This window comes from Zonotrichia leucophrys, chromosome 1A (genome assembly GCF_028769735.1).
Source record: "Zonotrichia leucophrys gambelii isolate GWCS_2022_RI chromosome 1A, RI_Zleu_2.0, whole genome shotgun sequence".
NCBI classification, from domain to species: Eukaryota; Metazoa; Chordata; class Aves; order Passeriformes; family Passerellidae; genus Zonotrichia; species Zonotrichia leucophrys.
In genome coordinates, this window is record NC_088170.1 from 13,579,630 (window position 1) to 13,722,034 (window position 142,405).

The window sequence follows — 142,405 nt, forward strand, 5'->3', positions numbered from 1 at the left end:
AAGTCTCATTATTATTGAGACTTATAAAACTTGCTTAAAAACATGGCCTGAACTCCTTATTCACTTTGTCTATTTCTTCCTAGCCTGGAAGCTTTCTCTTTTCTCTGCTAATGCTGTTACTCCCAGTGACAGCCCCTGCCATGGGGATGAGCCCCTGGCAGGGCCCTGACTCACCTGTGCTCTCCACCTGGGAGCTCTATCTGTCACAGCCTGGCTCCAGTTGTCACACTGAGTGCTGTATGGACAACTGTGGGCACCCAGAGGGATGGATGGATGGATGGATGGATGGATGGATGGATGGATGGATGGATGGATGGATGGATGGATGCACAGCCCAGAGCTGCCAGCACTCATCGAGAGGGTGGCTCCCTGCTGAGGATGGCAGAAATACCTGCCTCTTATCCAGCCTTTTATAGCAGGTAAAATCTTACTGGTCAAGGGCACAACCGAGACTGGATTGCAGGCAGGGCAATGAAGAGCATCATTTTTGCTTCAGTAGGCAAAATATCCATGGGACTTCAAATTCCTGGTGAAGGTTTCTACTGCTTTGGAAACACCCAAGGAAGGATTGGCATTTTGGGAGTGTTCAAGGGAGTATTGCCACATGAAGTTACATCACCATCACCTTCTGTTCTTACATGAGCCAGTGGAAGGGCTTGTCCTTGCAGAAGTCCTCTTGCCTGCCACAGACCTTCACTTGAAAGAGCATTAAGCTGCCTGTATTCCCTTCCTCTTAGTATCACAGAATTTTTTGGGTTGGAAAAGACCTTTAAGATCATCAAGTGCAACAATAAACCTAGCACTGCCGAGAGGATAAAGTCCCAAAGTGTGCCCTAGCAAAGCAGCGTTGAGCACGGAGGAAGAAAGACCAGTTCTTATCAGTGAGCAATGCAGTACAGCCAGCAATAAACCCAGGCTCACTGAAAAACCCTGTAAGCCCCATTCCAACAAAGTCCTGGCAATATTATATATTATTTGTCTTGTGGGGTCCTTGTGAAGATGATGGCCTGATCAGCAGTGTTAGGCATGCACATTGTGCATGTAGGAAAGTGTCAGTCCTGAAGCAGAATCCAAGTCACCAGAGCAGGAGAAGGGAAGGGCTGTGGGAATGTGTGTCATTTCCTTGAGAGGGCATAGGCTGACTATAGTTCAGATTTTAACAGTATTTGGAAGCACATAGATGTGGGGAGGAGGATTCCCTGAATGCTGCTTGCTGGAATGCTTCATAGCATGACCTTGGGTGCATCTCTGAGTGAATAAATGTCTTTAGGGATTTGGTCTTTTACTTGTGAGACCTGGGACTTCAGCACTAACTTCCCATCTCTGGAAATCTCCAATGGACTTTTAACCATGGCAGCATCCTTAATTTGCTACAAGGTAAGGCTTCTAGATCAGCAGTACACTGGGTCAGATTTGATTGTTTCAGATGTGTGGGTTGGTGTACCAGTGCAGTGGGTCAGCATTTTGCTTGTGTGTGTCCTGACATCCTTCTGAATCCTAGTGGATCTATCACTGCTCCTGTGAGCGAGAGAACTGGGGTTTCAATTTTTGCAAGGAGGTGGTGTGGCATAGAAGAAATGAGGATTTTGAACTCTGTCAGAGAAGAAGGAGCTGGCATGGTTGTGAGCATTGCCTCAGGTGGGCAGCATCCTGCCTTCCCCATGGGGATGCTTACAGCAGGGTGCAGAGGTCCCCCCTGGTTAACAGCTCTGTCAGTGCTCCCTTCTCCCGCCTTTTTCCCTGTTCCCACAGATCAGATCAGCCTTCTGTGCACAGCCTGTCATCTGATTTATGGGAGCCATAAACTGCAGAGCAGAAAGAAATAAAAATACTAAACACTTAGTTTTTTAAAAGGCCAACAGCGCATTGAAGTCTTGGTGATAATTTGCTCATAAAGAAATATTATGCTTCAGATCATAATCCCAGGCTGCAGATGGAGGCTGAGGTCTGGCCTGGGTCTCTCACACTTAGGCTGTAAAAGGAAGGCAATGGGATGAAAAAAACCACATAACATGTGGGGATTAGGCTCTGCTGTCTTGCTGTCCATCACCTCCGGTGCCTGGGAGGTCTTGTGGAGAAGAGAAAAAAATCTGCCCTGTGTTTGAGGGACAGTGGGCTCATGGAGGGATGAGAGGCAAGAAGGGAGGGGAGAATAATAATCCATGAGCAGCAGTTCAACAGCTGAGATTTGTAGGCTCTGTGCAAGTGCCCAAGTGGGGAGTTGAGGGCTGTTCCTCCTGGGCTGAGTAAGGGGCTCATCTGCATTATCTGTAGTATTGTCAGCATGGCCAGCCAAATGCTTGTCAGTGCTGTTGGGCAGCAGTTGCCTTTAAAAATTGTTGTTGAAAACTGATTTTTGGTCAATGCAGACAGGTATCTTGGTTTCTAGAGGTGAAAACCAGCCCTCTGCCAGTAAGAGCAGAGAAGCAGTAGGTATGTGAGCAGGTGAGACCTTCACTGATGTCAGTGTTTGACTGCTGGAGAGGTCTCCCAGCTGCCCCAGGCAGGGGCCTGTTCTGGGTGGATAAAATTCCTTTCTGGTTTGGCTTCCTGCTACAAACACTGTCTGTGTCTGTTTACCTACTGGGCTTGCACTGGGGACAGGCACCTGGTGGATAAAAGCAATGCATGTCTTCAAAGGAGATCACAGAGTGCACGGCCATTCCACTGCAGACATATTTTCTCCTATCTGATCTTCTTCACCTTACCCTGTGAAAACCAACTATTAGTACACTGCTGTCTCAAAAGAATCTTGCTATAATGCTGGTAGGGTTGCAGGAGGGCAGGGAGGGGTTGTCAACTGTGGGTTTTATTTTTCTTTTTTTCCTTCTGTCCTTTCCTTATATTCTGCTGGCAGGAGGGCTGCTGACAGCACTGTCTTGTGACCTGGACAACAGAGAGCTTAGTAGCCTTTCTCAACTCTTCTTCCTACAAGAAACTCTCCTTTGAAAGGAAACTTTTCTTCCTCAGATACACATCCTAAACTTGGTGGTATAGGCCCACTTATATAGTGGTATAGTTCCCACTTACATGGGAACTGGGAGTAAAGACATGGGAACTGGGGGGAAATAGTAACTTATGAGTTTTTCCTTTGTTTTTTGAGGGGGTTTTGTGTGTTTTTTTCCCCCTCTAATGATAAAAATGAACATATATTCTAGGAGTTCTATGAACACTTTTCTGGGATTCATAATGTTCATGAAGTGTGTTATTCCAGCTCTGTTCCAGATGCAGCCCTAGCAGAGCTGAATTATGCTCTCCCCAAGGCCTGCTGGCCACGCTGTTCCTGACTCTGCCTGCTGTGCAGTTTGGGTTTGCAGTGAGAGCACACTGCTAACTCACACACTGCTTGGCAAGCCTGGGACTCCCAGCTCCTTTTTCACTGGACAATTACTTGGCCAGTCTGCTCCCAGCCCATGTGGATGCCTGTTGTTACTCCTGCCCAGGGCAGAGCTTTGTACTCCTGTTCCTGTGCACCATGAGGCTGCTGTTGACCCAAAAGCTGAATTTCTCAGGGTTGTTTTGTATCCTCAGTTTGCTGAGAGTATAAGCATTCTCCCAGGCTACATTTAAAAGGTTTTTATAACTCCTTGAGAACTACTGAGTTCAGCCTTGCTGCATCTCAAAGGCTTGCTGGCGGTCTCAGCAGACACATGTTAATGGTAACCAAAGGGGCAGGGTACTGCTTTTCAACAAGTACTTTCTTAATTAAAATAAGAAGACTTTAACAAAACCAGATCCAAAGCATAAGTAGCCTGGTTGAAAAGGGAATCTGAAGTATTTAACTTCCCCCACAAAGATGCTGCTCAGGCAGTTCTGGGGTGGTCCTGGACTAAGCAATGCCTGTGCTCCAGTGGCAGGAGCTCCTGTGCTCTCATGCAAGCAGGATGGTTTTAAATACTCATCACCAAGGGCATGAAGTCCAGTTTAAGTCTCCCTGGGGAAAAAAAAGAGTCACTTTTACCTTGTAACTTAATCCAGTCAAGAGTGTTCCTTCCTCTGCAGCCCTTTGCAGCATTCAGTACTGTCAAACTTCTCAGGAGAGAAGGCTCACAAGCCATTTCTCCTCTAGTTAGAATAGGCAGTTTATTTTCTTGGGGAAATCAAAACTTCTGTCTGCCCCCATCCTTTCCCTAGTGTTTCCTGAAATGTTTAACAGCATCCTCTTTGCCTTTTTCCCAGAGACTGAGTTCCTCTTTGTGGTCAAGGTTCCTCTTCCCTCCTCCTTAGTCACTGAGAAACAAGGACCATGTTAATACATCTTTGCAGGGAAAACAGATGATCCTGGTGGCCAAAATACACTATTTCTTCTGGTAAGTGGCTGCACAAGTGGAACTTTGTTCCTTTCTCCAGTTGTATTTACTTCTGCAAACACAAGGGAGAAGGGATGATTTCTCCTACCATATGTCCATTTGTAAGTGTGGGGAGTGTTTAATGATGCCTTGTAATAGCACACAGAGAGGAATCACCTCTGAACCTCCTTCCCACCAGACCCTGCCTTTGATTAGAGATGACAGGTGATGTGTCTGTGCTGGTTTGGCACTAGGCACTGGTACCCTGCAAGCAGCAATGAACATCTCATTTCTAATAAGGCTGAAATAGTGGCCCTTTATGGGTCACAGCAAGCAGCAGCAGAGTGTTCTCAACTGATCCCAGAAGTGGTTGATAAATCACCAATTGTTCCAACAAAATGCTTAAAAATTAAGAATGCTTCCAGGAACTTTACTTGGATGTTTTTAATTCTGACCTTTACAGGGCATAGATATTTACAAAGAACAATCCAATTATACTGTTCATTATCAAGTATAGACATAAACTCTGTTTAAACAACAGAACTATATGTCTTGGGACATCTGCAGGTTGGGATAAGCAAGCAAGCACACCTGTGCATCACCCTGCAATTCTGTGCAGCTTCGTCTGTTGACAATGAGGCCCCACGCTGTCACCCACACTGGTTTGGGCAGCAGCTGCACAGCAAATGGAGCCTGTTTGGCTCTGTAACTTGTGAGCCTGCAGGGAAGACGAGGGTAGTAGGGGATCTTTGGTTGCTCTGCTGGTTGGGAGGGACTTGTAATTGCTGTGTAACCTCTTCTGGCTGGGTAACTTGATCACTGCAACAGACACACACCAGGGTAAGTAGTGGTGATCCCAGACCAGGCAGGATTCAAAGCATGCCACCTGCTCAGAAACTCTTGATTTGATTTTGGTTTTGATGGCCTCCTGCCCAGTGACACCTTTGAAAGACTGCACTCAGCTTTATCCATCAATGTTTCTCTCCCAGGTTTGATGCTTTGCAGGTGCTCTGTGTGCACCCTCACTGCATCCAGCGGGGTGACCATGCTCCACATCTCCCAGGGTCACTTTTCCCTCCAAAGGAAAGGCCTCTCAGGAGCAGCAGATAGAAAACTAGCCCTGGGAACTCTGCATTTTTTGGAGGTGAGCTGCCTTGTGTGGGCTTAATGGCCTGACAAGAGGCTGGTTTTGGGAACCCCAGCAGTCCCCCTGCACAACTCCCAGTGCTGGGGGATAGAGCCCCGTTGCTCTCATGGGACTCTGTGCTGCCACACTGACTCCACGACCCATCTCTGCTTGTCCACTTGGTTAATTTTTCAAGTGACATCATCTATTGAACACTTTAGGTTGGAGCACTGGAGGTGTAATTAGATTAAGGTACAATTCCAGCTGCAGGGGATGGAGACACTTAAAACCTGCAGTGTAATCTGCCTTCTTGACTGAGAATTTCCTCCTAAACCTGGGGACCCTTTTGGGCGTCACTTGGGTGCAAAACTGTTTTGTCACAAGAGGAGGAAGGAGAGGGGTGCAGTAGTTGAGCAGAGCTGGCTCCTCAGGCACGAGGTGGTGAAGGAAGCCTGTCTCATGACCCCAGGTGGTGTGCAGTGGCTGCCTCTGAGCAGATGGGCAGTGGATGATTTCTCTGCATGTCTCTTTTATTCCTAGGAAACCTGCACAATATGCTTTTCAAGCCTGCTGTTCCAGAAGAGCAACTGAACACGTGCTGAACTTTGATCCTGTGAGTGCTGGTGTTAATAAGTTACAAACTGACCTGAATGCTCTGCAGGAGCCAAAGGTAGCCCGGGGGAAGTTCTCTGCTTTTCAGTAAGAGGCACCTTGTTACACCTCATCCCAATCCCATCAGCTTCATTAACTCAGGCAGCCCCTCCAAGCTTGGATTTCACAAGGGCTCTTGTATTAGCTCAGCTCTGGGCTGATGCAGCAGCTGGCTCTCCAGCTGCTGAAATGCCACTCTGCAGCTTGGTGCTGGATTGGGGGAAGAGAGCTGCTGTGTCCCTTTTTGCCTGGGGAAACAGGGAGGGATCACAGAGAGATGCCAGGAGCTCTGCCACCACCCTGCTGCCCAGTAGCTCTTTCCCCTTTCTTTCCCAGGTATTTCCCCTTTCCCCCAGTCTTTCCCCTTTCTCTGACTTTTTGAAGATGAAGGCCTTTTGCTTCTATCTGGCTTTTTGCTTTATCTGCTCTCAGAGTCTTATTTGGTGGCTTTAGGAACAACTGTCTTCCTTCTGCAGCTTAGATGTTGCTGAGAATCTCTTGTCCATCAAACCTAGTATGAATCTTGCTTATAAAGCACAAATATACTTAATTACTGAAGCCTCAGATCTGCTGAGGCTTCACTGTGAAGCAGAAAGTGATGCTGTTTAGATTCAAGGTTTCTACCTTTATTTTGAAGTAGGAATTTTAGAGTTTTCTTTAGGAAAAATGTGGTCCTGAACAAAGCTTGTCTGGACGCCTCCCTGTTGGTGGTCATAGAAGTTTTTCTCAAGAATTTATTTATAATTTATTTAAAATATACCAAATATAATGAAAAAATAGGAAGAGAAACTGCACTTTGGGTAGAGTCTTCCTCTTTAATGACACTCCTTAGAATCAGAAAATGTCAGAAACTGTTTCCCCAGAACAAGACTGAGAAATGAGACTTTTTAGTTGCATGCTGCCTCCTCACCATCCCTGTTCCTTGTGGACACCCTCAGGCTCCACTAGCAGCATCCCTGCAGCAAATGTCTTGGTTCTTGTACCTGGACCCTGTTCTGTGTGCCAGAGCTCTGAGCACTGCTGTCACAACTGTGGAGCAGGAGTCTGCTGGGGCTCCTTTGTGGTCCTAGGTGCTGTCCCTCAGGTTTGGACCTTTCCTCTCTTCCTTTGCCTTTGCTCCATTGGCCATATTGTTCAAATGACACCCAGATCCTTGCAGGTATTTCTGTGCATGGCTAAGATTGGCTGTGTGAGCAGTGCCAGTGGAGAGGGGCGAGACAGCTGTGGGTGGCCAGGGCAGGGACTGCACAAGGCAGAGTGCTGAGCCCAGGTGAGCCAGACCTCTTTGGGGTTCCCTTGCTGGAACTGATTAATGTGCTACAGCTGCCGTGGGACCAGGGAGCGCTTTGTCCTTTGGGCAGTGTCATGGGCACCGCGAGGGCACCCTGCTCCCTGTGCTGGAGAGCATCCCTGGCTTTCCCCTTCTCTCTGCCCTGGCCAGTCCAATGCCAGTGTGCAGTGGGAGGAGAGGTAGCAGCGTGCTGCAGCTGGGGACTGACCCCTCGGGAGCACTCGGCAATTACAGCTCTGCCCAGAGACATGGCAATCTGGATCCTGCCACCAGCCCTGCAGCACCTGGGGGGCTGCAACGCTGCAGCCACAGACATGGCTCGCACAGGGGGTGCCACAGCTACTGCTTGACAAAGCAGTGGAGGCTTGGCAGAGGCGCCTGTCCCGCTCCTAAGGCTGGGAGGGATACAGGTGGCGTGATGGGTGGTCTGTGCTCCCAGATCTGCTCCCTCACTGCCCCTTCTAGCCAGCGGCACCAGCCCTTCATCAGTGGTGGGGGGTTAGGGAGGCCCTCACCATCACTTCTGCAGGACTTGGTGACAATTCCCCACCTCCCAAAGGCACTCTCTGGAGGGAGAAGAAGATGCTCAAGAAGGGGCTGCCGAGTGCCCCGTGTGCGTGGAGAAACACCCGTGCCCCGTCTGTCTGTCTGTCTGCCCTGCTCCTTACCTGCCCCGTGTGGCAGGAGCAGCGTGGGCCCGTGAGCCAGCCGGGCACGCACGGCAGCGCCAGGCCAGGGAGCTTTCCGCATCCCAGGGCTCCCTCCAACAAAGCCGTGTCTGTCCTGCTCCCACTATTCCTGCCCGTGCGGTTGGGGACCGGGGGGCCGGAGGAGCACAAAGGAGCGCAGACAATAGGGCGAGCGGGAGCGCTCCTCACACCCATGGCGGCAGGCGAGCGGGCTTTGTGTGCAGCCGCGGCCTCCCTCGGCGGCGGGGGCAGGCGCTGCCGGCCGCCCCTTTGTTCGCTCGCTGCCTGCCAGGGGTGAGACGGGCAGGTGAGCGCCGCGCCGCGCAGGGGGCTGGCGGCGTGCGGCGGCGGCCGCATATTAATGCATTTCTGCAGCCTGTCGCTGGATGCTCGCCTTGATTCATGAGGCTCCTCCGTCGGATGCGGCCGGCAGGGAGAGCGAGCAGGGAGACAGCTATTGTCTGCCAGGCCCGCGGCCCTGCCGTGCTGCTCCGGCGGCTGCCACAGCCCCAAAAGCGCTTCGCACCTTAGCCCCGCCGTCCTTCCCGCCCGGCGTGTCCGTCTGTCCAGGCCGGGGAGCTGTGGGACTGTCTGGTACCCCAGGCGTGTCCCCGCTGAGCAGGGGAGAAGGCAAGTGGGCAGCAGGCAGCTCCCCAAACACTCCGAGTGCAAGGTGGGGTGTCCGGGAAGGGCCGCGTCCAAGGAGGGCTTGTGTAACTAAAACCACTTCCACCCAGTGCCTTAGTGACACCAGCAAAATACCCTTGGTACTTTTTCCCTATTTTTTTTTTTTTTTTTGGCTGCTGCAGATGTCACTTTACACTTCATGACTGGCTATAATTTTCAAACAAAGCAAATAGGCAGCTGGTGGACAGGTATTATGCAGGCAGCAGTCAGCCTGTCTTGAAAAGGCTGATACAGGTACAGCATTTGATAATGCTCATGTGGGAAGGGTGTGGATGATAATTCCAGAGAAGAAAACAAACTGGACAGAGTGCACTCCATCATGCTGACAAAGAACTGGATTGTACATGCTGGGGTGCAAATAGGATTGTTTGCATATTCAGCTGACTCGCTCTCCTCTTTTCCCCTTCCCTGAACATAGGTGGTGCCTGACCTCCTTGGGGAGCTGTTTGAGTTGGGGGACAAATGTCTATGGGGGAGGGGGTAAAGGAGCATGTGGAGGAGAATGAGAGCAGAGAGGATGCTGATTTTAGGGGCTGCAATGGCTAGCTAGTGGGGAAAATGTCCAGGGACTGAATATAGGAAGCTACAGATATGCTAGTCTGACAGCCTTCCTTTTATATCCCTGGCATGCAGCTTATCCCACTCTGAAACAGACATTGGCTCTCTAGAGCAAAATAAAGGTCCAAGGTCTGATTTTTTTTTTTTGTCTCCCTTTCTTTCTTTTTCTCAGCTGTCAAGGAATAAAGCTGAACCGAGGGGGAAAGGAGCATTTATTCCCAGTGGATAAGGAGAGAAAGGCTGAAATGAAGGATTTTCTCCAATGATAGCACTCCCTGAGCAGCAAACCCCACCTCTGAGTTTCCAGTAAATCTGTTGGGAGTACAAAGCAAACCAATCCAGAAACGTCAAGGCATATTTACTGTCCTATTAACCTGGTGCCCCATTCCCTCTCTGGCACACGCTGGCAGCACACAAAGGTGTGTCCCAGGGCTGTGTGTTGGGGAGGGAGCATGGCTGTGAGCCCAGCTGGGGCAAGGTGACCAAATGGCTCCCGACTCCTGCTCTGCAGCCATCACAGCATGGAGAAGGGCTGCTGGAGGTGAGCCTGTTCTGGGAACAGTGGTGCTTGGGGGCTGTGCTAGTCCTTTGTGCTGTCTGCTCTCAACGAGGCAGAAATTAAATTGTAACAAGGAACTCGCACACCCTTATCTGCAGCTGAAGCCAAAGCAGCTTCTGTTAGAGATCACCTTGATTTGACTGCTGTCAAATACTGCATGCAAGTAAGATGGGTTTCCTGAATGTCATATTTTACTTGGTGACATATCTAAAACTTTTGGAAAGAGGTTTTTAAAATAAGCTTGTCTTTAAGGTTTTTGCAGGTGTCTTTTTTACTTTGTTTTTACTTTTTTTTTCTTCTTGTAAAGAGAATTGGGCAATCACAATTTTGATGAAAGTTGCCTCCTATTCTCTTGCTTCATAGCCCATGGCCATTCTGAAGAATAGAGGAAGTGCTGATAAATTGGGTGTATTCCCCATCTAATGCTCCTCTATGCTGTCTTCAGAGCATGTCCTGCCCCTAGTTGCTCTGTTAACTTGTCTCTGCTTATAACACTTGGTACATAAAACACAACCGGGCGCTTTTCGCTCTGATTAAAATCATGCTGTGCAATAGGAAATACAAATTAGCTCTGGCCTTTGGGCTCCTGACAAGTTTCCAGCTCTGCGGCTTTCAACACCACAGAGATTGTGTAACTCCATCTGTGCGTGCTCTGTGTGGTGACGTCTCCCCCTCCGTCATGAGCCGGGCTGGCTGCCACTCACCCAGGTTCAGCTGCTAATACTTCAAGCAGCTTTTAGAACTGAAGGAGGAAGAGATGCTGCCAGCAGCTGGGTGAAATGCAGAAACCAGCTTTTCCTTGCCAGAGGACTTTGTGGGAAGAGTTAAAAGGAGGAGGACTTCCTAGGTAATTCCCCCAGTCTTGATGTTTGAGCAAGAACCTCCCTTTTGAATGAATGACTGGGGAGCTCAGCACAGCAGGGCCAATGGTTCAATACAAGATTAACCCCTGAAGGAAGAGCACAGTAGCCTCTCATTCAAACTGCAGCTTAAGTTTGTGCTGCCGTGAAGTGCACGGCACTTTCCTGCTTCCTCCAGGGACTCAAGCCAGGCATGCTGTGTTACATCATTTCAGCGTTGCTCACAGGAGGGCTGAGGCTCCAGCTATGGTGTCACATTTTCAGCAGAAACCTTTTAAGTCTCGGCGACTTCCTGTGAGGATGCTGAAGCAAACAGTGCCCGGACCTGGGAGTGAACAAGTTGCAAATGACATCGTGGGTTTGAAATGCTGCGTGGGCACGGCGTGGGAGAATGTTCCCTGCACTGGGTGTTTTCTAAAGGTCTCTGAAGCATGAGGCATGACTGAATGACTTCTGTTTTCTTTAAATGATGAGTGGGAGAATTTTGAATCGTTGGTCTGCTTTTATTTTTGTTAAATGCGTGTGGGCTGACAACATGACTCAGTATTTTCTCTGCCGATGCAAAGATCACACTGCCAATTCTGGGTATATTTGAGACAGTTTCCTACGGAGAACTGGAACAGTTTTTCAGCCCAGAGCTTTGTTTTTCAGCAGCCTTAAGCCTATTGATGTGAAAATAAGTGATTTTAAAAATGAGTGTTTTGCCAAAATGTACATAAATACACTGAAGAAATGACCAAACATGGGGAAAGTCCCTCTACCCCCGTTTTCCCAACAGTTTATCTGATTTTTTTCATGACTATCAATGTCTGATTTTTCTTTCTGATTCTCCCTAGCCTGACTTGCTGCTGGGCCATCTCTTTTTCGGCTGGATATCATCTCTGGTGTTTATTTGGCTGTCCATGTCCTGCTGGGTGACAGTCACCATCCTGTGACTGATGGTTGTGAGTTCTCCCCTCCTGCCAAGAGACAAGTAGGCATATTTGTGGGTACCTGTATGTGGTTCAGCCAGAAGTACCAGAACATTCCCCTATCTCCCTTCTGGCAACCTCCCTGCCCTGCTCTTCTACTTTATCCTCCCTTTATGTCCTGTACAGTGCATGGCATGTGCTCTGGGAGATACACAAAGCCAGGCATGGGCTTTGGATGCTTTTATTGTGCAACAATCAGTGCCCTCTTCTCCCATACCCTCTTCTCTACTAATGTGCAATGTGCTGGTGATTATGTCTTTGATAGGAAGAAGTTTCTGGCTAAGACCCTCACCTGCGGTCAGCATTCCAGAGCTACCAATAAACCACTTTTCTGTGCTGATAGCAGCCCTCAGCCCTGTGAACCTTGCTGAGGGTCTGTGAATGGCTAGAGGATAACACCCTAGTGGATGAAGGATGTTGCACAGCAAAGGTTGTGTGTGAAGATGACGTGCCTGTAGATTCATTCTGTAGAGCGTGCAGAGTGAAATGAATTCCATACACTCTGCTTATTTGGTTGTTAATTTCAACCATAGAATTGCCACACTCAGTCCCTAGCAATGGCCTAACGTGACCTGTATTTGGCACCATGACCCAAACCCCACTACAATCCTGACTGCATACTGGCCCCTACAACAGTGAGCTGTACCTGACCCATTTATTCACAAGCTTGCACTACAGTACTAGACAACTGTATCATCTTCCTATCATTCTACTTCCTCAGTCCTAAGATTTTCTTCCTATTCTCTACCTTCCACTGTCCAGCCATGGCAATATTTCACCCCAAACTTAAGCCTGAGCACATCCATCATCCCTACAGACCTCATTGGAAGCCATTTGATGTGGTTGACTCGAGTGCCTTTGCAGGCTTATCTCATAATGATAAGAAACAGGTAGCAGGCCTTATAATTTCTGCACAATCCTCACATAATTCAGGAAGAATCCTACACTTAAACCCTTTTTAGCCTACAGCCTGATTCCAGCCTTAAGGATAAACTATCAGCCAGCATTCCTTGAATCACAAGCAGAAGCATTGTGCCTTACTGAGCACCAGCACTCAGGCTTGTCCTGAAGAGCAAGCAGAGGTGGTGCTCTTTAGTCCCTGGTGCCCCAGTCTCTAACCCTGACTTCAGTGTCTGATGAAGATGCAATGCTCCTCACTTACAGTCCTGTACTCTGAGTGTCAGAGCCGCTCACCCTGCCAGCCCCAGCCCCATACATGACTGTTTCTAATGTTTTTGCTGGAATCCAGGCACAGAGATGGGGGCAGCCACTGGGACTTGCTGGTGTACAAGCTGTAAGTTGTGTTTTTCAGATTGGGCTTGATGGGGCAGAGCATGTTTTGGTGGATTTTAGGGTGGAAAGATTACATTTGGGCATGGCTTGAAGAACTAACTGGCTTGCTCAGCTGCTGAGGGGATGGTGGGCTGGGTACAAGACAGGGCATGGGGCAGTGTGACAATATCTGTACATCAGTGAGCAAGCAGACAGTTGTGGTCTGTGGCACTGGTCACTTTCCTTTCCTAAAACAAGCTTCTTTGTTCCCACCTTCTTAATTCTCACTGCCCTTCCACTGGTTCTTCATCACTGTCTCCAGCCTTTTTCCTCCAGCCTTTGGATTTCCAGAGCTACCAGCTGCTCCAGAGCTGTTGTTCAGCTCTCCCCAGCTCTCTGTCATTGCTGCCTTGCCTGGTTTGGCAGTCAGAGCCAGAGGCCAAGCATATGAACCCTGTGCTGCCTACTAGAAGGTGGTCTGCACACTGTATTTCACATTGGTGTGTCTTGCTGGTTGGGAGACAAGAATGGAGACTGCTATGGCCTCAGGTGTCCTCAGGTATCGTTGTGTAGCTGTGAATATTGAGCTTGCTTCTGAAGTTTTTTTGGGATTGGCCTTTAAACTTGCTTCATTTAATTATTTACATTGAAGGTAGGTATTGCATTTTTTGTTTCTGAACTGTATTTAGTAAGATTGTCAGAGAAAAGCTCTCCAAGTTTCTGGAAAGAATACTTATTAAAAGGGGGTTTGTAATTGTTATGGTGTGTGGTCCTCAGCTTTCCCGAATTTTTGCTATGTTACATTCAAGCATAGTCTACTGTTTGTGAAAGACAGCTTGGAAAGAGAAAAGCTGACAGCAGGTCAGACAGAGGGAGATGAAGCTGGTTTATGCCACTTTTTTTTACAACAGATGAAGTTGGCATTCCCCACCTGATTAAGGTGCAGCAGACTGAATCGCTAACACACCTTGTTCTGAAATAAATCACAGTGACAAAACGACATTGCTTGTGGCAGTAGGCAAAGCGCTTATTAAACAGCCAGCGTTACTTTGCATGCTTAAGATCACAACTACTCTTTTTCACAAAACAAACAAACAAACTTTTTTTTCCCATAATCACTGCCAGTGATTAAGGGCAGGTCCCCCAGGGTGCTGAGTCCAGCCTGTTTCCTCATTCTCTGCACTCTCGCTGATGGGCTGCTTTCTTCTGTGTCAAGTGAAAACTTCCTCACCCGCCCTGAGCCCGGCCAGGTCCCCTCCCCTGCAGTGCAGCCCCAGCCCATCTCCCCCGGGAATACCCACCCCATTCCCACCTGCCTTACCAAGGGGGGCTCTGCGGGTTTGTGCTTTGCAGACACTTCCCCATACACAACACGTCTGCATTTTTATGGCCAGTTTGGATAAAGACATGACTCCAGCTGGTAACTGCAGCTTCCAGATAAGACTGACCCTGTGACAACGTAAGAAACACGCAAGTAAGGAGCAAGGAGTCGCCCATTTTCAGGCTCCAGGGTGGCTACCTATGCCAACACTTTGTTGCACAAACACGGAGTAACCACTCTAACTGGAACACTTCTCTTGGTAGTCGTTACCTTATCTGTAATTGATTCTGCAAGAGTTTGCAGGCCCTACCATTAGAAAGCAACTTCCTGCATGTGTCTTTGAATCAGATTAATAAAGGGAAACAGTATTTTTAATGACAGAGCCTCTTGGTATGTATTATTTCCTGAAACTCTGAAATTGTCATTTGTTGCCTTACTGGTGTTTCTTGCCCCTAATAAATTTACATCAGCTTTTTAGAAGACTGAGTGTCTACGGCTCCATTTTGAGTTGCTGAAATACTGAGATGTGTTGGAAAACTAAAGAGTATTGAAACATCCACAAACAACATCCTGCAGGTCAGAACCTTGTGCACTTTCTAAATAGGTCAGGGTTTCATTCGAGAATCTGGTATTTCTTGAACATATTCTCTACACTTCCTTTATTTCTCTGTGTCATTCTCCATTCAGTCACAGAGCCTGTGTGCTGGATTTATTTGTTTTACATTTCTTTGCTGTCCATTTTGCTGCCAAATCATCATCTCGTGTTGCTTGTCTTATATAAATGTTAACATTAGCAAGCTCCACAATAACAGTCTGGAAAGGAAACATTTACTTCTGAGCTTCCCTCTGCCAAACAAACCTACAGCGTTTGCTTTTTTGTGGCTACTAGTGGTTAAGGCCATGGGTAGCAAAATTATAATGCTGTAGGCAGTGTCTGTTACAGTTATGATCACTGTAACATGCACTTGGACATATTTATTGTTTCGCTTTTAAATCGGTACATTCAGTGTGGAGGACATGGCTCTCCATTCCCTCATACAATATAATCTCCACAGGTCCTTGAAAGGCTGCCGGGAAAAAAAAAACTTTGTTTTTAAATCAACTTTTTTGTTCTCGATGACACATAATGAGAGCATCAGTGTTACTTTTGTGTCCTGAAAGAAAGGGTGACGGCATGGAGCGGAACAGCGCATGATGCGCACGTAGGCAGCGAGAGCTTGACAAGAAATAAACCATTGCCACCCCCGGCTGGGTAGCGTGGAAGCACGGGCTCCTCGGGGGGTGTCGGGATGGGACAGCACCGAGCAGGGTAGCACCGGGCCGGACAGCGCAGTCCACCCCGGCCGCCGCCGCCGCTCTCGTTACATAACGGGGGGACGGGGGGGGGCGGCGCGCGCCGCGTCCCGCGCCCGCCTCCTGCCGTGTCCTCGCGGCACCCCCGCCCCGCCCCTCTCCTCCCCGCGTGACACCAGCGCGTGCCTCCCCGCGGCCCGCCTCCCGGGAGGGGCGGCACGTGCGCGCCCCGCCCCGCCCCGCGCGCTCCACGGGGATAAATCGCCCTCTCCGCTCCCGGCCCGCCCGCGCACGCTCAGTCCCCGCCGCTTCGGGCGGCGCGGGGCGGGGCGCGGGCCGTTCGGCGGGGCGCAGGCGCGGCGGGGACGGTCGCCGGGCGGGGCGGCCGGGGCGGTGCTTTCCCCCCCACCCCCCTCCCATCGCCGTCCCCGGCCTCCTCCTCCTCCCGCCTCCACGGGGGCCGGGTGACGCACGTGCGCGCGCCCCCGCGCGCTGTTGTCCGCTCGCTCCCGTGCCGCCCGCCCCGTGCGCGTGCCAGCCGGCGGCGGGGGGCGCGCGCGGCGTGCGGGGCCGGCACGCGCGCTGTTGTTATTGGCGGCGCCGCCGCGGCCGCGGCGGAGGGAGCGGGGCGGGGGGGAACGGGACGGGACGGGGAGGAGCGGAGCCGGGCGGGCGGCTCAGTCAGGGAGTTCTTTAAAGATGGCCGGAGCGACGGCCGCCGCCGCGACCCCCGTGTACTGCGTGTGCCGCGAACCCTACGACGTGAGCCGCTTCATGATCGAGTGCGACATCTGCAAGGACTGGTTCCACGGCAGGTAGGGCGCCGGGAGCCGCGCCGGGGCCGGGCGGCGCGGCGGGGTAGCCGGCGGGCGGCACCGGGCACAGGCGGTGGCAGTCACCTTCCCCCCTCCCGCCGGGGGGGACAATGGCTGCGCGGCGGCAGCACGGGGGGAGCGGCGGGCGCTCGCCCGGTCCGGCTCCCCCCCCTCGCCGCCGGGACAGTGCCGGCGCCGGCGGCCGTCCCCGGGCACATGGGTCCGCGGCTGTGAGGGGGCGGACGGGCCGGGCCAAGCGGGGGGGGCTGGTTACGAAAGAGCAACAGATGCGGGGCTGCGGGGCCGGGGCCACCCCGAAGTTGTGCCGACTCTGCAGAGGCGTCGCGTGTCCCCCCGCGCCCCCCGGGGGTCTCTCCCGGGACAGGGCGGTCTCCCGGCGGAGAAGTGCGGACACCGGGGCTGTCCCCGGCCGGGTGCGAGCTCCGGGCTGCCCGTGCGTTTTGTTCGGGGGGCTGCGGAAGCGGAGAAAGAGGGTCGCCCCGCGCCTCTCGCCGCTTTGACGTTTCCAGCCCGGTCCCGAGCGGCCGCCGCCGCCGCGCGTGTGTTTTGCGAGTCGAGCGTGTGAATAATAAAAGGCCCGTCGGCAGCGGCTGCGAGCGGGAGGAAGCGGCGGCAGCGGCGGCGGAGGGGATTCACGGGCAGTTAAACAAAGGAGCAAGTTGGGGGCCCGCGGCGGTGGCGGCGGCGGCTCGGCCGGGCCGGGGCTGCGGGGCCGCTCGGTGCCGCCCCCGCCGTGCGGGGAGCGCCGGGGAGCGCGCGGCGCCCGTGATTGACAGCCCGGCGTTTAAATACCCCGAGCGGCAACAACAACAGCGGCGGCCGCCCGCGCCGCGCCCCCTGCCGGCCAGGGCCCGCAGCGCCGCCCCCCGAGCCTGCCCCCGGGCCCGGCGCTCGCAGCGCCCCGGCGGGGGTCGTGCTTGTTTGGGTTTGTTTTCCCTTCGTTTGTTTTCCCTCAAACGGCAAAAGACAAACGCCGACCGAAAGTAGGTTGCGTGTTTAGGTGTTACTTAACTGTAATTGTTACACACGGGTGTTTTGTTGCCGCGTTTGAGGAGGAAAGGAAGGCTCGCAGCGTTTCAGATGTTTACTTGTTTGATTTGTTCTTTGTACATGGGCTTCTCCCGGCTCGAGCTGCAATGAAATAGAAAGTGTGAAAAGGGCGTTGTAAACCATAAAAACTGGCAAAGCAGGATCGTTGTACCTTAAAAACAACCTCTCATTAATATTTTTAACTAGACTGCTACTACTCTTGCTAGTGCTGTTGTTTGAAGAGGGACACACAACAGCTCTTCTGGGTTACAGCAGCTTAATGCAAGTTTGTCAGAACTCGGTCGCTGCCTGCAATGAAGGTGCAGGCATTGCCTGAAGTGTTTGTTACAGGTTCTTTCTCTTCCAAGTCTTCTTCTGCATTTGTGTAGTTGCTCTTTCAGAATGTCCTGGCAATTGCTCAGGTTCCATGCAGGCTTAACTTAAATGCCAGCCCTGTGCGTCAGTATTGCTGGGGTATGGGCGAACTAAATTTCTGAAATTGTTATGGGGAGGAAAGCATTGCCTGATCTAAAGGTGGGACAGGGCACTTGGTAGCTTTCTTGGATCTTGATGTGCAAAAAGCTTCCCACAGGCTCCTGTGATTGAGCTCTGTCATGTACTGGGTAGAAGAAGCCTGCTAGCACTGAACTGCCTTGGTAGTCTGAAACCCTAAGAGTGGAAAATAAGCAAGCAGGCCAGCAAGAGCTGGCAGCAGCCATGCTACTTTGGGATTTAGTTGCATGCTCACCCAGTCTCATGACTAAGGGGCAGGTTTTTGGGAGACTCCTTTCCCCCTGCCAGCTGTGGTCTGCTCTGGGAACGCCTTTCCCCTTGCTGTAAGAGTGTATGAGGACAGTTACATAGCTTGTGAAAGAAAACACACACACTCAAATCTTGAAGTTTTTGGTGAACTTCTTAGTTTCATGTGTTCTTGATTTTATTTCTTTTTAGTTTTTTTTTTTCCCTGGCCTGTGGAATGGGACTGATGTGTGTTCTATCTTAAGAAACATAAACCCAGGCTGTGGTGTGCTAGCATGATACCTAGCGCATGTTATTGGATTATGGACTCTTTGCTGCCTTCATGTGTATAGTCAAGAGAGTGCCTGAACAGTACAGTGGAGGCTGTACAAAGTCTGTTCTGGCACATTGTTACTTAGTCCCTTCAAATTTTTATGTGATTTTTTTTCCCTGTGTGTTCTTTTTGCACTCACTCTCTTCAAATGATTTGTACTTTGGTTTGCTGTTATCAATATATTAGTATTATGAAATACGCATTTTATTGCTTTTGGCAAATATTTGTGTTACAGCAAACGTGTTTGTTATGCCTGGCAAGGCTGTGAACCTGCTTTGTGGGTTTCAGTTACTCTCGGAGTGGGCCTAACATGCAGCCACAGTCTGGTGTAATTACCCCTTGTGAACAAAAGAGCGTAACACGGGTGCCTGAGCGCTGTTTGAGGCTTCGTCGCCTTCCTGAATGGCTTGTGAGAGTGCAGAGACTACAGAGCTTCAGATGTGACAAACTGTCAAAGCTCTCAGACGTGCAAATCCATTTATGTTTTAGGCAATTTTTGTGTTTTCCCCATCATTTTATCTGCTTTAAATGAAAATGTCACATTAAGCTGATTCCCGCTTTCTGACTTGTCTAGAATGTACTCCAGCTAGAATGAAGCATAACAAGTCCTTTATGCTGCTCTGTGTGTTCAACTTTCCTTGGATCTGTTCCGTAGCTCTTGAAACCTCTTTAATTTCTTGGTTTCATCTTCAAATGATATGTATCATTCTATGATACTTCTTGTGCTGTCTCTGCCTTCCTTCATTTTTTGATGCTTTGCCTCAGTTATTAGGTTAACAACATGCTGTCATCTTGTTTGTGTTTTTTTGCTGTGATATATTCTGTGCCAAAGTTACATATCTTTTTTTAAACTGCTCTTGCAGTCAGCTCTGTTCTTGAAATATATTTGTGAAGTTTGCACAAATCCTGTTGAAATTTTTGTTCTTTTTTCTGTCCATGATACGTGTACCCAAATAGGTTTATATGCCTTGCATAGATATGACTTATTCCTGTAGACTAGATCTCAGGTCAGAGCAAACTGAAGTTTAAGCATATAATTCAGTTTTTGTCTGCACAGTGTAGGGTTGTCTGTGATATTTCAGAAGTAAAATACTGTATAATTGCCTTTTGAGGAGGCTGGCTTTGTAAAGCTGCACTGGTACTGTACTAGCTGTAAAGGAGTGTCAAGAAGTCAGGTAAACTGAGAATTAAAAGTGCAGGTGCTCCTATGAAGTCTTGTGTGTTGCACTTTTCTGGGGATGTTTTGTTTCTCAACAAACATACAGTGAACTTCTAACATGTCTCAGTGATGAATAGGTTAAGAAATTATCAAATGTGTGCATCTCAATTAGAGATCTCTGCCTTTTGGAATGCCTGCAACCATTCTAATGTATTTTTACATTACAAAAAGGTGGGTTTTTTAAATTAAACAAAGGAAATGTTTTACTCTTCAAAGTTAGAGCAATGGGGTATAAGAAAGGGAAAGCATAGTTTTTTTGTTATTGCTCAAAATTAGCAGTTTACCTGAAAATTTCATAATGATGTCAACTTTGGTGTCTTCCCCTCAAGGAGAAAATTTTTTGTTTACAGAAATAAATATTTAATTTGAGCAGCTTAGAGGGCAGTCAGGGAAGTACAGACTAATCTGTATGTAGTGTACATAAGAACATGCTTCTGTTGCAAAGCAAAGTCAAATTGATTAAATTTATATGGAATTGTTTTTAAATTGATAGCTCTTGCTCTCAGGATTAATCTTGTATTTTGTATAATCTAGAAAGAATTAACTTTGCCCTTTCCTACAGCAGTTCATTGGTGGTATTTTGCTATTAGGTGTTTGATGTTTTTACAGCTTTGTCACTATTAGAAAACATTTAACAACATAATTTGAAAAGAAAGGGGATTCGTGTATCGTTTGAAGATTATAATTTAAACTGCAGATGCCTTGAGGCCTTTTTTCCTCACATGGAGGAAAAATTCAGTGCCAAAGTCACATCTGAGTGAAGTTCACGTAGAACACCTTTTTTTCTGATATCATAGGGTTTGAACGTGCCTTTGTTTGGTCTCTGAAGAAACCCAGAACTTCTCATCCACACCTTCATGTGATCTCGATGTAAAATCCAGGTTTCCCTCTTACAGCTCTTAGGTTCCGTGGTACAGGTCTGTGTGAACACACTGATTTGTACTCTGAAGGCAGGCTTTCTCCTTAAGAAAAGAAGGAAATGCATGTGCTATAGTGACTACTTCTCCTGAATTGGTTCTTTGTTTTGGAGCTTTATCCACGAGGTTCTGCACCATGGGCTTTGCCACCTCTTTGCTGCTGAAAGAGGCTGTCCTGCTCCTGGCTGCGTGCTGCTATAATTCCTCTTTTGCTGGTTCAGTGCTTGCCTGATTGGTAAATCAACTCTGCTCACAAAACTGACAGAGCCCATTCTCTTGCTGGGTTAGTTTTTTTGTTGGGTTACTGAGTTGAGTGGGCTTGTCAAAGGCTAGGATGAATCCCAGAGTGCTGCAAAACACTTGAAGGAATGTATTGTTGGAGATGATACTGGTGGGAAAAGACAGAAGAGTTGGTCTTTTTTTTATCTCGCTGCCCACTTTGGGATTGATAGCTCACCCAGTTTTGTAGAGCCTTGTTTTTAGGTCTCAGTCACAACATGTGATTCTGCCTGGGGTCCAGTGGAATCAAGGCATTTCCAGTGCAGGTGCAGGAGCACAACCCCAGAACCCCGGGGGTAGGTGAAGCTCTGGTGTCTGTCGTGGAGCTGGAGGACAAGGCATGGTGATGCTCCTGTCAGGGAATGTGGAGGTTGCAAAGAGGCTGCTTACAAACCTTTTCTGGTGCAGACCTTCTCTTTAGAGAAAATTAAGGCCTTGTAGTTAGAAACATTCAGGGAGCTGAACTGAATCAACAAGTCCTTGTCTGGTCTACAGAGCTCTCTGCTCTGGCACCAGAGAACTTTGAAACTGACTTTCTGGCTCTTGTGGTGTATGAGCCTTAAATCCTTTATGTGGCAATTTGGTGGATCTTATGGAAGTGTTTTAGACCTCAAGGGAAGGCTGATGTGTTTAATTTTATTTTTCCTTGGCTTAGCCATGTTTCCTCAGAAGTAAGATGGAAGTCTCAACTTCAGTCCAATGAGCTGTGGTGCCCTCTGCCAAAGAATTAAGTAACTTGAAGTGACTTCAAGCTCTTCTAACAATACAAAAGCTGAAACAGTTTTGGTTAAACTGAAAAGAGGCTTGTTATAATGAGGATGCCAGACAAGCACTTGTGTAACTGGGTGTCTGTTTCCAATCCTTTTATATTCTTCATTTGGACAAACCATTTTTTTCCTCTTGGTTCCCATCTGTGAAGTGGGAAGACTTATTAATATATATTAAAGTTAGATGTGTTCTACCATAATAAGCACTGAAGAGTTGCAAGTATTCAAATTGCTTCAATTTTTGAAACTGTGTAATAACATGTAGAACTGTGTGCCTGTTTTTCTCTTTATGGTTTTCTTGAAGAACTGGCTTTATTGGAAGTAGGTGTACTTTGAAAGTTAACACTCCTTTCCTTGAGATCTGTAATTTTGTAATTTTTTTTCATTTGTTCTGGGATAAAACATAGTAGGTGGTTCAGCTTATGCCTTCTGATAAAGTAACTAGGACAAGAAAAAAACACATTGTCCAATAAAGATCTGTAAGAGGACTGAATGGTACACAATTCAGCTTATTAAATTAGAGTCCAACAAGATTCTAGTGAGTTTCTAAATAGTCATTTAATGGTAATAGTTCTGATTTCTAAAGCACAAATTATTACCTTTTCAGTGTTAGTTAAAAGAGTTATTTAAACACTACCTCTAATTTTCTGTAATATTATAGTTCACCTGTATTTTTGGTATAATTGTTTTGTTTTCATCTTGACTGTGCAAATGAAGGCACTGTATGTGTAATTTAACAGTGAATTTTTTATTAGCTAGTTAATTTATGATGATTTTATATTCTGAAATGTTATTTGTTGATGCTCATGAAGCACTTCAGTATCTTCCTTTCCCTTTATGTTTAATACATAAATGATTTGAGGAATTGAGATGTTTTCAGAAGGCTCAGCTTTGTGACTCTGTATCTAAGAACCGGAGAGGTGAGAGGAGTCTGATTGTGGACTGCTGCTTGGTGCACCTAATTTCTGTATATACCTACTAGGTGCTACAGTGCAGAATGTGAAATATATTCTTTTTATTCTAAACTTATCTTTATCTGTTGATAATGATGCGTTCTCTTAGAGCAGCACATTTGCAGTCAAATGGCTTAAGCCTTACGATGGAGTATCACTCTGTTAACTGCCAGTGGGCAAAATCACATTAATTTTGTTTTCATTCTTCATTTGTGGTTTCTAGCTTTTTTTTTTTTTGAGTTTGCACAAATTGAAGATGAACTAATACTCTTCATGTAACTATTTGTACTTTCCCTACATCACATGTAAAATAAAATACCATTGTCTCAAAACAGCTCTGAGTAATCAGTAAAGATTTCCATAGGTGCAATGCACATACTTGAAACCATAAACATGCTCAAATTTTACATTTGTCTCATTGCTCAAGTACGAAAATTCAATTAACAGCATTGCTCTTGCTTTATTATCAACATATGAGAGGTATTTTAGTGAAATATATAGCTTTTAAAAAGCTAAGCTATTTTTCATTTTGTCAGTCCTTTCTAATGTATTACAACATTAGCTCATGAATACACAGAACTAACAATCTATGGAGTATGAATTGTCTTGAGATGTCTGTTGTGTGGTGGTAATATGGATTTATGTGGCTGGTAACCCTCTTCAGGTCAATTCTGCTTTTGAATGGAATTAATATTTAATACATGTTTTCTCCATGACTTCAACATTAACTAAAGTAGACTTCAGAACTGGTGTTTCTTTTTGAAAATACTGAGTTCATTGTTGCTCAGGCAGGCATAAATGCTGATGTTCGCCTCAAAAGCAAGAAAGCTTTTTTTTTTTTAAATCCTCCCACATCATTCTGTCTTAAAAGCCAATTGGAGTAAGTATGATTGTTCTAGATTTTTAATATATTGTGGTCTGAAGTCTATTTATTTTCATCTGAAACTGTTGGCTGACATTGTAGCTAGGCTGGGAAATTAATTTCGTAAATTTAATTGTGTTTGTTCCATTTACATGAATACTTTATTCACTTAAAGGCTCTTAAAGCTCTCTTCATGAAAATGAGTGCAAGGAAAGGTGACTCTGAGAAATGGAATCTTTGATATTGAAGAGATGTGATTGCTCTGTTCTGTCATTCTTGCCACTTATCAGGCAGTATTTTCTAAAGAGAGTGACATTTTTCTTTAGAGATATTGATGTTTGCCAATAAACGAAGTCCCGATGAGATAAATGAAGAGCAGCCAAAGAAATTGCTCTATCTTATTACCCAGCAGTACTTGTAAGAGGTTGTCTTGCTCAACATACAGATTTTTAGTTTTGTTTCAATAACAAGAATATTTGGATATTTTCACTGAAGGATTACATCATGCTGTTGACTTGCACAGCTTGGTGTTAAGAGCAGGCAGAAGAGGAGAAATGAGGTGTTGCAAGTGAGCCCAGGGCTTTCAGGGTGCTGCTGGGCACATCTGAGGTGCACAGTGCCGTATGGAGCAGTCTAGAGCTGTACCAAAGGCAAGGTAGCTGTGCTAACGGGGCTCTGTGCTCAGGAAAATATTAACAGTCTGCCCCCTCAGCATAGTGTTAGCCCTTTGTCCATGGAAGTGTGCAGTGCTGACGTATCACAGCCTCAAGCCCACTCTGTCCTAGGTATTTCTTTGTGCTTCTATTGCTTATGTAACAGAGGACCAAAATCATGTCAAGGAAATTGGTGTGCACATGTAATCTCTTAAATCTCAAACTACCTTCTGACTACAGTATTTGTCTGCCCGGAGGACAAATCAGTGTGAGGCACAGGTGAGCAGCAACTTGCTGCCTCTGATGCTGTGCTCTCCTGTGTGAACAGCTAGGACATCTCAGGGCATCCCTTTGCATCTCCTAACACTGCAGTAGAGTGTGCTGCCCTGGTGGAATGAGTATCGCAGGAGTAGCTCAGGATGCTGTTCTTGCTCTCGCTGAGAAGGGATGGAGCAGCTGGAGCACTGAGTGACTGGCCTGATGTCCGTGCTGAGAAGTGCTTATTTAGCACTTGAGAACTGAGTGAAAGCAGATGCCTTGGCTGTACCTTCCACTGGCAGCATGGTCAGCTGGCTCGTGCTTGAAGCACCATGAAACTGGAGGATTTAGGTATCAACTAGGGTTAGAGCGTCATTTGGGTAGATCAGAAATTGCTGAAGCAAAGGTACAGCTCTGAATACCTTCTGCAAATGTTACCTCCTGACTTTTATATTTTACCAGTAAGGGCAGATTCTAATTTCCCTTCAGTTTTTGGAATTGATGGCTCGACTAGTGTCGCCAGTGAGAATATACTGAGCATTCTATTTCCTGGTTCGTATTTGACTGTGGAAACAAAGTTATTGTCTAATGAAAAAAACTACAAACCCTCACTTTAGAGAAGAATAAACCTTTATACTCCTGGTTGGTTCTGATACTGAATAGATCTATCACTGTAAGAGGGAACAAAATCCTGTATATTAGTGAAAGGAAAATATCACTGGTACCAGTGTTCAGCCTCTCAATGTCAGGTGCTGTTACTTGCTTCCTGTGAAGATGCTTTGCATACAAGTGGTCTTTTCCTGCAGGTAGTTCTTTACATAAGGGAAGAGATCTGCCAGTTCTTTACAACCCTGTTTGCTTATTGCACATTAGTGCTGTTGTGCCTTTTTTCATTCCCCCAGCATATGAATGCTTGTGTCCAGTTGGCTGGATCTTTGTTTTTCATAGGATTGCACTGTGTCTAATTCTCCTTTTTTTCTTTGATGTCTGAAATAGTGATGCTATGTGGGGACTGGGACAAGGAAATGAGCCAATATCATGAACAAGTGCTAAAACATGGAGGAAAAAAAAGCTTTTAGCCTTTCATTCTGATCAGTGAAATGATGTTGAGCAGACATCTTGTTTGTCTGGACTAGACTTACATGGACCAGGCATGGGTGCATTTACACCATGTGATGAAGAGTGAGCTGCAGTGCATTCCTCACTGCTCCTGGTACACCTGTGCTGAGAAGGGAGTGAATGCATCCCTGCAGTGGGTGGTGGCAGTTCTCAATGCAAGCTACATGGAAAATTCCCAGGGAGTTGCTAGCGGACCATAGAGCAGCTTGAAGCACTAAAGCCTCTGTTTGCAGTTTTCCAGTCCATTCCAGGGCAACAATAGTAAACTGACATGACTTTCATGACACATTATTAAATGCTTTGAATAGTCTATTTTTTGGAGTGATGGCTTTTTTCCTTTTTTTCTTTTTTTTTTCTTGTACCTCTAATAATGAATTTGGAGAAAGAAGTTGCAGATAAATGTTGTATATAAATGATTGGTTAACCTAGTAAAATAAAATTCTGTTTCTTATACCAATCTGAGGAAGCTGGACGAGCATCTTTCTAGTGTGAGCATATGCATTGCTCTGAGCCCATGAGAAACCCATCAGCTTTCTATGAAGTTTGTGCACAATATTTTGGAACAAGTTTTTGTTAGGAAATGCGCTCTGTCCTTTAATATGCTTGCCATGTGTTTAGAAGAAAAACTGTAAATCTCTGAATTACCATTGTTGGAAACATACTGACTATGTGCCAAGAGGATGGGAGTAAAGTAGATACTTCCTTTTCAAAACTGTACCAGACACAAAATAATTGAATGGAACTTATGGTTTTCAGGTGTCTGAAAAATTGGAACTGAGATCAGAAGATTTTTCTTTTCACATGGAGTATCTACAAAGGGGGTAAGCAGCCTTGTGTAAAGGAGTCTTGTAGGTGAAAAGCTGGATGGAGAGATGAGGAGAAAGAAAAACAATGTAAAGAGAACTTATCAAAGCAAAGAATATGTGGAGAATATTGACTTGTACTGCAAAAGTGTGAAGTTTTAAATTTGAACATTAATTTGTGACTGAAAAAAGCCTCTGTGCTAAAATGTCTGCTGCAGTGACCAGTCACTCAGAAGTGATGTGAGGAAGATCCAGGTTCTAAAGCAGCCAGTGGGTTTGGTGAAACTTGCTGATACAAATGTGTGGTTGAGTTTTTGATTGGATGGAAACTACTTTATGGTGTGCAGAGCATAAGGAGTGATGATCTACATAGATTCAAATTTAAAATGTAACTTTCAGTATCTTTCTCTGAATTGAATCTAACCCGAATCAGCTGCAGCTAGTCCAGTTTTAATTACTGCATTTTCTGAAGATAAATACATAGTTTGAGATTGTCTTATGTAACTCTGTCTTGAATTGCTAAAGGAGAAAAGATGTCTTTTTAAAGACTCTGGGTGTATTTAAATTGATGTACTACAAATTACATTGTAAGGTTGGGGAATTTTATTTTATTTTTTAGTATTTTTAGTTTCAGTTAGTTTCATAGCTGGTGCTATGTAATATAAACAAACTGATAAATAAACTTTTCTTCTGTAATTGAGTTGTAAGAAAATAGCTTAATAGTTCACATTCAGCAGTATGTCAAACTCATTAAAGGCTCTTTAGAGCTCATTGACCTCTAAATCTTTATCTAGGAAACACTTCTGCTAAAAGATTATTCTTCTGTGAAGTATTTACTACTTTTTGCTAATTATCGAAGAAGAACCTCTTTGGCACTTTCACATTGTTAGTGGAGGTTGTAAAGAAAAGCAAAACATCATTATCACTTTGAAGCCAGAAAAGCAACACCTGTTAAGTGTTACTTATACTACAAAAAGCCTGGCAGGTATGCAGCATGTCTTGGCGAATTTCAAGTCCTTGCCAGTTCCTGAAATATTTAGAGAAATGGACGGTTCTGCCTTTTTCAGAAGGAAAACAGGTGCATTTGTAGTCCAGGGGATAGACTGCTATATTTCTGTAGGCAGTGCTTCCTTCAGATGAGATCTGAAGACTAAAAAGAAGTACTAGTATGCCTTAAGACTTGGAAGAGGTTGTGCTGCAATTCATGCTCACTTTATCTATTTATTCACTGATGTCAGGAGCAGGGACCAGAACTTAAGATAATCTTGTCAGTGTCTGAGATTTAACCAGACCCTTGTGCTGGGGTCATGTAACATTCTGTTCAGGGCCCAAAAGTCTTGGATACTTTTCTGTAGAGTAAGAGGTCCTAAGTGGGGGAGATAAAGGGTATCTTTACATAAAAAGTGAGCTTGGGGTGAACATTCCCCTGAGATGTGTGGGCCTGAACTCTAATAACCTGAATAAGCACATCTTGGTTGGAAAAACAAAGTAACTTCTCCCTTCATAACAACATTTTAGTGCCCAGCACTTTGTCACCTTGGCTTAGAGACCAGGGAGCGTGGCACAGGCTGGGTGTGAGCACAATGGGGGTGCTTCTGGAATTTTTGGGTGAGTGGTGAGGTGCTAGCTGAGTGTAGGTACTTCTGAGGTTAGCTTTCTTCTGAGTTTAGGTAGGCTTTAGGGACCAGCATTTTCACTGGATATTGCCCTAATAGCCATACATGCATGAATGATTTCTTCTGTGTTCTTGTAATTTCTTTTTTTCCCCTGCTGTTTAGATGGATTTCATATGCTTTCATCTGTGGCCATTGGCATTTGTCCTGTCTGTTACCTTTCCCCTTCCATCAGGGCTATTTTCACACATTGATATTTACACATATTGGTAAGGTCAGAAATTTTCTCCCGAAGAATTAATTTTGTGTTTTTAACAATCAGTGAATCATAATATCTCCTGTAATTTTTACTGGAATGGTAAATCAGTATTCATCTCCAGGGGACCTTTTGCAATAGGCCCTCTGCTTCATGCTTCATATTTTTCTTGTGCATTTCTTTGAACATTCCTGTTGGAGTCATGGGAATTTTGCTCACTATGAAGAAAAGGTATTTTAAGAGATACATATATGCACACTACACATACGCTGATATATGGATAAAATAATTTTCTTTTTCCCCATATAAAAGCACTGGAGCTGAGTAGCACAGATTGTGAAGTCAAGGTTACCTCTAAATGTGTGTATGTCAAATTTAGATTAAAACATGTGGATTTGTGCTTTTGCAAATAATTCAGATTACTCTAAATAGCATATGATAGAGTAAAAATGGTTTTGGTAACCTGGATCTGAACTCATAAGAATTTTAGATTAAAATCAGTACGTCCAATTATATCCAGAATAAAAATAATGGATGCAGATAGAATTCAGTGCTGATGTAACTCAACCCCCAAACTCTTTTTAGCTTTGTTCTTCACTATTTGAAGTTTCCACATGGCCTGGAAATTACTGTGCTTCATTAATTCCATCTGAAGAGGATTGAACTGTTAGATTTTTGTAGCTAGAATAATGTGTAAAAGTAGCTTCCTGATATCTTATAGACTGCATGGTTGCAGTTTTGACCAGCATGCCCCTTTGGACCCCTATAAGCAGCTGAGAATCCAATAAAGATCTCTAAATTACAGGCATTATCTAGTTGATTGAAGGAGCTTTTTCTACTTACTGCTCTGCCAGCCAGCCAGTGTAACATCTGATATTTAGACTCATTATCTGTGTATCTGAAACAGTTTGCTTGTATCATAGCTTAAATAGAAGTTAATGTAATCAGATACTCCATCTGCTTTTGAAACGAGCATGGTGAGCTAGAGATGAGCCAGTTTGCTCTCAGATTTCCTCAGAAATGAAGCATCTGTCTCTATTTGCTATTGACTGCAAATCTATTTGCCTTATACAAGTAAGGTATTTCAAAGCTATAGGAGCCATCGTGTAAATTTTTGTGTTGTGATTAGAAGATGCAGAAATTATTCAGCTTAATAAAAAGCTTGCTAAAAGTCCCTAGCAATGTCTGAAAAATATTGCAGGCTGGAGGAAGAATTACTCAGTTGAGAAGGAGGTGAGTTGAAAAATGTCCTTGATTTTTATTTTTAATTTTTTATTTTTCTTAAAGGAGAACTATTTAATGAATTGAATTTTGAAGGCACAGGAAGCTTTATTTCAGGTACAGCTGTAGAGGCTCTGAATGCTACTGTGAGTGTTAAGTTACTTAGCAGACGGCTCCAGGAGGTCTTTAAAGCCAATCTGGCTAAGAATTTTTTTAACCCAGTTAGGTGGTAAAGTGTTTTTGGTGTAAGGAGCCAATTTAAAGGTGTGTAAAGCAGGCTGAAGCCAAGTTTGCTGTTGCTGCAGGCTGTAAAGGAAACAAACAGACACACAGTAACTCGGGAGTAAGGGATTTGCAGCAATGGAGTTTTAAGGTTGTGGTAATACTGTTTGCTGGTGCTAGAATGTGGGAGACAGAAGAATGTACCTCCTATTTGTTAGCAAAAAGTCCTATTTTCAAATAATTCCTGACATTGTTTTTCAATTGAAGTGTCTGGCACAGTGTAAAAACAACCATAAGTGTCCTAATCAATCCCCTCAGGCCAGGAAGTCATTGTGGGTTTGTTTTTGTTCACCTCCAAATCTTTTTTTATCACTTGAGATACTTGAGAACAAGACAGATCTGATGGCGTCTACTGACAGTGTTACTCAGGATGTCATAAGCTTTGCAGACTGTGTATTGCATAAAATAACAGTGCTGATAGTACTTGTCAGGCTTCACAATCTTTTTAAACAGCTCATCTTTATTAGGCAACATGATCTTTCTAAACAGCTCATCTTTATTAGACAACCGGAATAACCAGCTTGTACTCTCTCTGTAGGAGTCTGCAGTCCGTGCTCTTTGTAGATGAGGAACATTCAACACTTCTAGCTGTTGAGAAGGAGACAGAGCTGCTGAAGACATGGCAAAAAATTCCCAAATGGATTAAAAAATGCTTAGAGTGCAGATTGCCTGAAAGAGGTGGTTGAACTAATAGTAGAGACACTTGTTACATAAAAATGATATAATAAATGGGTTTTTTGTGAGACTTTGATGTAGGTAATTATGGAATTTAGAAACTGCTGAGAGTATGCAAGTCAGTGAGTATGCAAGAACCATTAGTGACATTTTGTTTTGATCAGTGTCTAAAAGACACAGGTATCTTCCCACTTCAGAGTGGTGGTCCTTATTGTCTCTCAAGCTAGAAGGTGGGAATTTAGCTGAAGGTTTGTCCTTTTGATCCTCTCCTGCTTTACAGAAAACAGTGTTTGATGTGGTTTAGAAATGTAGCTTCCAAACTGTTTGGATTACTTGTTTTATAGTTCCTGTTGTACTTCAGTACATTACTGGAAAGAGTGTTTGTAGGCAAATAATATATTGGTGGTGGCATAATGTCATACACCTGCTGGGTACTTTCCTTAGCTACTGCTGGAGCTACAGGTAACTGGTCTCGAGGAACTGATTAGACACTTCATCAGAGAAGGATGCCTAAAAGAAGCCAGACTAAGACCATCTTAATGCTGTGCTAAAAAACCTTGGTTACATATGACATCTAGTGCCAGTGTATGCGTCTTTTGGACTCAGTAATGCCTCCCGTGATGTTGTGCAGGTGTATGGTTAAAGTTGAGGGAGGTTTTCAGGTGTAAGCAGGGATGTTCTCTGCAATCTCACTGGTAAATTATTGGCAATGTATCTGTTAGGCCACAGTAGTTCTGAGTCTTAGTGAATAATGAAGTCCCAGCAGTAGGCTTAGCCAGGACTAGTGACTTCCACTGCTGGGAGCAGCAGTCCTACTTCCCATACCCTTCTCTCCAGGTTACATAGCCCTCTTCCCTCTCTCATGGATTGCCTCTCACAGTTGCCCAACTGTGACTTGATAAGCAGGCAAAAGACTGGCTAGGTTAGTTTCTGTCAGAGTAGTGAATAAAACAGGTTGCCTTGTAGCCAGGCAGGTGTCAGGGCCATTGCAGGGAAGGGGAGTGGGAGGGCTTGCTTGGAATGGAGTGGGTGACCTGCTCTGTTCCAGCAGCTGCAAGCCATTGAATCAGTGCAAGCTATGTCATGTCATTTGTTTGTCATTTTGGATTGCACCTCAGTTTCTCTTCATAGGGTCTATTTTTATAATTCTGTCAATTTCTGTCTTTTTTCTTTCCCTTCCAATGCTCTCTCTCTTTGAGACAAGTAACTAATATGTCTCTTCTCTATGTAAAAGCCCTTGCTTTACCTGATAGGAAACTGCACTGGAAATGGAACTGGAATTCCTGTTTATTAAGTCAAAAGACTTGGTTGGGGTGCAAATAGATCTTAAAACCATTTAATATGTAGTGTCTCTTTGAGGTGGCTAATGAGAATTGACAGGAGTACTGTGCACAAGTTGGAGCTGAGGAAGATTAGGACAAAAACCTGAGAATCTAAAAGTTGAGGCAGGCAAATGAGTGTAGACTGTATATCATTGAATTGTTAAGGTCAAGACAAGAAAAGACCTTGTAAGATCATTTGAGTCTAACCATTAAACTACTACTGTCATGTTCCCCACTAATCCATGTCCCCAGGCACCACATCCACATGTTTTCTGAACACCAAGAGATGGTGATTCCGTGTATATATGTGTGTATATATATATATATATATTTACACATGTAATTAATAATCAGGGACATGTAATAAGCAGCTTTAATTTGCTGTGTTGAAATTGCCATAGTTGCTTTGTTCCTGAGTGAGTGAACATTTAATTAATTTGTATATCAATTTCCTTTTTCCACCCTTTTGTTATCTGTGTAGAGCTTAGGATATTTCTTCCTTGCTTCTACTGGGAAATAATGGCAGCAGTTTTGGGTAGTAGTTTGTGCCTTGGTAGAATGCAGCCACACAGAGGTGCTCAGTGGATGATAAGATGGATAGGTGGTGCTCTGTTTCAAGATGGATATGGAGGCTGCTTTAAATGGTTGAAGATTTTGTATTGTGGTTGGTTTTTTGTTTGATAGAATTCAGACAAGAGTGTTTGATTTGAAAGTATTATTTTCAAGTACCTTATTTTTGCTTATTGTAAGTTCAGGATATTTTTTTTTTTATTAAGCACAGCTAGAATAACCCTGTCTGGGAATTGAAATAAGGCAAATTACCTAAATAAGACGTAGTTATGTGTCAGGGTGGTTTACTAGGTTCTCTTTTATCTTAGGGGGGGAAAGAGGTGAACTGTTGACTTGAATTCTTGAGGAGGAGATAAAAATATATCATTGAAGAACATCTTTAATGGCCTAGAAAACCTTTGTCATTAGCGTATACAGAAGCAGTTATTTTCTCTTTTTGTTTCTCCCTTTCAAAGCCCTCTCTCTCTAAACCAAATAACTAATGTGTTTACTTCTGTGTGTTTAGGGCCCATAGTATCTAATACTGCTTTTGCAGACTGTGCATTGTAACCAGAACTGAAATTCATGCTGGCTGTGGTCAGATAAATTGGGACTCCAGTGTTCCTAGAATTAATTGAAATCCAATGTTAATCCTTTTTCCTACATCAGTTGTGGGAAGGACAGGATAGTTCTCATTTATTTCAACAGGCTTCATGCAGTTGCAACTTCACTAAGACACAGTGCCTGAAGTCAGATTGGACTATTGTTCCTTCTTCTCTTTGGTGTGTCAGTCTGGCCATGCTGGGAAAATGAATGGAGAAAGAGGAGTCTGAACTGCTGTAGAGAATCTTGCTGAATTCTTGAGCAGTGTGCTTTGCTTCACATGTGTAGGGTTACATAGATTACTGGTTTTATAGGGCTGAAAATAATTTCATGTCAGATCAATGTATATTTTTTCTTACTTTCAGATGAGTCTTGTGTCCTGATTCACTTGCTGGTATCATCTTTGTTTCTCTCAATAGTTTCACACTGAAATAAGGCCTTCAGCTATCACAGCTGCTTTTAAAATGTCTCTCTTTTTTCTCTGCTCTCTGACAAGTTGTTTAGTTTTGAGGTCTACTGTAGTTTTCTTAAATGTTATTTCTTTGATTATCTTGAGGCAGCTTATTTTGCCAAAATCTACACTAGAAGATTCAGGTTCCTTCAGACCTTCATTTCTGTAAAGAAGTGTTTTTAAAAGAATCTGAACAGAATTAATTGTAAATACTGTTTTAAAGCAGCTTGATGCAATCAGTCTGGTTGGGAAAAGTAAGTAGAAATCTCATTTGGCATAGGAAGGATGAAGATTTGCTGTATGCTTAATAGACAGTACTAAACAGGAGTACATCAAAAGTACTTCAGTAATGTTAACTTGGCTCTATCAGGAAAAGTAACTTCTCATAAAGGTGCTGCACAAAATACATGATGGTGGCTGCCATTATGGATTAATTTGGACTGTGTATCTCTTCCTAGAAGTCATACATTGTAGTGAAAAGGTTGTTTGACCTCAGTGTATATTTTTGCACATAAAACTGGGTTTTCTGAGCATGTAATTGACTTCAGTTTGAACAGTCCTTTGACTTAATTTTGCTTAAATTCCTAATTGTTACATGAAATGCTTGTCTGGAAAATCAGCTTTCCACACCATCTTTTCACCAATTATTAGAAATAAGAACGTGTTGATTAGGCCAAATATTCTGTTCTCAAAGTATTTTCTAAAAGTAATAACTCTCTTACCTTCATTCTACCAATTTCAATAAATTGAACTTTACTTAAAAACAGATCTTGGAAAAAAATGTGTTGAGTTTCAAAACCATACCAGTTTGTTTTCAGACTGGACTGGAATTGTGGAATGGAGGAGTCAGTTTACAAATAATGTACATCACAGTTTCTCCCTGAGATTTGAGGTAACATGATGATTATGTAGATTATGTGGCTCCTTTCTCAATGCAGGTAGAAGGTTTGTTGTATTTGTAACATAATCGATTTCATTATGTAACTTGATAGCTTTGTTCCATTGACCATAATTTTCCTATTAGGTTTCTACATTTCAGAGTCTATTCTTTAGAATTAAGCTTTCTTTGACAAGGTATTACATACTGATTTTATTTATTTTAACCTCTGGGCTTTGAGGGAGTGAAAAGCATTGTTTCTTGAGAATGAATCATGTATACTGATTTTCTTTCTCAGTAGAAAAATGTGCAAGAGTATTGCCGTTAAAAGTGTTTTCTGAAAGGACAGCACTGGCATCACTATCAGACTTTAAGTTTTATTTCAGAAGGTGCAGGAAGTCTGAACCTTTGGAAGGTCCCTTGGAATTCAGAATAGATCATACACCTGTCTGCATATTTGTGTTACTGCAAAACTTCATTTCAGATAAATATTACATAATTTAAAAGCAGTAGGGTTCAGTTACATTAGGGAAGTCTAAACCTATGTAACGAACATTAACATTTTTAATGTGCAATTTGATGGTTAATCATGAGTAGACCAAGGCCTCTTAGGACTTTGGAAGTATCAGAACAGATGTGTATGAGCAGTCAAAGGTCAGAGGTTTTTGTGTATTATGGCATGCAGCATTATTTTTCTTGGGATTATTATCTGTGTTGAAGGATGATGCAATATTTACTAAGTTAGTATATTTTAGGTATTTTGAGAATTGGCTTTACATGTCACTTTTCTGTAGTTAAGAACTTGGTGGAATGTGTGTGAGTAGATAAGCTGTTGGGCCAACATGCACTTATTCTGTACATACCTTAAAACATTGTGGGCTGTTTGTTTGGTTTTTGTTTTGTTTTTGGTTTTTTTTTTTCCTCTGAGAAAATTACTAACTTAGGGGAAGTTTTCTACAGAAAGAAAAACAGAATAACTGCTATTTTATAAACAATTTTAAAGTGCACTTTTACATGTTCTTTGTGTTGTGTCTGATATCAGTTGCTCCCTTTTAAAAGGAATTTTGTTTTGCAAAGTGAATATGAAAAAAGCAAAACCTCAAATATTTTTATGTGGGTTTTTTTTTGTATTTTGTAATTTAAAGTAGTAATTCAGTATCTAGTGTATAGAAGTTTGTAATTTTCAAAAAGTGCTTCATTTCTGAAGTAAATCCATGTAAGTTTATTGTGTTTCTAAAGCTGTAACCATGCATATCATGGTAAGATGGAGAGATATTGGAAAAAAACACCATGTTGCTTTGTGGCTTCTTTTGGTCTATTTTGTTTTCTTTGGTGTAACTGCATGCATTTTGAAGAGTGGGGCTGGAGAGGAACTCTATCTAGCCTAAGGTCCAGGTTTTAAAAGCTCACAACATTTATTTTAAGTTTTAAACTCTTCTTCAAATAAACTTCATTTTTTCAACTGTTCTTGTGCTGTGGGATGGTATGGAGTCTGTCCATAGAATTGTCACACTGACTTTGTCTTTCTCTTCCTAATTAAGCATTTTAATATTGTCCCATAACAAGTGGCAGATGTGGTTGGTTGTGGCAGTGACATCTTTAGTACTTCCATTGTTTTAACCTGTAAATACTGTCTTGGCATCCTTTTCCTACTTGGAAAGCATAGGCTTAAGGAATTCTGGTGAGTCATTTAACTTAAAATCTGCCAGACAGACTTCCTACCCTATATTTTTATTTGCATTCTTGGAATGGAGTAGGAGAAGCTAATGTTTGCATAACTTGCAAGCTCACTAACTAATTTTGGCAATAATTGCAATAGGTTTTTTTGGTTTGTTGTGCTCAAACAGATTAGGACTGAAAGTAGCAAGTGCAGACCTTGTTACAGGTAAAACGAAGTTTGCTATAATGCTCAGTATATTAATAGAAATAGCTCTCATCCTTGGTGATTTGAAATTCAGTATTAAGGCTTGATAGTAAAAGGTATATTAACAGCATAAGATTGCTAAACAGTCATGTCCTTGTTGAAAAATCATTTTTACAAAGAGAAAGAAGAGAGAGGTAACAATATTTTCTTTCATATGTCTTCTTGAAAATAATGTTGTATATTTGTTAAGTAACTGCATGTGTATAATTTTATTTTTTATTTATGGAATTTTACTGTCAAGGTTTCTAAAACCTATCTGAAAAAGTGAGTTGAGTGGCATTTTTTTTCTTTTTGGATCAGCTTATTGAACTGACTTGTCATGTGGCTGCCTGATGGTTTAGATCTGGTGAGAGAAGCAATGGCAGCCCATGGTGGGACCTGTTTCCAGCAGCAGCAGCTATAGCTATGTTCACTTTAATGCAGTGAGAAACTGTGTCCTGTGGTAGTGACTTTGGTTTTGGGACAATTAAGGCTGTCCTGTTACTAATGAATCTTTGCTACCTCCAGCATTGCCTTGGTCCTGTCCTCATCACTGTTAAGACCCAGCAGAGACTCTGTATCTCTGTATCTTGGCTGCTCTGTGGATGACTGGAAATTGAAAAAGGATTTTGGCCATCTGCTCTGGCAGATAATAGGAAACATCCCTGTACCTCTAGTAATTGTCTATAGCCCTGTGTTCTTGGTAACAGGAGCATGCTTTAATACCCCTAGTATTTTTCCACTCTTCTTTTTTGTTCCTTTCTTTTTTTTTTTTTTTTTTCCTACTGGATGTCAAGACCTGTGCTTTTTCCTTCCTTTTATAGATAAAGCCTGGAGTGCTCACTGAGGCACATCAGGGAAAGGTTGTGGGTGCTGATGCAAGGGTGGACAAGGATGTGCTGAGTTCTTGTTCAGAAAGAGAAAGGATGGTACAGAAAGGAGAAGGTTGTCCTCAGTGTTTATTCATGGAGGATATAAGGCGATTTTGCAAAATGTAATTTTTAGTAATTTTTTATCTTGGAGAAGATGCAAGAGTTTGTGCTTGACTAAACATACTGACAAGAGCTCTAACCTGCATTTTTGCTCCACAGTGACCACAAAAAAGTCAGATTGTTCAGGTTAGACACTGGAAAACCAAGAGATCTTGGGGCCTGAACTTCGTGTCCCAATAAGTAAAAAACTTTAAAAAAATTGCTAGTTTTCAGCTGTAAATCAACATCTAATTGTAAAATAATATCTATCCAACAATATCCATTGAAGAAATATTGGACATGCCTGTGATGGCCTGCCCTGTTTCCTCATCTGCTGGGTGAAGCTTAGTAGGTGCAAAATGTGGTGCTGGTGTGGAGAGGAGTGGAAGCTGTTGTGGGGGACTTCCTAAAAAGTCCAAGTGCATCTATGAAGATGAGCCTATTCAATTGTTTTGCACATGGAAGGTGGAAAAGGACCTTATGGAATTGAAGCAGCAGGGGGAGGGAACAGAAGGGGGTATCCAAGAGGAAGATGTCCCATCTACAGCCCAGCTTCTTGGCAAGTTAGCTTTTTTTCTGTTGAAGGTGATTAATCTGTTTTCTGCTGTCTTTTTATTAGATCATTGGGAATTGCTTGCATCTCTGTTTTCAAGATTTTATTCTCAGTGTCCCTCATATACAGAAGTCTTGGAATATTCCTAGTAGGAATATCTTCCTGGTTTAATCTAGGAATTAAACTAGGGAAATGGGCATCCACACTTTGCTTATTTCTTGAGTGCTTTTTTATGTAAGCATTCCCTTTTACACTGGGAATTTTGTATAACGGTAGGGTACATACACTATTTGTTTTAATAAATTAGTTTTTAAAGTAGTCATATACCCTTAAGAACACTGACAATAAGGCTTTTGATCAAGACTGCCTTGGATTTTTTCTTAAATCAGGATTCTTTCAGTTATACTAGTGAAGGCAGTTAAGCAATCTCTAAACATGATTTGGTTGTGCTTGATAATATCCGAAGCAGGGAAGAGAAAAGCCAGGCTGTGTTGAGAGCGAGCAGGTATTAGATGCAGAAGGTGCAGCAGCCTGTGTGGTGACTGACACAGATCCAATATTTATTCACACTGTGCTGCTGCAGGGGAGATGCGCCAGGTGCCTGGGGTGGCTCACAATGTACAGCCATGCAGTCTCCAGGGATGAAACTTCCTGTAACTGTCCTGGACTTGTGCAAACTCCTTGTACAAGACATTCCAGCATAATTGTGAAATGGTTGTTTAATATTCTGAATTATCAGTACCCATCTCTTAAAGTCTAAATTAATAGCAGTACAGAAGAAGAGAATAGCCTCTGTTGGACTTCCCTCTGCACTGTGGAAGGAGCCTTATTTGCCCTTTATTGAAAAGAAGGGATCTACTGGTACTTGTCAGATGTTGGAGTTCTCTTCTGATTGGTTTTGATTTACCCTTGCTACTTTTACATAGCTACAAATGTAATGATCAAATGGAAAGCTGAGACTAAGTCAAAAGCATGCACATGCACCTTCTAGAGAGACTTTAGTTGGGAGAATGCGTTCCTCAGACTTATAGTAGCAGGGGATTTCTTCAGATGCCAGGGATGGGCATGTTCTTGTGTGTGAAAAAAATTTCCACTTTCCAGATCTTCTGCTACCTCTTGTTGACCTTCCCTGGATGCCATGGGAGGTATGGAATGTCTAACCAGTCTGAGGCTGGTGTAGTGGAATGTATTTTAAACTAACTATTTTCTACCTTGCTATTCCTTCTAGAGCATTGCAAGTGAAATTGGGCCTGGTTAACCTTTTCACCTTCATGAACAGAATAAAAGGTGTATTTTTGAACAGTCTTGTATGGCTGTTTTGTTTTTTCTTTTTAATTAGTATTATTGTATTTTATTGTTTAACACTGCAAGCTTTCCAGTGTTCCTGAGGATTAGTCTGTGACCTCCCTGTAGAAGATGAGCAATTCAGAAGCTAGGTAATATATACTCAAGACATTTCAACCCAAATGGATTGGGTTGATTGCAAGGTGAAGGGTAATAATATTTCATACAGGAAAACATCAGTAGATTGGGAGTTGCAGTGTTTGAGTATGTTAATGTTTTCCAGGCTCTCTGCTACCTCTTGGTGACCTTGTTTTGATGCGTGAGGTCTGAAGTTGCATTTGCCACAGTAATTGATTGCTTGCTAGTAGCCAGAGTGATTAATGTCAGATTCATCTGTGTGTGTTGGAGAAAGGGACGCGGGGAAGTGCCTTGTAATGGTGCTGAGTGTGATTGATGTGCTGTGTGGCATCCCTGGCAGTGCTTGTTCCTGCAGGTGCTGGCACCTCGCTTGCCCTTTGCTTCAGTCAGGCATCTGCGGCTGCCTTCGCTTCCATGATCTCCACTTAGTGTTTTGTGTTTCCAGTGCTGGGTTTACAGGATAAATAGACTGACAATGTTTGCTTCCCTTATTGAATGGCTATTCCAGACATTATAATACCATTCCAGTCTCTGTACACAAAATCCCATGTGCCTTCATGAAAGGTTATGGAGTTAATCGTTAGTACTAAGCCTGAAAATAAAGCAGAAATTCTGTTATCTGTAACATTTGATAAGAGACAATAGAATTAAGATTCTTAAACAGAATAGGACAAATAGTTGTCAAAGCTATTTTTTGCTATATTTTTATGCAAATTTCTTGTGGTTAGCAAGATAATCGGATTGGAATGATGATGATTTATCAGATAAACACCAAGAAAAAGGGAAGGGAATAAATGAAGTGCAAACTTGATCAAGATACAGTTCAACATAAATATCTTTAGCTGTTCAAAAATTAGAAATTTAGCTAAAATAATGAGATTCCTAAAAATTTCTAAAACCAACCTTCTGATTTGGGGCTTTTAGAATGTACATTTTAAAACAATTTTCTTATAATGCATAGGATTATGAGTCATTCATCTATTCTATAAAAAGGGAGAGAACACAAGCAGAAGGAAATGGGACATGCATTTTTAAAGACTGCTTCTGCTTTCTTTTTTGTTTATATGTCAGCTGGATTTTCATGTAACAATGATTCTTGTAGCTGTGGTCTTATAGCAGATGCTAAATATTGCAAGAATTGTGATGAACTATGGCAGCTGAGTTTTGTGTTTAGATTTTAAAATAGTATGCATATAAAAAAACCAAAATAATTTCTGGATTTCATGTGGTATGTAGGGAATGGGGAAGTAGAACCAGCTGAATGTTTAGGGGGAACTCGGAATGCACTTCCCACTGATGGTTACATGGGAGATGCTCTTCAGTTTCAGATTGGATTTGCTCATTGTGCTTTCAGTGCTAGACTGTTTCTTGTATTGTTTTGGCAGCATGTAGTGACACTTGCTGGAGCGTGTCAGCATTTTGGCACAGGGCTGCTGAGGAAAAGACTTTGTGTAGCTGGATCATTTCAAAGCTTCAGTGTATAAGCACTCATTACAGTTGATATGGAATGGGTTACGTGACTGGGGCACTGCTCCAGTTCTTGTGTTACTAGAGTGCATTGAGTGTACATCCCTCATTTTGGTGGAAATGTTCAGGGTTGTACTGTTTTTCTGTATTAACTGTGAAGTCAGCAGTTTGTAAGTGTCAGTGAACTTTTCACAGAACGAAGAACTCTGCCAGGATTCAGACCAGCAAGCAGGGATTACTTGTTTTTTTGTTGGTTTTTTTTTTTTCCTTAAGAATTTTGTGCAAAAGCACATGTTCTCCAATTAACCTCTAGTGTTTCAGCTTCTAACAAAATGTACTTAATTGACTTTAACATTGTGTTGTTTAGGTATCCGCAGAGTAGATGCTTTGTCATGACTGTTGTAAAAATTTTGCTTTTAATCACATTTTGACTGTTTTATCTGGAAAAAAATATGCACTGAGAAAACATTACATCTCTCAAGCACTCTTTAAAATACTTGCTGCTATTTTAAACCAAAACCAGTTCTTCTAAGTTATTTATGTGGTCACTTGTGTAGTTTATGAATCCAGTTCCATTGTAAAGATTTCAAGAATAACATGAAGGTATTCTTCATTAATTTGTCTTAGGAGCTAGGACTCAGTTACATGATTTTTGCAGAAAGAAAAAAAAAGACAAGGAAAATACCCATTATATCTTCTATAATTTAACAGCACATAAACCTCAGTTGTTTTTTGTTTGTTTTTTTTTTTAACTCATAGCTTCTATGAGGAAAATTGTTTGAATGATTTTCCTGTAATTAGGATCAAGGTTTTTGGGGGTAATGGTGTATATATTGTGGATTTGCTCATTTCTAAAGGAATTTGATTCTTGTTTCATGTTTATGATTTTTTTTAATGGCATTCTGTGTTCAGTGATAAATTATTACTCAAAATTTATGTGGCAGCCCAGTAGTGGAGATAATCTGGTATCTCATTATAATTTTGTAGAGTAAGCATATTTTAATAAAAACCTAAGATTTAATTATTTTTTAGCTTGAAAAGTAAACCCTGTGTGCATTCTCATTAACATGTAAAAAATATTATTCCAGCTGCGTTGGGGTAGAGGAGCACCATGCTGTTGACATTGATCTATACCATTGTCCCAACTGTGCAATTCTCCATGGACCTTCTCTAAGTAAGTATGGGTTATTCAAATTTCCTCTTACACCTTCAGATTGTTTTCTTCCCATATACAACTGCAAAGGACTGTTCAGAAGAATATTCAAGATGAGTTTGATTATTTAGAAGGCACTGGTTCTGCATGGCTAACTCTGAGCTGATTAAAAACCTGCAAAACAAACAAACCATCTTGAAATGTTCCCTGATGTGGAGATGCAGATAGAATATAACATAAGGCACAGCTATAGATTGGAGAAATCAAAGTGCACAGGGTAAGTAGAAAACAATTTGGACTTGGCAGAAAGTGAGAAAATGAAAATTAGAATCGTAATTAAAAAAAAAGGAAAATACAAAAGATGGTTTCAAAGGTCCTATATTTTAATTATCCAAGTTCTGATAAATATACGTAGGAAGCCAACTTTGAAAAAATGTACAAGTTAGGTGTCTTTCCTTTCTTGATGGTTGTAGGTTATATGCTACAATAGTCAAACACAACTTTTCATCAGTGACAGCAGAATATGAACATCCTGTGAATGGTGTTTGTTTGTGCTTTTTTGTTGTTTGTTTTTGATTTTATTGTTTCCCCCCATTTATGTCCTTACAAGTTGCACAGTTGCAAATCTCAGGTTTCTGATTTATAAACAAGGTTCCACCAGGGTCAAAATGAGTTGCCAGAAGAGTCTGAAACAGAGTAACAAAAGACATCTCTTGGGTTCTACTTTCAGTAGATAAATTTGCTGTAGAGATCTGCAGTGGCAAAATGGAACAGATTTTCTTTTGCTGACTACTGAAAGGATACTGCTTTTTCCAACTCTTCTAGATTTTCCTCCATGTCTCCCCTTCTCAAATAGAAACAGGATTGTAAAAAATATTAAAAAAAAAAAATCACTTTTCCAACAATGAATTTCTAGATTCAGACCTGTAAAGTATTTATAAGCCATGTGTCTTCCCCCTCCAAGCACTGAGCCATGGTCATCTGTGTTTTCTAATGCAGGTTTGTTTGTGGGTTTTATTGTTCATTGTGGTTTTGTTTTGGCTTTCTTTAGTTGTTGTTAATTTTTTTGTTTATTTGGAAATTTCTTGGTTGTTTTTTAATTTTGTTTGGATTTCCCCATGAAGACACCACATAATGTTTTATAGTTTATGCTGACTTAAATAATATTTTCAAATCTAAATTTACTTTACATTTAGAAATAAGTTTAAAACCGCCCTGAGTGATAGTCTTGTGGAGTATGAACAAAGTGATTAAGCATCAATAGCTGGTATAATTAATGCATGTTGCATGATGTGTATCTTCTGTAATGTATGAGTTCATGGTCTGTTAGCTAAAAGGTAAGGTAAATGCTGGTTTATGTGCTTGTAGTTTTTAGTACTCCAGTGGTCATTTTCAGTTCAAATCTGCATGTTTGTCTTATAAATCAGAATACAAACAACAGCCATTTTTTTCCTTAACTTCTGTGTCTTTTATTTTTTTCCTGTGGAATAGAGGGACTAGGAAGAGGAGTAGACAAGAGATAATATCAGACTTTTCAAAATAATAAAGTAGTAAATTGGAAACTTCTTTTCTTTTCTTTATTAGTGAGAACTAGTCTGCTTCACCCTGATGCCTGTAAATAATCTTTTCTGTAGTGTAAGTGCTGTCTCACCTGCAGCAATTAGACAGTGAGATAAGAGGGATTTTTGTTTTGGAAGTCTCTTCAAAAAGACAAGAATCTGTGGCTGTGGTAAAAATTATCCTTGTTATTTCATATTGCCTCAAGTGTGTAGATCATCTAGATTTAGTAGAAACTTCAGACATGTCAGTTACCAACCCAGACAGAGGTGATATAATTAAATATGTCTTCACATTGAATTTCATTAATTGTTCTCAGCTGTCAGAATCAAATCTATGGTAGTTTGTGGTTTGGGCCTACTTCCTTCAGATTTTAAAGAGACTGATAATGTCTCATGACTTCAGGTAATGCAGAGATGTTCCAGAGTACTTTAGTCATATGAAATTATGTATGTAAGTAAAAGAAAAAGCATTTTAATTTACAGCTTCATATTCTAAAATCACTTTGCCAAAGAGTTTTAAGAGACAAAAATTCAGCTGTTGAAGAGTGCAAGTATATCTGTGGTTTCAACAGAATATGTAATCAAATGAGGTAGTGCAAAAAATTTATTTAAAATATACAAGAAACACATGCTGTACAGTAGAAATAGGTGGTTACTTTCAGTATCCTACAAAATGAATTGTGTAAAAGTTCCAGTAATGAAAAGAAAGCTACTGCATAGTTAGATGGAAAAATGATATTAAAAAATAAATGTGTTTAAGAAAAAAAATCCTCATCATGATTTGAAAGAACAGTTTTACAAGACCTTTAGCAAGTAGCCATGTGTATAAAATGCTGAATAATGAATCCTAAAATCATAAGTAACTTAAAAAGAGAAAAACTTTAAAAAAAAGTGATATATGGTGGAGGGTTTTTTTTTTTTTAGATTATTTGACTTAGAGTATCCATATTAATTTTGTTAGTTTCAAGGCTTTCTCAGTGATTCTCAAGTCTAAAAATGCTCTATTTGCATGAATGCTGAGTCAGCTGTGTCACCAGCTTGTGGTGTCCAGAGCTTTGAGAAAGCACAATGTTCAGTAAATGTTAATAAGACTGTAGCTGTCAGGACATCATTTTCTTTATCTGGTTTTGCCTTCTCAATTCTGTCATACCCTCCAACCAGTGTCTTTTTGTTTGTGGTATTAATGCCTGTGCTTGGTCTGAGCTGAGACTGAGATGTTGGACCAGGCCTTAGCAGGGTGTGCTGTGATTTACTGCCTGCTCCTTAAAACCTTGCAGTCTTCCAGTGCCAACATTTCTCTTGCCTTTTTGGCATCTGGGAATCCCCTCTGGGAGCCCCCAGTACCCCTTCCAGGACCTGGGGGCTCATTTTATGTGTGTACACCTCTTGATGGTCTCCATTTGAAGTCTAGCAGATGGTGATGTCTGTGGGAAACAGTCCAGTAGTGGGAGAGGGCAGGGAGGAGTGTTTGCCTAAGTTATTGGCCCATTGTTTTGAGTGTAGGAGGGATGTAATTAAAAAGAAAAGAAAAAGTCATCTTTCCACTTAATTTTCATGAAAACTTCCAGCACACTTTTCTGTTCCTCACCCTCCCTGCAACTGTCTTGTGTAGTTCTCTGTTGTCCCAGCAGGTTTTACCTCAATTTTTATAAGCACCAAGAGTGAACACTGGTTCCTTCCTTAATTTGAGCATTAGGATCCATTCATTTAAAAGGTTTTTATTTTGCAGTTGTTTCTGTAATGTCTTAAGGGGTTAAAAAAACTCTAGAATGAAGGGATAGGTAAACAGAGCAAGTTTTCATTACTGTTTCTTCTTCAGTGTTCTCTTATGAAAGGACGATGCACATTGCCAAGTTCAAGCAAAAGAATGATTATGTTTTCTGATTTGTAAGTGTTGCAAAGACAGATTTTAAAAAGTGTGTCTGTGCTATAAAATCTCTTAAGCAGCTGTATCGTCTTACAATTTTAATGAGCTGTTGTAACAGCAGTGAATTTATGGGAAACTACTCTGTTGAAAATTAGTATTAGCCACTAATTTCTTGCATTATTATTTATGACTTAGAAAATAGCTTTGAAAACTTAATAAACCTGTCTTCATTATTTATGAAGTTTTACAGTATTTGGATAGTTGGCTCATTAAGCAGCACTGGTTTTGAGTTTAGCAAAGATCTATAAATGTCAGTTTATTCTCTTAAAAGTCATCTAAAGGGTCCATGTTGTCATGTCTGTGGGAAACAGCACACCAATAGGAATTATTCCCTCTTATGTGTAATGACTATAAATGTCCATTATTCCTGTATAAACAACTGTTTTATCTGGAGAAGCAGCAAGTTGGGTTTTTTTTTTCTTTTTTAGAAAATATTTTCCACTTCCTAATACATCCTCAACTTCCTATTACAGTGAGCTGTGTTTTCAGTATTGCTAGTGCTCTTTACATTTTGGGTGCATCATGACTTAGTGAATTTAAGAATGAGCTCTGCCATGACGTTAAAATTTGTATTAATGCAGTGGTTTTGCTGGATGTTGTATTTCAGGCTGTTTGGCAGACAACTGTAAAACACTATTTGTGTTGACAAATAACCTTGGCTTTTTCCTCTTCTGAATTTCCTGAGCATATGCAACTGAATTTCTGTTTAACATTAGTGGTTAAATTATAGATCTGGTGTCAGTAAATCTTCTTGGGGCAGTCTTCCAGTAGCAGCTGTCTAGCTGGGGAGCAGAGTTTGGCTTTTTTAGGAAAAACTGAAATGCAGCCTTAAAATTATGGGACCCATAGTGTGTTCCTTAGTACAGTAAATGATAAAGGTAGGAAGTTCAGCACTCTTGGAGGTTGATTCCCAAATGGTGAGATGGTGGTCCCTTTTGCAGAGGCACCTCTTGATGATTTAATACGGCTTCTCAGCCTGTTGAGAGTTTGAGGATGAGAAATAGAAGTTTATTTGTACAGGAAGGAAGTGCTCCAAAGAGCAGTTTACTAACAAACAGATGATACAACCAAGGGCTTCCGTTCAAGGCTTGTGCTCTTTAGAAATGGAGATGAAAAATGAGTGGTTGAGGAAGCCAAATCAATGAAATAACCATTATGAAATGATTTGTTATGAAATTATGAAAATTGGAAGAGAGGCAGTTGAGTTAACCACAATATCATAAGTCACTTTGTCCTCTCCTTCACTCAAGGTCAAAAAATTCAAATGGGGAGGCTGCATACAGCTTACTATGTTTTATAGAACAACTTTCCAATATGTAAAGGGGGCTTGTAAGAAATAAGAGGAATTTTTACCGAGGTCTTTAGTGATAGGACAACGGGTGATGGCTTTAAGCTGAAAGAGAGTATATTTAGATTAAAGAAGATATTCTTTACTGTGAAATTGGTAAAGCACTGGCACAGGTTGCCCAGAGAAGTGGTGGATGTCTCATCTTGGAAGTGTTCAAGGCCAGGCTGGATGGAGCCTTGAGCAATCTGGGATAGTGGAAGGTGTTCTTCTTCATGCCACAATGTTGTAACTAGATCATCTTTAATGTCCCTTCCAGCCCAAACCATTCTGTGATTCTGTAAAAGTACATACACTTTTTTTACACAAGCTTTTTTTCATTTGGGTATCTGTCATTTGTCATAGGGAGATCATCACAACAAGTTTTTATGAGAATGTCTAGTGTTTCAATTTCCTTGGCCTTTAAGTATAAGGAGCAGTTAGAAACGTAATTTTGCTACTATTGAATTGTCAGTTCCAGATTCCCAAAATTGTAATAGAACTTCATTTATCCTTTATTTTTTATTACTATGCTGTAGCAGTGCATTAAAACTTCAAACTGTTAAGAAGTTGTATGTTTTGGAGTGCAGTGCTTTTGTTACATATATTGTCAAGGTCACACCTGCCCAAAACAGTTTGCACACAAAACTGTAACTGTAATTCTAGGCAGTAGAAATGGTAGTGAAGAGCAGTAATATTATCAGACTGGGTATGGCTGTGTTTATGGGATGTAATAGCACAGTGGGATTAAGTCTTGTAACCTTGTGTGAATATGTAAAATGAAGTCTCTGGCTTTTTAAGAGCTGTGATTCCTTTGTTTATTTAAAAAAATGTCTGAGCTTTAAGAAATTAAAGTTCAATTGTTAGTTTTATAGCTGTCTTTTTGGATTTGTACAGCTTTCAGGCTGCACGTGTTTACTTGTGTTGGACTGGATATGGAGTCTTAACTTGTGTATAGTGTGCACTGAGATTCTCACATAGAAGGAGCTATAAAAGTACAGAGTTACTGTGTCTTGCAGGTGTCATTTGTTGGAAATAGGTAGAATGTCATCTGATTACTGTGATTAACAAACCTTATTTTTTTAATGTGATTGAGGCATGTCTGTCTCACTGATGGGATGACTGCTAATCTGAGCCATCTGATTTAACTAATTCCATATTTAATCCTTCTGAAACTTGCAGTGAAGAAGAGGAGAAACTGGCACAGACATGACTACACAGAGCCAGATGATGGCTCCAAACCAGTGCAGGCTGGAACACGGACCTTTGTTAAACAGCTGCGGGCTCGCTCTTTCCCAAGGTACAGAACCTTCCTTGCATACTCTGGTGGGAAAACACAGTGAAATGTCATCTGAGTATGTCTTAGAGGAAGTGACTAACATTTCTCTGCTTCACATTGTGAAGGTTGAGGATGACTTCCTCCTTCTTCAGAATTCTTCCCAGTGCATCCCTGTTTCAGATGGATACATTTGCCTTGTCACACAGTAGCCTCCCCTGTTCAGTTTTGCACTGGGATGCTGCAGGGTGGTCTGAGAAATTCTGAGTTTTGGGGTGGGTTTTTTTGGGTTTGTTTTTTGGTTTTGTTTGTTAGGTATTTGTGCTCTTGGTGTCAGAATATTGCCTGTCTATTCCTTTGGTTCAGGAGTAGTTCTCAGTTTCATAGAACATTCACATGAACTGGTAGAATCTACCTATTCTTGCATGCTTTAGAAGAAAGTGGAGAAGCATGATTATACTTTAATCCTGAGTTTTGTTGGCTTTCTCACTGAAACATAATGACTTACAATTCCTTAAAGCAGCTGGTGGTTGTTGTTAGCAGAATGTACTTTAATGCCTTCTCTGAGAATTCCTTTTCCCTGTCCTTTAAAGTTACTCTCTTTGGTCATACAGAAAGACTGCGAATTTCCAGATGATGCATTACAGTAAAAATTTCTTTGCTTGTTGAGGTTGTTTCCTTGGTCTTTTAATGCTTAATAAAACAATATTGTGTGTTTCTTTTTGATTCAGATGTAGCCATGCCTGTCTGTCCTCCCCCAAACTGAGACTTTTTTTATTTCAGTAGTGCTTGGAGGATGCTTTTCTTGCTAATACTCCATCCTTTCTTTCCACCAGTGCTGATGAAGTAATTTTGAAAATGCATGGAAGCCAGTTAACACAAAGATATCTGGAGAAACATGGGTTTGATGTTCCCATTATGGTTCCTAAATTAGATGGTCTGGGACTCAGACTTCCTCCACCAACTTTCTCCGTTTTAGATGTGGAACGCTATGTGGGTAAGAGTCACTCTGGAGTACTTTCTAAAATGATCCTGCCTGTAAATTAAAATAAATACTTGCTAATACTAAATGATTAAATACTAAATGATTATAAGAGTTTCTAGAGTGCTATATATTTATTCTAAGTTCAAGACTAGGAGAGTGTAAAATCAACTCTGTGCTTTGGAGTGGTTTTTTTCCTCCCCCGTTTTTTTTTGTGTGTGTCTGTCTGTTTGGTAGATGTGTGATAGGACTACAGCCTTATGTCTCAACTTTCAAACCTGTTAATTTCAGTGCAAGCTATATGTGGAATGCTGAAGTTTTTTTCTGCTGCATGTAATCCAAGGATAATGAGAATCACTCTTAGGATTAATAAATTTAATCATTGGTTAGGCTATGACAAAACTTAATGTTTTGGACTCATTATATTGGCCTTTCTGAGTTAAATCTTCCTGAAATTTTCCTACCTTGGCATCCTTTGCCAGGAGAGGCTTCCCAAGGACCACTTCTTTCTTACCACATCTCTCACCAGTGTGTAATTGTGCCAGCCTGATGTAAGTGTGCAGACAGAGGCTGAGGCAAGTGCAGCAGGATATTTCCTGTAATGCATGGTACAGCTGACAGTCCGAGTGTGTTCTCACCATCACCTGATCTAATGATGTGTGCTGAAAGTAGGTTTTCTGTCCATCAATATTTTACAAAGGCACCAGAATATGCAGTGTTGTCACCATTGTGATGATAAATAGAAATGTCTGTTCTGCCTTAAAGAGTAATTATTATGGTGATATTTCTGAATGGTTTTTTTCTGGATTACTGTCTCTTTGGATTCAGATAGAAACTTGACTGTTTCATCCTGACCTGCCAAGTTTTCCAGCTCAGGGAAAAAATTGGAATGTCAGAGATATACCTTCATATTATTAAAATTAAAAATAAGAAAACTGAATAAGTACTATTTCAGCTGGAATTTATCAAGATGATACAAACATACAGTTTTAAAGTGAATATGTTTATAATCTACATCTAGGCATGTTTCCAGCATTCCAAAATTAAGTGTCAAACTTGGCCATTGTGTAACTAAAAGTACATAAACCAATTGCTGTTATAGTGGTGGTGTTAGTCCTTTCTCTTGGCCTGTCTAGTTCTCTAAATGTATCACTTGAGAACACATGGTCTGTGACTCCCTCTCTGTTGTCATCAGAAATGAAACACACCCATGATAATTATTCAGTGAAAGTACTGTGTGCTTGCAAGTTGTGCCTTTATGTAAGGAAGGTGGGGGTTGGTGGTGCTTGATAGGAAAAGTGAGGAAGAGATCTGCCCTGATAACTTTCTCCATGCTACTCTTTGCAATTGCAGCCATAAACCCTTTTTTTTTTTTTTTTTTAACAGATGCAGCCATTCTATACTACTTTCTTTTTGGTTAACCACAGGAAAGAGGATTTATTTTTAGAGTGTTTTCAGTTCTGTCCTCGGCTGATTATAGTAATTAAAGTTAAACCTAATAAAAAAGTTGGTTTATACTGATCTGTCTCTCTTCCAAGAGAATAATGATAGTAGTAGAGTTTTTCTGCAGAAATGTTTTGATGAAGACTGGAAAAAAGCTAATTTTCTCTTAAATTCCTGAAATGTCTTTTATCTGTGATAGCCTTAAGAAGATCATCCTGTTTTTCACAGGTGGTGACAAAGTGATAGATGTCATAGATGTAGCAAGACAAGCAGACAGTAAAATGAAGCTCCATAATTACATTAAATACTTCACAAATCCTGACCGACCCAAAGTATTGAATGTGATCAGCCTGGAGTTCTCGGACACAAAGTGAGTATTGACTTCAATTCCTTGAATGTAGGAAGTGGTTTTCACTAAGCTGAACAGTGTGTGTAGGAATATAATGCCTGTAGTGGGAAAGACAGGAGGAGGTGTATTTTATGTAGACAGCCACTGTCATGTAATGTTGGTATAAAACATATTTATTAGTTCATAAGTAATGTCTTTGTAGGAAGCTGTCATTTAAAAAGAGGTGTGCTTACTCCTGCTCATATTAACAGTTCTTTTTTGTTTGTTTGTGTTTTAAAAGGATGTCTGAATTAGTGGAAGTCCCAGACATTGCCAGAAAGCTTTCGTGGGTGGAAAATTATTGGCCAGATGATTCTGTCTTCCCTAAGCCTTTTGTTCAGAAGTATTGCTTAATGGGTGTCCAGGACAGCTATACAGATTTTCATATTGATTTTGGAGGAACATCAGTTTGGTACCACGTTCTCTGGGTATGAATGCTGCTTGATTTACAGAATCACAGAATATGCTGAGTTGGAAGGACCCATGAGGATCATCAAGTCCAACTCCTGGCCCTGCTTAGGACAGCCCAAGAGTCACCCCGTGTGCCTGAGAGCATTGTCCAAACACTTCCTGAGCTCTGTCAGGCTTGGTGCTGTGCCCACTTTGCTGGGGAGCTGTTCCAGGGCCCAGCCACTGCCTGAATGCCTTTGACTATGTGAAACAAAAGTTACTCAGTGTGCAGCCTTCTGTTGTGGCATTATCACCTGCATGAAATCCTGGGCTTGCAGTGCCAAGGGAGGAGGTTGAAAGTGAATTACTGATCTCTGGTGTTGCATTTTTATGCTTTTATTTTAGCATGACTTGTAGACTGTAATTGGTTGACTGATCATTTCAGTAGACTTGTGGGTGATACAGTGAGGTTTTAGCAGGAAAAAAATAATTGAATGAAAATCATTGGCATACTCAATTTTTTATTCTCACAAATCTGACCATGTGTACATCACCGAAGAGGCAAAGTGGTTTCATCCATTCATTTTCTCCTTTGGTAGGTGTGTGCATATCCATTTGTTTATAAAAACTGGATATTTTTGAATCCCCATGAAAATTTTGTGTCCTTTAAATCACAAGACACCACCTGTTTAATACGCTGTATCTAAGCTCTTGGTGGATTGCATTTGTGAGACACTGCCTGAACATGCCATAGTGGGAAGATGGAATACTTTACATTTAGATCAATCTGTTACTTCATTAGGAGTGACTCAGAGGTTGTAGTGTACCTCTAGGAAAACATTAATTTATTTGTTTGGTGTATTTGTTTAATAGGGTGAGAAGATATTCTATTTGATCAAGCCCACTGATGAAAATTTGGCTCTCTATGAGTCCTGGAGTTCATCTGTCACCCAGAGTGAAGTATATTTTGGGGACAAGGTTGACAAGTGTTACAAGTGTGTTGTGAAGCAAGGACACACTTTGTTTGTCCCAACAGGTAAGACTTTACTCTTGGTATTAGGACTTAGCAAGTTTAATCACCAGGAATTATGAATATTGTAAAATAATTGCATTATCGACATTTGGTATCTTCTAAAATTATGGATAAAAGAGAATAATAAAACAATTAGAACTTCAGATTTTCAAAGCAAGTAATTAACTTTTAAGATTGCCTGACAGTCATAACAATTATCAGGAAGTGAAATGGTATTTGTTACTCAATTAGATGACAACAAATTAAAGTTGATTTTGATTATCAGGGAAGTAGTTCCAGTTAATAAAGCACAGATTGTTCACTATTTGTTAATTATTCAGACTGAATTCTTATCCTAATTTTATAATACAATTTTATTTTTACAGATTTCAGTATTGCAAGGCCTACTAAGCCTAATTATTACAGAAACATTGCATAAACTTCTTATGCTGTAGGCTAGAGTATGAAGAATAAAAGTTGGGTGGGTTTTTTGGTTTGCTTTTGTTGTGAGAAATGTCAAAACAATTCTTTAATAAAAGAATGAAAAACAGACAAATGCTTCAAACAAAACACCTCACCCTACACAAACTCCCAAATGCCATAAGCTTACAAGTCTTTAATAAATCAAACAATATTTTGCCAATAAAATGACTGCCAGGTTTTGGTATTTTTGCTTATCCAACCTGTCCCTATAAATGCTTTTTAGTATTTTCTTCTTGAAAATTTGTACTGAGTGCTGTCTTCTCTTTTTTGAGCGGTAAGAAATCTTTAAATACACGGAGCAAGAAAATGGTTTACAATTCTAGTTCTGGAAGAAGCTTTGAAGATTATGATCAGTACATTATTCCATCCTGTACTTTCTAGACTACTTCATTTTTCTCATAGCTCAGTTCTGTACCTGGGAGGTTCAGTGTTCACTGTTCTAGTTCACAGCTTGTGCAGAATAAGTACTACTTGATGATGCCCTCTGTGTGCTTTTGATATTCCTGAACAGCCAGAGCTTCTAAAACCAAGTATTTCCAGTAAGAAATAGCATTAATTGTCCATATATGTAAGTTGCAAAGATCTATGAGCAGACAAAGCAGAATTACAGAATGACAAACTTCATTGTGACTGACAGAAAATAGCTTTCTAAGTAATCAGCTGAATCTGAGCTATCACTGTAATATGGCCATGAAGAAAAGTATCATCAGATGATAATTTCTCATGTGTACTTGTATTTCAATGTGTGTACAAATAAAAGGGTACTTCCAAATACACATGTGCATGTATGTGTATACACACATATTCATATACGTATGATGGAGTGCAGCAGAAGAACCTGTAAATTAAACTAGGTTTCAAGACAGGTGTTTAAAAAGAAATGGGAAATTATCTGTAGGACCGAGGAAAGACTTTGACAAAAAATCCCCTGATCTCTGGTGAAAATCACTTGCTGTTTCTGCTTGCACTGATGCTAGTAGATGTCATAATTATTTTATAATCTTGGAAATATGTTCAGAGTGGTCTTCTGATCTAAAATTAATTTTACATGTAGGTGAATAACATCTACTGAGAGGCTCTTTAAAGTTATTTAAATATTATTCAAGATATTCTGTGTGGTCTACGCTAAATTTTCATTCCTCGTTATGTATACCTGGATCAAAAGTGTAGCATAAAAATACCAAGCAGGAATGAAAAAAAAGTAATATCTTAGGTTGAAGCAGGTATGCCATGAAACTGCTCATCATTAGCTGAATTAGGGCATAGATTTAATGCTAGTTTGTAATATGTAGTTGTTTGTGATTTGGTCTGATCTTTCCTCAAATTGGGAAACTTCCTGTGTTTGTCCATCTTGCCTACACTTGGTGAAAGCATGAAGTAGTGTGCAAATGTCTGGCCAGTTCACCTTGTGTCAAAGAGCATCTGCAGGAATGCAAAATCAGATCTTGACAGAGAAAGTCTCCTTGTAGTTTACTTACACTAAAGCTCCACAGTTTACTTACACTAAAGCATTCACAGATAACTATTTTTAATCAGGCAGCTCATGTAATGAGTTCTTTTGTGTGCTTAGTTGAAATTATCCCCTAGTAATTAGCGGAATCAATAATGTAACGTTGGCCATGCTTTACTGTGTTGAATAGTGGATTTCTTAAGGACAATATTTCAGTTATGTGACAAAGTTTATAGCGTGTCTAGACTGGGTTTTAAACTGATCATAATTTCACTTGACTTAGAATGGCTGTATTTAGAATAATTTATGGGACCACTTCTGAATTCCTATTTGAGAAACTTCAGTATTGCTAAATGATTTTATGTTGTTCAAACAACCCAGTTACTGTAAGCAACATGTAAATACTGAAAGACATATAATTTTATTTTTATGACTTGATCTTTTGTTCAGTATATTTTTCCATTCCTGAGTTGTTTATATTTGTGGATTGGAGGGAAAACTTTTGGAATTTTTACTTGACAAGTTGGCTTTGCATCCTTACTGCCCCCTCCAGTGATAAATGTTTTAAGCTTAATTATTTCAGAAAACTACAGTTCCATTAGATTTCTGAAAAATTATAGTTTACATGTTGTTAAAATTACTTGTTCCTGGCACAGAATACAAATCTGTTTGCTTTTTTTTCTTTCAGGAACAGCATTTTTACTTATATGTGTATTTAAGAACAGTCCTAGAACAATTCATAAGTATGAATTAAGTTTCAAAATCTGTCATTTCAGGCTGGATTCACGCTGTGCTCACATCTCAGGATTGTATGGCTTTTGGAGGAAACTTTTTGCACAACCTCAACATTGGCATGCAGCTCAGGTTAGTCTCAGCTCTTCCTGTACTTGTTCCCCAGTAAGTAGGATATTCTTTTCATAGAGATTTTTCTTCATGCACTTAACCAGGATCAAATTGGTGCAGGCTCTCTAACAGACTATAGTGGCATTTTCAGTTAGAATGTATCAAGCACGTTCTCTTGTTTTACTTCTGCAAAGTTTGTTTCAAAAGCAAAATGATGGCTGTGCAAGAATTTAAGTGACTAAAAGGAGGAAAAAAAAAAAAGAAAAAAAATCTACTTTGGAGATTAGTATAAGTGAGTAAAACAAAACTAAGCAAGCCCAGGTGTGCGACACCGAGTTGAAATGAGCATCCTCAAGTCAGCATTGCTCTAAGGGCAGCTGTATTTAGTTTTTGTCCAAGATGTAGAGCTGTCTTCTAAACATATTGTTTTTATTTATTACAGTGGAATCCCGATAAAATTCCATCTGTTAAAAGATCACACATTGGGTTTGTATCCTAGTTTTATGAAGTCCAACTTTATTCTTAGAAGTGCCGCAGTCAAACTTGATAAGGTCAGAGCCTGAATGAGACCAGAGTTCAATCTTGTCTGTGGTCTTGTTGGGGTTTAACTATGTGGTACTTGACTTCTTTTATTTATCATGGCCATGGTTATTTTATTTCATTTTATTTTGGACATTGTGTCAATTTGAATGATTACATCGTTGAATAATGAATTTGATAATTAAAGCATTCATGTTTTGTAATAATTGCATTTATTCAGGTGTTATGAAATGGAGAAGAGGCTAAAAACCCCGGATCTTTTCAAATTTCCTTTCTTTGAAGCCATCTGTTGGTTTGTGGCCAAAAACTTACTGGAAACATTGAAAGGTAATGCATGTTTTATTTTAACAGATGCACATACACCTGCTTTTATAATTCTTTTTCTCTTAAGTCATAATGGACCATGGCCTCAGTTTTTCTCCCAGGCTTCTTTCATACAATTTAAGATCTTTGAATATCCTTTGATAGCCTTTACTTTAAGCAAATAGTTCTGTGAAATGATCCCCCCAACTTATATCTGGGAGTTTCTTCTTGGTGGCTTCACAACCAAGCATAGAAGTTTTCTTGCACTTCTACAATTATTTTTGGCCTTTCCAGTCACAGCCTACTGTCCTCTGCTCCTGGTTGTGGAAGGAAAAATGTCTGTGAGGGCTTTTGTAGGAAAAATGTGTACCAGTTCCTATGGGCTGTGTTAAATCACTATATCAGTGTTTATCCAAGAGGTGTCTCAACAGCCTCCAGTTCTTAACAGCTGCTGTTCTTCTCCAAACTTCTTCACCCATTCCTTAATTGCTGTAATTGTACCCATGTATATTTGAGAGAGTGCCTATCTGACTTCACCTTTTTTTGCTCAAGTATCTTGCCCTCTGCCTGCTCTGTTTAATCTTAATAATACAGTGTATTTCAAAGGGCAGATGTCAACCTTCAGAAGAGACTGCTGAATTCAATTTGTTTTGTAATCATCAGAATTCCATGTAACTGTTTCTAACGTGAAAACAGTACAAGTTATTGAAAATTCTCTTCTCCTTTCAGCAAATTAAAACATTGAACAGCCCTTAATTCCTGAATGAGTATTTGAAGTCTTGGAGTGACCCCAGAGCAGCTCAGAAATTTTACCAAACAGTACAAACTTACAGAAAACTTCGTCTTCCAAAAAGAGTATTTTTATCTTGAAAGCTTGCTTTGGTTTCTCTCATTCATGCATATTTACAAACTCGTCAGAAGCCATAGGAACTGTGTTCCTGCTGGAAAAGCACATATGTTTCTGTAAGATGTAGCTAACTATAAGCTGTGCCTGTTCACCCCACTCTTCCCTCTCCTTTTTTTTATCCCATGACTCCTTGAGTCCATAGGCTATGAGCCCCTTGTGTCTTAGGGAAGAGCTGTGAAGCTTATTCTCCTATTATGTTTAATCTTTGGTTTAGCAGATGTTTTTGTCACTGAACAACATTTTGACCTATAAGCATCACAAAAAATAAAAACTGATGTTTCCGTGGCTAGGGTGAAGTTTATGTTGGATTTTGGCATCAAGGCTCATATGAATTAGGTGTTTGCTAGTCAGAATCCATTGTTTTATGAATAAAGAATGATGCCAGTTCAGTTTTGTGGGGTAATGGTGATGTCCAGCTGTTAGCAGTACTTTTTATGAAATTCAGGTCAGTGAGCAAACTCAGCACAGCAGGTCTTTCTGCTTCATTTTATAGAATGGTAACAGGGTCATAAACATTTTGAATTTGACTTTTTATTGCCAGAAAGTGTTTCAGGATAAGTATTATTGCATTCACCTAAATAATTTTCTTAATTCTTGGGGTTTCAAAATAGGCGATGTGTGCTGTAGTTCATGTATGCTGTACTCATTAATTTGAATTACTTTTAACTCATGCAATTGTTTCTATTGCATCTACAAGATTCAGCCTGTGGTACTCCATTGTATTCTTAAAATTTTGCCAACTAAGTCAGCTAATGGGCAGGAAGATTGCTGCTGCCAGTACCTCTCATACCCTTTAATAAGTAGGAGGCCTTGGAGAGAAGAGCAGCTGTTTACTCACAGAACCTTCCTTTTCCTGCCAGCTTCCTGATACGAAATCCATAAGAATGATGTTTTATTGCTGAGTTCTTTTAAGGGGATAAAATGAGCCAAATGGTTCTAGTGTTGATCCATTTGCTATTGACAAGTGGAAATATTTATCAGGAACATGAGGAGAGGTTTTAATCTACTTTTGACTGTTTATAGAGGATTTATTTTTTCCCTTCTTTTTTTTACCCCTAAGAAGCAAAGAGAGAATGAAATAGAATTGCAATCAGTTGGGAACACAACTTCCCTAAGAAGAGAAGATTCTGAAGCAGGGTGGTTTCCACCCCCTGTCCCTTTGATTTTGGGAGTAAAAATGATGTAAACCATGTGAGGGAGAACTGTGATAATTGGAAGGGTGACAAAAAATGTTTGGGAAGTGGAAGTATGCTAGTGTGAGCCATTTGCATATGTATGGAGATAAGCAATGCAAATTCATATTTAGAGATACATCCCACATCCTGCTGGTCCCCTTTGACTAAAATATTTCTCAATGAAATAAAAGTGATTTCTTTCTTCAAATGTTATTTTTTTTGTTCTGTATTTTAGATCTGGATTCTTTTTTCCTAAATGACCTTTAGTATGTTGTAAACTAACCCTAATTAATACAAGAAAAAGTTTTAAAAAAGGAAGTTTTATGTAGAATCACTCTGGGGTTGGGTTTGGTTTTTTTATGGTCAATCTTGTTACAGTATGCACATAAATGCAGCATGCCATGTTTCATTTGCTTGAAAAATTTTTCCTTTACTGTGCTGTTGCACAATGGCAACTTTATTGGCTGAAGGGTAGGTATCTTTCTATTTTCTCTCTTGATCTGTTTCTAAATTGGTTTCTGTGTCCTTTTTAGAACTGAGGGAAGATGGTTTCCAGCCTCCAAGCTATTTAGTGCAAGGAGTGAAGGCTTTACTTACTGCTTTAAAATTATGGATGAAAAAAGAAGTACGTATAAGTGATTTTGTTTGCTATTTTGGTGAGCTCTGTTTTGATTTAAAACTAAGTGAAGATCTATGCCCTTTTAAAGTTTAGGATTATTTTTATCTGCTTGTTAATGAGTACTGAAAAAGTCTATTGAAAGTATATACTGCTGATTTGGGGAAGAATTATAATGACAATTTTTTATTCCATGATTAGTGACAATTTTTTATTCCATGATTAGTCACTGAACAATGCTATGACCTATAAACTTCATAAAAAATAAAAACTGATGTTTCCATGGCTAGGGTAAAGTTTATATTGGATTTTGGCATCAAGACTCATCAAGACTTACATTCCAATAATCATGATTCCATGATTATTCCAAGTCTATTAGGCCATTTAATAAGCTCCAGTATTATAGCTGATTGAGGTAGAATCTTGCTTTACCTCAGGATAGGGTAAGAGTGCCAGAGGAATAGGTGATAAGGTGGGGAATTTTCTAAGAAATATGTTAATACATTCAATTAATCGTCATCTGAGGCAGTGGAGGGATGGAATACCCTGGTATTTTCCATTTTCCATTCATGTCAGTGGTGTGGAAAGCCCATTTCAGCTACACCTGCTGAAGAGTCAGTTTAAATTCATATTGAGGAATATTAACTTCAATTGAAAAACTCTCCTTGCTCAACATTGATTGACTGTTGTAAAATCATAAGTATGCCATCAGTGCTGGCTTTGCTGGTGCTCTTTTCTCCAGGAAAGCTTGTTTTGGCACAGAGCTGGGTCTGGCCTAACTCCATGAGTTTTTTTCATGTGCCTGTGCTAATAAACCCTCTTGGAAGCAGTGCTCCTGAGAAGCGCTGTTCACTGACAGGCAGTTTGGTTCTGACTCAGGGTATTAATTCTGCTTTGTTGCTGATTGTGATACTGCCTTGTTGCAAGCCAGACTTGAACTGGCTCTTTGAGATCTCTGTTCTTTCTGCCCACAAATTCTACTTGTAAGAGAACTTACCATGCAATATGTATGTATGATATTATATATGATAACTGCATAATACTGCATCCAAAAGTATGAGCTCTGTGGAACTGGACATGAGGTGCAAATGCAGAGGTGGTTTTCATGTGTGGAATGTGCTGGGGTCCAGCCTGTGCAGCATTACTGATCCCAGATGAAACTCTGCTGGCCCTCTGAGTTGGTTCTCCAGTGTCTCTTGGTCTCTGCTGTTCTGGATGAAGGCTTGTTAGCAAGCAATATCTCAGTGTTTACAGGGCCTAAGCTCTTGAACCATGTGTGAATCCAAGCCATCTTTGCATCTGTGGAATGGATAATAAACACAGCCTATATAAATCCTTATATTGATTTGAAATTGGATTAGCATTCCTTTTTTCTAGATTGCTGTAGTGTAGTATTGTAGCATTTGTGTACTGTCTAGTAGGTCATTGAGTATTTTGATTCATGTGGAATGTGGTACATTCTCTCATTCTCTGTGGAAGAAAAATCAATTGCACTTGCTGCATTCTGAATGCTTATTAATGAGACCTTTGAGTATTCCTAAACCACTGGATGAACAGACACAGCCATTGTGAGGGAAGTTCAGAGCATCAGTGATTAAGCCACAGTGATGTCTGCTGGCCACCAGCTATCATGTTGCACACCCTACACCCATCTTCTCTGGCTGCTGCTTCCCCCTTGAGCCAGTCCTGCTGTGCAGCAGACCATGTGTGGGATAGGATTGGAGCTGTGGGCAGGTGAGGACAGGAGCAGCTTTGTGCATTGCAGTTTGAGCTGCTCCTGCTGAGGGTTTCAGACAGTTCCTGAAAAATGGCAAATACATGCTCCTCAAGTGAGAACCCCTCTCATGAGCTTTCACAGTTGTGTCATGGAGCATGTCTTTTCAGCATAGATTAATTATCTTAGAGAATTGGTTTGTGCCATTTTCTAGAGAATTTCAAACTCATCTTCTTTTGAGACAGTGAAGTAGGAAGGATTGAATGGCCCTAAAATGACCAACAACTTGATGGAAAAATTATACAGTTTAGTGACAGAGCTACTATTTTCTCCAGGGTGAATGTGTAGAGGTGTGATACCTTCAAAGAATGAACAATGGTAAATAATAGCAGCTGATCTAATCTTCCCTGTAGAATTAGGGGCACTGAAATGAATAATCATATCATGATTATATGTTGGTGTTGGTTTTTTTTGGGAGGGGGAGAAAGCATTTGTTTTGATGACTGAGAGGAAGCCAGCTTCAATGAAATGCACATACAGTATTGAATTGCTTCTAGCAATCATTTTGGTACTGAATCTCATTTTTGAAATGTGGGTAGCTGAAAGTGTTTGGGATGTTTTTCCGTTTAAGTAGTTGATAACAGGAATTCAAGGCAGTCATTCTAGCCTGTGTGTTAAGGGATATTTTATCTGTTTAATTCTAGCTGAAAGTGTTCTAAATGGACATTTAAACTACATACAAAATATTTTTTGCTGGATCTAACTACGGAGTATTGGAACTCTTGTTGTGTGTGTGTATATATGAAATCTGTCTCTGATTCGGTTTCAGAGGATTAAAGGGAACATAAACTCTTACAACTTCCTATATTTTTATAAGGAATAGGCATTTTTTTTCTGAGTTGCATTTTCCAACCTGCTAGATTTTAAATAAACTAAGAAGGTAAATTTTAAGAATTGGGTGTCAGGAAGATGTCTAAAAATCTGCATCTTGGTTACTCATGGTTATTCTTGAGATTAAATTTTTGTCAGGGTGACATTCCCTTAGTCTTAAGGTGTTTTTAAAGTCATAACTCTGATGAATGTCAAAGTATTGCTCTATTCTGACCATGGTGAAGGGAAAAAAGGAGATGACTGTAAGGATGAGGATAAAAAAAATAAAGTGGTTGTCAGTATGGATTTCTGTTACCTCTTCTTTGGAATGTTGGAGACACTGAGGAATATCTGCTGGCTACTAAAGCTTGGACTGGAAGCTACTGCATGTGTGTATCAGTCCTGGCAGTTTGTGATCATTATTACAGAAATGAATCTGGTTTTTATTTTACTTTTATTTTTTCCCTTGTAGTTTTGTTTGTTTCATATTATTTCTGCTTTTATCTGGGAAAAAAAACCCCAAAACTAAGTATCTTTTTCTTCTCTATTTGCACACAGCTTGTAACAGAACATGCCTTTGAAATTCCAGACAACATTAGGCCTGGGCATCTCATCAAAGAGCTCTCTAAAGTGATTCGTTCTGTAGAGGTAAGAACAGAGGCAGCCCTACATAAGTCTTCAGAAAATAAATCTTTGAATCAGGCAACTCCATCAAAGCTATACTTCTGGGTGACCATGTGCACCTTTAAATTTATTTACCATTTATTTAATAATAGAATATCAAGAGGAAAACTCTTTGGAATACTCAGCTATGGGTATTTCAGATAAAGAAAATGGACAGTATGATAATTTATTATTTTTATAATTATGTATTTTTGTTGATTTTTGGATTTTAATGGTGAAATTATTTGTAGTTTAGCATTTCTAAAGTGTAGTTACCTATAACTACTTAAAATTATTATTATTGTGTTAGTTAGTTCTGGTCCAGTTGTTATCTCTTTTGCTTACTCCTCTGTTTTGTGGCTGTATGTTATAGTCAGTGGGGGAGGGTGGCTTTTTTTTTTTGTTGCTTTCCCATATCAGTGTTTTGCTCCTTTATTCTTCAGTGGTTTTTGATTCTTGAAAAATTTTCACATTTCCATGTGAAGAGAATGAATCTGAGGGGGTGTGATCTGTTGTGTACAATACACTTCTACCCTGTGCTGCCTTCCTGAATAAAACCATGTGCTTTGGTGGCACTACTCTTGTGGAGTAGCATAAAAGCCTTAAATGAAAAAAGGTGCAGTAGAACTAAACTTTGTACATCAAATCCAAATGCAACATGTAGTTACTGATCTAAAATGTCTAACAATTTTCCTTACATAATTTGCATTTAATTAGATGAATAAGAAGCAGTACTTAAATATGTGGATTTATTCCTCTGAGACTATTCTGAAAAGTGCTTTTAATTACAGGAGGAAAACAGCAAATTAGTTAAAACTCAGGGAATTCTTGGTGTGTCTCCAAGTTCACGATCTTCACATGAAACAGCTTCCCCTCACCACTCCAGGCGAAGGGTGAGGAAGCTGCGAGACCATGCTACCAAAACTCCTTCCAATCTGGACATCCTGGAACTTCACACTAGGGAGGTACTGAAAAGGCTGGAGATGTCACCGTGGGAAGAGGCAAGTATTGAGTTGTGTGCAAGGAAAAACAAAACCAGAGTAGTTTTCTAATCTCTGTTGAGAAGAAAATGGTTTTAAGATGCATAAGAATACAGACTAGAACTCTTTGTCATATGAGATATGGATATATTGTTTCAGAGTTTGTCAAATTTAAATTGCTTTGAGCTAAGAAAGTTCTGCTTAGGGCAAGTTACTTTCCATTATTGATGTTTTGCTGTGCTTTAAATCTGTTCTGAGATATTAATATCAGGGAGCACGCACCCAACCCAGGAGTTGCTGTAGCAGTTCCAAGCCCAGCTTCTGGCTTGCCCTAGTGTATTGATATTTCTCCAAAGGAAACATAAAAGGAGTATTCTAGGCAAGTTGTATTTGTTTCAGGTGCTTCAGGAGAGTATAAATGATTCAAGGAAGGAGAAGGTGCAGTCATCTCCTGAAGTTCTTTAAATCCAAACATGTTTTGTCTGAAATTTTCTTAGTTGGTTTTCCAGGTGGTAACCATCCTAGCGGTGCATTTAATCTTTTATGGAGTGAAGAAAAAACCAGTTGAGTTCATAGGAAGAAATAATAAGCAAAATTACTTTTACTTCTTTAGGATATCACAAGCTCAAAACTGAATGGGAGGTTTAACAAGCCCTTTCAGCCCTCTTCTACAGTACCTGAATGGAGAACAAAAGACAATGATCTTCGCCTTCTGCTGTCAAATGGAAGAATAATTAGGTATAAAGGATTGCTTGTGAACACTCTTTCCTGGTTATTATGGTCTGGAGTATGCATATTGTTAATATTTCTATTTTTGGAGCTCCTAAGTTCTTACCAGTAAGAGTCTGGTTAGGAAAACAGAAGGAGTGTCTGTGTCTGCTGTCCCCTAGTGGAGCCACAGTTAGGAAGTGAAGAGGAAGGGATTCTTTGCATATTCCTTTGTTACAGCATTTCATTCACTTGCTCAGTACTGAAGGGAATGCTTCAAAGTAGAAAGAGTTGTTTTGTATCTATTTATAAGAGTGCTTCTCATTAAAAGTACTCTGATGTTAAACTTCATATCTTTATTGAAATGTCAGTTGTATAGGAAGCAAGTGGGAATACCTACAATTCAGAATGAAGAGATGAGCATAAGAGAATCTTACTGTTATGTCTTGAAAGTGTGTTGTAAATAGTGGAAGGAAAATGGTTGCTTCAGGTTTTTAAGAGTAAAAACTGATTTCTTTTTTTTTTCTTGTGAGAAGAGATGAGAGGCGTCCATTTACAGATCGAAGTCTTTACACAGCAGACAGTGAAGATGAAGATGACAGGACAAGGTCAAAAAAGACAGCTGTGAAGGTAGAAGAGCAGCCCTCAGGATTTGAAGGAGAAGGGAATGCAGATGCCCAGAAACCACTGAACAGTAAGATTGTCTCCATGTCCTATCAGTTGAACATTTTGATGGTCTCATGGTCTCAATGAGGGTCTAACTACCTTTTGTAATATTTCAGTCTGATTGAGTATATAGATGATAAAGAAATAAATCAGAGCAGTAGTATTAGAAGTTACACAAAAGATTTCTTAAATATTTGTCTACTGAAGAAGCTAACAGGATAGAGATGAAAAGTAAAACTCACCTTTTTCTGTTAGTGCTGTTATGAATGCTATGGAGAGCATTTTTCACAGTGGAGATTTAATTGGTGTTCTGGATGAGTATTTGTTACTCTAGGTCTGCTTCATAATGTAAGAATGCTGATTGGATTTTGTTTTTAAAACCAAAATATACCTCACTGTGAAAAACTCATCATCATTTCACTCTGGAGAATGAAATATCATAATACATAGCCAATTTTAAACCTGGCAATTTCATAGTTGATCATACAATTTTATATGTTTTACTAATGAATTGCTTTATTCCATACAAGTGAAAAGACATAATTTAACATTAGTAAAATCTTATGCATTTGACCTTTGTAATCTGCAAGGTTAGGAAAGAACTTAGGTTATCTGTAAAACACTTTCATTCCACTTTGCAGTGCTTTAAACCACCCTTCACTGGGAACTAATCTTTAGTGGTTTTTGGTAGCCTCCTGCCAAGTGTTCAGCAGTGATGATCACACAGTGTATTAGTAAAGTATCAATACTAAATGCCTGTTGCCAATGCATGTTTTTAATAGCTCTTACCTGTGTGCAGATAGAATTAGTCCTTGACATAGCTGTTCAGCTCCCTGCTTTATTATAAGTCACATCCATTCACAGTAGAGCTTAAAAGGGCTCAGGAGGTGTCTATTACAAAACTGAGGTCAACACTTAAAAGATGGTTAGACTCCTCTGGAGACTTCCAGGTCTGAGTTTCCTGCACAACAGACCATACCATTTGACTCTGCTGTCAACCTGAATAAAATATTTAATTATTTTCATTAACAAGGCAAACTATAATCCCTGTTGACTGTGCTTCCATATGTCACAGAGGACAGTATTAAAAAACTTGCACATGAGAGAAGTCTCTCTTGGGTATTCTTGAAACAGGGCAAACAGCTTGTTGAGTGAAGGTTTACTGTAGTGGTTTTCAACTTCCAAAATTAAACTAAGTAAATTAAACTAAATTTTGCACTTGAATCAAAGATTAAATCATACAGAGAAATGGTAACTTTCCTTCAAAATTATTGCTCTTGTTTGATACAGAATGAATATGGCAGCGAGTATCCAAATGCGTTAAATGTACTTAGAACTATAAGTGAATGTTGGAATTGTTCTTCCAAAAATTGAGCGCTTAGGACTAATCCTGATATTTTTAATTGAATATTGAGTGTCTTCAGACTTCCCTGAGGGTGTATTATGTGTGATTATTTTACCTTAACTGAGACTATAGAGAGAGAGGGGAAAGGCATTGTCTGCAGAGAATTCTGGCAGAGGAACTACCTGTTCCCAGAACAGCTGCCAACTTTGGTTGTTCTTACTGGGATTGAGGCCAAGAGGAATGTCCACAGACAGATGCCTTTAAACAGATCAGGCTCTGTCTAGCTTTGTGTGTCATGCCAAGATCCTGGTTTTAAGTGGTGACCCAGTGTTAGCACAGGGACAGAGATCAAGTGCTGTCCTTAATTGAGCAAGATACTTGGTGTGAATGAAGGGAGAGTGGTTTGAGATCTTTCTTACTTCACAGTGTCTTAGCCTGATCTCACAGATAGTGACTACTCTCATTTACCCAATTTGGGGAATATTCCTCCTTGTCTCTGGAGGCATACAGAGCAATATAGTTTCTTGGAAAAGATAGTAGTCTAAAGGAAAGTTCTTTTGATCTCTAAAATGATGTTTTCTGTATTGTTCATACTCTTCCTTATCCTAGAATCTTATTTGCCTTTTTGAAATGAGCCAGAGGCATGAATTGTAGTCAGAAATCTCTTGGGTTGCTTTGAGCTGCAGTAATTAAAAGCATTAATTTATCGTTATATGTTGAGCATTACTTTATAAAGCTTAATTTCCTATAGAGTGGTGTTGCTCATTTAATGTGCTTGGATATTCCTCATGGTTCTTTCTAATACTCTCTTAAGTTTAGTCAGTCTTCTCTAGCTTTTGGTCCCAGCTGTTCAATTTACACACTTTCTGATGACAAATCTCATGTTAGCTTCCTTCTGACTCTAAAAATAGTTATCACTGGGCAGTGTTTAGAAATCAATAATATCCCTTCAAATATATTTGATGCCTAATTGTGATCTTTGCCACAGTCTTCAATAGGAGCAAACCTCAACTATAATTGCAGTGTATACATAGTTACAGGTACATCCTTTATGCTTGCATAACTATAGTTAGGAAGAATTGTGTTTTTATGTGATTTCATGTAAAACTATGCTGAAAACAAACAACATTTCAATTTTACTTGTCTTCATTCTAAAGTTAGTTTCTGATTTGCTCAGCTTTGCTTTCAGCACTGTTTTGTATGAAACTATAAATACTTTTAAAGTAATGTTTCTTTCTTTAGACCCTATTTTTTTACCCTTTTTTGCTTTTCTCCAAAAAACTTATGCTACCTGAACTGCACATTGTCATCTTTAATGAATTTGAATTTGTACTTAATCAAAATTTTTGCCAGCAGCCTTGACCCAGGTATACATACAGCTCATTCCTGGCCTTGAGCCCTGGAATCCAAACACTTAGCAATGTGTTTCCTGCTTGTGGTTCCTTGGGACAAATGCAGTCTTTTAAGGGCACATGCTGGTGAAAACTGCTCTGACTCCAGCCTGTACAAAAAAACCCAGAAACTACCCAAGTGACATCTCTGAAGTGGGTGCCCTTAGGGAAAGAAGAAATATAAACTGTTTTTTCCTGTCTTCATCTGCTCAATTGCTTGAGGAGTCTGTTGGTCAGCAGTAGAAAACTCGCTGTCATCCTAAGCAAACTTGTGAGCCAGATCACTGCATGCATTTGCCTTTGTTTAGAGACTGTTAAAATATGTGTTTCTTAGGTTTTGCTTCAAAAATAGCTGTTAAATGTTAACATAGGTAATGTTGTGTTTTACATTTTAATCCTTCTCTCTGCAGTGTTCTTTGAAAGTGTGAAATCAGAACTCAGGAATGGATCCTCAGAGTACTCTGATATTTCTGATTCAGAAGAATCTGAGCCTGATTGCACTACACAGGTACAGATTAAAAAAAATCTCAGAAATTAATGAAGCAATTAAATATAATTTTGCTCACATCATATTTGTCTTATCAAAGTTTGTGTTAAAGCAGCAATAACAAAGTATATAGTTCTTTTTCAGATTAATATCAAACAATGTGCTGCTTCATTCTTCCATTTATTCTAGTGGTGGGAAAAAAGATAAGACGTGCTATCTTGCCAAATTTCATCTTTTTTGTCATTGAGGTGGGGTTGGCAGAGGATGAACCCTGCTCTGGAACAAGAAAAGTCTTAGGAAAGTCAGATTCTAGTTGCTTTATTTATTTCTTTAATAACAAGTCTAAATTTCATCGTTCAAATTATGAGTATCTACCACACAGTTTCCTTTTAGAGCATGGTTAAAAGGAAACCATCTTACAGAGATTCAGTTTTATAAACAGTTTTATAAAGCTAAAGGGATTTTAGACTGTTGGAAATAGATAGCAGTCCTCCATTTGAGGGTCTAGATTGTAGTGATTTCTTCAGAATTAAATGAAGTATGAATGCACACATATGTGTAGATATTTGCAAACATATTTTTTAATTTAACTTCTAGAATTTAGAGATGTGTGCATGTGTCTATAAATACTTTAATTATTTTTTCGTTTGCAAATTGATTTGAGCTTAGTAATTTAAATTTTTATTGGTTAGCAGTAAGGTGAAGTGATTACCTGACATTTTTGTTTCATGCTTCTGGAAGGCCAATGCCTTGGTTTTTCTTTCAGCTGTCAGCCTATTATATGACTTTACAAGAAGTCTTCATATTCCTAGTTTTTCCATGGTGGTTAAGATTTATTTTTTTTTTTTATACTTGCTGTCTTTCATCATTACCTAATCTAAATGTTGGAGTAAGTGATAGGAACCTTCATGGTGTGATTTCTTCTGGTTTCCTAAACTGCATTGCCAACAGCTTTGGCTCAAGTTTCCTTTTCTAAGACACAAAATCAGTGATTGCTCAGAAGTGATACGTTTCATCTTTGCAGGAGAATATAGCCAGTTTTGTGTGACTTTGTAACTGAGTGAATGTTTTATATTTGTGCTGTACTTACTGTCTTAGTTTTTTCCATATTCTCCTGCTGTTTAATTTTAGGAAGCTGCTCATGTGAATGAAACTATTATATAGAAATACCTCTTGGTGATAAAATGCACTTCATTCATTCCAGTTCTGGTTTTGATGGTGGGGATAATGGTGTCAGTCTTCCAGAATTATGAATGTTCTGATCTTCTGTTTTCAAAACCTTTGTTGAGTGCCACATATATTCCTTGGCTTGAGAAAAAAAATAGTGATGTTCTCTGTACTTGTTGAAAATAGATTAGTCTGAATTACCAAGATGGAACATATGTACTGTAGCCCTTGCTTCCTGTAAAGGCATATTGAGTCACATATGGTTGCTCCACCTTTGAGAAGCTCCTGCCCATACAAGCTGTAATCTCAGCAGGAGCTGAAAAGCTCTTTCATTCATGAAATGAGGCTGTGCCTCTGTAAGAGAGGCAGCAGCTGTTGTGTCTCTGTTCCTGCTGTCCTCTGGATTTACCTGGGAGCATCTGTCATTCATCAGAGATGGTGCTGTTCAAAGTTATATTTTGTGAGAGCAGGAACCAGAAGCAGTTTTGTGGGGCAGAATATGTCATGTTATATATAATAGGCATCAATTCTGTCCTCTGTGTTTTTACCCTGTACTTTGAGTATTGAAGATAAGAATAATTAATGCTCTCATGGAAGAGAATGCAGTGATTTGTGTATGGTGTAATATGTGAGGTGCTTTGTAAAAAAATGGATTTTTGGAGATGCCTTCTGTATTGTGGAACATGTACTTATCAGTATTACAAAATTTGAATGTGTAGTATCTCAGCCACTATATTCAGATTAGCTGCATTGTGGATACTATAAGTATAAAAACAGTTGGACCTTGAAGCTTTTGAATTCTTCACTTAGCATAAATTAAGGTAGTGATGCCTTGTGAAGGCTGACCTAGAACAGAGGCTAGATAGAGCTAAAGGAATAAAGTAGGTGTTTATTAAAAGCCCTCATTAGATCCACCTTGGGCAGCACAAGAGCCCAGCCAGGGCTGCACCCAAGATGGTCACAAAATGGTCGACCAGTCACGAGTCAACCATTTGATAAGTTCTGGTCCATTTGCATGTTGGAGTTAATTGTCCAGTTATAGCTTTAGCTCAGGCAGTGCCATTCTTCTTTTCTCTCTTCAGTCCACATGGTTTGTGCTCTTGGACTTGGAATTTGGATCATTTGTCCTTGGTGCCAAGCTAGGAAAGGAATTGTTTTGTCTTTCTACTCTGTGAAGAGAGCTTACTGACTCTTAATATGAAGCTCAGAACTGCACACTAAAACAGTACAGAATCTGAAAAATATAAAAGCTAAAACCTAAGGCATCAATTCAGTCTTTGCTTAGGAGGTCTGGTGACCATTCAGCATACTGTTTTTTCTTGTTTCAGCAGAAGGATTCCTCCAGAGAGGAGTCAGAAAGCTCAGGTGATGAAGAGAAGCAGGAAGTAACATCCAATTTCAAAGAGGAATCGAAGGTCACAAGAGACCTTTGTCAAAATACCCAGAAGCCATCCAGAAATGAAACTCCCAGTAAAAAGTAAGCACATTATGGGCATTTTTTATGAACTGTTAGATCTTTTAGCATGTATTTATGGTTCTACTTTATGGCAATGTAAAAATCAGTCCTTCAAAGGCTTCTGTTTGAACTGCTCCCTACTCCCTTGATTTTCCTAGGGAATGTCCTACCTCGACAAGTACAGAAGAAGAAGCTATTCAGGGCATGCTTTCTATGGCAGGATTGCACTATACTACATGTTTACCAGGTCATACTCAAAGCACAGACTGCACAAATAAAAGAACCTCTCTTCAGGAACACAGAAGCTACCCCAGGAGTCGGCATAAAGACAGACAGCCATCTCAGAGCCACAAACCCATGGAATGTGGTAGGTATCTGAACTGAGGCACTGCTGCTCCCTGCTTTTGGCACAGTGCTCAGAGTAGTCACTTAAATGTACAGTTTTAGATTTGTAAGTATTACATTACATAAGCTTTTAAATAAATCAGACTGACATTTAAAAAGGTGTATTCTGTGGATTTGCATTGTTGTAGTTTTCTATTAAAAGTAAGTATTACTTCTGAAAACTGGAGCAAACTTAGCTTGTTATCAGAATGTTTAAATATTTCTAAATAACCCCTTCTAAATTTTTCCATCTAAAAGTTTTGTGGCATACTTACAAGAATGGGGAAGTTGTGGCCAGAGTGAAAGTATTAAAATTTAAACTTGTTAAACTTCTCTTTAGGTAGGTCTGTGAAGGAGGAGGAAGGAGACTTGGGAACTTCAGCATGGACTAGACACCTGAATGAAGCTTCGAGGATTACCCCTCAGGTAAAGCAATGCTTAGAACATATTGGACACATTTTTATAGGAGAAGAGATGGTGAAATTCTAAGTACAGAAGGCATGGTGGGTCTCTAAACACTGTGTATCTCACAGATACTTCTGATTCTGGTAACTGGGTTATTTTTGTCATGGATTTTTTCACTGTTGTTTTGGGCTTTTTCCTTTAAAATTCTTTTCTCTCATCGTGCCTAATATTAAGGTGCTCAGGACAATATCTTGAAAAATAAAAATTACTGCATTAAAAATGTGTGAATTTGTATTAATTCCAACTGGGGAAGCACTTTGTTTATTCATTGTTATTCCTTACCAGAACATTAGAACAAGGGGAACATGTTGATAGTATGTATAGTAGAAATACTTGCTTAGGAGATTGGTAGTGCTAAACTGATAGCTTTCAACAGCTAGCAGGTAGAAATATTTTTGTTTTCTGATGTCCAAATGGAATCCAGCAAGGAATGAAAGGTTGTGTGCCTTACACTCTGACAATCTGAGCTTTTCTACATTGTGAACTTTTTTAATATTTCTGAACTTGTCTGCATTAGAAGTATTAGAATAATTAACTAGAACAACTAAAGTTGAAAAATTACAGCTATTAAATAGGACTGTTTTTAACTGTGTGCTTTGTGGTGTATGCTTTGTAAGAATATTTGACTGTGTGGTACTCCTTTGCAGTTTGTAATTCCCAATTTAGCATTTATTCTTTCATCAGCTGAATATTGAAAACAAATTACCTATTAAAGTAGTCAGTGATTATGGTATGGCTTGTTATAGTGGTTGGTTTAATCAAGAACAATTGCATTTGTTTTGGTCACTGCAAACTGAAAACAAGAAGTAGAGGAATTGAGTACATTAGTATGTGTACTTTTACCCTTAGGTGAAAATGGAAAAGCTTGCAAAAAACTATGTATCTTTAAGAGGTATCTATTCTAAAGGACGTGATGGACTCATAAAATGGCCAGATTTTGGTGGAACTGCTGAAATACCTGTTTCAAAGACGCAGTAGTATAATTGGAAAAACTGGAGTGAACCTCTAGCCAGAAGCTACTAACTTGGACATCTTTTCTTCTCATTTCCATACTAGGATGCAAATAAAACTCAAAAATATATCAAGAAGGAAGGTGCATCAGAAGCCAGTCTTAAAGTTCAGGAAAACAGAAGCATAGTCCACAGCAACAGCCTGAGTTTTCAGCATGGCAAATACACACGAGACTCCAGCCTGATGCAAGCAGAGTGTCAGCTGAGTGATGGCAGCCTTAGCCCTGACAGGCCCTATGGGGAAACGTCCTTGTCTGTCCCCCTGCACCCAACGAAGAGGCCAGCATCAAACCCACCCCCCATCAGCAACCAGGCAACAAAAGGTAATGCTGACTTGCCAAAGAGGCCTGGGGGAGGGAAGTAACAGACTGAATGCAGAAACTGAGTAAAGGACAGGGTTACACCTTGAGGGAAAATAAGAAGTGAGCATGCTGTGGACACTCAGATTTTGGCACAGAATGGGGAGGTGGAATTAAGAGAGGTCTAACTGGTCTGAATCAGATTAGCTTAATGAAATGTTTAGAAACTCTTAACACTTCAGAAATAGTCTGATGAGCATACTATGTAGGTTTTTGGTTTTTAGTTTATATTCTGCAGTTTACTCAAGAATAACTTGAACAAAAATCAGGAAGCTCAGTTGTAATTCTCTCCTACTACACCCACTGCCTTCCTAGACTGGAAATATTTGTAAATATTTTTGTAAATATTTGTAAATGTTAAAAGTCTTAACTGGTCCATATATATAAGTATTTAAGTAGCTTACTGGGATCAGAATGACCATTTGTGTCAGGCTTCACACAGAGCAGATAGCCATAATACACTCTTATTTATGATAAACAATTCCTGGGGGTGTTCTTTCTAACTACTCTGGTTCCCTGCTTGTTTTACAAACTGATTCCAGTGAAAATTTGGCTTGCTTCAAGTTGAAAGCTGGGTTTTCACCATTGTAGTAAATAGTTAAAATTCATCCTGAAATTCCTGACTGAAGTCCTTGCTTGGGTTTTTCAGGCAAACGTCCAAAGAAAGGAATGGCAACTGCTAAACAGCGCCTTGGGAAGATCCTGAAGCTGAACCGGAACGGCCATGCACGCTTCTTTGTTTAATGTAGCTGCTACCTGTACTACTGCTGTCTTTCCTACAGACCAGTATTGAGGGCAACAGAGCCTGGAGCTGCTGTTATTCCTCTGCTTGAAGCAGACTTGCATGTACCATAGAAAACACTGCCTGATGAACAAAAGAAAGAAAGAAAAAGAAAAAAAAAAAAGGAAAAACAAAAAAACCCACACAAAAAAACCCAACCCAATGCTGCATTTTCACTGTGCCACACCTGCTCAGCAATAACCATATGGGAACGGGGAAATCTTCAGAGAGACACGGACTGTGAGAAATAGTCTCTCATCAGGGCTTGAATATCATTTGTTGCTGGTAGTTTCTGACCTAAATTAATGAGGGGAAGATGATGAAGGTGGTTTATCAATAATTTATTTCTGATAGATTTTTCACAACTTTAAAATTCATTTAAGAAACTATTTATTTGGAAGACTTTTTCTGTGGGGGGGTTATTAATTTAGATTTAATAATGTGAAAGTTTTAAATTGTTTTGATAATGTGTGTTTGGTGCAGTGGAGAGCCACATTAATTGTGATTAGTCTGGACTCCTAAATTTGATATTCAGGTTATAGTCTTAAATAGGGGTGAGATGCATTATTAATTATTTTTTAAATTAAGGCATAAGGAATCTTATTATTTTTTTCCTGCTTTTTGTAAGCTATTGGCTGGGCTTCTGTTGACTTGCAAGTTGCATATTCTCTGCCAGCTTGATTATTTTTTGACCTGTCCTTTTTAATATCAGATTTATTTATTTAATGGACTAGAAGAGACTCCTAAAGACAGAAGAATTTTCTTATATTGGTCCAGTAGCTAACTTGTTTTAAAATACACCTCTTTCCTCCAAATCTGAGTTCATATTTTCCTTCTGATGATCTGCCTGTTATGATTTTCTTGTGTAAAAAGACTCCCTGAAATTGTATTTGTACTAGTTATTTAAGAGTTAGTACAAAGGAGGAAGACCTAATACATCTTTTGGAGGAACGAGGACATCAGTTAAGATAAATGTTTCTTCATAACAGTTGCTCTTAAATAACTCATAAGATACACATTGCAGTTAAAAGATTTGGCATTTTACTTAATGTAGCATGGAAGAAGCATTAAAATGTTATTGTATGTTAAAACACATTTTACTGAGGAGTCATGAAAGCAGGAGAATGTGTGCTGCTTTCAAAGCTGGTCAAGACAGCAAATGGAAAGTCTTAACTGGTCCATATATATAAATAAGCATTTAAGTAGCTTACTGGTATCAGAATGACCATTTGTGTCAGGCTTCATACAGAGCTGATAGCAAATGCCAATTCTGAATTACTGTAAATAATTTTGATTTAAAATTTGTATTTTTCTGTAATATAAAATTAAATATTTAACTTTTGAGGGTCGGGGATGAAGGCAGAAAGGGGAATACTTTTACTTGATTCTGGAAAAAGGGCATTTTGCAGGGTCCAGCCAAAATGTAAATGTTAATATGCTAATGACAACAATATTGTTGGTTGGGGTTTTATGGTTTTTGTTTTTTGATTGGTATGAGTAAAAATACTCCTGCATAGCTGTCCAAGTCATCAAATTGATTTTAATTTTCCACACCAATTTTTCCTTCCTCCATATCCTATACTGGAATAATTTTCTTTTATGGTTTAAAAACAAAGTCAGTTTTATTTTCTGGAATATTTGTGCAGAGTTATTTTTGTTTAGGCTAGACTATGAATGAGTTTAGGAATTTGTGGAAATAGTTGATGTCAGGTGTTCTTTATTGCTGCAGGGTCAGAACCAGTTAGCACTATGTTATCCTGTTTCTAAATGGAGAAGCATCACAATGGAGTGCCACTGCAAAAAAAGTCAGGTAGCTTTCATAGCTTTACTTTGTCTGGAGCTTGGAAATTATAGTTTAGGAGTGTTTTTTGCAGCCTTGCTTTTCTATTATGATGACTTAACTTCTTCTGTGACTTGTGTAGGTGAATTTTTAAACTATTTTTTTTTTTGTTTGCTAATTAATGTTTCACAAAACCAAGTTTTTAGTCTTTTATTTTTTTTTAATTTAACACAAGTTATCAACCTTTAGAATATTGGGAATGGAGGTAGTCAAGGATTTCTATAAAGCAGAAGATAAGCTAAGAAGTATTCTACAGGTGCTGAAAATGACTATAAGGACTTGCTGTTCTCAGGTGCTATGTTTTCTAGATGGAAATAGTTAAAAGAGAATATTTTAACTATCTTCTAATATGTTCTCACCAAAGTAAGTAAAAGAAATAAACTATGTTGTCAATATTAGTTAAAATTATATACCCATATAAATTTGCTCTTCATTTAAACTTGAGCAAATGGGTTTAATGCCTGCCAGGCTTTGGAAACTGTTTCAGCTTTAGCATATTGAACCAAACTGTTTCCTTCCTGTTGGCTGTGCAATTTCTAATGATAGAAAATTCCAGTTTAGGGCAGCAATCAGATTCAGAGCAGAATAAAGAATGAATTTTCTCTCCTTAAAGACAGTTTTTTGTCTAAAGTAAAAGTATGCCAGAATAGAATCTGGAGTAAGGAATTTTCAAATACAGAGTATGCTTTCTTGTACATGTGATTGGTTTATACAGAGTCTCTTTTCTGACCATCCACGCTATTTATCTGTATCTTACAGTTGAAATATAGATATGGCTGGACCCATATATATTATTTCTTCTTGGTTTTATCCTTTCTATTGCTCTAATTTTCTTTTTTTTTTCTGAGTGGCTCTCCACTGTCATGAATTTATCATAGTCTCTTCACAGGCTGTCAACAGGCAGAGGTTCATTCCCATTTTCTTCAAATATCCATGCTTCCAGCAGAAGTTAAATCTGATGTTCCAACTCAGAACAAGTTAATTCAAAAGAAATTGCCATGTTGAGCCGTATTTAAAAAAAAAAAAAAAAAAGGCAAAAACAACAAACAAGAAAAAAGAAATCTCCTGGTAGCTGATGAAGAGGATGTGGTGACCTCACTTGTTTTGTGTACTTGTATGTAGAGATATATTTATTGTATTCTAGCTGAAATCACTTCTGCACCAGTCTTTCTGTAGATGGCCTGACCCTTGTGTTATTGTAGTGGAGAGAAAAAGCCCAATTTTTTTCTTTGCTGTCTCACTTGGGGTGGAAGAGGGAGGGAGTAGGGAACACTGGCTGGACAACAGCAAATGACACCTGCTATGGTAACTTTTTTCAAGGGTAATATTTTTTGAAAAGTCAGAGAACTTGCATTTGGCATAAAACTCAATTTTTAAAAAAATTTTGTTTGTCGGCAGAACAATAGGAAATGAAATATTGTAGGGGTTTTCTCACTCTCTTAAGTTCTCATGTTCCTACAATTGCAGAAAAAGAATCAAATATGAAAATGGAAAGACCACCTAGAAACTATATCCAAGATTCTTCCAGCAACTTTCCCTTTTCTTTTCCTATTATACTTGCTAATAAACCCTGGCTACAGGGTAGCCTTTGTTGACCTCTGAGGTAGATTACCTATGCAACCTATAATACTCTACATGAATTCATTCTTAAAGAGAATTTTGGAAGGGTTAGATGTTGAGCGTTAAAACTGTTTTCTGATCACATGAGGGGCTTTGGGGTTTTGATTTTTTTTTAATTTTATTTTTGGTGGTTGAAGTGCTTGTGTTACCTTTGGTAGAGATGTAAGAGAGCACAGTGTCACGACCACATTTTAGACACTTTGGCTTTGCTTAAGGCATAAGCTACCTTCACTCATGAGACCATAAAGTTGCAAGTGTTGAAAATTTTTGCAGGATTTCAAAGCCAGAGCTGGTGGGAATCTTGCCTACCCCCTTTTTGGTAGCTGTGGAGACTAAGCAGAACTAGAATGACCCAGTGGCTTGTGCCCTCTTGAGGCTCCACGTGCCCACCTGTCCCTTCACACTCCCACCACGACCCCCAAGCCTCGTGTCTTTCCAGAGTGGCATTCACAGAATACTTCCAGACCATTAAAAGCTGTTGGTAGTTCTGGGGCTGAGTGAGCCCAGCACTGCTCTTTGACAGAAGAAATACAAATGGAACCAAGGGCCTTACTGTTTATTGTTAAACAAGATGAAAAGCTGCAACATCCATTTTTCCAAAAAATAAACCCAACATAAAACCACCCTGGTAACCCTCTTTGTGGGAGAGTATGAATGATAAGTCATGCAGTGGATGGGAAATGAAAGTAGCACTGATAAGGAGATGCATGTTCTTCATAGGCTGCATTTCTGTTTGGAAAAAAAAAGACTTTTTCTACTTTTAATATAAATTAAGCCATAAGAGTTTCATGCTGTGGGAAGGGAATGAAAGGGATCACTTTAAGAGATTATATTGATATGTATTGTCACTTCTGCTGGGAAATGTCTATTGCTGCCAATGCTTTGGTGAATCTTTTTTTTTTAAAAAAAATCAAACATGGAATTTGAAAAAAAAACCAAACAAAAAATGGGGCTAGTTCTTGGCTATATTTACTAGTTTTGTAGTAATGTTTTGCTGGCCCATTTGTCTTTTCCTCCTTTTTCTACTCTCATAGTCTAATTTCTATCTTTCCTTCTTAATGTTTCTGAAAATGTTAGCTTGTCTGCTCAGTAGGGGTCGGTGTATGTGTGTCTTCCTTTTTACAGAAACGCACTACTGTGTTAAGTATTTGGCTGGGAAATGGGATGCTGCAGCTTTAAGAGCATTTTTTTCAATTCATAACAGTATTTCCCATCCTCTTTTGCCTGCAGGCAGGGAAAGTGTATGTACAGTATTTATTTTGTTTTGATTTTACTTTAAATTTGTAAGTTTCTATAAGTAGTTCACATTGATTATTCTAGGGGAGGACAAGTGGCTTTGTTTAAATTTGTATTTGATATTCATAGTTTCCACTTTCTGTACTTTAAAATACTGAAATTAAAAAATTGTATGCTTATGTTTTGATTTTAGTACTGGAAAGCGTTTAATTTCTTCAGACTTCTGCTCATTTACTTCAGTGTAAATACAGTAAAATGTACAGAGTATCATCAGGAGAAAAAATGCTTTTCTAGGTCCGGTCTCTGTGCCCTTTGCTTGATATATTTTAAAGAAGAAATTTGGTGGAGAAATGTGAGGGAATATTCTCATACCATTTTTAAAAAAATTTTTCAAAGTGCAAATTTCATTTCAATCCAAGTATATTATATGGCAACTAAATGCATTTTGTGAAGATGTGTATATTCTTTTTGAATCCTAATATAAAAAGGAGGTGGAAGTGTTTGTGATTCATCATATTATCGGATCTAGATTTGTAAGAAGGGTGTCAAATGGTATTTTTGTATTCTTGCTCTTCGTTTCTGTTCAGATTTGTCTCATGCTACTGATGGCTGACTCAACTCTTGATTTATTGGTTGGTTTGTTTTTTTTCGTTTTCCTTGAAGTGTGTGCAGTTTCTGCAAGAAGATCTTTCTCTTTCACACTTACATATGCTTAGCCACACCTGCATTTGTCCTGGAGGACTTCCCTGCTGCTTTTCCCTCCAGACATCATACCTGGTTTGCAGCTTGGTGTGCAGCCTTGTCCTGTGCCCCACTGAGCTGCTGCAGTGCCCTGCTGAGGGTCAGCCAGCCTGAGATAAATGATGCACCAGGGGCACTGGAACAATCAGATGGCAAAAGGGTTTGAGATCAGCATCCTGCTCAGGTTTGCTGCTTACCCTGGCTTCTGGTTTACAGAGAATTTCTGGGTGACTAGGAGTAATGACTAGGAGATCTGAATTGTGCCAGGTGCTCATCAAACCATGAAAACCCATGGCAAACTGGGAGGCTGTTTGGCCTAAAGTTTAAAACATGATAGTGTTGCAGATCTGGTGAGCAGAAACTTCTATGCTGTTTCAAAAACAAATTTCATTTGGGTGGAGGGAGAAATAGAGTCAAGTATTGGGGTTGATGATACAATATTTATACTCCAGATATCTGTTCCCATTGTATTTTGACATGCCTTCACATCTTTTCAATTGATGTGTGAAAACTGATTTTAAATTTGGTTAGCCCAAGATTTGCCAAAGATCTGAAAGAACTGTTTTTCTGTCAGAGCAACTGCATATTCTGAAAAGGTCTTAATCACTGTGATTGAATAGCAATGCTACAGCCTATGCATTTCCATCAAATACTCATCTGGATCTGTCACACTCAGCTCACTGCTCACACCAATGTTTTGGTCTTCAAGTGATAGACTTAAGAGAGCTCCTTAGTGGGCCACAAATACAAGTTCCATGCCTGTATGAAAACCTAAACAAGCAACTTTATTATTTGATCTTTTGTTTTTTGCCAGCTACACTTCAGAGATTTTTTTATTTTCCTGTCTCAGCTATGTTAGTGGATGACAGGATAATACACTGGAAAACATGAAATATCTCAAGTGCTGCTTTAAATGCTGCTGGACAGCCTTCAGCAGCTAGAGCCATATTTTCATTAAAAGTCAGTTTCTGGTCTTCTGCTTTTCTCTTTGCAGAGAATGGACAAGTAATTACCTGGATTGTTCTTTCCTGAGGGACATAAGGGTTTTAAAGATTTCAAGGCTACCAAATCCAGCAAAAGAATTGAATTTCTAAAGTCAGGGAATGAACAAGATACCCATCTTGGTACCTGAAGACTGAAATACTGATTTTGGTCTTTAATCAATAGTATTCTGCTGTGTTTGCGGTAAAGTACCCACTGGTGAAGTGCCTACAGACTGGCTTTCCATTTCTGTACATTTAGTGAAGTTCAGCTCTCTCCAGAGGGTTTGTCCTGACCTGCTTAAGCTGTGAAGCTTTTGTGGTGGTGGCTCATCAGGTAACATCTTCAACCAAACCTTTTCTGGTTCATTTTGTTTAGGAGGACCTTTGGATTCATGATGGAAACATGACTAATAGCATGAATATGGTAAAGTCAATCATGCTGAGTGTTAGTTTCTGTAGAAACTTAGTTTTTTCTTTATATAGAAGTATTTGTCCTGGGAGCCCTTGAAATTACATTTTTAGTGCTGGTAAGTAATGTCAGCTGTCTCAAGCCAAAAGTTAATGAGGACTGAAACTGTGAAACCAGAATATTATTGTTACTCCTGATACAACCAGGATTGTTGAACTCCTTGGTTTCTACAATGGTAGTGACTGAAATTTTTACCTGCAGAAAAAACAGCTGGTGATCAAGACAGTGAATAGAATCTGTCATTGCCAGAGCTTGTAGTATTCCACCTAACAGCTGGCTGATAGCACAGTTTGCTCTGTCTAGACTAAGGTCTGATTTCTCAAAAGCCAATTATATTCAGTCTTTAGAATAACTACTGCAATTTTTCAAAGAATTGTGTTTGGCTTAATAGATCTATTTATCTGTACTGCTTCTGCTGTATTTGCTTTGGTCTTGGAAAAAATACTCTACTTTGGAACTTTTAAGTCGACTAAAAAAAAAAAACAGTATGCAAAGAGTCTGCTTGTTTGTGATGCTTTGCCCCAAAGTTTATTCCTTGTAAGAAGTTTTACTGCAATGAGTGTGAGTAAAGTTCCCATCCATACTTGGAGAATGTGATATCTGTCTGGAAGAAACATTTGCCCACAAATCATACACTTTGGTGGTAAGTCATAAAGATACAAGTTGGCTTTTTGTTCTGGTTAAGCTAAAAGCCAACAAAACTCAAGAAACTGCTACTCTGGCCTCCTCAAATAAGATGTGGGCTGTGGAAATTTTGGCTTAATTTGGCAGCAGTTTCAGCCAAGTATTAATACAAAGATATTAAATCTTGTGCTTCATTCTTAAGTTGATTTCTAGTTACAAAGGGATTTTTACTTTTTACAAACGGTATTTGAATTGCTTTGTCACAGTTCTGACCCAGTAGAAACTTTCCTGTGCTCAACCAAGCTCTTGTAGAAAGAGTTTTAAATTCCATCATGATGTGGTTACTGAACAGAGCTCTTCCCATGTGTTAAAGCATGGCACCTCTTAAAGGAGAGCATTCAAAGTGTATTTCCCATGCCAGCTGTCCTAAAAATAATGTCAGAACTTGTTGTTCAGATGAAGTTCTTCCTTGAGTGAAACCATTTTGCTTCCAAGCCTGTTTGTATTCAGCCCAGGTCTGTTGGGAGTGGGGAGAAGAGAACTCTGTGAGCTGTGCAGTGCACTGCTGTGAATTGGGGTGATGGCTTTGCAGACACCGCTGGACAGCTGTGCCTGGCATTATGCACCACAGGTGATGCTGACCTGTAGACTTGGGAGAGACACCAAGCATTAAATGAGACATGGCATGTGAAGGGTGCCTCTTTCTCCAGCTTTTGCAGCAGATCAGAAACGAGGAATTGGTGAGATGCTTTGGGAAAACTCAAAAGCACTGTGTAACAAACCTCTTCTGGTGCTACAGGAAGTTATTTTAGACACTGGTTCTGTTAATTCTCTTCACTATTAAGAGGATTTCACTTTAAGAAGTTCAGTTTTTACAGAACATGAAAGATACTTTGTGTAATGCATCCCACTTCCCTTGTGAATGAGGTCTGTAAGCAGAAGTGATTTGTGTTGGAACAACTGAAGTATTTGGAGAGTGAGAATTCCTGTGCAGCACTCATGTTGTGATGTAAGACATTTCCTACATTTCCTTCATACAAACCTTATGTACTCACAATACAGGGCCACTGCTGTGCCCTGATAGCTTATAGACTGTTTTCAGTAATGCTGCCATTAATCTTCTGTTGCCACTAATCTCAGTTTTGAACGGTATAAAATACTAGCTACCAAACTCTAGTCATATTAGGTATACATAAAGGAATGTCTTCACTAATCCTTTTATTACACATTTCAATAGACACCAAAATAGTGCTGTCAATACTCTTAAAATACTTAAATTCTTTTCCCCTTGATTGGGACATTCAGCCATCTCTGTTTCTTTTTTTTTTCTGATGCACTGATGCAAACTCTCACTATATTTTACAGTTCATGGCTTGAAGAAAAAGCTGAGTTACTATTCTGTGCTGCACTGTTGTGGTTCACTGAAAAGGACTTAAAGATTGGGAACAACACAAAAAAGAAATCACTGATATGTTAAACATTCTGTGGAGCCCATACCTCCAGTCATTAGCTGAAGCACTAGAGCACAGGTATAGCTTGATATCTTAAAAGATGTCATGTTGACTCATCAGGTCAAAATGTACATAGTGGTAGAGAATAGAAAGGAAACCATATATAGAAAATGATTTTTTATTAATTTTATACAGGAATACTAGATTTTTCACTCTCAGCTGCATGAAGGAGTTGAACTGAATGGGCTTAATCCTGGAAGACTAGATTGATAGAAAACACTGCAATTAACAGGGCTGTAGTAGGGTTGGTTTCTAGCTAGAAGCACCATGTTTTTTTTTAAGGGAAGAATTTGCTTAGATTTGCACACCATGTCTACCCTTTACCTCTAACCAGTTCATATACTGACCATGCATATGATAATTCTGATAAGATTAGTATTAATGCCTCAGTTGATACAGTGGTGTATCTTTAAATATGTCCCTGTTCCTCTGAGGGTTTTCAGGTGATGCGGTGGTTTGTTTTTTTGGGATCCTTGGTCAAGATTTAGAATGATTCAGAACTCCCACTGCTCTTCTCGAAAAAAGCGATTTGCTTTGTCCTAGCCTGCTGTGGGAAGCAGGCAAGATGACCTTCCGTGGTGCCTGGGAGTTGCTTTCTCCTATGCAGGAATTCTTTGAAGGTGAAGGCTTTGGATTGTGCTGCTGAATAGAAACTTTTGTTTTGCTAATGTGATGAGGACCACAGGGGTGTACTAGTGAGGGAAGGGGTCAGAGGAATCGCAGGTCAGCAGAGTATTCCAACCCTGCCAGCCCCTGTGTGCATGGCATGGAAAGGGTGGGACCCTGAAACATCCCTGCCTCCCCCTGCCCAGGGTGTGAGCAGCAGGACTCAGCCCTGGCAGCCCCACCTGGGGCAGCTGAGAGGATGGGAAGGGCTTCTGGTGCTCCTTCCCCTCGGTGGCCTCCTCTTGTCCTTGGCATGGATGTCAGGTTAAGCACATTCCTGTGATAAACATGACAAAAACTAACCTGGAGTTACCCAAGCTGTACCTGGAATGGTGTGAGCTTTCTTATAAATGCAACCCCTGAGGTCAGCTTGGGTTTGGAGCTTTTTGAAGTGTTGCTGAAGTCTTACTTATCCAAACCAGATTTTCACTTACACTACTGTCACAATATGAAGTGAACCTCTCCATTTTGCAATTTTGGAAAAGTTATTTCTAAACTATTGCCATTTTGGTTTGTTTCATACTTCCTTTGTTACTTTGAAACTGAGTGGAATGTAGCTTTGTCCCGTGTTCCAGTCACAGAATAATGGAGCAGCTTTGCCTGGAAAGTCCTGTTAGTGGCCCTGAATCATCATTTCTGCCACTGCAGTAACAGGATGGAAGGAGGTTGAACAGATATTTTGCTTTTGTATAAAAACATCTAAACTAAGCATCTCTTGGAGACTTGTTTAAAACTCTGGATCCATCTGCTTGAATTTCTTTATTAGCTGCCAGAAAGATTGGGCTATTATGGGTTCAAATTCTGGTTGGCTTTGCAAAGGATCTGAACTGTAGGATATTTACTGACTCTATTTTTTTTAATATATCTTTAATTTCTCATGGTTTGACTTGTATACTGTTGCAACCAAGTTTGATACAAGTTAAACATTAAAAATCTGATAAATTTTAAATGGCTTATTTCTATATATTTTTAGTTTTTGTAGCTGGAAGCTAAAGAATCTCAATGAGCATTTTATAGATCTATATTGATTTTTACTTCTCCACTTAATTTTTTTGGCTATGCTTTGCAGTATTTCTGCAGTGAAGTACTGATTCCTTCTCACTGATGTGATTCTCATATGTATACCAAGACATCTCTGGCTTTCCCTTCCACATTTTTCAAATTCCCCAAACCTTTGGGGATGTTTGTGAGTGCAACTCTTGCTTGCTGATTTTCCTGTCTCCTCAAATGCTATTGATATTTTGAAGTGCTAATTAATGGCACAGTGTGAGCCAAAGATTGGCATACCTGTGAACAGCTAGTAAAACTCAACAGCCCAAAGAACTTTCATATAAACACCACCAAACATCAACTTTCATATAAACAACACCAAATCATCATCAATAATATCAATACCTGGAAAATTTAAAAGGTGTAATAGTAAAATTTAGAAAAAAAGATGAGGTTTCTTCTTTCTTGGAAATGTTATGGCAAGGGACTTTTAGACCACTTTCAGACACTGAACCTGCATAATTTTTTATTTTGCAAGGTATCTTAGAGCTGTGCAGAAGGAAAGATGCGTATTTGTGTCCATGTGAATGCAGCACATTTAATCCATGCTCTTCCCACAAGTAGGGGTTGATTTGTGAGGTAAATGCAGTTGGACAGAGGGCCAGGCTGTCCCTCTGAGCCATGGTGTGATCCACTTCTCACTCTGTGACACAACCTGAGCAAAATCTAGGTTTTGGAAGTCCATGGTTTGCACCTCAGGTATGGAATAAGGGACAGAGATTGTGTAGAAGCAGCAAAGGAAAAAAGAAAAGGAAGGGATGCTGAAGATTGTGGGGGAAATGAACCCTCTGATGTTACTTAGGTCAGCTGTTGAACAATTCTCTGCCAAGTCATCAGAAGGATATGCTGGACAAAGCATTTCTAAAGGGAGCTTTTCTAGTGCAAGATGCTGCATTTAACAGCTCTGATGTGAGGCATCTTGGGTGTGTACAGAAAATGGGCAGGATTAACAGCAGTTTCTATTGGCACACCCTGAGGAAACTGTCTGGTGCCTCCCTCTGAAATTTCCCTGTTGGTTTTTGATGGCAAGGCTCTGAGCCTTTAAAGGCAGATGTGGTGCCAAGGTTATGTTTCTATTACCTGGCTGGTAGAGTGTGTATAATAAATAAATATAAATTAATTTATACATGTATTCACATATTCATATATTTAAATATCTTTATAAAGAAACCAGAAGGTGTTCTGCAGTGCTATAATGTCATATTCGCATGGCCAGCCACAAAGGGAGTGGAAACCATTGCTGAGTGACAGTCTTTGCAAAAACTCTTATTATGTTTTCTTCCCTTTCCTCCCTCTTGTTTCACTTGGGTGTCACTGCTTGTCCTTTGTGATGTATCCTTTCTGGGATAGCAGCTGTTGGATGCTGGATCATTGTGCAGTGCCTAACAAAGAGATTCAGATACCACCTTGGGCCAGGATTAGTTATAATTCAACTGTCTGCAATATTTTTACCCATGGTATTTGATTAGGATAGAATTTCCCATTCTATCTGTTCCATTCCAACCCCAGAATATGGTAGGGATAACTCCTTTCCCTCTTGTTGTCCTGCAGACTCAGCATGGAGAATGCTCCAACAGGCATAAATGTTTAGGAAGGATGTATTTCCTTAAATGTTTAGGAAGGATGTATTTCCTTGGCTGTGGGTCATGCAAGACTGGAAAACACAGAAAATGAAATCAATTCTTCTGCTCGGAACAAAATGTGAAACTTGTGACTTTTATGAAAATTCCCCAAATATGAGGGGTAAGGATATGTTCATTCCCTTTAGCCACATGTGCAAGCAGTGAGGAATGAAAGCCTTACATCACTCCCAGAATATGTGGCTCATTTTGCATTTCCACTTTGTGTTTCTTGAGCATACAAGAGTAGCAGAAATCTGTATTTTTATCCTTGAGCCCTTAGCTCAGGGAAGTTAATGCGGCGTTCCTGGCCGCCAGGAGGAGCTCAGACACAGCCTGCAGCCTCAGCCGGCAGCCTCCGAGCCTGCCAGGATTCCTCCAGAGAGGGAACTTCCATGGGAGCAGTGCAGGGGCAGCCACCCCTTGATGCTGTCAGTGCTGCCATTTGACCTAGGAATGCACAACATAAAACTACACCTGGAAAAGGTAAAACGAGCCAAGCCCGAGGGCAGGTGGGACAGTGCCGTGGGGAGGTGCTGGGAAGTAAGAGAATGTGATTATCCATCATGCTGTGAATGGCTTTGTTTATACAGAGAATCCTGGCCTCAAACAAAACTTCCAAAATCTGTCTTTTCCCCCTTGGTAAAAAAAGCAAAAGGCAAGGTGGCATAAACACCAGCTGGCAGCCAGAAGAGGGGAGTGTTCCCATGGTACAGTGCTTTTTAAAGTTTTAGTAAAGCTCTTTATAGGCCAGTCAGTAATGCCACTCTCTTCACTAATGTGAATGTTCCCAGTTATCCAGGGCAGCAGAACAAATTTGTAAGTTAAAGCCTGGAAGTTTTTATTGTGGAAATGATGCCTGATTTCACAGAGCACAGAGCTTCACCTTGCAGCTGCTGATTTTCCTCTTCTATGACAAAACAGGATACAGCCATCAGTATTGAAACTGATGAAGAAATTATTTTAACAATTTTCTGCAAAATTGCAGGATGAATGAGAAGAACTCATTGTCTGTCACATCTGTTCTGCTCTCTATTTTTGTACTTGTTTTAAAATCTAGTATTCAACATTGCCTCAAGACGAACCCATTCCCTTTTCACTGAGGCAAGACACTGATGTCTGTAACCCAGTGACTGTGGGTACCTTTCTTCTTGCTGAAAGAAATCAGTACTGAACAGAGTCCTTTTTATCATAGCTGAGCTCTTATCAGCCCATCTCCCTTTATATTGCTTCCTTCCCCAGCCATTGTGGAAACAGACATCCTGCCCAAGGCCCCGAAATCCACAATCTGCTGCTGCTTCTGTGGAGCCTCTGGAATTTTGCCAGCAGCCCCTTGGGGTGGTCCCAGATGTGATTGCTTTTTCTGTGCTACCCTGAACATATCCGGTGGAAACAAAGGACAGCGACAGCTTTGCAGGCCAGCACTTCCTCTGCTCTCAGGGACGTACAGTGGGAGATGTTAGGCACGAGGTACCCCAGAGAAATCATGACTGAAATGGCAGGGTCACAGTCAAAGGGATATTCCTACAATAGAATAAAGCCAATCTTTCTATTGCATCTCTCAGCTGGTCCTCAAGTTTACCTCCAGTTCCCTTGAACTCAGGAGATGTGTATGGGGTGTATTTCCCACAGCGCTCTTCTGCAGGGAAAATACAAATTCCTTGCACCTATGTTATGTGTGAAAGGAGATTAGGTTTTAATACTGCTCTCCTTCAGTGGGGGGAGGGAGGGGGAAGCAAACAATTCTATTTTTATTTCAAAGTAACTTGAGCTTAAAATAGCCACTGCCTTAAAATAACACCAATTTTTTTTTTTTTTTTTTTTTTTGATTCAATAGCTTTTCTGGGGACAAGGCTGTGGGAGAGAGGAGGGAAGTGAAAATACCAACTCGTGACAGTTTTTATGTTTTGGATATGTAGGTGGTTTGTGCTATTCTGGTAGGCTTGGAGTTTTCAGCAGTCCTGTCTATCAGAAATCCAGCATTGTAGTGCTGGCTGTTGCTGTCAGTGGTTGAAGATACCCATGTGAAGGCAGAGCAAATGCCTCTTCCTGCTGGGTTTCCCTGTGTCATGTGTTACAGCCTTTGATTTTTCTCTTGGTTCTTGGATTTTCCCTGCAGCTTTCCTGCTCCAGGTTGCCTGACAGAGTTCCCCATGCCTGCTTCACTCCACAGGTGTTTGTGCATGCTGTAAAACTTTCAGAAGGATTTTAGAACCATCATCAGTTTTTAGGCCTTCACTCCTTGAGGAAGCACAGGTGAGAATCCAATACCATCTTCACTGTGGGTTTATGGTTGTTGGTTAAAGTGAGTGTTGAGTGTCACAGGAAAGAAAGAAAAAGTCCAAGTATCTCTTTGTTGGGATCCATCTTGCAATCTATCTGTCACTAAAATGAAAAGATTGGAGGGAATTCAAAAGAAGTGAAGAAATAAAATATGGTTCCCAGTGAAAGTTACACATGTCGTGTCTCACCAGTTCTAGAAAGCCATGTGTTGTTCAGCTGGGCTGAGGAATTGTTACCCCTGAAGGCACTTTATTGCTACTTTAAACTTTGGAAAACCTCTGCTCTGCAACTTGTTTTCCACACTGAAATGCTTGGAGAAAGTTTAGGTTGCACTTGTCCCTTGGATTTTGCAGTGTCTTTTGGAAGAATGTTTATGTAGACCCTGAAATTACTGCAGTTTTTCAGGACTGCAATTTACTGTGTTATTCTCCCTCATGTCTCCTCAACTAAACCCAGCCAGCTTTCTGAGATGCAGCTCTGGCTGTCCTTGGGGCCATGTGGGAAGGTTCTCATGCTGGGGATGTGAGGGCATGTCCAGTATGGCCTTCAGGTTTATTTCCAGAAACAGAAGTGTATCTCTGTGGCATCTGCTCTGTTAAACATTGACTTTCTATCAGCAGTGTTAGAGGTAAGGAACCTCCCTGGAAAAAGTCAGCTCATGGGGATTTGCATTGCTTTTCTATGACTGGAGCACAATTTTTTTTGTTTGTTTTTTAAATTTTTAATTTTTTGAAGTTGGGACAGAGAGGAGTTTTGAAGCATCTTTTCATACAAGGCAGGAGCATCAAAAAACCAAAGCACAGGGGTTGGTACTCAGTCCTTTGCAAGCAAGGCTGATAAAGCAGAGCACCTTAGTGACTGAAGGTCTGAGATGCATTTTAAATAATGCCTGCCTATTTGTTGTTACTTTTCAGAAAATGCCCTGACCTTGCTTGCTTACAGATGGGTTTTTCTTAACACTGGGTGCAGTGCCAGCTCCAGGCAGAAACACAGCACCCTCTGTGAGCCAACAGCCTGAAATAAAGGGCCAGAGGTGGTTATGAAGTGTCAGAGAGCTTGAGCCCAAAGCATGATGAAAACTTCTACATGAGAGGAAGATGCAAGAGCTAAATCTGATGGTCCATGGAAAACTGGTGATAGCACAAAATGGATGTGCAGCCAGGGAGGAGGGAAGTTCATTTGTGCATTTGCAGGCACACAATGCCAGTCTACAATTGTTGCATGTGGCCCAGTCTTGGCTCTTTGCATCAGAAGGGGCTCTGTAAAATGCTGTGAGGTGAGCTCTGTGCCTGTGCCTCTGCTGTGGTGTCAGCTGACTGCTAGTCAGGGAGGGCCCATGCCAGCTGATGGGAAAGGTGAATTTCAAAGAGCAGATGCACTGCTTGATACCCATTTATTCCAGAGTATTTTGCCAAGGAATGGCATGAGGAATGTGTGGGTGGGAGCTCTTGCCCCATCTCATACACGTGTGTCACCCAAACCACAGCAAAGGAGAGACACAGAAGCAATGCAGTGCTGAAGACACCAAAATAAGCTGATTGCAGAGCAGGGACCTCTGTTGCCCCCCTGGGTCCCCAGCCTGGCTATGAGAGTTGGCTGTAGCTATTTCATTTCCAGGAAAGAGGCTGATGCTATTGACCCTGAGCATTATTTGCCTAATGAAATACAGGGAACTGAGGGGTGGGGGGCTTGATGTGAGCATCTGCAGCTCGCTGGTTTTCCTCCCTCTCCTTCCCTGGAAGTGTTTTGCAAGAATGCCTCAGCACTGCCAGAGCACTGATGGCTGGTAGAGACATCCCTGCTCCAGGGGTGTCCTATCCTGGAATGCTCTGCACTGCTGCCTGCAGCCCTTGCAGATGCAAACCACGTGGCTGGAGCTGTCCTGCATGATGAGGAGCCACAGCCAAAACAAGGACAGTGTTTTGCCAGATGCCCCAAGCCCTCAATGGTTCTAGAGAGCCCCTCGTGTCTGGGCCCTGCCTGTGACACTGAGCCTCGTTGTCACCTTGTCCCTGTGGCCCAGGCAGAGCAGGGACTTGGCTGTGAGAGCAGACTGGCCTCAGCCCGTGCTGCTGGACCAGCTGGGCTCTGCCAGGGCTGCTCATTCCAGCAGCTTTGCCACTGAAAGCAGAGGGGGAGGCAGGTCATGTATCAAGCTGACTTCTGGAGAGTGTGGCATCTTTGTTTGCTAGAAAGCCCAAATGGATTTGCAGATTCCAAAGAAAATGCCATCTGCCTCATTACTGAGCTGCATTCTGTTCCAACTCTACCCCCCATTTATATTCCCCAACAGGGATTTATTGTTCCTTTCAATCTGATGTTTTAATCTCCAATTCCCCTGTTGATTCCCTTTCCAGAGCTGCTGCTCTCACTTGTGTGTCCCCTGCCTTTGTCTTTGGAGCGAGACACTTGAGAGGTGAGACACTTGCTTCCCTCAGAAGCAGCTTTACCTGCCCACTCCCGCTGTCTACCAAAGGAGAGGAGCTGCTCTGGAAACACAGCAAATGAAAATACAGCCACAAAGTTGCACTGCCTTTCCCACCATGTTCCTGTGAGTCAGGTATTAAAAACGTGAGCTGGCATGCTCAGGCTCTGGGCTTTTCAGGAGACACCAAAACCTAGCTGGGGGCTGGCATTGTATCTGTGCTTGCCCCAAGTCCTTTGTAAGACAACCCTGTCCAAAGAGAAGTAAGGAAGGAGAATGTGCACATAGGCATTGCTGTGGCATGCACAGAGCTTGGCCAAAGTCTGTGCTGCCTTCACGCTCAACAATTCCTTGCTCTGAAGAACCAACAGCAAAGCAGGAAGAAAAGTGGCCCTGGCTGCTTGCTTTGCAGAGATGAACAGTTGGTGGCAGCTGAAAATGAGGCTTTTAGTGACAAGGTTGTCTTTCCCTGCAGGTGGAAGCTGTCTGGGAGGAAGGACCAAGGTGTTCTGCATTTGAGGAGCTTCCAGAAAAGCCTGACAACTACATATTTCAGAACATGTACCCTTAGATGAATAACCAAAATATTTAAGGGTAAGGCAGCCAGTGCTGTGGCACAGCAGGGACACAGCATTTGCACTCAAATGCCAAATCCACACCCCCTCCTCTGTGTCCCAATGTCTACGGCGTGTGCTGTACAACAAGTCCCTTCTGTCCCAGAAAGGGCTGTGTTTCCTGTGGTTTGTCCTGTGGTGCCTATTTCTCAGCTTTTCCTGCTGAGAGGATGCAAGAGGATGCCATGGCTGGAGCGGGCGGGTGGCAGCGGCAGGATCGGCCCTGCTGGCTCGTGCCAGACCCTGTGCAGCTGCAGGGCTCAGTGCCAGGGGCTCTGCCTGTGCTGCAGAAAGCCTGGCTCAGCAGCAGAACCCTCAAGCTGTCTCCAAGGCCTCCTAGAAAAACCATCTCACTGCTGGATGTACTTGCTGGCTCGTTCTGTCTCATGGATAAACATCTTCCATTCTCTCCCCATGGCATTGGCACAGAGCACCCCCAAAGCTTCACCTCAAGGATCCCGGGCTCCTCACTGCTTCAGGGTATGATCAAAGTGCAAGGGTTTCTGTTTTCTTTACTTCCTTACCCTGGAGGTCTTTACCTAAAACTTGCTGAAACCTGTGGAAAGACTTGTTGGCTTCTCCATGGACTGAAATTATGGTTTGCTTCTCCATCAGCTTCCTGTCTGTGGCATTCTGCTGGTGCCTTTCTAGCTTGCATTTCTCAGAATAAAACAAAAAGAGTGTGGGGGAGGAAGGGGAAAAAAACCCAAGAAACATTTTCTTTCATTTTTCCTTCACCCAAAAGAACACCAGGTGGCTGGGGAGGGATGAGAGAGTTACAGGGATTGCCAGGACTTAGTGATTTAGTATCCTCTGTACCTGCTGCTGAGCAGCCACCTGTTAAATAGAAACAGTTGGATGCATGTGGAATAATCTCTTAATACTGTTCCTACTGTCTTGTCTCCACTGACGTGCAGGATATGTTGCATCTTCTTTCTGGATCTACTTCATGAGAGTACAGCAGGAGGCTAGATGTGTTTTGCATGTGAGTACAGTTGCATAATGCATGACCCATTGACCTGGGGCTTGGATCTGGGCTGTTGGAGCTGGAATGGTAGCACTTCCCACCAAACTGGTACTGGGATGCCTGTTGGGGGCATCCAAAGAGACACTGGGAGAGGAGAGGGTGATTGTTTGACAACCTTGGCCATGTTGGTGAGTCCAGGGAGCAGCACTGACCATGACCTCCCTCTTTGTTTGTCCCTGAATCTCTCCAGAGCCCAGCACCAAAGGGCCAGGTCAGCAGTTATCTGAGGCTGCAGTGGGGTGGAAAGTGGCGGGCAGGGACTGGCAGCTCCTGGTAGTGGTGGTGGAGTCTGGGGATGCTCCATATCTGCTGATTGAAAGCAAATACTCTTGGTGGCCCAGAGGTCCAATTCTGAACAGGACTGAGGAGTATTCCTGACATCTGTTTATGCCAGCAATTGACATATTATGTTTCAGCCCCAAGCTTTGACAAGTGCAGAAGCCCAAACTGTGGCCAGAGACCTTTTGCCCCAAGAACCCATCTTTGTGTGGCAGTAGAGGCCCACATGGCTCACTATCACTGTGACAGAGAACAAGGGCTTGGCCCCAGCTGTGTAGTTGCTCCCCTTGGAAGTTTTTCCATTTCTGGAAGGAGAGCCTCAGCTGGTGCAGCCTGTGCTGGTCCCAGTGACATGTGGAGGCTGTTACGTGCTTACATCAATCACAGCATGCTAGTTTATTTTCTTTCTCCTTGGATGTTTTGTAATGCCTTCTCAATTCAATGGCTAATACTTTTCATAATTACATTTCAGCAGCTGCATCAATCTGGAATTTGTACAGATGTCCTGAATTTTGCAATGTTCTCACTTGCATGAGGCACCTCTCCCAAAGCACTGATGCCACGGAGAGGGTGTCCCACGAGGCAAGCAGCACTGCTGAGAGTGCTGCAGCCCTGCCAGAGCAGTGACCTTCCTCAGGTAATGCTCTCCTTGTCCTGACTACCTGGGGAGCTGTAGGTGCCCTGAGCAGTCCTCTTGTTCTCTTTGTCTCACATGGCAAGTCAGCTGGGGATAGAAACAAGCAGAGGTTTGAAGCAGATGGAGCCAGGTGGAGATGCCAGGAGCTAGGGATACACTGGCTGATATTGTTTTAAGGCATCCATGAGAGGAGCTGAATTCAAATTTTCCATATTCAGGGTGGTGACTCCTTGGCACTGGCCACAGTGACCCCAGATCCAAGGGCCTCACAGGGTGACCCTGAGTCTTGTGAGGGAAAGTCCTCCCTTCCTCTCTCCATGTGTATTCTGCATCTGTGCTGAGCTACAAGGGAAAGAAAGCACGTGGTATTTCTTCCTTTGTGCAGCCTGCAGTGGAGCCTTGCTGGGCTGCCCTGGCTCAGTGCAATGTGCAAAGGAAATCTCCTCCTGAGACATCCCACAGGGCTCAGATTTGCCTCTGAAGCAGGAGATGGAGTGACCCCTGTTTCAACATGAACAATCCTGGTGTAGTTCCTGCCCCTCCACTGATGCAGGTCTTTATTCGAGCTGACTGGGTCCATAACCTCTGCTGGCTGCAGGCTCTCCCTGCTGCTGGTGCTGTGTGAAGTGCTGTTTGTACTTCCTTCCATTCATGCTGACCTTACCTGCCAGGAATGATGCAATCAGGCCAACAAGATCTAGGGAGGTTCAAAGTCCAGGATGGAAAAAGGAGAGGGAGGCGGGGAAAAAAGCACCAAAAATAGAGTTTCCAAGGCTGAAGGTTATTTCAGTCCCCTGGCTCAGGGGACATCAGAGGCAAGCTGGAGCCTCTAGATTGGGGGGGAACATCCATTTGGTGCCTTTCATTTCCTGCAGCTCTCTGTACTTAAGCAATCACAACTTGCAGCAGTGTTGAGTCCGCAGACTTCAGGGAAACCCAAAGAGAAGTGAATCTCTGGGGGCTGCTGGAGCCCTGGCTGCTGGAGAGGGAAGGGTGGCAAGGACCATCAGCAAAGGCTGCCATGAGCTGCTCTGTGAGGGGAGCTCCTGGAGGCTTCTGGAGGGATATGGCTGTGGGGAGCAGCCACAAGCAGTTCTTGGGATGTTCTGAGTGGCCTTTGGGAGAAGCTTCTCCACAGGATGGGGGTGCAGCACTGGAACAGGTTACCAAGAGAGGTCAGGGGCTCTGGAGGGGGTTTAAGCCTTGCTAAACAAAGCAAGGGATGATCTGAGCAAGTGTTGGCAACAATCCTGCTTCTTATGGGGGACAGGGCCAGAGGGACCCTGAGATCCTTCCCAGCAGATACCTCCATGACTGTCCTTACATTAAAATTGAATAAACATGCCCTTGTGTTGACTTAACCTCCCCAGTGAGCATGTTGATCTGGTTTTGTTGACATGCTTGTTCCTAGAATCCGATTCTCACTAAATACAAGTGAAAATGGGGGTTGACATGTGTGTTACCTGAAAAAAATAGGACTTAGGTGTTTGATTAGTTTCTGGTGCCATCCCTTTAGCTCTGGGGAGCTGGCAGGGGCTGCACTGCCTGAGATGATATGGTGCCATGTTATATAAAAAGACACATGCTGTCATTACAAGTCACTGCTCCCTGTTAGCCAGGACAGACCAGGACATGTGTTCCTGTGCTGTCCCATTGGGGGTGAGGTTGGGGTCAGAGAAAACCCTTCTTGTTCCCCTTCCTTCCATCAGAGGCCTGGAAAATGGTAAGGAATTAATCTGAAATGTTGTGTAGTAAAATATAAATCCCCATTGCCTGCAAATTGCTGGATAAGAGCCAAAAAGGCCTAACAAGGAAACATGTTCCTTCCAGCATAATTGTATATTTGGCTTATATTTTATTAAATGAGTAACAGCTGAGCAGAAAGGCCAAAAGGAGAGACTCCCCCCACCCTGGGGTATGTTCAAGGCAGAGGTTGGGCTGTGTGTGGGTCAGGTGCCAGAGTGGGTGATTTAGCATAAAACACTGAGGTTTAACTGTGGATTAGACTGTGTAGCAACCAGAGTGAGTGACTAATGCAGGTGCAAAGGGTTGTTGTTTTTTAATGTTTAAATTTCATTTTGAATTCCTTGAAGGTGGGAAGAGAAGGAGCAAACTCAGGCTCTGAGGTCGAGTCTGGGGGGAACTGGAGGCCTGAGGTGATAAATCATCAGCACTGCAGTGAGATTGAGGGGGAAACTAATGTAATATATGAAGCAATACAGAAAGAAGAATTTTATTACTTCAGTCAGCTCTCAAAGGATTCCATTCCAGATGGTTAAAGCAGGGTAGATCAGGAACCCCTATTGGTGGGGCCCACCATCTGACAACAGCACAAGCAGCAGAGGGTTTCTTCTGTCTCCAGCAGGAGTTTCACCAGGAGAGACCTGTAGCAGGATAAGATAGCTGGTATTAGCGAGAAATTACCTCTTGGTGAGGAAAGCTGGTGATGAGCGTGGCCATTTTGGCATTTTCCCCCATCCAGGCGATGGGTCTTGTTCTTGCAGAATGTTTATGGAGAGGCTTAGGGATCAGTGTGCAGCTCCAGAGCACTGCTCTGGATGATGGTGCCATGGGCCTATTGCTGATGGGAATGCTGGCCTTGATGAAGAGCCCACCCCAGCAGCCCCAGGGATGAGTAACAGCTCCCATGGAGCAGCCTGAGTCTCTCAAACTTGTTTTGTCCTAAGTCACCAAGCAGTGGCTGGGAAGCAGTGTCCTTTATAGCCCTCAAAGGCCTGGTTCATGGAGGAATTTCCCCTGCAGGAGCAGAGCTGTTGAGCATTGGCACTGCCCAATCTCAGATCAAAGGCAGACAAACCCCAGACCTCAGCACTGATGCAGTGCCACAAACCATTGGAATGAGGAGGGATATTTCTCTCTGGATTTTTTTTTTAAATTTAAAGTGCATGAGAAGAATTCTCATTTGGGGAAAGTTTGGCTGTACTTTGCTACAACATTAGACTTCTCTGTTGGGTGTCTTCTGCTAGAAACATTTAGATTTATTTTTGTTTGTGTTCTGTCTTACGCAGCTAAGAAAACAGTTTTGAATAGGACAAATTGTCTTGTTCCAGGGAGGAGGTCTGATCTGGAGAGTGAAAACAGCTTGCTACTTGGAGGACTGTCCACAAAAGAACAAAGCTCTGAGGACACTTCCCTGCACTGTGCCCCACTAGAGATAATGTAGAGCCAAGATGTTTGCCTCAGGAAACACAACTATGTGAGACAGTCTCTTGTTAAGTGTTTTGTTTCTTTCTTGTCCTAGGATTCATGTGCTCCAGTGCCTGGTGCTCTGGGTGTTGCTGCTCCTTTGGATCTGATGCGCTGGGAGGCAAGTGCCTTGGGCATTCTCAGCTCCTGCTTGTAAGAAAGAGGAATCATGCTAGTTCATCTTATAGGGATGCTGGTGCTCTTTCCTGACAATCTTTAATAGCTGGTGCTGTGGAAGAAGACCGGAATCTTTTTTAACCAGGTGTGCATCTCTCCAGATTTGTGTTTTTCATGTCACTGGCAACATGTGAGGAAGAAATACTCATGAAAGGGCCAACGCTCCTGCACAACAACATTAATGGGGAATCAGTTCTGGATACACAGAAGGGCAAGTTCCTTGTGGCAGCTGAATGGAGAGTTATGGATGCATAGAAAAGTGAGATGATGGTGTATGATCCATGCATCCTAGAAATCAGTCAGCACTATGGTTATAAAACATCTCCATTTATCTGCTTTGGTAGACTGGTCATAATGAAGAATTTTAAACTTGGTGCAGAATATAAATCCTGGTAGCAAGGAACTCTCAAGCCAACAGGAATTTAGCTGCTTGAAGATCTTGGTCTTGGTTTAGTCCAATTTTTAGCCAAAGTGTGGATTCCACACTTTGAAGTTCTCAATTAAAAGGTCATCCTCATATCATCAAGCAGTCCAGACTCACCATACCATCAGCCTGTTTTCCAGAAAAATCACCCCTGTTGGAAGGACAACTGGAAATGCCTAAATGAGATGACAGAAATTCTGTGACCTGAGCCAAAAGCAATTTTGCTGTCAAGGCAAAAAAAAAAATTCATTTAGACAGAAGTGTTAGGAAATAGTAGTGTTTTGATAGACAGTTCACAAGATGATATTTGTGAAACTCTGTAGAAAGAGAAGCCAATGGAAATTATTTTTACATTTACACCTAAGGCAATTGCATGGATTTATTACTACATCTGGGGCTGCAAGCCTGAGACTGATTTATTAACTACTGTCCCTTTTGGTTTCTTATCCAGGGTGGCAAACCAGCTGTAGAATGCTGAAAAGAAGTTGAGCTGCATGTCTTGTCCTTTCAGCCTGTTTCTTGTGTTCATTTTGGTCTATAAACAAACATCTCTCAGGTCTCCTAAATAGATTTTCTGATTGAGTTCCCAGAACAGACCACCACCAGCCTCATTAAAGCTTATTTATGTTACTTTCATGCATGAATAAAAAAGCTCCCATTCACTGCTGATTTTATTTAGTTAGATTCTGTGCCTTGTGGTAGACATTGAATTGGAGCGACATTTTTGGCACCAAAAAGAAAAAAAATAGCGAGACTGAGAGGAAAGTTTGACACCTGCATCTTTTGCAGTACAAAAAGGAAGGGGTTAACCTGTTCTTGGCAATATGACATTGATTGAGGATGCAAAGAAAATACAGCTGTAAATATTTAGGAAGATTCCCTAGTAGCTGGGGTGCTGTTTAGGGGGTAGGTGATAGAAGTGGGACTCTGGAGGTGCAGTCTGTTTTCCCAGGGATGCCACTCGCTCCCTGCGTGATAGGAAGAGAAAGGTCACTCATTGTTCCAGGTCTCAGCTCCCAGCTGAGAGTGATGCTGTCTCCCTCCTCTCCTTTTGCAGCTTGCTTGTTTATCTCACTAGCTTTTCATCAGAGTAATATCCACTCTGCCTCTGTGCTGAGCACAGTGGGTCCTGCTCTTGGCTGGGGCTTCCAGACACCACTACAGGTAACAGGCATGGTTCTCTCTTTATGCTTGTCTCCACCTTCTCCGTCCCTGCTCCAGTGCTTGTGAGGTAAGATTAACAGCTGAAAAACCCCCAAACTAACATTAAAATCAGTGTAAATGAAGAACAAGGAAGGAAAGATCCAGTATATGTGATAAGTTTTGCAATAGCTTAAAGTGGTGTTTTTCTCCAGCCCTGCTGACTGATGATCTCTCCCGTGTAAAGGTGCTGCATTTTGGGAGAGAAGGGTCTGAGCCTGTCCTTTAAGTCAGAGGGGTGAACAAAAAGCAGCTTTGCCTCTTTCCTTTGCACTAAGCACATTGTGAATATTCTTAAGCATTGCCACAAGGATTAACATCCCTGAATTTTAATGTGCCTGGTGCTGGAATGTAGCTGGAAAGCAGAGCAGGCAGGAATGGTCTCTCTGGGCTGTGGGCTCTGCTAGGTGACTCTTTGAAGTTCTATTCAATAGCTTTCTGTTACTCTTTACATTTTTTCCCTTTTTCACCTTTTTTCCTCCTCCTTCAACCCCTTCTGGAACAAGTACTGATACATTTAATGTTTCTCAAATTTACTGGACTGGATTGTTTTATGTCCACATACTTTTGCATGGCAGTAGTATTAAAATAAAAAATAATAAAGAAAAAAAAAAGGCATGGGGACAGAAGTACAGTTTGGTGTTTACTTTGGATCATTAACCTGGTCTGTAAATTTGATTTGATCTCTCCTTTTTTTTTTTTTTTTTGTTCCTCCCCTGCTTTCTCTGTGTAATTTCAGAGCCTGCAAAGAGACGCTGTCTTCTGTGGCTTCAGGATCCCAGCAAGAAATGGGAGTCTGATGGACTGTAAATGCACCTGCTTTGTTTAAAACCCAGCCAAACAGATAAGTGCACTTTTAATTCTCTCCGAACGGTGCTTTAGATGTAGCTCTGCACAGCATCTCTCTTCAGTTCAGCTCCGGTTTGGTGAGGCTCTGTGTTTCACCCCTGCAAATGAATGCTGTGTGGGTCTCACTTCAGCTGAGAAATACCAGACAATATTGGTATTTCACACTAAGGTAATTAATTGGTGTCTGAAGGAACTGCAGCTGAGGGGCTGGGAGGATCCCTGGGCTCTATCCCTGCTCTTCCAGAGCCACTGTCTCCAGCAGCCCTGTGAGGTTTTGGGACTCTGAGGAGCAGCTCTGTGGGACCAGATGAGGCTGATGTGACCCATCTGAGCCTTAAAGGGTCCTATGGGACTCATTAGAGGTTTGATAACTAAACTTGGCTGGTTTGATTGAGAAGATGCTTGTGCAGGCTTGGCACAATCTCAGAGAAACCAGCTCATGCTGCTGGCAGGAGAAAGGGCTTTCTGCATGTGCTTGTCATATGTGTGCAGAGAAAGTGATAACCCTGCTTCCTCCCACCAGCTTCCAGGTGGGAAAAGAGCTGGGGAGGGGGGAGAAAAGACCTTGGTTACACTGAGTTTACCCAGGGCAGGCAAAGAAGTATTGTGGGTGAGTGGTGGCAAGAATTGTCCCCTCAAAGTTAGGGGAACATTTTTATCTCTCTACCAAGGAAGCAATTTCTGTCTGCTTAGGTCTGCTCTAGAGGTGACCACTGTCTCCTTGTGGACACACCACTGCAATTACTAAATTATTCAAGAAACCCATAAAATAGGGTCTCATGTAAAGTGTAACTTTGCAATAATATACAGCCATGGGGCTTAGGGCAAATATTCACCATAAAGCAATTTGCTGTGTTAGAATAATGAAAAGAAAAGCACTGAAACTGAGTGCATGAGCATTGTTGGGGATGTGTGGCAGGAGGCTGGACAAGAGCCAAATTATCCACTCCAGTCTTGTCTTGCCTGCTCTTCCAGGGATAATTACTAGTGTAAAACATCTACCTTGCTATTAGGAAAACTACAGCTAGGTTGGCTACAGCAAATTGGGCTGTAGTAACTGACCTGAATTCATCTTACCTACCTAAGCAGAAGGTGAGTTTCTTGGTGAAGCTGCCAATTTAGGGGTGATAGAGAGAGACAGGAGAGATGAGGAGGGGAAGTGGGAGGTTGCTGCAGTTTGTGAGAACTAAATCTGGATCAACTTGTGATCCCTGAAGTATCTGAAGTTCCCTCTTTTCTAGGAAAAACTTCACTGCTGCTGTTATTACCAAGGAATTTTTTATATTAATAGAAGAAATGGCACGTCTGTTAGTAATGACTAAGCTCTGTCTTACAACAGTAAACAGTATTTATTCCTGACTCTGCAGTACTTTGAAAGCAAAAAAGCTTGACACTATATTAAGAAACACTGATTAAATGGAGCTCTAGTGAGAAATCAGGGCTAGTTCATTCAGCCAGGGTGGATAGGAAGTTAAAAAAGCTTAAATCCTCTCTGTGCACCAACTAATGCAGCTTAATGTTTTTCTCATCTCAGAGATTCTCAAGGAATTGATGGTTAGGTTGGCAACTTTAAATCTCTTTTCTGCCAGTGAGCTGAAATCAATGCATCCCCCTATTAGATCACATTAAATTAATCCCAAACTGGCCAGTTCCAGTCTGGGCAATCTGACGTTACTCAAAGTCAAATTTGGGAATCATCCTGAGGTGTGGCTGGCATGCAACATGTAACACTCTGTGCTGCCTGGAAGAAGAAGCAGAAAACCCTTGAAGTGTCTCTTGGGAGCTGTACTGATGAGATAGATGATACCAAGGGTGTTCTGCTCACCTGTGGTTTGGCTGGTACTTCCTGCAGCTGAGGAGAACAGATTCAACAGCTCCTGTCCAGTTACTGAAAAAAATTTTGTCCCAAAAAGAAGATCCTTGAATCCCTAACTCCTTGTCTTACAGGTGAACCTTGAGGACACTTGGGAGACTGTAGCTCCTGAATGTGATTAGAAGAAAGCTCCTGTGATTGGAAGAAAGCCATGGGGAAAGACAAGAAAGAAGAGGCCGTCTTCCTGAGGAAGAAGATCACTTTGCTGCGGGCGTTCTCGCTGCTCATCGGCAGCATGGTTGGCAGCGGCATCTTCATCTCCCCCAAAGGAGTCCTGAAAAACTCCGGCAGCGTGGGCTTCTCCCTGCTTGTCTGGTTTTCCTGTGGGCTCCTCTCCATGTTTGGTGAGTGCTGAGCTTTGGAGCTCTTGCTGAAGCACCTGGGAGGTGAGGGGAGCCTGAACATTTTTATGTTTAGAAAGTTGGGAGATGAATAAACCCAAAATTTCTTATTCCTTCTGCAACAAAAGTTAAGGGAGTCACGGGATAGTCACTAGGAGTTTTTGGTTCAAATTATTTCCCTGGGGTAATGGACAAAGTTCCAGCACTTATGGTCTTTGAATATCAATTCATGTACAAGTCTAGGGCAGGGGAAGGACAGTGACTGTGAGTGAGACAGCATGGTCTGTGACAGTGACAGACAGAGACAGCATGGTCTGTGCCAGGAAAGCTGGGAGAGAATGAGGGGACTCCTGTAAGGCAGAAAGGAGATATAGGCACCTAAAAGGGAACCTGAGGGCTGTGCTGTGCTTTTCACTGTGAAGAGAGGAGTAAGGCAGAGTCCCAGTGTGCCCCATGGGGACCCCTTTCTGTCAGGGAGAATGGCTGGAGCAGAATGCCTGGGGAGCTGCAGGGATGCACCAGCCCAGGGAGGGTGCTGGGTGTCTGTAAGAGATGGTGTGGGGATGTCTGATGCTGCCCCATTTTCTGTGTGTTACTATTGGCTTCATTTCTGTCATTTACTACCAGGCTTTTCTCATAGAGGTTGTCTTTTTGATGACAGCTTCAATCTGGTTCTTTTGAAATAATGTTGCTCTTCTAAGTTACAGTGGATAAAACATGTGGCTTTCAGTTTCTTTCATTAACTGTAAAAAATCACCATCTCAGAAACTCTGAGGTTGCTCTAAAGCAACCTCCTCTAAAGGTGCTATTAGGTCAACTGCAAGTTCTCCCAGCCCAGGAGATAAATCTGATGCTTTTTATAGTGGGTGACTTTAACATTCTTCTTCTGATGTAACTTAGTTAAAAAAAAAATCCACCAAAAGAAAAAAATAAGAAAGGAGATATACTTCATGTGGAAAAAAATAAAAAGCAAAGTGAGTGTCACTCACTTTGACACTCTGGCATGTACATGCAAGTTTAGAAATTGAGACATTCAATTGTTAATAGGGCAACAAGTTGTTCTTGCTCTTAGCATATGTGTACCAATATTTCACATTGCCACTGTGAGTGGTTGTTTGGTGAATTATACACTTCTGCTTAAAGAAAAGCTGACAGTATAATGTGGGCATGGTGTTTCTTATAGCAGAGCAGTAAATGAGAATGTGTGTGTAATGTATGTGTAATCACACAGCCAAGCTCTGCACTTGTAAAGGTTTTTCTGTGTACAGCATCCTTTGATACACTCTCCTGGAAGGGCCTTGGGAGCCTCTTTACCAAGTGATTGCATTTTGTAGCTGGATTTGTCAGTTTGTTCTTGTCTTTTATCAGCTTGATGACCTCCCGTGATCATTTCTCTGACACTTTTTTTGCAGTATATTTAAAAGACCTGCTTTCTTTTGTGCTTTTTTTTTTTCTTTCAAGTGGGGTATATATAAAGTCCCATCCCATGAGTTCAGCAACATACTTATATGCATGAATGCTCAAATGCTTGAAGAACTTAAAGGGACCTGCTGGAATAGACTAGTTGAGCTCTCTGCCTATATTTGATGCTTTGAACAGGAGTCCTGCACAAATTTTCCAACAGGGAGGCAGGAAACATTGAGGTTGTCACCATCCTGCGTGACCTGAATGTGGCATGATTGCCATGGAACTTGGAGGCATGGCCATGTCACCACTGGCTTCAAAAGAGGGAAGGGGTTTATGTGAAGATGCAAGATAAGGACACAAGAATGTGGCCTGGGATCAAAAACATTATTTAAATGACCAGTTCAGCCATGGCTTGTGGCTGAGCTGCTGTAGTTGCTTTGTAAGCACCATTTCATCAGTCTAACAGTGAGGAGAAGTGAGAATCCAGGGTACCTTTCAAAGGAAACCTCTTGTAGCTCTGTGCAGCATTTCTATCACACACCTTTCTTCAGAGCTTCCATGGAAATGTTGTAACATTAACCACAAAACAGAGAATTTCTTTCCACCTGACAGGTAAGCCAATAACTTCAGAACTTACTTCAAACCACAGTAGTGCACAAAAATAGAGAAAAGTGGTTCTGTTAAACCTCTTTTCCTTCCTCCCATTTGCTACTTATTTAAAATGATTTGTTCAATCCCTGAAAAATCACACAGAAATGGGAAAAAAATCCCTGGGATTATTTACTTGGTACATTTCTACCTGGACTTTTCCAGGTGCCTTGTGTTATGCAGAGCTTGGAACAAGAATCACCAAGTCTGGAGGGCATTATATCTACATTTTGGAGACACTAGGGCCTCTGCCAAGCTTCTTATTCCTGTGGGCAGAGTTTTTTGCTATCAGGTAAGAGATTTGATTTGCTTGCCTCTTCCTGGATGCAGTGATAATTTAAAATACCAAAAGTTATGGCGCCAGGTAACAGTCCAGGCAGTTTGTAAAGGAAAGAATTGAATGATTTTTAAAGATTTTTCAGTGATAAAAGGAAGAAGATGCAATGTGGAAATAGTTACAAATGTTGAATATGTTCTGTACTTGAAGAATATCTCTCTTGTCCCCTGGCAGCTCCTATCTCCCAAGAGCTGTGGTATATTTCAGAGACTGGCAATAGATGCCAGATTTATTTCAGATCTAATGTTTTCAGTGTGAAACTTTTTTGCTGTCTTCAGATTCAGAAAGTGGAGACAATTTCCTGGCTTATCCCCAAGTTAAATAATTTATAAAATTGTGAATTACTTCTTTTTTTAACATTAAAAAGGATGTCACCTCTCAATAATCTGTATCCTTCATGTAAGCTTAGATGAGGCAGAACATATGAACTACACTTGCATTGCTCAGTATGATTAATCTCAACTTTTGCTTTCAAGTTGGAAATTAATCATTTTGCAGCATGTGGTTTTTAACCCATTTACTGAGAAAAACCCATGAGAAAAACTCGATGGGGATTCACCATCTGCATGGGTGAGAGGATTAGGCCAGATGGGGAAACTTGCTCCTCTTCTAAAGTTTTGTGCAGTTTTACCTCATGCCATTTTCCAGCCTTGCTCAGAGCAGTTTGTGCTTGGTTCCCCCCACATTCCCCACTCCAGGCCTGCCAACAGTGCTGTGGTTTCCTTGGCATTTGGGCGCTACATGCTGGAGCCGTTCTTTGCCCCCTGTGCTGCCCCTGTCCCTGCAGTGAAGCTCGTGTCTCTCCTGGGCTACTGTAAGTACCAACATTTATGGGATTGTCCATCCTGGCCTCCCTGCCCTAGACTAGGAGCACTTGGGGTGTTATTTCCTGGACAGCTGTGGGATAAGACAGCTGTATTATCACCTCAGCTAAGTAAAATGTTCCAATTCAAGGTGATGGTGTTGGGCCGCTATATTCTCTAGGAAGTGGAATGGGCCTCCCTGTTGACCAGCTGGAGCCCTAGGTAGGGGGATGTTGCCAGGTGTGGGAGAAGAAACTCTCCATGTGTAATTGTGCAAAAGCCACATGAGCTGTGGGTGTAAGGCTTGAGGTTTTGGACTCCTCTCCTGGTGCATCCAGCCCATGAAGCTGTCCTGCCTGCTCCAGACTGGTGTGGACTGGCACAGGGAGTGCTGTGAAGTGGGCTGAGATGTCCCACACTTTTCCCCCAGGCAGGTGTGGATCACCCAGCAGGAACCAGGCTCCTGCTCCCTTTTAGGAGTGTAAGCCAGCTCCCTCTTTAAACACTGTATGCTGGACCAATGTTTCCTGGCATCTCTCATCCCAGGCATCCTCTCTAAGGCATAAGGATGCAGCCTTCCCCCAGCATCCCTAGGGCAGGGAGAGCTACTGTATTTTCTCCTGTGTGTGTCGAGCCCAGGCTGCAGCTGTAGCAGTGGTGTTTCCTCTCCAGACACGGTCCTGACCCTCAATTCCTGGAGCGTCACCTGGAGCGCGCGGCTGCAGATGGCTCTCTCCGTCGTCAAACTCCTGGCCCTTGCGCTCATCATCGTGCCAGGGATGATGCTGCTGGCCCAGGGTAGGTGCTGCTGCTCCTATGGCTGAGCAGGGTGCTCGATGTGCCCCCTGTCATGGCTTTTATCAGTGACAAGGGTGGTGCTCACTCAGCTGGCAGGAGCTCTCTCTGTCCATGTGCCAGATGTGAATTAGCTGGGAGCTGAGACCGGCACAGCTGGCACAAGCTGCATCATTGCACTGGGCTGATGCACCTGGCTGCAGGGTGCTTTCTCCAAAATTTAGTGGGTCTTAGTGCCAGGGGATATGTGAACCTACCCAGGTCACCCTAACCTTCCTCTGGAGTCAGACTTGCCTATTTCCAGTATAGCTCAAAATCTTTCCAAAGCAGCACATATTAAATGGACATTTAGGATATGTGACAGCATCCCCTGTGCCAATCACAGCTGTATAATGAGTTACCAGCCCTCAGCTGAGCCCTGGTAACGGCATCTCTAACCCTTCTGTGGCACAAACTAATGTTTTTTACCTCCAGATTGAGATGGGTGGTAATTCAGTGAATTTACAATGAACTTGGTAGAGGGTTTCATGCCTGTATGCAGAGTAGGGGAGATAAACCCTACCAGTAGGATCTTCTGTGAACCATACAAGAGTATTGGCTTTAATCCAAGCCTCAGTTTATAGAAAAGCCCAAGGCATTCCCACTCAAGGGATGAAGCCTGCTCCCTCTTCATGCTATTACCTTCTTCTGCAGAGAAAACACCACAGGCAATGGGCTCTGTGTTCATGTTTCTTTCTGATGTCTGGAGCTGGCTCCTTTGAACATGCAGAGCTCCCCTTGGGCTGGCTTCTGAACTAAAGGACTGCCCTGCAGCTAGGAATCCCCAGCCATTATTGTTAGGAATGCCTTCAAATGACAATCTGGAGCCCTGGCACCCGTCCTCTGGTGGAGGGGATAAATGCAGGTGACATCTGGAGGGAGAATTCACCAAGAGACTCCAGCATGACAAGTTGTATTTAATATGTCTCATGGGGGACTGTAAATTGCTCATTAATGCATTGCAGGCAATAAATCCTTTTCATGCACCATCACTTAGCAGCCATCATTTTGGAACATAAAAAAAGTACCCCAATAGACCCACTTCTATATTTTGGGTTAGTTTTCTTCAAACCTATTTTCAAATTGACTTCATTATTTTTTTTTGGTGCTTAAAAATCAGTTTTGTGCTTTTACATAATTTTGCCTGATTGCTTTGCCTTGTGCTACTTTGTTTAGATTGCACTTCTGTCCTTTCCTTTGCCATTACCTGCTCTTTGGCTCAGGCTTATATTAGAGACTTGCTGGGCCAGTGTTTCAAGCCCATGTGCCCAAATCTTGTCACTGAACTTCTTGCAGAAGCACCTCCACAGAAGTGGCCTGACTTTCTCCATGTGCTCTGTGCCATATGACACCTTGCCTAGTAAAGCCCAACTAGGAAAGCTTCTCACCTCTTAGAGTTTATTATGGAAAATTGAACATAGATGTGGTACCAAACCTTGGGTTACCTGGATTTGAAAATGTTTGGAATGCAATTATTTTTGACTGTTGTTTGAATGAGAGGCCAATTCAGAGCTGCTCTCTTCCCTAAATCTTTTTGTTTTGATTTAGAGAAAATCCTGACTTTGATTTTTCTTTTTTGTAAAGTTTTGTTTTGTTGTTTCAAGCAGAGAACTTGAAGGAAAATTAGGGGAGTTGGTAAATATCTCTACTTTGAGACACCTCTACTTTGGACATGTCATTTGCTTTGCACTCTGTCCTTTCCTGTGGGTGAGTGCTGGTGGGTCAGGCTGGCAGGTGTTGCTCCCACCCCCTCCTGCAGCCTGGTTCCCATGCTCTGGCCAGCACAGGGCTGGGGTCAGTGCTCCAGCAGCAGGAACAGGAGGGAGCACAGTGAGAGCTGAGTCAGCTGCCTCGCTGGCTGCACCACATCAAAGGGGACTGTGTCTCCAGCTGCTGAGGGGGCTGGGGACCGAACATGGCATGGGGGTCAATCCAACAACTTTAATTTTGGGCCTGAAGGAAGGAGAGGACAGCATGGATCTGTTCATCTCCATGATCTCCTGTTCCCACATCAGGGTCTGTTGGAAACAACTAGCTATTGCTGTTGCCCTTCCTGAAATGCCTACCCTAGCTGGACAAGGGATATATTTTTTTGTTGTTGTTTTTTTAATGTCACTGTAGGAAAGTAAACATATCAGCAACAACACTGAAGTTAAAGCAATGAAATGAATTTGAATACCCTTCTCCAAGGAAATCACAAACACTCTTCCCAGGCCTGGGCAAGAGGTACAAGGGATGTTATTCTACAGGGAAGGAAGCCAGTCTCTGATGTTCTCCTGCTCTGTCTCCCTTGTTTATCTCCTCTGCAGGCCACACGGAGAACTTCCAGCATGCCTTTGACAGGCAGTCGCTGGTTCTGGATAAGCTCCCCCTGGCTTTCTATGCAGGCATGTTCGCATACTCCGGCTGGTAGGTGCGATGGGAGGGCCCTTCCCGGGCGGCACACGGGTGCCCTCAGCACGACTGACTCTCACCCTGTCTCTTCCCATCGTGCAGGTTTCAGACCGGCTTTGTGCGCGAAGAGCTGGTCAAACCCGAACGGTAAGGCTGGCAGGAAGCTGCCCTGGGTTACCGGCCTCGGGGCTCCCACACCTTTCCCAAGTGCAGTGCAGGAGGAATAACTTTGTGGGTTCACTTAACTGCAATCAATTGTACTGCCAGATAAAATCTGCACTAATACCGTGCATAACAAGGGATAGCAGCTTGTTCTTTGTGTGTGTGTGTTTCCCCTTCCTTGCAGAAATATCCCCCTGGCTGTCATCGTGTCTGTGATCACGGTAATTGTGGGATACATGCTCACCAACGTCTCCTATTACACAGTCCTGGGAACAGAAGATGTTCTGGCTTCTCCTGCTGTGGCTGTGGTGAGTTGTCATTGCTATTGTTATCTCCTCAGTGTGGCCAGCTTGTGTTGTGGTCATGGCAAGTCTTTCAGAGATGGTTTTCCTATAAAATGCTTTATTGCTTTGTAATTTCTCTGGAATAATGGGCAACAGTAAATTCTTCTTGTTGTGGTGCCTAAAAGATAATGAAAAGTAACCTGAAGATGACAGTAGAAAAGGTGAGATTTATGACTTCTATACTCCTTCAATGGAAGAAGTTTTCTTTTTTGACCCTGATATCACCTAGAGATCACCACATGTTCCCTAAAGTCATGTTTGCTCTTTCTCCAGAGCTTTGTGCAGCGAGCCTTCAAGAGCCTGATCTCCGTGGTCCCTGTCCTTGTTGCACTGTCCTGCTTTGGAACCATGAATGGAGGGATCTTCACCTTTTCAAGGTCACATCCCTAAGGGTCTATTATGCTTTTTGCTCACTGAATCAGAGGGAAGCATCACCAACCTGTGCAACTACCCATCCACACTGTAGCATTTTAACCACTCTTGTGGGAAAAATAAGGCTTTTGACTCCCAGGTTGTCAGCTACAGGATGGTCCCTTTGGGCTAAGAGTCTACTTCTTCTATTTCTGACCAGATCCAGACCTTGGTACTCAGGACTGGTCACAAACAAAGATTTTTATCTTCTCCCCTACCCTTCAGTTTAAATCTCCAGTTTAAAGTGAAATATCAGTGTTTCTGGTGAACTAAAGGCTTTGTTGATGTTGGCAGCTGCTCAGTGAGACTGAGTCTTCTTCCACTGGGTTCACCCAGCTGTGCTGCTGGGGGCATGGGGTCCCTCTGTTGGGAGGCTCTCTAGGCAAACTCTCCCTTGAGAACTTTGCTTTGAAGTCAGTGAAATGTCATTGGGATGGGCTATTCCTAAAGCAATAGTCAAGGTTCAAGAAGTCTTGTTATAGCAATAAGAAAAGCTTTGTCCCATGGAAAAATAAACTTGCCAGCTTCACTGTCTGCCACACTGTGTCCTTACGGGAGCCTTGAAATTGGAGAGGAGGGCAGGCCTTATGAACAAGATACTTATGTTGTTCTGGTCCTGTGGAGCTGAGCAAACTCTCTGCAGTGGTTTTGCTTCACGGCTTTGATTGCAAAGGGAAAAATCAGTTGATCTGAAAGGAATGTCTCATAGCCTGAAAGCTAATGAATTATCTGATCCACTACTCTGAAGTCCTGTATTAAATACAGGTGTGGACAATCATTCCCATTAGCTGCTCCAGATAATTGTTTTCTTTGAGGATGAGAAGTCTCTGGGCAGCACAGAGGTTCTCAGTGTCCCCCACTGACCTTCTCTCCCCCATCCTGGCATCATTAACATAATCACTGCAGAAAGCCCATATAAACACTGATGGGGCCTCCCTGGCTGCCTGCCAGCCACACCCCTGCAAAGCCACAGAGACAGCAATAAAACCAGTTGTACACTTGTGCCCCAGCTGCTTGGGGCCCTGCTTCAGCCCAGCTGATGCTCTGGCATGGTTTGTTTGAGGATATTAAATTTCTAAAATTGGATGTGATTGTCTTCTCCCTAATTGCTCTCTCACGAGTCAAAGGAGGGATGCAAGCAAGGAACTCTCTGCTCTCATTTTGTAGCTGTTCTTGTGTGTAGATGGTCTCTTGGCAGTATGACAAACTGTATTTTCCAACAGCTGACCAGAGGATTGGAAATCATCTGTCATTTGAGGAGATTGCACTTTATTTTTTCTATATATGTACATATAAGAATATAGGCTTCAAAGCTGACAATCCCCTTTCATAAACTCACCAGTTTCTCTTATAAAAAATTGAAGTTTGTGACCCTTCCACTTCCTTTTCACTGGAAAAATTAATTCCTTTTTTGATGGCAAGAGACTTTCTTACTCCTGTTTCCAATCTGAGTTCATTCATGGTCACTTTGGACTTGCCCAAAGGTCTCTGCAGATGAGGCACCCAAGGAGACCCTGCCAGTGGTCTGGTGCTGGGCTCTGATCTGCCCTGAACTGGTCTTGGCAGAGCTGTGGGAACTCAGCCTTGGTTTTCTTCCAAATGCCCCCAAAGTGGAGCTCTGAGCAACTTGGTCTAGTGGAAGGTGTCCCTGTCCATGGCAGGTGGGTGGGTTCCAACCCAACCCAAACTTTCTATGAAAGTGCAGCTAAAGGCAAAACTGTGGGCTTGAATAGCAGCAGACTTTGCTGGGGAAGAGAGCAGATGCCTTGATGCCTCAGGTCAGTCCAGTGACTCATCTCATTTCTAACGTGGATGTAGAATGTTAATGTACAGGGCTCCCTGTCTTTTCCTAGGACTCTGTTTGTGGCTTCCAGGGAAGGGCAGTGGCCTCCTCTCTTCTCCATGATCCACATTCGAAGGCATACCCCCCTTCCTGCTGTCATGTTAATGGTAAGGAGATCTGGCTGTGTGTGACACGCTCTGTTCTTTTGCTGTCCTGGCTTTCTTGCAAGGACTGGATAAACTGAGGAGTTTTAGAGGGTGTTGGGACATTAAATTTCTCCCAGAAAAAAAAAAGAAGGCAGGAAATGGCTGCAAAGCATTAAATCCCCTTGAGCCAGCAGTGGTATCCAAATGTACAACCTTGAAGTCCCTGCCTTATAACATTACACACCTTTTTTAAAAGTACAGTCCCTACAATCTGCAACAGGTGCTGCTTGATATTGCCCTATGAAAATAGCTCTGCCAGGCGTTGGCTATCTGGAAATTTAAAATTCCCAGGTGTGGTGGAAATGCAGGGAATGAGCATTTGTAGAGATGGTCTGGTCTCGTGTTTTGGTTTGTTCAGGGTTTTTTTGTGGCAATGGCCCAGCTCCATCCCGACTGTGGTGCAGTGTCTGTTGCAGCTTGGCTGAGCTTGTAAAACCTTAGCAGATGTCATTGTAGATAGCCTGTGTACCAGCAGTGCAGGCTTCTGGATCATGCATGTTTTAATTGCCCTGGCTTGGACATGAAGCATCAAAGATGCTGCTGATCTTGGAATGATCACTCTTTTCTGTAGCACTACAGATCAATGCCTTTAATCTTTTGCCTTCAGTCTGTGACACTGTTTTGTGAAACTCTCTGACCTCCAAAATGCTGGGGCTGTGAAGTAGTTGCAGGGAGCTTGGAGGAGGTGATCCCTGGCTGTAATGACTGTATTCCATGTTCAAAACGCTCAGTTCCCTTTGGTCACTGCCATGGTGTGCATTGGAGACATCTACCACCTACTGAACTTCTTCAGCTTTTCCCGATGGCTCTTCATAGGATTGGCCACCCTGGGGCTCATCGTCCATCGCTGCCGTCACCCGGAGCTGCACAGCCCCTTCCAGGTAATGCACAGCACGGACCTGGCAGCCAGGAACCTGCAGCCCTGCCATCCCTCTCCTTGATTTGCTCATAATTACAGCATCACATGGCCCTGGCTGCCTTTAGGCTCTAAGGGGTTTCAGTCTCTGATGCTTGGTAATGTCTGTGGGGAGCTCCTGACCAACACTGGTTGGTGTGCCCAAACAGCCAGATGTGATAAATCCTATAAAGCCAGTTCTACATGGGCTCACCAGATTCACCTGTTAGAATACTGCTTGGTACAAGGGACAAAGTTTCAGGCTTGGGACTGGGAGATGTACAGACAGAAGTTCTCTGGCTCATCTCCTGTGGCCTACAAGAAGGATGTTACTTGCCTGGATGTTATTTCAGTGGCAGGTAAATCTCAGCTCTGGCTGAGAAGCAGAAAGGTGTCAGGCTTGGGGGAAAAGGAGCATGGGTGGACTGGTCCTGGGAGCAAACCTGACTTGGGAGGAATCATCTGCTGGTATAGAAATATTGTCTCATGTAAAGCAGTGGGCCCCTCTTGTGGCCTTTCTCACTGCTCTGGGTGCTGGGATCCCCCCTCATGTCAGCAGGGGATGCTGGAGCAGCTTTCCTGTGCTTGGGCATATTTCCCACTGCCGGATAATGTGCAGAAGGCATTGGGTTGGGGCGGTGCTTGAGGCGGGTGCAGTTTGCTCCTGACTCTGGTCGCCCCTGTGTGGTGTCCCCTGGCAGCAGCTCCCGGGAGCAGAGAGGATCTCCGGGGCTGTGGGCACTGGGCAGTGAGGAGCTCGGGGGGCAGAAACGCTCCCTGCAGCTCGCAGGGGTCCTCTCTGAGCTGGGTGCATCCTCCTGCAAAGTCTGGGGTCATTTTTCTTCTCGGTCTTTGCATTCAGCAGAGACCTTGAGGCTTCCCAGTTTGTTTGTTGGCTGCACTCGCATACTCACTCCCCCAGAACCAAACTGAGTAAGTTTAGCTTAGTTTTTCGTTCAAACCAATCTTCTCAGGGGAGATTTATTAGTGGCTGGCACTGCTGATGGTTTCAGATGCTGAGATTTTGCCCTGGTTTTCTTCAAATATTCAGACATCTAGCGGCTCCTAGATGCTGATTAAACGAGGGAAGGAAACACTGGCCCTTTGGTCAGTTCGGCTGGTTTCCCCTCGCCTTTCCTCTGGTTTTTGTCAGTTCTGTGCAAGGGCTGCGCGCAGGTGGCGCGGGCCCGTGCTGCGCTCTAGTGGCCGCTCGCGGCTGTCGCCTGCCGTGCCCGGGGACAGCAAAGCGTGGCACGCGTGTGACAGCGCTGGCACTTGCTCTCTCTGTAGCATTCTGAGTTAAAAACGGTGAGAAAACACGGGAAAGAGGAGGGAGCAGTCCGCTCGCACACCTCTCAAGCAGATGTGCAGCGTGAGCGTGTGCATGGAGGAGCGGCTGGCAGAGGATGCTCTGGCTGGAAAGACAAGAGTACCTAAGTTTGATGGCTGGATAGCTGCCATACCTAGAGCAACAGATCTCTTCCAACTTGGCATATTGAGTATCCAAAATACAATCTTTATTACTAGTCAAGATTGTCACCTTATATGAGAGCAGCTCCTTCATTCCATCAGCCATGGCAAGGAATTGCTTGGCAGAGTTTGGATCCAGAGACAGAGGGAGTGTTTCACAGTTTTATTATTTATTGCAGTCTTCCTATTTGCTCTCCAAATAACTTAGAGGAATTGGCTCATCCAATAGGGTATGGCTGAAGAGCTGAGTGCTGCTTTGATTTTCACCATGGTGTCACTGAAGCTGAAATTTTTGCTGCAGGTACTACAAAGATAGGGAGTCTGGTTTGTCTTGATTTAGTCACTGTAAGTCTCAGGTAAACTGGAGGCAGGTCAACACGAGTCATGGATTTATAAGCAATGAACAGTTTGATTCAAAGTGTCCCTTCTTTCTTGGTTTCAGATATTCCCTCAGTGGCTGCCTTAGAGGGCACATAGGTATGTGTGTGCCTGGGCATGCACAGGTGCAGGACATTCACAGAGCCGTGGGCTGTAGGCAGCTTCTCCCCCTGCTTGGCTTATAGTTACAAGTGAGGTTTAGATTTTGGTGTACGTGAATATAGGAGGCATGCACCTCACAGAGCACACTGAGCTCTGAAGCTGATGCAGTTGTTTGCAGTCTGATAGTACAGAAGCATTCTGTAGGACAGGTTATGATTATTCTCCTTTTCTTTAGGCAGAGAAATGGATACAGCGTGTGCTGGCACATACAGAGGCTGATCGGCTACAGCCACCAGTTTTCCCTGATAGTCTCCTGTGCTCTTTTCCTCAGGTTCCCCTGTTTGTCCCTGTCTCTTTTACCATCATCTGCCTCTTCACAGTGGCAATGTCTTTCTACTCAGACCCTGTGAACATCAGCATTGGATGCACCATAGTTTTGAGTGGTTTTCCAGTCTACTACCTCATCATTCACAGGCAGATGTCAGACCGCTGCCGCAACCTGTTTTGTAAGTATGCATTTCACTTTCAGTATTGTGGACCTAAACATGCCCAAGGGTCAGGGGGCTGGTTTGTTGCCAGGGCTCACCTCTGATGCAAATTGCTCCTTGACCAACAGACCTTATGAAACCTAAATCATGACTGCTGGCACCACTCTGGTGCCTTTCCCAAGGCACAGCCTCCACAGCCAAATTTGTTTTAACAAAGACAAGGCTGAAGTCTACCAACAGGGGGAACAGAGAGGGTCTATTTCCCACCCCAGGCCTAGTACTTACTAAACTTTACCATGTCTTTGGGATCCCAGCTCTGGGTGAAATTTGTCTGACATGGAGCAGAAAGATGAAAAGTTAGGATGGAGGGGCTACAGGCAGACACTGTAACCCCATGCACAACAAACTTGCTTGATGAAAGTCTGGAGAGAGGGCTGCTAGGAGAAGAGTACTGCCAGAGGTCTGTGTGCTTGGTGAAGAGGCCAGGATGGTTTGGGTACAAGTGTAGCTGTGGAAATTGAGTACATCTCCACTCCAGGCAGTGTGTGGTACAAATTTCCTTTGTATGTAGGCATGGTGGCACAAGGGGTTTTTCAGAAATGAGAGCCCGGGTTTGAGTTTAATTTCTTGTTTCTGTTCCAAGTCTTGTTTTCTTTTGATTTGATCTTGGATGGAGGTGCATCACTAACCACTCAATAGAAGACAACACATAGCAAGAAAGGAAACAGATACAGTGATCTGCCAACATTAGGTGCTCCAGCTATCAATGCTGATGCTCTTGATTTTCAGTAATGTCTCAGAATTGCCTCTGGACTAAGCTTCCTTCCTTTTTTTCCACCCTTTCAGATTATCTTACACACAAACTACAGTTACTGCTGGAAGTTGTCCAACAAGAAATCAAGACTTACTGAGAAAACCATCAAAACTCACAGAAGACAATAAATATCTACTCACACCATTTTTGACACCTTTGATCCTACCTAAAGCAGTCCATGCTTTAATTCTTTTTAGTCAGTGCAACTGAGGATGACTGAGCCAAAACCTTGCTGCAAGTGTTCCTAAGCTTGCCAACTGGGATCTGTTCCTGCCCTTTTATTTTTTTTCAGAAAAGCAAACTAGTTCTCTGAAATGAGCTTGCTTTGCCTGTAGAGTGTCTTTGAAACCAAGATGCTAATTTTGCAGCCTGGCCCAGTCCTGAGAAAAATTGTGTGTGTATGTATGTGTGTGTGAGTACAGAGACAGTATTTTGTTTTCCTGGCTTGGCAAATAGAGGAAGTGGGCATGTTGCAAAACTTAGAATCCAATACATGGAAGCCAAATGCAAGTTTCAAACAGAACCACTACAGCAGTCTTGTTGGGGAGAGCTAATTAGAGATAAGGCAGATGAATTAGAAAGGGGAATACAGGGGGATAAAATTTTATCCACCGGAAACTGCAGACTGAGATAATGAGAAGATACTTGAAATTCAAGTATTAACAAACTAAAGTCAGAATGTTTTGCTTTGATTTTTGTATAAGCAGAATGAGTTTTTTAGCCTTGAAATGATCTTTCAACTTTGAAGTTTACTTTAGTGAAATTACATTTTTAAATGTACAAGTGCATTTTTAAAACAATCAGTTAAATATCATCTAGAATATGACAGCAGACATCCTGGTCCCTCCCCCAGCTTCCCAGACCCACTCCTTATCAGTGATGTTGAAAATTCAGAATTTGGCCTAGCTCCAGTGAAATACAATTCCTCCTTTAATTAGACAGGACCACTGATGAGACTTGGGCAGATTCCTGAATAAATGCATCTTCTGGTGCTGTAAGAAGCCATGAGTGACTTCACATCCAAGCTTTAACTTGCCAATTGCGCATGACTTGCTGATTTAATCCATAAATGCTCATTTGAACTAATGGCATAAGAAAGGTTTCCATTATTGGATTACTTTGGTTTACATTATTACATTATTAATGTGGTGATGTTATGTCCAGATAATACAGCAATTACCTATTTTCAATCACGTAATTGTTAATTGGTTCCTAAAAGATGCGAAGTAGCATGCTGAGGCTCCTCTAATGACTGCTGGAAAGAGGAACAGCAGAATGTGGAGCATTTTTAAATCCGTTGTATCAAACATTTATGTACTTAAAATAAAAACAAAGTACCATTTACCAATCGAATGTAATCTACTGAAACATTTTGGAACGCAACTTTAGGGTTATTTTCAAAGCAATTGAGAATTATTATTCTTGTAGTGATTGCTTCCTGTTCCTGTGCTGAATTAAGCTGGGACAGCAGCAGTGTGGTTGCAGGGCTTGTTTCCCCACTACCCTCCAAGAATTTAATTTACAAGCCACTGGACGATGTCCAACAGGAAATACAGTCTCACAGGGAAAATCCTCACAGCAGAAACCATCACTTCCTACAGAAGTTACTGGCTTTAAACGATAGAATGGATTCAAGTGAGATCTGGAAATGCTTCCAGGATCCCAGACAAGAGCCAATCCCTCCTTGTGCCAGGCTTTCCTGAAGCTGAACAGCCTGGTGCACCTTCCCACAGCACCCAGTGGTGGGCCAGCGCCCAGTATGAGTGGCTGGGGGACCAACCTGCAGAAGATCTTGCAGAACCAGGTGAGCTCAATCACCCCAACATTTCCTGGGTCCACTGTCATGGTTTGAGCCTGGCACAGAGCCAGTGCCCCCCATGAAACTGCCTTCACCCTGGTGTCTGCTGTGAGATGTGACCAGGAATAAGCAAAAGCATGTACTAAGTTAAGGTAGATAGATAGTGAATCTAGGGTATTGTTGTGTAGAAGTGTTTTGTAGTTCTGTTGATAATTTTAGAAAGTGTATTCTCGGAGGTGGTGAAGGGTGGAGTGTCGTGGTTTGACCAGGAAGGAGTGGGAATTCTGGGAAGCTGTGGTCAAACCAATGAAGGTTTTGGGTTTGAGACTGGCACCCGGTGTAGCCAGTGGGGTTTGGACACACCTCCGAGAATACACAGGGGTTAAAAGCAGGGCACTGCCCTTGGCACTCCCTCTTTTTGGACATCGCGGCGAGGAGGTCAGATCTCCCCCCCCGTCCAGCCCGCTGCTGCTGGGCGGGGGAGGGGCGGCCATGCGGTAGGCCCGGGGCCTGGACAGAGATGGGGTTGAGGGGCTTCGAGGATGGAAGGGTGGAAGATCCCAGAGAGTCAGCCCTCGGGCAGCGAGCCCCCCCCCCCCCCCCCCCCCCCCCCCCCAGGAGAGAGAGAGAGAGAGAGAGCCGGCCCAGGAAGAGAAAGGGGGGGGGAAAAGGGTGCAGCCCGGCCGGCCGCAGCAGCAGCACGTGTGGGAGTATCATCTCGTCCCAGGACAGACAGAGACTGAAAACTTTTAACCCTTTCTTGCATGATTGGGGCCTTGCAAAAATGCTAATCCTCCTCGAAGCTGAATAAGAAGGGAGATAGGAGATGAGATGAGACAAGGACCTGGCCCGAAGAATGTGGAGATGATTGGATGGGGAGAGATGATTTGGAGTGGCCTTTTGGCTGGACTTTTCTTGTGGCTATGGACTCAGTTGTTCCTGTGACACAGACTGCATTTTAGGGGGAGGCAGTGCCTCAAAACCAGGAAGGTTCTTCGTGAGGACCCCCCGGCCCCAGGGGGTTGGAAAAATATGGGGGGGACAGATGTCCCAAAAGCAGAGACTGTGCCTTTTTGGAGTGAGACAAGGCATCCTTGAAAGACAACCCTAAAAGCAGCTCTGGCCATGTCTCAGTGGTGAGAGCACTGGGCATGGAAGGAAAATGTCACAAGCGGCAAAAGGACTTTCCGGGCGGTGCCGAAGTGACAGAGAAGCACACGAGGTTTCAGTGTGTTTCCAGGAGAAGCCTATGGAACGAGAAGGACTCCTTTCCTCTTCATGAACTGAAGTTTGAGTATACTAAAGTGTGGGGCCAAGGCTGGGTGTTTTGGGAGAATGTATCGGATTGGGAAAGTCAGGGAGTGGGGAGGAGGAAAGTTTTTTTTGTAAGGTTTTCAATTTCTTTTTTTCCTTTTCCTTATAGTCTCTCCCTATTTTTCCTGTAGTTTAGGTAATAAAGTGTTCTTTATGTTTAAGTTGGAGCCTGTTTTGCTTATTCCTGGTCACATCTCACAGCAGACACCAGGGTGAGGCATTTTCATGGGGGGCACTGGCTCTGTGCCAGGCTCAAACCATGACAGTCCACCCACTTTGGTTTGGGGGATTTTACACATCTTAAGGTAAAAGCATGAGATACTGTTGGCCTGGTCCCAGGCTGCAATACCCATGTGAGCACAGTGTGCACGTGTTGTAGGACCAGGACTCCCACACCAAACCTTGGAGCAGTCTGAAATCGCTAAGGAGCTGCTGCGTGTCACAGAGGCACACACAAAGGGTGAAAAGTCCCCTCTTTGTCCATTTCCTCTGAAGAGAAAAAGTGAACAAGAATTGAAATTCCTGGGAGGAACTAAGTAATGCTACCTGCTGGACCATGGTTTCTTTATAAACGATAAGTCATGTCACATATGCTGGGAAACCACACTTGGGTGCCTCTGCTGACTGTGCAGGAATATGATCTTGCAGGGCTATACATAGGAAGACTGCACTGAGACCTGTTCCATTCCCAGATACTGAAAATGCAGACAGATATAGTACCATGGCTGAGAAATCAGAGGTTCAACAGCTCCACAGATGACATTGGAATTGAAAGGGATAAAAATAAAAAATACGATGTTCAGAAGATATCAGTTTACAGTGAGCTCAGGTTTCCAGCTTGCAGAGAGGTGTTTGTTTTTTAGAGAGGATGGTGTGCTGCTCCCAGCAAAGATATGTAAACATTTTCTACCAAGCCAGAATGCTCTTCCTAAAGCTCCTGTCTCATGTCTACTGAAGCACTTAGGCCTCAGCGGGTCTAAGAGCTTCAAGAATGGCCAGAAGTGAAAGAAAGTGAGTTCATAATCACATTTGTGGTGCTGGTTTTTTTTGGCTGTGTTTGCTAGGGGTTTTGTTGTTGTTGAGTTGGTTTGTTTGTTTTAATGCTATGTCTATAGAATGCACTCAGAGTGTACCCTTTCTGGAAACTCAGTGATTTGTGTTTCAGCCACTACTGATCTGGTGTAACTGGAACACCAGGAAAGAAAAATGTTCTGGGCAGTTCAACTGAACACAATCTGAGATTTAAAAAAAAGTCAAAGAAATGCTTTTGGCTTAACAAGTTTGCATCTTAAGACTACTTGACATGCTGTTAAGCTTTATGCCTCAGAGCTCTGCTGGGAAATGTTGTCAGCTTCTGAAAGGCTGGAGGTCAGAGTGGAAAGCTCCTAAGCCTTGTCTGATTAGTGTGGGGAGGAGCAGAGAGGAGGTTCAGACTTCAAGGTGCAGGAACACAAACACCTGGGATGGCGCAGAGCTCCGAGGGCTGAGCGAGCCTGTCTTGCAGAGCTCTGTGCTCAGCACACACAGGTCTGTGAGGCTCAGTGTGGCTCTGCTTGCAGCAAACCCCCCAGCCGTGCCCACACAGCCCTGGGGAGAGCTGGATGGACAACACCCACTTCCTGCACTGAGATTTGGGGGGGCACTTTGCAAGGCAATGCCAGCTGTTGGCTTTCCAAGAATGATGTTCAACAGAAGCTGCTTCTTATAGAGAGGAGCAAGTCCTGAATATCCCCAGCCACTGGAAGGCTGAGAGGAATTGGCTCTAGGTAAGTGCAATGACAGGAGCCCAGAAGCAGGGATAAACTCTGCTGGTTTGCAGTGACACTGATTTTGCAGCTGTATCTGCTGAAGCCCGGGGCCGTGCTTGGCAGAAGCGCATGCGTCTGTCGCAACCAGCAGAAGGAAATGTTACTCAGCCCCACTTCCTTAAGGGCCTGTGGCAGAGAAGCACCGTGCTCCACGAGAGGCTGCGAGGGACACAGCAAGGTATACAGATGTGCTGTGGGCAGTCCACAGGGAGCTCTCACAGCTCTGCTCACCCTCACAGCCAGCTCTGGCTCACTTTGCTGCACCCGGGGCACCTTTGCCATGCAGAGCAAGGGTTAAGTAGGCTCATCCAGCCTGGCAAGCACAAGGCTGATGCCCTCAGCTCCTGAGGGTGGTGACTGGGCAGCCCAAGGACAGAACTGTGCCAGGGAAGTGGCACATGCTGGGCTCTGACAGCCTTCCCAGGGTGCAGCTGAGAGGGAGGGTTGGACACACAGGAAGTGCAGGTTTTCATAGCTTGTGGGCTTGGCTTTCAGGTCTGCTGGAGGGTTACCTGCTTGCACTTTGTCATGCTGTAAGTTGTGTTTGTATCTTCATTCATTCATCTTTTTTCTTGTGTAAGGGAAAAGGTGACATGAGGCTGCTTTTTAAGTATAACGTTTTCTCTGTATAAAGTTATTCCTGTTAAGATATAAAAAGAAAATGCAGAGTTGCACAAGACCATGTAGCAAAATCTTCAGCAAAATGTGAAGGACACTATGTCTCTTGCTGGCAAAACATTTCTGTCTGCTTTTGAAGTGTTTCACCTCTGTTTAGTTCTAGTTGGGGTTAGTTGATTAGTGGAGAATCCCAGCATGGAGCAGAAATGCTGGAAAGTGAAAAGGAAAGAATGTCACAAGTGGACAGATTTGCAAGCTCATGTGATTAGGGCAGACTGGGAGCCCCAAGTCTCGGCAGGGGAGCTGGCAGGGCTTAGGAGGGGTTATCTGGAATGGGGATAGAGAGAAGAGAGTCGGGCAGCAGTGGAAAAAAGCTGCCTGGAAACATCATCCCACCCCACTTCCCTGCTTTCCTTTCCATTTGCCCGCTCCCCACCTCCCTCCTCAAATTCCGCTCTTCAAATCTGCCAACTTCAAATTCTTCAGCCGTGCCAATAGCAGCAGCATCATCCTGCTGTGCAGAGGGGAAAAAAAGGGACAGCCATGTCCAAAAAATCTCCTGGTAGTGCTGGATCTCTTGAATGCCCTGCAACGGGAGAGAAGAATAGTTTGGAGCATTTTTCTAGGATCAGGCCTGGCCGGTGTTGCTGCGTACACAGGCAGTGCTGGAACGAGGTCTGTCAGAAGGAGACCCGGGTTCTTCCTCACGCTTTGCTCTGGCAGTGCGGGGCTGCCACGCCTTTGTTTTGGGGACCTTTGCACTGTAAACAGCTCTGTGAGGGAGCTGCTCCTGTAATGATTTCCCCTCATTGGCCTGCTCTGAATACCCTTGATCCCTGCCAAAGTACAAAGGGCGTCAGAGCTGGATACATGATCGTTTCCAGTTTCTGTTTCGTTATCGTGTTCAGATTCTTCAGGCAGCTCAGAGCAGCTCTGTCACAGACCCTTGGAAGATCAATAGCTGGCAGCTTTTGGCTATGGATATGTGATCCATGATAGGCAATGTTGTAGAGGCAGTAAATTGGTGAGATACATTTAAAAAAGTGTTCTCTGGGTCCAAAACGGAGAGATTAAATGAAGGGTGAAGCACACCAGGAAGAAAAGTAAAATCCCATGAGTTGGAATTATTGGTGGCTATCTATTTCATTTTCTTCTCTTTGTAGGTGCTGTGTCTAGGATAGAGTGCAGAGCAGAGACTTTGCTGGTAAGTAATGATATCCCTCCTGCAAGTGAGAGCTGCTTTCTCACTCCTGTCCTCAACAGGACAGCAGGGAGAAAATAACATTCATGAGCTGAGATAAAGCCAAAGTGAACATTGGGCAAGACAGACTTAACTTGGGGGAAGTTAACTTATTGCCAATTAAAATAGATTTAAATTGTGAGAAAAGAAAATTAGATCACTTATTCCCCCCTGCATGGATTCCCAGGTTCAACTTCACTCCTTCATTCCTGAATTTTCTGCCCCCTCCTACCAGAGCAATGCAGAAGGGAAGGGAAATGGATGTTGTCCTCAGTGTGTAAGACTTGCCATCTACTCCTCCATCATTCTCAAAATTTTCCTGTGCTTCAGCAGGGTTCATTTCCCACGGGCTGCAGTCCTTCAGGATAAACGTGCTCTAGCATGGTTCTTCTCCGTGGACTGCAGCTTCCCTCGGGGCCTGTCCACATGCTGCAGCATGGACTTCCCCATGGGCTGCTGTGTGGATCTCTGCTCCATGGACCTGCACAGGCTGCAGGGGCACAGCTGTCTCACCATGGCCTTCTCTGTGAGCTGCAGGGGAATCTTGGTGTCAAGTGCATTTTCTTAACATGTGTTTTTAGGAAGATACATTTTGGAGAAAATCAGTGGCACAGGTCCAAGCCAGAGAGGTCAGGGTCATTGTAAGGTGCTCACTATGCCCCATAAACATCCAAACACAAATTCTTCAGTTCTGCACTTTCCACTTGGAGGGAGGGGTCTCCTTTTTTAAGAAGTGAAGAGATTTCTGATCAGACCAGGGATACTACACAATTTAACAGTTTTGGAAAAGACCCCTGCTTTGATCTGGATTTCTTTTCCAATGCAGGGCAGAGCAAGCAGCCAGGTTCCCATCAGCTCTTCTGCACTTGTGTTGTCTCCTGACTCATCTGCCTGCTCCTGAAAATGGAGTATGTCTGGTATTGGCTCGATGATTCCGACCAGTGGATTGAGTATGGGAAAGAGGTGAAATTCATCTGCTGTTCATGCCAAAAGCTTTTGTTAAGCCATCTTTGGAGAGTTCTTTAGAGCGTGTTGTTCTGCAGCTGGTGAGCTCTACACGCACCGCTGGGTGCCCCTGCAGTGCTGCTCCAATGCCTGGGTGGAATTGTCTTCTTAATTGTCCCTCAAAGCAGGACTGGAACTCTCTGAAAGCTTTCAAGGGACTGGCTTGGGAAGCGGGTGCATTTTCCAGAGCTGACAAACATCATTTGGCTGGAGCTGACCACACAGGCTGTGGGGTTCTTTGTTGCTGCTGTCAGAAGCAGCTGTGCTCAGTGGGGCACCCCTCCATCTCTGTAGAACAAAATGCTTGAAGCCACAGAGACTTCAAAACTGCCATAGGGGCCTGGGGAAACATTGATATTTCCCCACAGTGGCTCCCAAACCAAAGGGTGGTTTCTAACACATGTAATTTCCTTGTTCTTTCTGCAGCACCCAGGTCATGCCACTGCCACTGTAACATCTGCATTTCTGGAGAATGAATATCAAGCTGACAAGAATGGTGTTATTGTCTTCAGCGCTGGTTCTCAGCACTATCAGTTAGACTTTGCAGGTGAAGTATCTCCTTGTTTTAATTTCATTTCATAGTGCAGCGGGCTTGAAGGTTTTCACATTATGTCTACATCTCTTTGAACAGCTCTTCTTCCTCCTGCAAATTTTCTCCAAGCAGAAATTGAGTAGTAGGTAAATTTCTCTAAACTTTTGACATGCCCCACTTGAGCTTCTACTCTCGGGCATCTGTAGTCAAAAAAACATACCTGACAATATTGTACATTCAGAAGAAGAATTGAGAGTAAATGGCACCTTGGCTTATATATTTGTGTTTATACACCTAAAAAAGAAGAATGAGAAATCGGGAGGGGGGAAAGGCACTGAAAAGTCAAAAGGTGAAGTGAGCCTATACTGAACATCTTGGAAGTTTTTTACAGGGAGCGAAAGCACAGTGCAGCAAACAAAAATTTAGGGCTGGTTGTATAGAGAGAGAAATGGGAAAATGAAAAATGCTGTTCTGTTTCTAATTTATTTACTCATCTTAAAACTCCTGTTAGCTTTCCAAACTTTAAATGTTTCCTGGCATGAGTAAAGAGTGGTGTTTAAAGGAGGAAACAATGGATAATTAGCTATGTCACACAGCATGTGCTCTGTGATATTGTTACAGGACTGAGAAGGGAGGGCAGGCTTTGCTTTTAGCACCATGGAGCAGCCCTGTGCTGCCAGGAAAGCCAGGTTTGTGGCCCCCATTGCACTGAAAGCTCTTTCCTGCTGCAGGCCTGCCATCAGAGCTGGTTTTCTCTGGCCAGCAGCCTGGATGTGAATACCAGTGCAGGTGCAGCTGGTGCTTGGTTGCCTTCAAGTTTCACAGCCTGTGCTAGCAGGTGGCTGACCTTGCTGATCTCCAAGTAGGAGCAGTGCATGAAGTTTGTGCTGGGGTGGGTGGGATAGAGAGGGCACCACAATGCAGTATTCAGGGCTACCTCCTTTTTTATTTTTACTTAACATGGAAGAGCTGACAATAATGTATTGTCCCTAGACAATACATTATCTCATTATTGAGTTAATGTGTTTTTCTTTCAAGACATGGTCCAAACAAATGTGCTCTTTAAGACTCAAAGAAGTGTTATTCGACTGCCTAAAGAGTCAGAAGATGGACAAGATGGAAGGTAATACACATTCATTGTTTAACAGTGTCTCTAGAGGACAGCACCTTTCTGCTAAGAAGTTCCTCCTACCTGCCTAGAATGCAATGTTATATTTCTTAAATTAATTTTTAGATACTTTTTCCTGACTGGTTTAACAGTACATTTTGCAGTGACAGTATTTGTAAATTATGCAACGCTTCTGTAAAACTCTCTGGAGGGATGTTTGCTGGCAGTCTCTGGCAGCTGTGACAGACCACTAGAGCAGATCTGCTCTCTCTGTGAGAGGCAAGGCCACATAGGGCTGACACAACTGTGCTAGGAATTTTTATTCCTTGATTTATGCCCCAACACTAATAAATAAACTGTGCAGCAATTAGGAGCGAGGGAATGCCAATCCCAAGAGCTGTGGTGCATGTGGATGTCATCTCTGGGAAAGCTGAGGATAAACTAAAACTCAGAACAGGCAAATCCACTGAAATAAAGTGAATTAGAGACACTTACTTGAGATACCCTATCTTATGGCTTTTTCTAAAATAACTTCAGCTTAATTTAAACATATCTGCTTATAAATGTTATTTGTGCTACTGATTTCTTTTAGTAAAAGCTGTCTCTGCTTTAGCAACTCACCAGCAGAGAGTGCATGTGAAGCTGAGGGTTCAATTAAAGTGTTGTTCAACCTAAGGTGTGTTCATTCAAAAAGAAAACCAACTATAGCTTGTGAATGGATGCCTGAAGGCTGCTTTAGAGCCCACGGTTAGATTCACCAGAAGGGGGATTTGGTTAGGAGTATCACCAGCTGACTGGCTCTTTTTTCTGTTCTGTAGCCAAAACATGACTCTCTCACATCCTGTCTATCCTCCACAGTGGGACCAAACTGCACTGCCTGATATTGGGTACAAGGTAGGACTTTAGAGCTCTCCAGTGGGTGGGGAGAGCTCTCTCCTGTACTGATTTTTTTTTTCCAAGACCATAATTCAAGGCAATTGAGATGTTACCAGCCTTTAAATGTGTCTTGTAAAATAAGCAGCTATGATGTGAAACAAGACTGACAGTTTCATATTCAGAACAGACGTGCATTTCCTGGGAGGCTCTCTGAGAATATGTGGTATCATCTCCCCTATAATACCACACAGGGTAAGAAAGGCCATTGCTGCTCATACCTGTCCTTTGCACTCTCCCAAGGCACTTCATCCCCTGAGAAACCAGATTAATTGTATCTTAAGGTGGTATTTCCTCTGTCACTTTGGGGCAGGATGTTATTTGCTGTGGTAAACTGCAGCTTAGCCCTGTAGGGCAGAGTAGACTAGTGTGTCAGATTAAGGGGAAGCTTTCACTCTGCTTCAGCCTGAATGCTGCTGTGCATTTCAACTTTAGGTTACTCTGAGCTAAAAAGAGTCCTGACATGAATGTGCACCCTCAAAAGGAAGCTTGTGTGGGGGTGCACTGGTTTCCCTCAGTTGGTGCCTGTGCTTCCACATGGGGACTGATGGTAAAGGAGGGCTGACAGGAAAAGCAGAAGCAGCTTGTAATTTTTGTGGAAGGGCTTTTCAGCAGATGTGAGAAGGCTGAGGAGTCCTTTGAAAGGACTGGGAGTTGTTACTCTCAGTAATACCTCATTTTTAGTGCTTTAAAAATTTTCAGTTGATACAGCTCAGCACTGATTCCCAAGAATATATAAAAATCAAGAGGCTATTTGAGAAGACAATGAAAGGTTACTGCATCCACCAGCTGCAGAGGATTCAGAACCCAACACTTTGGGACATCTTTCAGTGGTTTGTATCTATTTTATTTCGTTATCCTTACTATATGAGAAGACTGATATTTCCTGATCTCTTGTCCTCCATAGTCTACATTTGGAGCTGCCAAATTCAGCAGTCCAGCAGAGGTGAGGCTGCCACATATCTCTCTGCCCGGGTCTGGCTGGTGGCCCAGACTTATGACTGTCCCAAAACCTGGCTCCCTGAGGCTGAGGCTTCCCTGGGGCAGTCATGGAAGGGGACTGGGGCTCCTCTCTCTGTGACTGAGTTGTTAGCATTGTATCTGTATTCTTTTGTGTGTGCGGAAATGAGCCTTTTATCCCTAGCAAGATATGTGTGTGATTCTTGATAGTGTTATTCAAAAAGTAAATTCTTTTCCTTCATCATAACTGGCTTTGGTGTTTCAGGTTTATTCTTTTGGTTTTAGCCTCTTCCACATAGGAGTTAGGAAAAAAAAAAGGAGGAGACTTTTTTTGGTGATAAGGGCAGAGATTATACAATTCTCACTGTAGCTTCACACAGCTCTGTTTTATAATCATATTTATGTATTCAGGATTTATATAACGTGGGAACTGACCAATTCCTAGTCAGAGATGTTTGTCTCTTTACTCTCTCATGTGGTATGAAGTTGTGGGAGACACAGTCCATAGTGCTGCAGAGAACTTTTTGTTTTGCTGGCAGGAGCCAGCTGTGTGGCAGAGTACCAGAAGAAGTGCAAAGGAGGCAGTAACCCCACCGAGAGTGGTTTGTGTCACTGTTCCTCCATGACCCAGAAGTAGGAGGAGTTGAGTTGGGAAATTTTCCTTGTTTGAACCAGGAAAACAAGTAGGGGTTTGTTTTTTGGTATTTTGGTTTTTGGTGGTTTTTTTTTGTTGTTTTTTTTGGGTTTTTTTTTGTTATGTTGTGTTTTTGTTTGTTTTTGGTGGGTTTTTTAAATTTTGTTTTGGGGTTTTTCTGGTTTTGTTGCTTGGTTGGTTGGTGTTTTTTTTTGGTTGTCTCTAGGCAAAAAGAAAAGATGAAGAAGCTCCATAAATCGAAAGGGGTGAATGAGAGGCTCCTGTTCCATGGCACAAGTCCATCCCATGTGTCTGCAATCTGTGAGCAGAACTTTGACTGGAGACTCTGTGGGACTCATGGGACAATGTATGGAAAAGGTACAAGTGCAGAAGTGTGTAGGGGCTGTAGCAGCAGGGACTGCAGACCCCAGCCAGGCTTGGGGATGTGGGTGCAAAGTGACTGATGGTTCCTGACCCCCGTGCTCCTGCCTTTAGGACACGGTCAGGTAGGTAGCACCCACAGCAGTAATCCCATTCCAGGAAGGTCTAAAATCACCTCTCTTTGCCTCAGGTGCCTGCTCTTGGACAGGTGAGACTGGGAGGTGATGGTGAAATGTGGACTGGAGTTGGTCGGTACTTTACAATAAGCCAGTGTGGCGACACCTGGCAAGAATGTTCCCACACGTTGTAGGGCTTGCTGGGCTTGTTGGATTGCTGGCTGCCAAGGTGATGTTAGCAGGTGCTTGTCCCTTGGCTGGTGTGGTGTGTGACCTGTGGCCTTTTCTGCTCCCTAGGAAGCTACTTTGCCAGAGATGCCAGCTATTCCCACGAGTACTGCTCCTCTCTCGGTGGGCGTTACCGCGTGTTCGTAGCTCAGGTTCTCGCTGGAGACTTTGTGCGGGGCAGCCCTGAGTACTGCCGCCCTCCGCCCAGAGACAAAAACTCAAACAGACTTTATGACAGCTGCGTGGATGACCCCACAGACCCTTCCATCTTTGTCATCTTTGAGAAGCAACAAGTTTACCCTGCCTATATCTTGGAATACAGCCTCGAGAGCAGCTGTGTGGTCCTGTAGTGAATGGTGGAATGTCTTTTTGAATTCACACTGTGAATAAATTACTCTTCAGTACATTTTTTTAAAATGTTTGTTCAATTTTAGTTGTAGCTTTAGAGCACTTTGTAGTGCAGTGAACCATCAATCCCCTGATTGTTTGGGGGGCATAGTTTTTTGTTAGGGGCTATTCTTTCCCCAGAAGCAGTGCCAAGCTTTAGCATTCAGCATATCTTTAGCCTGGAATGGGGACGTACCTGCCTTGCATACCATGATGCAGTGACACCTGCTGAGTTGAAATGACCTTGATCCACTGATATGCTCACCTTGGGTTGATTCCTGCCTGTGATGGTGCTGATATGCCAAAGAGAGGCTGGGCAGGGAATGTGGAAGAAGGAAAAGTGAAAGTACCTACATCATGGTGCTCAAGAGAGGAATCATGGCCTGTCTTTGAAGTAAATGGCAGGAAGCTCCTGCACCCTGAAGGCTTTGTAATTAATGCTGGCAAAGAACTTTGCTTTGTTTCCTGATCACATTGCTGACATTTCTTCTTACCTTCTTCTGCTGTGTCAAGTCTGCATGTCTCTGTGACACCCTGTCCTTCCTCTGTTCCTACTGGATTCAGGTCAAGAAAAGCAGGGATATGGCAGCTGCTGAAGTCAGATCCCCACCATACCGTGACACCAGCAGTGAGGAATCCTGAATAATTGCCCACAGCAGTGTCCTACCAGGGTTGTGGAGCCAGCTCCTGCAGCAGTGAGCAGTGAGACACAGGGGCTTTGTGAGGGCATGGGCACCTCCTTTCCACCCTGCAGGCTGGCACTGGTGGTGCCTGTTCTGGATTACCCTGCTGCTGCCTGAAACATCTGATGATGGAGAAGTGTCCCAATGGTGTGTGCTCCAGCTAGGATGGATGGTGGAGAAAGCTTGAATTGTGGTCACAGTACTTGAAACTTGGTGGATAATGGGATAACATTTGGGATGAGTGACAGCATGGAAACAAAAATGAATGGTGTCAGTTGTAATTCAGCAGAGGAGTCACAAGTAGCTCACCTGTGTGTGTCATAGCTGGGAGGAACCAGGAGGAGGGCTGTGTGTAGGATCTCATCAGCTTTCCTAAAGCTGCTATCTTCAGGCACAATCAGTGCCTTTAGAGAATTTTGAAAGACAGGTAACTGCAGTAAGTCTCTAAGCTGCACTAATTCATGCAATTCCATGTCTCACTGCTTTTGCAGAAACCTAAAGGCTCTTCTTTTGCAAATTAGTGATCTAGTCTTGTCAGCCGCAGGTGAGCAGAGAACTTTCCACACAGTCAGGAAGTAAAAATGAAAGTCACCTAAAGTGACTTAAAGTGGATGGCAAGGGACTGAACAGTGACTATTTTTAGCTGTCACCCTACATTGGTCCTTGCAACATTCCATAGATGTCCTCCATGGAATGATCAGCTTAAGGGGGCTTGGATGTGCAGCCTTTGGGCAGGACAGGGGCTGGGAGATGGAGGGTTTGGGAAGAGTTTTGCTATTATACAAAATACTCTGTGAAATGATGCCTGGGTATAAATCATCTTCCCCCATTCTTCTCCTCCATGACAGAAGAAACCACTCATCATGTGGGAGAAAGTTATTTCCAGCAAGGTGGGCTTCAGAGTATGATTGCCAAATTCATCAGAGGCAGGAGAAGGTAAGGAAGAGCCTGCTGAGAAGCAGGCCAGCCACAGGAAAAGGGGGGGTTGTTGATCTGAAAAAGAGGAAATCAGGCAGAGAACAGAGGACGGGTGCAAACATGCACAGTTTGGAAGAAAAATAAGATTTTCCAGTAAGTCAAAACTATTTCTGACTAGAGGGAGAGTTTCTCACAGCCTCCAGCTGCCTCCAGAATTAGGTGCTGGGTGTTATATCAAGAGGATCAGGCAGGATCTGGTGTGAGCAGCTGTAACAGTGTGCAGTGGTGTGGCACTGCTGGGGCTCTGCAGGTGCTGCACTACCAGATCTGACATGGAAGTTCTCCTTGAGGAGCCCGTGCTCTTTCAGGGTCACCCTCTGCAACTCTCCCTTCATGCTACTGCTCAAAGGAGCACTCCCCCCTCCAGGTGGGTGCTGCTGCTGTTCCCCCATACCTGGATGGGGGGAGCAGATGCAGGGAATTCACCTGCTTGAAAACTGACCTAGCCAAAACCCTCACAAAACCCAAACCCAAAATACGGTGTTCAGCATGAGCAGTTTCCAGTTCTGCTTGTGTCAACACCAACAGAATGCTGAGCAGGCTGGAGCATGATTTTTAATTGGCATAAGATGATCCTGAACCTCTAGCCCAAACAGATCTGGGAATCTAAAGCTAAAAGATTTGGGAATATTTCAGCCAGTGAGGCATTGAGAGCAGAAGCTCCTAGTAAAAGTGAAAATCTATGAATACTTTTTAATGGGACTTTTGTTCAGGATCATAAATTTGCTAAATCTTCCTCCCAACCTGAACCTCTGGCTGCTTCTGGAGAACGTGGGTGCCTTCAAAGTACTAAGCAGAAAACATTCCTCAGCACCCTTTTAGATGAGAAATGCTTGCAAACCATCATCAATGTGTGCAGTAGTTGGCAGGCACCAAGCATGGATCTATTGGCTTTTCATTCACTTTTTTTTCCCCCCTGAAAAAAATTAAGATCTGTTGAGAAAGGGTTAAATTGTTTCTGACTCATGCATGTGATTGACAGTTTCACAGTCACCAAGATGGTGATGGGACAGGTCTGGCTGAAGAACACTGACTTGTGAGGGGTTTGCTTCTTCCTGCCTCAGCCAGGCTGACACAGGATGGGCAGTGCTGCAGGGGGCTTGTTCTGCAGCAGCAGCCTCTCTTTGTCATCTCCTGGACAGGCTGCTGTGGGCAGCAGCAGCTTCTCAGTCATTTCTTTAGCAATTGCTTTTCAGGAACCAGCAACTATTCATAAGGATCAATGGATGCATTGTGTACTCATATAAATAATGTATTTTTTCTATGTGTTCAAATGTACTGTCTTTGCCTGCAAGGATTAAGCTCAAGTGAACTTTTCATCATAATGTATTTCTAATTGATTTTATTGTGGTTCTCTTAGGGCTTCACAGCATGCCTAGCTTTAACACAGTTGCTTACATATTCATGCAACTGGTGTAGGCTTTCTATTAAATAACACCTCAGCAAGTTTTCAGGCTTTCTTTTCATTTACTGGTGCCGAATTTGACTTCTCAGTATTTTTAAGAAACCTTTTAACAATTTTGACAGAATTTATTACAGGAAGATTAAACTGCAGAAACCTAATGCTTGATTGAATGTGCTGAATGACATATTATTTTCCAAAACATTCAAACTGTTAAAAATCAACCTGAGCCCCATAACCTGGCATGACCACTGTATGGGTGCCAGGTGAAGAAAACACAGATATTGTTCTTGGCATGACATGCTCAACAATTGCATTATTTAACCAGGCTGTTTCTAGATTGAGGGGAAAATGAGCCCAGATCACTGAAGTAATGATGGGGGCTGAGGGTTTGGGGAAGGGCAGGAGCCTTTAGTTAGGGGCCTGTAGGAGACAGATCCCAGGCAACAGCTTTTTCTGGTTGTTCCTGTTCTTTTTCAGTGCCTGTTTTCTGGCATTTTGAGTCCCAAGCACGATTTCCCAGAGCAACTCAAACTGTCTTTACAAGGTTACTTTTACATCTAGCTTACAAATAGGAGCAATAGGGAAGGCTGACCTGGTTCTTATCCATCTGTTCTTAATAAGCTGAGATTTCCCTTCCAGATGGTTTCCAGCGATGTCAGAGGGCCCATTAATTGGTGTGCCAGTGTTCAACTTAGAAATGCTTGGGAAATGTCTACACGTGATATCCCCACCACTGGAGGAAGCTTTGTCTTTACTCACTCCCAAGGAGAAGTTTTATTTCAGTGTGTGCTCTGCAAATAATTTTTCTTGGTCTGTATCTTCAGCTTTGGTCTCCTTAACTGAATTTTATTTTCAATATCATTTTCCCTTTAGTAAGTGTGTTGGAAGTCACATTGGTCTCTGGTTAAACAATTCGTGCACCCTTTCATTCTTGCTTCTTGTGGGCACTTTCTGACTGCATTTTGCAGATAGATCCTTGCAATTTCCAGTTTGCTTTTCTGTTAAAAATTCCTGCAGGTTTATCGGGCTTTTTTACTATGTTCTGTAGTATCCATCTCAAGCTGTGATCCATTCTGCTGTCCTGAAAGCCACCTGACCTTTGTTTTGTCTCTCAGCTCAGGCAAGTTCTTCTAAGAGTCTTTTTTTCATATCCTTTTTCCTCTTAGATCCTCATACAATATGACCTCATTTTAGCAGTGACACAATCTGTCTTCACATAACTTATTTGATTGAAAGTCCTCACATCAATCCTAATGTCTTTAAAAATTCCCTTTTTGTTTGTTTATTTTGTGGTGTTTTCTGGTCAGTTGGTTGGTTTGGTTGCTTTTTTTTTTCGCTGAGCAAGTCAAATTCCTTACTAACAGACTGTCCTCTGTACATTTCCCCAGAAATGTGATTAGTTTCACTGTAGGCTACTAACTAAACCTAAACTTTGAGACAGTGCTATCAAAATGCAATTTTCCTATCAGGATCTTCTTCACCTGCTGCTATGCCTAAACAGTCTGAGTAACTCAATGACATGTCTTGATCACTGGCTTTTCTTTTCCTTCCCAGACTGACCTTTGGATTTTCTTTTCTTCCTCTCAACTTACAGTTCTATTTTTCCTGTAAACGTGTGGCATCTAGGCAGTTTCCTGAGCTGAAACATAATTAATGACACTCATAAGTAAAAAAGCTGCATTACATAACTGGGAAGACAACTTGTAGGACTCTTTTCTATCTAAATGCCATCAAGCAACACAAAAATTAACATAATCCTCTAATGACTGTTAATTCAAGATGATTGTGAAAGTTGTTGTTCATCAAGAGAAGCAGCTCTTTGCAGTGGCATGAGCTACATGGATTGGATAGCCAGGTGATCTATCCTCACACTTGTGAAGGTTTTATTGGGGAACCTATAAATAAAAACTTGCCTTTTCATTAGGCAAATTCAGAAATATTGACTTCTACAGGTAAAACATGGATAACAAGCAAATAATACTATTGTTAACTAACCAAGCTTGGGTGTCAGCTCAGTGCATGTTCTGTGGGCTGGCACACTCAGAGGGCAGAAAATGGCATGCCTGGGTTTGAGCACAGGCAAAAAGAAAATCCAAACCTTTTAGGACTTGTTTTCTTCCCTGAGGATTTGGAGGATGGACAGATTTTGGGTTTCCCTCTCAAGACTACCGTTAAGCCAATTGCCAGAAGCTGATAAACTTTTTCTTCTCACTCCCTGTCTGTGTGCTCTCTGCATGTCTTGTGCCTTGCCTCAGATTCTCCCCACATACATTTTGATGTATTCTGCAGCCTCTCATAATTTTACTTATATCACTCATGAGGGGACCTTCAGAGGCTGAGGCCTGAATGTTGTTTATTTTCTTAACCAAACCAGAGCATTCCACATTTCTTTTATTATTTTTTAATATGTGTGCATCTGTGAGGAGAGTGTAAATCCTAACTTATAGCAGAAAACAGTGCCAGAAAGCTCTCCTATGTACTCACAATTGGATCATTTGGAGACCATTTTGAGAGCTGTGGCGATGTTCTCTAACCCTCTCTGGAAGGGCTGAGGAGAAAGCAGCAAGCAGCACAGACTGCAGAGATGGATGGGACTCTGGGGAGGCACCACCCCACCAGTCCCCAACCATGTGTGCTGTGGTGGGAGGTGGGGTTCAGCTGGAATGCACTGGGAAACTCCAAGTTGTAGGCAATTGCATCTGGTTAGCAAATAAAATGCTGTTCTGCAGGTCCTTTAAGCTAATTGTTTTTCTAATGGATATTTTATTTTATTTTATTTTATTTTATTTTATTTTATTTTATTTTATTTTATTTTATTTTATTTTATTTTATTTTATTTTATTTTTAAGTCTCCAAACTACTGTGCTCCTGCTTTAACCTCTACACAGTCAGAGAAGGCAATTCAGGCTAACCAGACTGACACTCTCCACTTTCAAGCAAATTATTGGAAGTATGAAATCAACGTCAAAGGTGAAGCATCTGTTTGCTTGATCTCTGATGCAGGTGGGATGTGACTGCTGCTGCAATGTAGCATGTCCTGCAAGGGTGAGGTTTGCAGGCCAGGACACAAGGGGAGTAAAAAGCTCTTCACTGATTTTAAGCAGTCAGTGCTACAGCAGCATGGAGGGGTGTGGAAAGAAGGGGGTTCTCTGCTAAGCAGGTACAAGGATAAATGCAGATGTTGGTGCAAGGCAGCATACAGCCCAAGCAGAGGGAGATGTACAGGATGGGAGCTGAGGGTGGTTTTGGGAAGCCCCTGAACATGGCTGCAGGACTGACTGGGCCGGGTCCCTTATCTTTTGGTCTGGGTATCTCCAAGAAGCAAACAGCTCCTTGAAACAGGGCAAAAGAAGGCGACGATCTGTTCTTCGGCTGTCAGACAGGTCTTGATGTGTGCGTTCAGAGTCATCGCGATCGGCGCTGAAAGTGGAGATGGCACGTGACAAAAGGAGAATAGAGTTTAAGCGTGCCCCCAAGAGGTGAGCCGAATTTCCCTGCGTGTCCGCCGGTGCCGGGCGGAGAAGGAGCCCCCGAAGCGCTGTCGGGACCATTCCCGGGGCCCTGTCCCTGTCCCTAGGTGGCGGTGCCCGCCCAGCCCGGAGCCGCCGCAGGGCGGGCAGGCCGGGGGAGCCGGCCCAGCTCCGGCGCCCTGCGGCGGGGCCGGCTGAGGGCGAACTGACAGCAGCGCAGCATTTTCGGGGTCCCGTCCCTCACGGGCATCTGCACCGCAGGCAGGTCGGTGCCCCCTCCCCGGAAGGTCCAGCTCTAATCGCTGCTGCTGAGCACCAGGTGCGGATTCGTGCGGAGCGGGGCCCTCAGCGGGCAGAGCTGCCGGAGGGTCTGTGAGGGAGGGCGCTCTGCAGAGCGCACCGGAGGGCTCAGGGTTACTGCCAAGGCTTTTGGCACTGCCAGAACAGCATCTGCCTCTGTCATTGCCCGTGCCCATCGTTCTGCACTTCTTTCATTGCCCGTGTCCGTCGTTCTGCACTATCTGCCCATCACTGACGGCCCTCTGTGTGGGCAGGATGGAAAGCTGCCCGATGGGCACAACCCCTGGGTTGAATATAGAGAGCAAGTGAACATCTCCCTCTCACACCCAGCACCCACTCCCTTCCTCCTCTTCTTACCCCACAGCGTAGGACTGTATCACATCAGGACAAGAGGTGAACCGGAGCCTGTCCCTATCACTGGATTACAGAGGTGCCCAAACAAAATTAGAAGCTCAAGGCAGACTTGTTGCGATACTTTTCCAAACTGCTCTGCCTGCCTGAGGCAAATTTTGGCTTGGAGATCTCCTGCACCAGAGTTGGTATCTATATATGTAAGAACTCTGGATGTGTCTTTGTTTCAGTAATTATTTCATCACTTTTTAAATTGGTGTAAAATTTTACCTTCCGCGACATCTTGTAGCAAATATTCCCACAGCTGAACGGGATATTGCTTGAGGGAGCCTCTCCTTTGCCTTGCTTTGAACTTAGCACCTGCCAGCTTTGCTTAATAAAAGGGGTGCCGATATTCTCCCAGTGCTTTCTTCATCACATCACACATTTTTGCTTTTTTTTTTTAATTTTCCTCAATGCTCCCAGGAAGCACAGCTCTGAGAACAGGCTGCCTTTACAGATGGTTGGGAATTTGTTGAAAACTCATTTTAATTTGAAAGTTCTGCTGTGTGAGAAGAGCTCACTTTCTGCATACTTCTGCTGAAAAACAAATCCCAGAAAATCACCTGCTTTTACCATCAAAACTATCAAACCAGGAGCCATCACCATCTATAAGCTCACTTGGAAATAGCTCCAGAGCCAGGATTTGCACTTTGTTTTTCTGGGGCGCCTCTATTCAATCTCTGAGAGCAGTCAGAGGAGAGTGAAGGGCATCAGGGAGCAAGGAGGGTGGCAGTGCAGGGGTGAAGGGAGGTGACATGCACAAGTAATCAGATGGCACTGCAGTCACCAGTGGTCCTTGGTTGGGGGACACGGAGAGAAGAGATGGACATGAGAGAGACTTTCCAACCTGCTTTAAACTGAAAGAGGGTAAGCCAAAATTAGATGTTAGGAAGAGATTCATTCCTGTGATGGTGGGGAGGCACAGGTTGCCCAGGGAAACTGTGAATGCCCCATCCCTGGGAGCGTTCAAGGCCAGATTGAGCAGAGCTTTGAGCAGTCTGTGGAAGGTGTTTCTGCTCACAGCAGGAGGACTGGAACTAGATGATCTTTGTGATCCCTTCCAACTCAAACTATTCTAAAATAGTTTCTAAAATTCTATTCTATTCTAAATATTTCTAAAATTCCATTAAATACATCAGAGGAGCCCTGACACAGCTCAAAGACAAACCCATGATCTGACTGGTTTAAATCACTGGTTCTCTCTGTAACTTGTGTAGATGCTAAATCCAAGATGCTGTCTGTGATACCTGTGTGGCCCAAAGCCAACTGCTAACAAATATCTCTCTTCTTTGTCCAGAACAAGGTGCTGCCCCTATAACTTCTGCAGATGTGGTGCCATAGTTTCAGATTAATCTGCACACTTTTGAATTTCAAGTGGATTCACAGAAATACGAGAGAGACTTCAAAGGTAAAAAATCTGTACTTACCTCTTGACATACTTATGGGAGAACTAACTTTCATGCAGCTTCTTTTCCAAAATGCCATTGAAAATCTTTTTGTGCTTGAATGTAAAAGCCATGAAGGAACATTTCATGGAGTACAGGCAGCATCTATTAACACTGAAAGAAGGGAAGGGGAAGGAAGTTGTTGCAAGTGAAACATAAAATAAAGAGAATGGAAGCAGTTTTTGTGAACTAATCAAAACTGGTGGCTCTGTTTAAAGTAGAGACTTTTTAAAATAATGTCTCTGTCTCCTTGGTATTATGACATGCTGAGCTAAAATTGTAAATATGGGAACCTTCCTTATATGTTTGCAATTAGGAATAAAGGGCTGAAATAAAGATACAAGTATGTTGAAGGGAATGAAACTGGATAATCCAAGATGGATACACTGTCCCTTTTGTGCACACACGTTGTGGGTGGTTGTTGGGTCAACAGTAATTTGACTTTCTATATGAATTCATTTTGTCCTGGTGCACAGTGAGCATGACATGCTGGTGACTCTGCTTTCCCTTGAGTGTGACTGTGCCATGCAGATAGGCCTTTTCCAAGCAGAAACCTTCTCTCCCTCTGCCCCCACCCCAAACTGCTGTGACCATTGCCTCCAGGGAGAGGAACAGGGAAGGAAAAAGGTCAGGGGCATAGTAGCTTAAGCCAATTATGAGATGTATTTGAGTTTCTCTGGTGCATACACATCCTGTGCAGAGCTTAAAAAGAAGTTGTGTGCAGTGATGGTTGCTCATGGTATGTTATATTTGAAGGAGGCTGTAAGCTGTGGAAGGCAGCCTTGATTAAAACATTAAAAATTGTGTATGTCATTCACATCTAGAGGAGATGGTGTGCATTGCCCTGTAGTATCTCCCAAAACCAGTCCAAGGGAGCAAGAGGGAGGTAGGATGTCTCTCCTCAGGTCTGAAGCTGGAAGAAGCACGTGGCTTCTCTGGAGGCCTTGTTCAGCAGCTGGAAATAAAGAGAAGTTTATTACAGCAAGTGAGCTGTAAGCAGAGCAGGGAATCGATGCTCAGACAGTGACCAAGCACTACCTCAGCAGCTCCTTCTGGCTTTTATCTTCTCATAGCTCTGCTCCATCACTGTGCTCTTGTACATGAGTGTGTGGAGTTCTTATCCTTACATCTTCCCTGGTGATAAAGCTGAGCGTGAGTCATCCAGCATAATCTGGGCACATCCCTGCATGGGAGCTGGTGAGTCTGGCATTCACTGGAGAGACTGCCAGGCCTCTGCAGGCTCTGGGCTTCCCCAGCCTCTGAGGCATCATCTGGTGCTGCTGTCTGGTGGGCAGCACCAGCTGCCAGGTTGTGAGGAGAGGCAGGAATTTTCCTGAGCATCTTTGGCAAGCAGCAAAGCAGTGAGAGCACCTGGGAGGAGGATTGAAACACGAGGTGCTATGTCTCATCAGTGGGAAACAGAAAAGATGTAGAGTGAGTAAGGCAGAGGCTGGAGGCCTGGAGAAGGGTTCTGCAGCTCAAAGAGGTCTGGTTTTGTCATAGGCATTTACACCACTATAAAGGGATCCAAATGTTTGCTCTGTATCACCACTTGGGGTGAGGCACAGTTAAAAAGACACCCACAATCCTCCCCAAAACTTTCACAGGCAGCACTTCAGGTAGCCAGTGAGTGTTTTTTCCTGTGCTATCATCACAAGATCACAAAAGAGAGGATCTCTTCTTTCAACACCACAAGAAGAGCTTGTGCTGGTTGGAAGTCAGGTCAGAAACCCTCTAAGGCTTGGTGGCTTTGGAGACAGATTCTTTGTGAAGGGAAGAAAACATGAAGTTGGGATAATCAGCTCCTCAGGCAATCAGCACAGCAGGAAAAGGCTGCTCAGATACCTCCTTACTGACTGAAGCAGGAGCAGCAGGGAACAGAGGAGGGGCTGGATGTAGGAGCAGCACAGGAGGCTAATCCCCCTGTGTTTCACAATGACACCTGCTCTCCTGGGAAGCATTCCCAGGGAACAAAAACCCCCTTTCTCATTCACAGTGCATTTATCTTCTCTTTCAGAAAATGGTCCAGAGACACCTGAATCTTCATTCTGTGATAAAAACCTGCAGAAGTCCTAGCACTGCAGTAAGTGGCAGTAGGAAACAGAACAAGAAAAGGTATGGGGTGTTATGCTCATTATTTTCCTGACTGTGGAAAATAATGTGTGTTTATTGAGTCCTCTCCTGCTTCAGGGTGACTCATGGATCTGCTGATGTAGCCTGGGTGCAGGTAGGCTGGGTGGTGGGTTTGACAGCGTTGGCAGGCTGTCACTGTGGCAGGCATGCTGCGAGGGGAGTGCACTGAGGCGACGTCCCAGCGGCCTGGGCACTGCCAGGGCAGCTTCCCACTTTCTGCTGATGACAAGTTATGTGGCTGGGGTTGTTCAAAAAAGTCAGCTGGAGATGGAAAAACACCATAATGGCATTTCTAGAGTTGTGTTTTATATTTTTCTGTTAAGGCTGGTGCTGGTGACAAGGTGGAAGGGCAGGTCCAGCTGAGGCACAGCCTGCTGGTCAGCTGGGAAGATCAGGGAATAATGCTGACATCCTGTTTTTTGAATGCTGTAGCCTAGAGCAAGCAGAAGAGTGGGACTGGAAAAGCAGACATATCAGTAAGGGGGAATTTTTGCAGAGTTGTTGGAACAGGAAGAGTCAAGAAAAGTAAAAGAGAAGAAAATTAGTCTTCCAGCGGGAGCAAAAGCAGATGTTGATAATCTGTTGTGGTTTAGGTGATCTTTTCCTTCTCTGATTCCTCTCCCAGTTCAGGAAAGGGATAGTTTTAATAATTTCTTAGGGTCTCAGCAGGCGTTGTGTGAACAATTTGTGCCACATTTTCTTTTTAATTTTTTGGCCTGGAGAGGCCAGTATGGCCTGGCTGTGGTTAGGGGAGGTAATGCAGGGATCATGCTTGAAGAGCTGTTGGTAATTTCTTCCTAGATGGGTCTAGGTTATGATATTGTTAGGCGTATTTAAAAGCACATAGCCAAGCAAGGAAGGAAAAGCTGACACTTAGCTGAAAGCCCAATGTGATGCCTCTTGCTGCAGAGCTGCACTATAACAATGGACATTTACTTGTATCTTGTAAAAGAGAACAGTTTATACAGAATATAAAGACAGAAGTTTTCTGAGGCAGTCCCTGAAACATGACCAGGAGGCTCTCTTGTGGAAATCCCTTGAGTTTGTTAGTCTTGGTCAAACTTGTTTCAAGCAGTCAATCAGATGCTCCTTCACACGTTTCCTTCAGACTGGGACCATCCAGCACTGCCTGAAATAGGATATGAGGTACATAAATATCTCTTCACATCTGCACACTAGGTTGGGAAAAGTTGTAGTCCATAACAGCTTGCATCAAGTAAATTCAAAATACATGCCTGAGTCCAGGAACTGGTTTTGTTAGTTTGCAAACATGTTACTCCAAAATGTGCAGCTACCAAAGGGACAAGGATGGTTGAGCAGCAGATCTTTGTAGGGGACACAGTTTTGTCCATTCACACCATGGTACTGTGTATCTAAACGGCCAGACCACAGAAATATTTGTTTATCCATTATACCTTTAGTTTGACCTAAATGACAGCTGATGATCTGATCTGGAGGTTGAGCCTCAGTGCTCACTATTCACAGGACTGTTTCTCCTTTAAAACTCTGTGTCATGCTCTTGAATTTCAAATCAAAGCATGAGCTTTGGGAGACCATCAACTCATTTAGTATTGCTATAATAAGGTTTAGGTCTTGTGTGTTTTTGAAACATCAGGCAGAGTGATTATAAATAAAGTTGCTTTGATGACTCACTACAGTAACACCAGGGCTTGTCTATGAGGGTGAGTCAGTGCACAAGAAAGATAAATGTACACATGATAAAGAACAACAATTTCACCTTCTCTTTTCCAGCTGGACACCTATTCTTAAATCCCAGTGTCATAGCACAGCTTTGCTTCAGCTTGCTTAGGACTGTGGATGTTCTCTGGGCAGAAGAAATGTGCTCCCCAGAATCCAATAGCTCCCTCATATTAATGGACAAGCTCTCAGAGGAGGAGTTTAGAGCATGCTGGGACAGGAGGGAAGGACCATGAAAAGTGGTTTGTAAAGTGAGAGAGGGCTCTGAAAAATCCCAGGCCACGATTGCACCCCCAGTGGGTGTTGGCCAGGTCCTTTGGGAGTGACCAGGGAGGTACAACCAAAAGTGTTCTAACACCTTGGTCTGTGTTGCATCAAGTTTTTTCCCAGCCAGTAGCAAATTGAGGCAAATAGAGGCAAATTGAAACCCTACTTCAGCAGACAAGGATTACAGAATCCGCAGGCTCTGGAAGACTCCAAGCCTGACACTTTGGCAACATTTCCAGCTGTTTGTGTCCACTTTACCTCACTCCCCCGGGTGGCAGCGGAGCCATTGGGATGCTGGCTGGGCGCTCCTGCAGCGTGTGGGTGGCTCCCCCTTGGCAGAAGGCAAACCCTCGGCGGCGCAGCCCCGATCGCAGGCGCATTCCTCGGGAGCCCGCCGCTCCGACTCCCTGATTTACGATGGAAAGAAAGAGAACCAAATCCAAAAGTGGGAGGGGACATGAAGTAAAAGGGTTGGGGCCCTGTGGAATTACATCTCGGTTTATAGAAAATTTATTTTTTAATTAGGAAAACCCAGCAACTGGGAAGATTTTTATTATAATGATGGCTATTATAAACCTGGGGTTTATGCTTGGGATGTATTCAAATTTCGTTTTGTAAGTCTGGTTTTATATAAGATGTTTTTAAAACTATCAGATTCTGTGACCTTTTTTAGGAAAAAAACAGCAAACCATTTTAAGTTCAAGTTGTACACACGCTCCTTGTTGGTAGAACAACATAAGTTGAGGGAATGTTTTCTTTACTGTTTGGCTTCTTGCAACTGTAATGTTCTCATTCACAATAGTGAAGGCCAATTTTATTTTTTTTTCATGAAATCTGAGAGGTTGATTAACCACAACCAGAAGGAGTGAGTGGGCTGTTTCCCTAGGGTATGGGAGACCTAGATTTAATCATGTCCTTGAATGGAACCTAAAGCTCCCTGTTTTGGGTACCTACCACTATAATTTCACAAATAGAGAGGGAACAGGGCAGGATCACTTGGGCTCAAGGGAAGTAACTAGAGATGCCAGTCCAGATATGAAGTTTTCCAAGGAACAAAACAGCACCAAAACAGAATGTTCCTGGAAAAAAATAAGTGGTTCCAGTTGGCATGAGCATTGTCTACAAATTCAGAAAAAGCATTTAGTCAAAACCCTGGTGGGTTAGCTCTTTGTTTTGAAGGTGTAATGTGTGGTTTACACATTTCCTTGTCCTGACTTGGTCACAATTGAACAGACCATGAGAAATTAATAGATAGGTTTGATTTAAAGGCCAGTGATGGGATGGGTATAGCTGATTAAATTAATTTTACCCCTCTGATAGAGAGGAACTGAAAATGTTTCAGTACATCAAAACAAGTGACCCCTTCAGTTCTTCTCTGAAAACAGATAGGCTGCATTAGTAGAAAATGTGGTCTGATTGCTGGCCAGTGTTTTGTCAGAAAAAGACTGCAGTCTGAGACCAAACCTTAGTGTTATTGCTATTGAGACTTATAGTTCAGAGCTGCAGAAGAGCATGAGAGAGCAATATTTCACCTGTGATCTATTTTCTTTATCCCTGGATGAGATGTGACTAGCATCTAGCATTTTCTTTTAATTCTCTTCTTCCACATCAAGACAATCTTGTATTTCTGCATTAGGTCCTATTGTACTAGCAAAGTTTTTGTTAAATCTATTTGAAACACAGTGTTTTCATGTAGGTAGAAAGAGCATATGGAAAAGAGGCGCCTGGGCAGAAGGTGAATGAGTGCTTCCTGTTCTACAGTGTGAATCTATCTGATATGCAAGCAGCATTTTGACTGAAGGATCTCTGTGAGACTCATGGGAGACTATGGAAAAGCTACAAGGGTGTGGGATATGTCTGCACCAAAATTCCTGGGGGGTTTCCAGAGTGCAGGGAAAATGCTGTGCTTCCTACTGCGTGGGTCTGATCCTAGATCTTTTGTAACCAATAAAGCAACAAAAATCAATGATGGAAGCTGCTAGATCAGCTCCATGTGGTGATGCCTTAAAACAAGCTCAAGCAGAAGCACCTGGCAAGGAGGGTTTTGGAGCTACCTGGGAAGAAAAGAGAAGAAGGTGCTTGTGGAGGAGTTGGCTGCCAAAAGGCTGATAATGGATATTTGTTGCTTTAGTTAGGTGCTTTCTTACCCAAGTTTTTAAATGATTCTTAGGAAGCTGCTTTGCTAGAGATGCCACTTGTTCACATCAACGCTGTCCATCCAGCACAGACCACCACAGCATGTTTGTAAGTGAAGTTCTTGTTGGAGATTTTGTTCAGGGAAACCATGACAACTATTGCCTTCCAACCAGACCTGAAACTTCAGACTTTTGAACAGCTGTGTAGATAATGGAAGAAATCCTTCCATCTTTGTCATCTTTGAGAAGAACCAGATTTACCTGGCATATATCTTGGAGGATACACATTCATCCTGATAAAGATGATGCCAGAGGTAACAATGTCTTGCCTGAAAATAGCACTTCAAGGTTCACCTTTTTGGAACTCTGTTGCATATAAGAACCACACATTCAGCTATACTGCAGCTGTTTCACTTACAGGAAGGAAACTTAAGTAGAACTTGTGGAATGGCTGGGTCCACTATGAGAGTTGTTTTCCTTCTAAACAGGCTGGTAGCAGTTAAATCATAATAAATAATGTAACCATCACAACGTGGTGATGATTTGGAT

General features: G+C 42.5%; 3 protein-coding genes across 9 annotated transcripts; all 3 read left to right on the forward strand.

Moving 5' to 3' along the window:
* Nucleotides 1–16,238: 16,238 nt before the first annotated feature.
* On the forward strand, nucleotides 16,239–72,830 carry KDM7A (lysine demethylase 7A). Of its 2 annotated transcripts, none has more exons than XM_064700873.1 (20): nucleotides 16,239–16,382; nucleotides 41,588–41,673; nucleotides 47,645–47,762; nucleotides 48,575–48,735; nucleotides 50,392–50,533; nucleotides 50,793–50,979; nucleotides 51,815–51,977; nucleotides 54,663–54,750; nucleotides 55,490–55,596; nucleotides 58,188–58,279; nucleotides 61,413–61,502; nucleotides 62,309–62,518; nucleotides 63,111–63,235; nucleotides 63,742–63,899; nucleotides 67,018–67,115; nucleotides 69,590–69,738; nucleotides 69,876–70,084; nucleotides 70,442–70,527; nucleotides 71,623–71,899; nucleotides 72,585–72,830. In XM_064700873.1, the coding sequence occupies exons 1-20, from the start codon at nucleotides 16,267–16,269 to the stop codon at nucleotides 72,677–72,679; spliced, it is 2,757 nt and encodes a 918-aa protein (XP_064556943.1). In that variant the 5' UTR covers nucleotides 16,239–16,266; the 3' UTR covers nucleotides 72,680–72,830. The 2 variants fall into 2 exon arrangements, with proteins under 2 accessions (XP_064556943.1, XP_064556949.1); XM_064700879.1 differs by having other exon boundaries at nucleotides 69,593–69,738.
* An 18,490-nt stretch (nucleotides 72,831–91,320) lies between these two features.
* LOC135441341 (cystine/glutamate transporter-like) lies at nucleotides 91,321–115,260 on the forward strand. 6 transcript variants are annotated; one of them, XM_064700910.1, is made up of 14 exons: nucleotides 91,321–91,382; nucleotides 95,603–95,983; nucleotides 98,088–100,414; nucleotides 102,632–102,758; nucleotides 103,502–103,617; nucleotides 104,279–104,404; nucleotides 106,750–106,849; nucleotides 106,937–106,981; nucleotides 107,181–107,304; nucleotides 107,614–107,717; nucleotides 109,605–109,701; nucleotides 110,472–110,621; nucleotides 112,917–113,091; nucleotides 113,920–115,260. In XM_064700910.1, the coding sequence occupies exons 3-14, from the start codon at nucleotides 100,222–100,224 to the stop codon at nucleotides 113,982–113,984; spliced, it is 1,422 nt and encodes a 473-aa protein (XP_064556980.1). In that variant the 5' UTR covers nucleotides 91,321–91,382; nucleotides 95,603–95,983; nucleotides 98,088–100,221; the 3' UTR covers nucleotides 113,985–115,260. The 6 variants fall into 6 exon arrangements, with proteins under 6 accessions (XP_064556980.1, XP_064556994.1, XP_064556974.1 ...); XM_064700904.1 differs by lacking the exons at nucleotides 91,321–91,382; nucleotides 95,603–95,983 and adding an exon at nucleotides 96,811–97,379 and having other exon boundaries at nucleotides 98,088–98,366; nucleotides 100,145–100,414; XM_064700919.1 differs by lacking the exons at nucleotides 91,321–91,382; nucleotides 95,603–95,983 and adding an exon at nucleotides 96,811–97,379 and having other exon boundaries at nucleotides 98,088–98,196; nucleotides 100,145–100,414.
* Nucleotides 115,261–121,511: 6,251 nt separating this feature from the next.
* LOC135441379 (protein mono-ADP-ribosyltransferase PARP12-like) lies at nucleotides 121,512–126,916 on the forward strand. Its single transcript, XM_064700931.1, has 7 exons — nucleotides 121,512–121,628; nucleotides 122,097–122,217; nucleotides 123,241–123,325; nucleotides 124,129–124,204; nucleotides 124,946–125,076; nucleotides 126,064–126,215; nucleotides 126,632–126,916. Exons 1-7 carry the CDS (start codon nucleotides 121,569–121,571, stop codon nucleotides 126,910–126,912), a joined length of 906 nt encoding a protein of 301 aa, XP_064557001.1. The 5' UTR covers nucleotides 121,512–121,568; the 3' UTR covers nucleotides 126,913–126,916.
* Nucleotides 126,917–142,405: the final 15,489 nt, after the last annotated feature.

Bases quoted from the DNA above. Each gene is read 5' to 3' on its own strand.
- KDM7A (XM_064700873.1), top strand. From the start codon at position 16,267: ATGGCCGGAGCGACGGCCGCCGCCGCGACCCCCGTGTACTGCGTGTGC. The intron at 47,763-48,574 runs GTACAGAACCTT...TCTTTCCACCAG, and splicing joins CGGGCTCGCTCTTTCCCAAG to TGCTGATGAAGTAATTTTGA. The intron at 54,751-55,489 runs GTTAGTCTCAGC...GCATTTATTCAG, and splicing joins AACATTGGCATGCAGCTCAG to GTGTTATGAAATGGAGAAGA.
- LOC135441341 (XM_064700910.1), top strand. From the start codon at position 100,222: ATGGGGAAAGACAAGAAAGAAGAGGCCGTCTTCCTGAGGAAGAAGATC. The intron at 107,305-107,613 runs GTGAGTTGTCAT...CTCTTTCTCCAG, and splicing joins CTTCTCCTGCTGTGGCTGTG to AGCTTTGTGCAGCGAGCCTT. The intron at 110,622-112,916 runs GTAATGCACAGC...TCTTTTCCTCAG, and splicing joins AGCTGCACAGCCCCTTCCAG to GTTCCCCTGTTTGTCCCTGT.
- LOC135441379 (XM_064700931.1), top strand. From the start codon at position 121,569: ATGGAGTATGTCTGGTATTGGCTCGATGATTCCGACCAGTGGATTGAG. The intron at 121,629-122,096 runs GTGAAATTCATC...TTCTTTCTGCAG, and splicing joins GGATTGAGTATGGGAAAGAG to CACCCAGGTCATGCCACTGC. The intron at 126,216-126,631 runs GTACAAGTGCAG...TCTGCTCCCTAG, and splicing joins TGGGACAATGTATGGAAAAG to GAAGCTACTTTGCCAGAGAT.